Source organism: Callorhinus ursinus, unplaced genomic scaffold, assembly GCF_003265705.2.
Source record: "Callorhinus ursinus isolate GAN/ISIS: 27379988/994484 unplaced genomic scaffold, GSC_fseal_2.0 scaffold53, whole genome shotgun sequence".
Classification (NCBI taxonomy): Eukaryota; Metazoa; Chordata; class Mammalia; order Carnivora; family Otariidae; genus Callorhinus; species Callorhinus ursinus.
Window position 1 is genome coordinate 8670411 of NW_027397115.1, and position 143150 is coordinate 8813560.

At 46.7% G+C, this 143150-nt stretch overlaps 2 protein-coding genes and 1 pseudogene across 17 annotated transcripts; 1 reads left to right on the forward strand and 2 right to left on the reverse strand.

Moving 5' to 3' along the window:
- The first annotated feature begins 8876 nt into the window (after positions 1 to 8876).
- On the forward strand, positions 8877 to 18067 carry SPATA2 (spermatogenesis associated 2). Of its 3 annotated transcripts, none has more exons than XM_025853365.2 (3): positions 8877 to 9202; positions 14669 to 15179; positions 16086 to 18067. In XM_025853365.2, exons 2-3 carry the CDS (start codon positions 14844 to 14846, stop codon positions 17310 to 17312), a joined length of 1563 nt encoding a protein of 520 aa, XP_025709150.1. In that variant the 5' UTR covers positions 8877 to 9202; positions 14669 to 14843; the 3' UTR covers positions 17313 to 18067. The 3 variants fall into 3 exon arrangements, with proteins under 3 accessions (XP_025709150.1, XP_025709149.1, XP_025709148.1); XM_025853364.2 differs by having other exon boundaries at positions 14672 to 15179; XM_025853363.2 differs by having other exon boundaries at positions 14733 to 15179.
- Positions 18068 to 21866: 3799 nt separating this feature from the next.
- Positions 21867 to 22486, reverse strand: LOC112809969 (interferon lambda-1 pseudogene; annotated as a pseudogene).
- A 6622-nt stretch (positions 22487 to 29108) lies between these two features.
- SLC9A8 (solute carrier family 9 member A8) lies at positions 29109 to 97154 on the reverse strand. Of its 14 annotated transcripts, none has more exons than XR_012375605.1 (20): positions 96933 to 97137; positions 96462 to 96509; positions 94902 to 95080; positions 89892 to 89972; positions 75467 to 75525; positions 70532 to 70615; positions 65889 to 65990; positions 64765 to 64844; positions 61795 to 61932; positions 59867 to 60010; positions 57570 to 57670; positions 54497 to 54630; positions 52930 to 53035; positions 45036 to 45152; positions 42460 to 42542; positions 39731 to 39842; positions 36505 to 36725; positions 34148 to 34294; positions 32505 to 33316; positions 29109 to 30843 (listed from the first exon to the last, which is right to left on the reverse strand). XR_012375605.1 is itself a non-coding variant. In XM_073883993.1 (19 exons), the coding sequence occupies exons 1-19, from the start codon at positions 96956 to 96958 to the stop codon at positions 33209 to 33211; spliced, it is 2070 nt and encodes a 689-aa protein (XP_073740094.1). In that variant the 5' UTR covers positions 96959 to 97137; the 3' UTR covers positions 29109 to 33208. The 14 variants fall into 14 exon arrangements, 10 of the variants coding, with proteins under 10 accessions (XP_073740094.1, XP_073740095.1, XP_073740096.1 ...); XR_012375603.1 differs by having other exon boundaries at positions 29109 to 32251; XR_012375604.1 differs by having other exon boundaries at positions 32073 to 33316.
- Positions 97155 to 143150: the final 45996 nt, after the last annotated feature.

Below are 143150 nucleotides of genomic sequence, written 5' to 3' on the forward strand. Positions count from 1 at the left end.
ATAATATGGATGAATCCCCAAAACAATATGCTCAGTGAAAGTGGCTGACCCCCAAATTTATATATGATTATACTTACATGAAGTTCCAGACAAAACTAATCATGGTGAAAGAAAGAACAGTGATTGTCTCTGGGTGTAGACTTAACTAGAAAGGACATTGAGGGAAATTTCTGGTGCTTTGGAAATATTCTATATTTAATTAATTAATTAATTAACTTATTTTTTTTTTAAGATTTTTAAATTTTTATTTATTTGACAGAGAGACAACGAGAGAAGGAAAACAAGCAGGGAGAGAGGGAGAGGGAGAAGCAGGCTTCCCACCTAGCAGGGAGCCGGATGCGGGGCTTGATCCCAAGACCCTGGGATCATGACCTGAGCCGAAGGGAACCACCCAGGCGCCCCCTTATTTATTTATTTTTTTTAAGTAGGGTCCACGCTGGGCATGGAGGGGCTTGAACTCATGACCCTGAGATCAAGACCTTGAGATCAAGACCTGAGCTGAGATCAAGAGGCTGATGCTTTACCAACTGAGCCACCCAGCCACCCCAAATGTTCTGTATTTTAAAAGAGATGGTGTGTTCATTTGTCAAAACTCATTGAATTGTAACTTGTAAGATCTGTGCATTTCACTGTATGCAAATGATAAATCAAAATAAAAATTAAAAGACAAAAAACTTAATGCATATAAAGAATTTACCACAAAGGCTAGCAAATATTAAACATTTAATAAAAGTTATCTACTATTATTAAAATTTTAAAAGCATGTTCTTCTAAGTAAGGAAAAAAAACCATGTCTATTCAGATATTTACACTAGCCTATTTGTGGCTCCAGCATAATTACATTTAAGATAACATAGCAAAACATCAAACAACAACAACAAATTCCTCAAGCATCCACAACATGAAGACAAACCTCTCTGACTGGTAGATGAGATTAAAAAAAGAAAAAGTACATCCTGATTTGGTAATCCCAGGCAGAGACTCTTGCTCTCATTTGGATCTCTGTATTTTTTTTTTAAAGATTTTATTTATTTATTTAATTGACAGAGAGAGAGAGAGAGAGAGAGAGACAGCGTGAGAGGGAACACAAGCAGGGGGAGTGGGAGAGAAAGAAGCAAGCTTCCCGCTGAGCAGGGAGCCCGATGTGGGGCTCGAGCCCAGGATCCTGGGATCACAACCGGAGCCAAAGTCAGTTGCTTTAACCAACTGAGCCATCCGGGCGCCCCTCTCTGTATCTTTTTAAGGAAGCTTTCCCAGGTAGGAGTTCCATTAAAAACAAGTAACAAAATTAATATTATTGGTAAATTGGTAAATGTGAATATGAGTTGTATATTAAATAATAGTATCCTATCAGTATTAAACTTCCTATTTTGATCATTGTTAGGTAGTTATTTAAGAAAATACCTTCATTTTTTATGCAATATACACTGAGGTATTAAAGATAACCTAATTTCCTGTCTGTAACTTACTTTCAAAAAGTTCAACAGGGCAATATAAAGAGACTGATGAAACAAATATAGCAAAATAGTAACATCCAGGAATGTGGATGAGGGGTGTATACCAAAGTTCATTGTATTATTCTTGTGCCTTTTCTCCAAGTTAAAATTTAAAAAAGTTTAAAATCTTAAAAAAAAAGTTTAAAAAAGCAAGTATCAAAATAAACTGAAGAACATATTCTCAATTGGCCATATCACAAAAATGTGAACTAAGATTTAAAAAATAATAAAATATTTTCAATCACACTCCTCTCACAAAAATATTAATAATATCTTTGGTGAGGGGTGCCTGGGTGGCTCAGTCATTAGGCATCTGCCTTCAGCTCAGGTCATGATCCCTGGGTCCTGGGATCAAGCCCCGCATCGGGCTCCCTGCTCTGCGGGAAGCCTGCTTCTCCCTCTCCCACTCCCCCTGCCTGTGTTCCTGCTCTCGCTATCTCTCTCTCTCTCTGTCAAATAAATAAATAAAATCTTAAAAAAAAAATCTTTGGTGGGGCGCCTGGCTAGCTCAGTTGTGGAGCATGCGCTCTTGATCTTGGGGTTGTCGGTTCAAGCCCTGTGTTGGGTGTGAAGATTACTTAAAAATAAAATCTTTAAAATAATAATAATAATAATCATATCTTTGTTAGCACAATAAAGTTTTCATATTATTAAGAAATTAGAAAAAGGGGCGCCTGGGTGGCTCAGTTGATTAAGCGACTGCCTTCGGCTCAGGTCATGATCCTGGAGTCCCAGGATCGAGTCCCGCATCGGGCTCCTTGCTCAGCAGGGAGTCTGCTTCTCCCTCTGACCCTCTTCCCTCACGTGCTCTCTATCTCTCATTCTCTCTCTCTCTCAAATAAATAAATAAAATCTTAAAAAAAAAAAAGAAATTAGAAAAAGTATTATTTTATATTTAGGTCATTCTTTTTGTAAGTTCTTATTTTGAAATAATTTTAGACTTACAGAAAAGTTGCAAGAATAGTTTAAGGAACTCCCAGAGACCCCTTCAACCAGATTCCCCAATTTTATCACATTTGCTTTATTGTTCCATTTCTCTATATATATACACACACACATACCCACATATGGCTGGTTTTTATATATATTGTACATACATATGCTCTTTTTCTCGAAACATTTGAGAATAAGTTGTAGACATGATGTCCCTATACTTCTGTCAGAGTGTATTTCCTAAGAATAAAGACATTATCGGGCGCCTGGGTGGCTCAGTTGGTTAAGTGACTGCCTTCGGCTCAGGTCATGATCCTGGAGTCCCGGGATCGAGTCCCGCATTGGGCTCCCTGCTCGGCAGGGAGTCTGCTTTTCCCTCTGACCCTCTTCCCTCTCATGCTCTCTATCTCTCATTCTCTCTCTCTCTCAAATAAATAAATAAAAAATCTTAAAAAAAAAGAATAAAGACATTATCTTACAAAACCACAGTACAAATAACAAAAGGAAGGTAACATTGATATAACACTACTATCTAATCTGTAGACCTTCTTCATATTTAACCAATTGTCTCAATAATCTTTATTTAAATAAAAATAAGTAGTGTTGTTGTTGTTTTTAAGTGTACCCTCACCCCAGTTCAAGGTCCCATCTGGGATAGCACATTACATTTGATTGTCAAGGTTCTTTAAACTCTGTTAATCTGGAATAGTTCATCAGTCTTGCTTTATCTTCTTTTTTTTTTTTTTTAAGTAGGCGTTATACCCAACGTGGGGGTTAAACTCATGACCCTGAGATCAAGTCACATGCTCTACCGACTGAGCCAGCTAGGCACCTCAATCTCCCTTTATCTTTCAAGACCTTAATATTTTGACGGTATAGTAGGCCATACTTTTGAATCTTTGTGTGTCCCATTTCACTGATAAGGAAACTGAGGCCCAGAGAGATTAGATAGCTTGTCCAAAGTCACACAGCTGGAAAGTGGCAGAGCTGGGATCTCAACTCAGGCCTTTTGGCTTCAGTCTACTTTGCCCTCCTGCCTTAGGATTATTGTAGCTATGGAACAAAGACAACCTATTTGTGGTTTTTCCTGGCCTGCTCAAGGGAAGGGCAAAGATGGTTGATTCTAGCAAACAGTCCTTTGAGACCCAATACTTTAAGGAACTGGAATAGTAAATACCAGGAGCTCATAAACTCTGGGTTATTGCTCTCAGGAGCAATTTACAATTTACAATTTAGCAATTTACAATCATCCACATGAAGTGCTGGCTGAGTCTTCCACATCCAACTCCATGAGCTATGTCTCCTTGGATCTGGACTGGGCCAGAAGGATCTCCCAATAAACAGCCTTAAGTCAGTTAAGTTACCTTTGGATTTGTGGGTGGCTCCTGTGGCAGATGCAAAGACTTTGAAGCGACTGGCAAGTTGGGTTTATATTTAAAGGAAAAGAGGGCAAGAAGCTTTTCTTACTGATTGTGAAGAATCCGGATATGCCAGCTTTCGTTTCTAGACATGCTTTCTTTGGGGTTACAAAATTCCCCCAGTCCTGCGTCCGCCAGTGGAGACCTGAATGAATTTTGAGCGTTTTTTTTTTTTTTAATTTTGAGTTTTGAGAAGCAGATGGAATTCTTAGCCCCCAGCAAATTCATGTTGCACAGCAACAACCTTAATCATGGATAACATTACTTGCAGGCTTACTCCCTTTGAGGTACTGGAACTTCCCAGCGTGAAGTTCTTCCCATGCATTACCCCACTTAATAAAAAAGACTTGGTATAGATAATGCTTAATGAGCACTCACTATGTCAAGTGCTTACATGGACTATCTCATAACCTGTCTGGAAGTAGGTACCGTTGTTGTTTCTCATTTCAAAGATGAAGAAACTGAGGCACAGAGAAGTGAAGTCATTTTGTCCAAAGTCATACGCAGGAAGCAGCAAAGTCAAATCTAGGCCTTCTGGTTCCAGAGTCCAGCTTTGTAGAGGGGCTAAGAGAGATTGAGTGGCTTGTCCAACTCGTGGGGCCATGAAATGCAGTACCAGGGACTTGAACCCAGGTGTACTGCCTGCAGAGTCATTTCTGTTCCAATATGCCGTGTTTCTTGGGGCCTTACACGCTGATTTCTTGTGTACCACATCCTTATCTACCAAGCACCAGACACCTGGCCTAGAGAGCAAGGGTTTTAATCACCATTCATCCTGCTCACAGACCTTCACTGGTTCTTAGGTGCTTACAGAGTCAAATCCAGATTCTTCGCCTGACTTGCAAGGTCCTCAGAGACTGGGCAGATCTCCCATCACCCCATACTCAGCTCACCTTGTGCAGTCATCTCTCTAACCAGACAAACTACATGTTGCTTCTCATCCATCCTTAGTGCAGGGGTCAGACCTGGCACCTGGGGCCACATATAGTCCTTGGACATGTTCCTCTGGCAAACACAGTATTTCCTGTTGTTATGTTATGTTATGTTAAGTTTAGAAACCTGTTATGGTTTCTTCCTTTCCCACCCCAAGTATTATAATTCATTACTATCATTACTTATTACTTATTTTGATGTTCAAATTGTTCCAAATTTAGACAATAGGAACCCCTCCAATTTGGCTTTTGCGTCCTCTTGATATGTCCCACCATTCTTTTGGCATATCCTTACTTTCTGGCTCAATAAGATGGTCCAGGCTCATGTTGTAATTTCCCTGCCCCAACCCCGAGAATCAGTCATTTCTCCAAGAAGCTTTGGGGTTTTTTTAGTGGAGGATGGTAGTTAGAAAGCAAGATCTGGGTGCTAGGTGCTTATTGTCAGAGGGGTGTCATTTTTTTGTAGGCTCTCTTAGCAGACAGAACTAGGAAGTATATTTACACATGGTGTTTACAATTGAGGAATTTCACTTAAAAATTGGGACTTCCTTCCTCTTTAGAAATATGAATATCTGATCATGATCAGCAGGGAATTTGGCAAGAATCAGATGGAACATAGTAAAGTTTTAATAATATTGGTGTCCTCACTAAAGTATATATTGAATGCCTACTGTGAGCCAGGTACTATGCTAGATAACATTACTACTAATATCTGGTATGATATATTATGAGATGGTAGTACTCTAGTACCTAGTTATGCCCACCTTATATACTTGTAGGCAGTGGAGTTTTAATTTCTGGTCCTTGCTTTTGATTGTTTTCTTCTCTCTAGCTGCAAGGAAAGCTGGACATCCTTATATGTCCAACTCACTCAAAGTCCGCCTCAAATGCCACCTCCTCGAGGCTGTTCCCAGTTTGCCCTATCGGCCGTCACTTCTCCATTCTCTAAGCTCTACACCCTTCTAACATTTACCACCTTCTATCCTGAATTATAGGTTTTTAGTTCATCTACTCTTATTAATATTCTCTTTCTGATAAGGAGACTATACACTCCTTGAGGGCAGGGGCTGTATTCATCTTGCTCATAGTATGTCCATTAAATATTAACATCAAACCTGGCATTCAGTGACAATTTCCATCAGAAACAAATACTGTTGAAACTCCTATTTTATGTGGGGTAGTGTATATATGGCAGATAGTGCTGATATAATTGTGAGCAAAACAGATACTGTTATGTCCTCCCAGAGCTTATTGATTATTGGGGGAAAAGATATTAATAAAAATCACATATGTATTGATGGGATGATTTAAAAAACAAATGATATGTATTTGCACTATTGTCCCCTGTTGACTTTATACATATACACATACCTTTAGAAAATATATAGTATTGGTTGATGTTTTGTTTTCCATTTCAGGGGATGTCTTTCTGTTTTCATCCCACAATATGTCTCACAGAGTTAAATAGTTTTACATCATCTTTTTAAAATGATATGTAGTAGTCATGAGTATGGATACTTCATTTCCCTATTGTTGGACATTTAGAATGTTTTTTGGTTTTTGCTTTTGCATTATAAACAAGGATGCAACAGTTCTGTCTGTGTAGTTATGCTTGTTTATCCGGTAGATTCCAAGAAATCAAATTGCTGGGTCAGAGAGTTGCTTTTTTCATTTTTTGTTCTAAACACATCTGTATCATTGGAATTCATGCATTATTTTTGTGATAAAAAAGTAAAAAAAAGAAAGGAGGTAGATTTTTTTGTGTTGTTGGCTCCTAGGAAGTAGAGGTGCCTAATCATTGTCACATGACTGTTACATAATCTGCTAATCATTATGTAATGAAATCTGAAAAGGATGCTTCTATAATTCCACATCATGAAGCAGAGAAATCTCAGGTCTTCAACTCTGTCTAAAAGATGAGAAACATGGCTCTCTACAGAGACTTTGGGCCCTCTCTGGTATATAACGTCACCGCATCTCAGTGACCAGTATTTCTTACTAGTAAAGCCTCCTTAAAAATCTATTTCCCTTTTGGCTGCCGCAGAACCACAGAGCTGTAAGGGGCTTCTTCTTTTTTTTTTTTTTTTAAAGATTTTATTTATTTGACAGAGAGAGACACAGCGAGAGAGGGGACACAAGCAGGGGGAGTGGGAGAGGGAGAAGCAGGCTTCCCACGGAGCGGGGAGCCCGATGCGGGGCTCCATCCCAGGACCCTGGGATCATGACCTGAGCCGAAGGCAGACGCTTAACGACTGAGCCACCCAGGCGCCCCTGTAAGGGGCTTCTTAACAGTCTCACGCAGTCTTGTAACAATTTCCAAAGGACAGTTTTGAGTCGTTGCCAAGGCAGAGAGTTCTGTGGGACAGTTTTTCGCAGCTGAAATTCCTATAAACATCATCAATTTGCAGATGATTAAGAGAGGAGCTTAAACCTGCGCTGATAAAGGATGAAGTACACAAAGTGTATGCTTTGAGTGATGCTCAAATAGCAACATATATAGTTATCACTGCAGTTTGAATAGCATGTTACTGGTTCTCCAAATGCTTCCCTGTGTATTATGTCACTGACTCCTCTGAGACAAGACCTGCAGGCTGTAACTGGGGACACTAAGGCTGAGAGAGAGAATCATGCAATCAAGGAACATCTGTTGGGCACATCCTGATCAGACATGTGCAGAGCTCAGGGGAAACACAGATGAGACAGATGAGTAAGGAGTTCCAGGTCTTGGGGGGTGTCAGGCTTAAAATGAATGAATATGTGCATGCGCGCGCACACGGAAAGGAAGAGGTGAGGGGGGGTAAACATTTACAGTGAGGGAAGAGCATATAGAGGCACAGAGGCCAGAAGGGTAGGAGAGCATGTTGGAGGAAGAGAACATGGCATGGAGTGGGCTCTGAGTCTTTTTTTTAATTAAAGATCTTATTAGAGAGGAAGAGAGAGAGAGAGAGAGAGAGAGAGCACCCAAGAGCTGGGCAGAGGGAGAGGGAGAGAGAGAATCCCAAACAGATTCCGGGTTGAGCACAGAGCTTCCTGCAGGGCTCCATCTCACGACTCTGAGATCAGGACCTGAGGTGAAATCAAGAGTCCTGTGCTTAACTGACTGAGCCACCCAGGTGCCCCACTCTGAGTCTTCAATAAATGTCTAGGGTAAGTTAGAGAGAGAGAGAGAGAGAGAGAGAGAGAGAGAGAGAGAGAGAATGATGACCCAATCACAAATATGCCAGAGAAAGTCTTGGGTATGTGTTAGGCACTTTATAATCAGTAAGAATTCAATGAGTGGTGAACCACAAAAGCTGAGCCCCAGTGAGCTCACGGTTTGGTGGGAGTATAGACAAATCCATGAAGTGAGGTGACAAGCCTCCATGACTGATGCCAGTGTAGACCATGAAGGTAACTCCAGATGTCTGGTGAAAAGTCACAAAACAAGGAGGCAATATTTTGGCTTGGTCTTCCTCAACGCTGGCTTCCATTTAGGGAAGTTGAGGGCAGAGACAGGTCGTCTCCTCTGACTTAACCAGGTTTTAAAAACAAAACATATTTAGATCTTTACTATATGCCAATTAGTGTAATAAGCATTTTCCATGTATTAACTCACTTAATTCTCACATGGATCTGAGCAGGCAGTATTACCAGTATTCCATTTTACAAGTGAAAAAGCTGAGGCTCAGAGAGGTTAGGTAACTTGCCCAAGGTCACGCAGTGACCTTGCCACACAGTAAGTGGCAAAGGCAAAGCTGGGAGCCCCGTTCTTAAAAGACAGCGAGTAACATCAACAGTCCTCACAAGGCTAGATTCCATCTCGCATGATGCTGGGGATCTCACTTGCTCTCTTTAAGCCTCGGCATTTGCGCCTGTAAAATGGAGCGAGGGCTCCAACTGTTAGCTCCTGCTCAGGCGCCGCTGGGAGCGCCGCTCGCGGATCATCTGGACAAGGGACAAGTCCGGGAGGCGGAGGCCGGGGATCACTCAGTCTGCACTCACAGTCCCAGCCTCCGCCGCCCGGCTCCAGACCGGTTCCCATGACAACCCGGCCAGCCACCATCCTGGGGCTGGCGTGCGTCACGTCCGGTCCGTTTGTTTCCGGGTCTAGCCCCAGTTGCGGCGGCGGCCCGCCATGTCCCAGAGCCGGATTCCGCGACTCCTCCGCTCATTCTTCGGCCTCCCGCTTCTTCCTCCGCCGCCCACGACCATCCGCCTCTCCCCGGCCCAACGCGCAGCCGCGGCCCGGCCTCTCTCTGGACCCGCCTCCGAAGGACGTCACTTCCTAGCCAAGTGTTTCCGGGTCGCCGCCTGTCCCGGGTTACTGGCTTCGGTCCCCTGCAGCCGGCCGAAGCGACGAGAGCCCAGTCGGGCACGGCTCGGGGGGCGGCCGGGGCTCCTTCTGGATTCTCTCGGCCGGGGCGTCCTCGGAGGCAGTGCCGGGGTGAGTGCGGGGCGGCCGCGGGCGGAAACGGCGTCCGGTGCTTCCCAGGGCAGAGGGGGCGCCCGACTCAGCGGGGCTTGGCCGACCCGGGAGTGGGGTCCCCTCGCAGCCGGCGGGGGCGACGGGCGGCCACGCCTTTTCGGCATCCCGAGGGCCCAGCTCGTCCTCAGGATCCCCACTCCCCCGAGGGCTGCCTTGCAGACTCCTGGGACCGGCCAGGGGTGGCTCCGGGCAGCTCAGGAGGAACACCCCGCCTTCGGCGACTAACCAAGCAGGAGGCCACCCCGACTCCACCGTGAGGCAGTTACCGCGCAGTGGTCCCCAGCCCAGTCTCTGGCAGCAGACCTGGGTTTGTACTCACTGTGTGACCTTGGACAAGTCATTTCATCTTCTGAGCCTCATTTGCCCAATTAGTTAAATGGGAGTGAACGTGCCTGCTAGGGCCGTGGTGGGGATGAAATGAGATGATGCTTGTGAAGCGCTGTCTCTGGCATACAGCAGGCGTCCAGTAAATGATAGCTGCTGTTAATTCATTCACAAACCCGGAAAGGGCCAGAGTTTGGGACTGGGATGTTTTTCACAATTGATATGGCCCTCAGAGGCCGTAGGAATGAGCAGGTTGGGAATAGCAGCCGCCAGCTTCTGTCCCCGGCGGGGAGGGGAAACTGCTTCCTTCAGAGCCCCTCTGAGAGCAGCTGCCAGTAAGGAAACCCGTTTTCAGCACCACTGAGGTTATATTCAGAGGTTTGCAAGGCCTCTCTCTGAATTTCTCTGGAATCTGATTGGGGTCTGGGGACCCTGTGGTGTTTCACAGCCAGTGCAAGGTGCCTTGGATGTGTCTCAGGAACCTCGGATTTGGAATGAGTGCAAAGGAGTGGCGGGTGTGGAGGTGGAGGGGGTTGAACTGCTTGCTCTCCTCTTGCTGCTGTTTGGAGGCTGAGGGAACTCTGAGCTGGCTGAAGCTAGACCAGAGATCTGTAAACCTGTGGACTGGGGCAATGCTGGGACCAAAATAGCTTCTGCCTGTGCAGGGAGGGGCGCCTTCAAATGCTGCTTGGGGACTGTTTCTGCTTGAATGGGCCAGCTGAGGTAAAGCCAAGCTAATGCTTTGCTACTCCCAAATCATTTCAGTTCCTTTCAGTGGGGTTTTAAACAGATACAGCTTTCTTTTGAGATGCTTAAAAAATAATCTTTAGAAAGAGAATAATCCTTAAAAAGCCACCACCTCCCTGACTGTATATATAATATCTCTCTTCATCGACTTGTTTTTCAAAGGGAGTCCAGATTGTGGGTGCAGGAAGTGCTGACCAGGCCTGTTGGCTCTGGGCACCCGCCTGACGCTGTTAGGGATGTTCACAGTGCCATTTTTCCCCCACCAGACTGGCACGTCATGGTGTTCCAATCCTTGGGTTGCTTGGAGAAATTAACGGCTTCTGTCATTGCGCTGTCTAGTCTCCTGTAACCACGCTGTTTTTGCAGAGAGCGTGTTTTTTTGTTGTTCTTGCAGAGTGCTGGGAATAAATTGCTGGCTCTATGCTCAGAAAAGACACCAGCTATGACCAGCTACAATGCAGCCTGTATTCTCAGAAAATGTATTCAGGAGGGATGATGTCAGCTGCCTCACCACTGGCCGGTCTCTGGCCAGCCTCTTCCCTTGGCCCCTGAGCTTACATCATAAAGAGATTTGTGGCTCTTCCAGCCCCATTCTGTGTGGGAAGATGTGAATTTTGCTACTACAGGAATTTTTAGAACTCAACTCTGCTCACCCTGCCATAGGATGTTCTAACTTAGGCTAGCCCTTTCAAGTAGAGCTGTCCAGCAGATGCCGCAGGACAGCTTTGCCTAGAAGCATCGCAGTTCAGAGCTTGAGTCAAGGTTTCGGCATCGGACCTAGGTTCGGACCTCAGATCCACTCTTCCTTCCCTGTAACTCAGGACAAATGATTTGGCCTCATTGAGCCTCAGTTTCCTCTTTAACCTTGGGGCTGTCCTGTGGGTTTCATTGATTTTCATCAAGCCCTTAGCAGAGAGCCCTCATGTACAAATCCCTCGGTGAATGGGAGATTGTAGCAATAAATGAATGAGATAAACGGGAAAAAACCCAGGCTGCAGGGCCTATCCCAAGTTCAAATTCCAGCTCTGACTGGGCAGAGGAGCTCCCGCTGGGCAGGTGGTTTCATGGCTGAACCTTGGTTTCCTTCTAGCGTTGTCATGAGGATTAAATGGGATGATGCAGTTAAAGCGGAAGGCCCTGTGCTTAGTGCGTAGTAGGACCTCAGTGATTATTCGTTCTCTTCTCTCTTTCCTTAATTATCTCTTAGCATTCATTTCCTTTTACCTTTTTCCTCACCTACGTGTGTTGGTTCAAGGGTCATCATAGACTGGTTTCCTATCCTTGACTTTAGGACTTGGAGCACCAGTTGGGCTATTTGGATCCCCTTTCCTTGTTTATTGTGTGCCAGCAACAAACAAGGGTGTGGACTGTGGTGTGATTACAGAGCAGCAGACACTGAGCTTGAGGGTGGCTGACTTTGTTAAAAAAAAAAAAAAAATCAGCCTCTATAGGCTCAAAGCTGACTTCCTTGGAGAAAAATCACAGCAGTATTTAGGAGGCTTGATGCCCCTCTGTTTAAATTCTTCTCAGATGTACCAAAAAATAGTCCCTGGGACCAGGGCAGGATGGAAGTTTCTCTCAGATGAATAAAAAACTGTAAATACATAAGGGTTTTTATTAGCAAGGACAATGATGTCTTCTCTCAGGTTGCAATACATACTTTGATAATAACTTCTTTCAACTAGAATTGAGGGCAGCATTGTGACTTCCCAGCTGCTGCCCCCTACCCACTCCCTACCCACCCCATATCCCCCCACTGCACCCACCCTAGGGCCTGGCATGAGATAGGTGCTGCATAAATACTTGTTGAACTTAGGAATCATGGGGTATGGGGAGGAACACAGGTGCCACAGAAAGTCAGGTTTGGAATCTTGGGTTTACTAACCCTGGCTACTTACAGCATGTCATGTCATGGAGCCTCTGTTCCTTCTCTCTCCAGCTGATCTCAGGATTCTTGGCAGAGCTCAAGGAGAAACTGAAGGAGTGGCATCATGAATGCATCATTCATTTTGCCTGTTTTATCAAACACCTACTGTGTGCCAGGCTGTGTGTTAGGCACCATGGTGAACAAAACAGGTGTGGTCCTTGCCTTTGTGGAGCTTACTGGGTAATGGGGGGCACAAAGTGAGGAAATTAGTAAATGAATAAATAAAGTTAATAATTTCAAATGGTGATTATCCCAGGATAATGGGATAACAAGGGACTGGGAAGGGGGGAGTTACCATGCTGGGGTTGCCAGCGAGGCCTCTGAGGGGTGACATTTGAGCTAAGGCCTGAATCACGAGAGTGAGCCAGCTATGGGAAGGATCAGAGGAAGAACACCCAAAAGGAACAACATGGGCAAAGGTCTTGAGACAGGAATGAGCTTGGTGTGTTTGAGGAACAGACAGAAAGGTCCCTGTGGGTGGGACTTAGAGGGGAAGGGAAGACAGCCATGAGAAGGGAGTAGGAGGAGACCATGTGAAGCCTTTGACCTTGGTCAGGAGGTAGAATTTTATCCTAATGGACTTACATTTGCCTCCTGTGCTCCTTAAGTGTATTTGTTCCTGAAGCATTAGGCTCCCTTGGCAGGGCGGTGGGTGGGAGAAGGTGGCCTCTCTGTCCCTACTTCTCCCGAACATCTCACCCCTCACCTCATAGCTAAGATCCTCAGGAGTCTTCCCAAAGCAGAAGCCCGGCGAGTGGCTTGAGACGTGGATGATTTTATTGACCTCATGATCGCGGCCGGGTTTATAGGCCGTCGGTGCTTCCTGAGCTGAAGTCAGATCTGCTAAAGGCCTGCACAGGGCTGTCCCGCCCCGCAGCTTCTTTCTCAGTCCCTCGCTGTCTCCATAGCCGGTGAGAGCCTCCTTCACTTAGGTGCTTGTGAAGCACATACCTGCCTCACACCCCACCTCTGGCTCTGTGCTCAGGTTACCTCAACGAGGAATTCAGTCAGGATCCCTGCGCCCTCGGAGCTTGTGGTCAGAATGGGGTGAGGCTGAAAATGCACATCGCCTCCTAGGCAGACATAGTTGCCCACTCTGATCTTACCTTCTGGAGAATGCGTGGCGTTGTGGCAGGGGTATAGCACCTTCAGAAGGCAGCAGCAGCTGCTCGTATGTGTTAAGGGCTTATTTCGAGCCAGTCCTCTGTGAAGAGCTTTATATACTGATGGCACATAATCCTTCCACCAGTTCTGGACTGTAGGTGCTATTATCAGCCCCCATTTTCAGATGAGAAAACTGAGGTGCACAGAGGCTGAGTCATTCACCCAAGTAGCCTAGAGAAGCAGACCCAAGATTCACACCCAGGCAGTCTGGCTTTGGGATCTGTTGGTAATGCCTGTGCTGCGTCTCCTGGCCCTGACCGTACCCCCAGTGAATCCAGATTTCTTCCCGGCATTGTGGCACCAACCACCACATGGCTTTGCTCTGTGCATGTCCTACTAACCAGTGGCCGAGCGGACAGCAAGAGTGTATAAATTTGGTGTACCGCAGCTCAGAATGTTCTGTCCTCTCCCAGTGGGACTATAAACCTCTCTTAAGGAATAGGGGAATGCAGGCTGTCAAAGGCAGGTAAAACATTCTCCCGGGGTCAGCAGCTGGCGTGGTATGATCATGTCCCTCGTTGCTTTGAACTCTTTGGGTGCTTCACGTGCCTCCTTGAGTAAAAGGTACCGTTGGGGCACGGGACCCTGTTGTGTTGGCGCCTGCAGCTTCATCTCTGGTCACTCCCTTCCCTTCCCCTGGCTGCCTCAGCGGCTCTGGCCCTCTTTCTGTTCCAAGGCCAAGCTCCTTCCTGCCTCAGAAAAGCAGGGCGTGGTGGTTAAGGGCATGGACTTTGGAGCCAGGCTCCCTGGGCTCTCAGCTCTGCCTCTTCATGGTTCTGTAACTTTGTGCACTTTCTTAACATTTCTGTGTCTTAGTTTTTACATCTGTAAAATGGGGATCCTATCTCCTAGGGCTGTTTAAGAAGATGAAATGCGTTCACGTGCATAAGTGCCCGGAGCCTGGGGAGCACCGATAGTGTTAGCTCGGGGCCTTCCTCCTTGGCGACACCTCTGCTGTTACATTCTCTGCCCACCTCTTTGCCTGGCAAACTCCTCATTCTTCAAGTCTAACCACCACTGCCCTGGGTGGGGGTGGGGGGACTTTTTAAAACTCCTCCTCCCCACAAAACCAGGTTAGGTGCTCCTAATCATATTCTTCATTCGTGAGTTCAGCAAAGTCAGGGATCTGTTTATCTCGTTTCCACGACAACTTTGCACATAGTCCTGTTCAGTAAATGTGGTGAATGAATGAGCAGAAAGGGGCCAAGGGCTGGTGAGGCCCGGTGTAGCTCAGGCCAGTTCTGTCTCTCGTTTTGTCTCAGCAGCCACACGCTGGTATGTGGACCATTTCGAGGAATGACGTGCTTCTTGTTCTTCCCCTTCCAGAGCATGCCCCTAGTGCAGGTGGGCAACGTGTCAGTGCTTTTAGCGATGTCCCTGCCTCGGACCCAGAAACCATGGAGGAGATAAGGTAGCCCCCCCCCTTCCCTGGATCAGATGGGGAAGCCCAGTTCAATGGATACAAAATATAAGGATGACTTATTTCGGAAGTACGTGCAGTTCCATGAGGGCAGAGTGGACACCACCCCCAGCAAGCAGCAGCCTGGCAACGATGAGTACCTTCGGGTGGCAGCCTCGACCCTGCTCAGCCTACACAAGGTGGATCCCTTTTATCGATTCCGGCTGATCCAGTTCTATGAGGTGGTGGAGAGCTCCCTGCGCTCACTAAGCTCCTCCAGCCTGCGGGCTTTGCACTGCGCCTTCAGCATGCTGGAAACGGTGGGCGTCAACCTCTTCCTCTACCCGTGGAAGAAGGAATTCAGAAGCATCAAGGTAAGGTCTAGGGAAAGGCCGTCTGCACTGGTCCCCCTTCTTTCCCTCCCAGGCCGACTGGAGAGGGCTTGTGCCAATTCCATGCCTCCTCTGCCCGCAGACCCTCCCGTCTTCCACACTCCTTTGACGTAACAACTAGAAGGAACCCCCGGGGCTCCCTATCTTGCTGTCTGATCAGTGTCATCCTTTACTGGGTCCCTGCCCCTGGCAGCTCCCACCTGAAGCTGTGAGGTTGGACAGGTAGGCAGCACCCTGGTGATGCAGGGCCTTGAAGCCCAGGGCAAAGGGCTTGAATTTACCCTAAGTAGGCTGGGAAGCTTGCAAAGCATCCTTCTGGCTGTTGTATGGGAACTAGACTAGTGGGGCAGCGAGAACAGGTAGGAGGCCGCCACGGATGGTGGGGTACCTGAGAGCCGGTTTGGACTAAGTGGTAACAGACAGGAGGGTGGAGGATGGATTTAAGAGAGAGAGAGAACTCTGAATCATTCCGAAGGCAGTGATGGCTCAGGAGAGTTTCCACAAAGCCAGACTGTTATTCTTCAGAACTTCTCAGAGATGCCAGAAAGGAATATTCTCCTTGCTCATTGGGCGTTCTGCCTCTACTCTGATCCCTTCTCTCCATCCCCGTTCGCCCTGTTTCCTCCTCATATGGAGCAGAGCTGCTGAGCCCCATATGGGAAGCTGGTGGCTTTGTGCCCTCCGCTCCAGGCGGGAGCGCCGCGCGGTTTCCCGCACATTCCCGCACACCATGTGCTGAGCTAGCCTCGGCCTGCTGCAGTGAGGAGCTGCTGAGATCCTTCCTCCCCGCGCTCCCTCTCCGCCGCGGGGGCGCCGGGCTCTGAAGCTGGCTCCGTGTGTGTCTCAGAGAGCAAATCGCGCCTCTCTTTTTCTATCTCCTTCTCCTAGACCTACACGGGCCCCTTCGTTTATTATGTCAAGTCGTCATTACTGGAAGAGGACATCCAAGCCATCCTGCATTACATGGGCTATGTGCCTGAGTTAGGGACTGCGTACAAACTCAAAGAACTCGTGGAGACCCTCCAGGTGAAGATGGTCTCCTTTGAGCTCTTTCTGGCCAAGGTGGAGTGTGAGCAGATGATGGAAATCCACTCCCAAGTCAAGGACAAGGGCTACTCCGAGCTGGACGTGGTGAACGAGCGCAAGAGCAGCACGGAGGATGTGCGGGGCTGCTCGGAGGCCCTCCGGCGGCGGGCTGAGGGCCGGGAGCACCTGACGGCCTCCATGGCCCGTGTGGCGCTCCAGAAGTCAGCCAGCGAACGGGCGGCTAAGGACTACTACAAGCCTCGGGTGACCAAGCCCTCGAGGTCGGTAGACGCCTACGACAGCTACTGGGAGAGCCGGAAGCCACCCCTGAAGGCCTCGTTGAGCCTGCGGAAGGAGCCCGTGGCACAAGACTTGGGGGACGACCTCAAGGATGAGATCATCCGCCCGTCCCCCTTGCTCCTGACCATGTCCAGCGCCCCCCACGGAAGCCCGGATGACCTGCCACCCCCCTCCCCCAACAACGGCCTCGGCCTGCTGCGTGGCACATACTTCTCTGCTCAGGATGACGTGGATCTGTACACAGACTCGGAGCCTAGGGCTACGCACCGGAGGCAGGACGCCCTGCGGCCGGACGTGTGGCTGGTCAGAAATGATGCCCACCCCCTCTACCACAAGCGCTCACCCCCCGCCAAAGAGTCCTCCCTGTCCAAGTGCCAGAGCTGCGGGCTGTCCTGCAGCGCCTCCCTCTGCCAGCGCTGCGACAGCCTGCTCTCCTGTCCCCCAGCCCCCAAGCCAGGCGCCTTCCCTGGCAAGGCCTCTGCCCATGACAGCCTGGCCCACGGGTCGTCTCTGCGGGAGAAGTACGCGGGCCAGACTCAGGGCCTCGAGCGGCTGCCGCACCTTCACCCAAAACCCAAGCCCTCCACCACGGCCGCCTCCCGCTGCGGCTTCTGCAACCGCCCGGGTGCCACCAACACCTGCACCCAGTGTTCAAAAGTCTCCTGCGACGGCTGTGTCAGCGCCTACCATTACGACCCCTGCTGCAAAAAGAATGAGCTGCACAAGTTCATGCCCAACAACCAGCTGAACTACAAGTCCACCCAGCTCTCCCATCTCGTGTATAGATAGACTGGACCCTGCACCCCTGCTCCAAGGGCTACACCACTGACTCTCTGGTCCCCTCCGGGGAAGAAGTGTTAGTGTACTGATCTCAGAAGCAGAGACCTGCGTTTGACCATGTAGGTGTCAGGGGATCGGGGCTTGGCTGCACCATGTGGGAGTTCACTTGGTGGCCCACATATTTCAACTGACGGCTGCTTTATCGCCGGACGAGGGGGAGGGTGGCACTTCCGTTCAGATTCATTTTTGCTAATCTCTCCACTCCCTGTTCCGTTGTTCGTTTTGTTTTCGAAGAGGATTTCTATCTCTGAGACCCCTGTCACACCCACCCCTCCCACTGCAAAGCCAACTTGGACTGGGGAGGGCCCTCCAGGTCACCTCCGAATGCCCACCTGGAGCGCCGAGCTAGAGGCCTGTTGGCTTGTGAAATGAGCCCTCCTGCCACACTGGGCCTCTTCCCATGGCTCATCCTTTGGCCACCCCCTTCCCAAACGCAAGGAGCCCCGCCTGGACTCCCCTACCCCGCTGACTTCTGCCTGTGTAAGTCTCAAGGGTGGGCAGAGTCCAGTCGTCCCTGAATGGCATCCTGTTACCACCGCTCGGTTCGGCCCGTGGTGTCCGTGCACTTTGCCCTGGCGCATCCAGGTGCGGGCCTTCCATGGCAGGGTGGACTGTTCCCCCTTTCTGTTGTTTGCACACGCCCCTCTTACTGTACTGTAAATAGATATTTTTGAGATTTATTTTTAAATAAATATTCAACTTGCCGTGTGTTTCAAAGTGGTTCAAACATGAATTATGTAGCTATTTATACAAACGGCCCGGGTTCTTTAGTCTTCCAAGGGAGGGTCTCATGCCCTTCCGTGTTGTATCCTACACACACCACAGCCTGAGGGTGGAGCGGAGAGTGTGGGGGCAAAGGAGGAGCAGACGATGTCCCGGAGTCGGTGGAGAGCCACTGTCTTCCCTACAATAAATCTCTATACACCTACCTCCAGCGTACGCTTAGGGGCTAGCGCGGGCCGGGAGGTCCGTGCGCCTGCGGAACCACAATAACCTAGGGACCTTCAGGAGCCTCGCTCTGCAGGTCGACAGCCTGGTCTTTGCCACTCGCTGCGTGTGAACCTCGCACTCCGAACGTCTTGAGTCTTGTTTCAGAAGGAAAATCCTATGGGATTCCCCCCGCCCCTCCATCCCAGCGCTCTTTGCCTGTTTCTGGGACTCCTCTGCAACATCAGTGATCTTTTTTGCACTAAAAGTGGGCCCGAGTCAGCCTGTGCCCATCAAACGGATGTCTCCTGAGATACTCAGCTAAGCCTCAGTGCTTCTAAACCTGAAGGCCCCTTTAACTCTGAATGACCCCTGGATTTTCCTTTTGGGGTGCAGAGCAGGAGTGGGGCAAGAATTTGAAAATAAAACCGCTTCCTTGTGAACTACTATATTTTAGCCATATGTGTTTGTGATGTACAGAATATTATAGGAATTTACATGCAGTGGGTTTTCTGGTAGTAGAAGGAGGTATTCAGCGCTTGAACAAATTTAAATCTGGCTGAATCCTGAGGCCACTGTGAATTTGCTGATGTTCTTCCAACTCAGTCGAGTGATTTTAAGGTTTTCCAAATCTTCTCTGGCTCTTTTTTACATATCTGGTAGAGCACATGTAGATATTCGATGTGTATATACAGCTGGATTTCACCACCTTTATTACCAAGACCAGCCCGTTCTGGGGTCATCATCTTTGATGTTCTTCCTTTCCACGTTTCAGAAGTACCGATGCCTGTTTTACTCCTGAGAGGGCTAGTTTGCTAGTTTTCCATTCCCAGATTGCTCCAGCCTACAGGAACTTCACCAACCGTGATGCCAGGTCACTTGTGCCCCCAGGGGGCTGAAGCAGGAGTACCCACCTCGTCCTGGGAGAGAAAGTCCGGCACACGTGCCATCATGGAGATAACTGTGTTCACAGACTGGAAGAGAAAATGCTCTGCCCCTGTCCTTGGTGTGTACCTTACTGTATGAGGTTGCTGTGATTGAGCTGGATAAATATATGCTAATTTAAAAAGGCATATGTTTTGCATTTGATTTCTACCAAGAGTTGAAATGTTGAGAGATGATTTAAAAAATAATAAAGTGTCTTCCATTATTAAACCAAGTGTTTGGGGTTTTATGTCCCTCCCTCCCTGCTGCTTTTGAAGTTTGGGTTGCTTGGATTTTTTTGTTTTGCTCAAACCACATTCTTCAATGACAGGACTCACATTTTCTCCTCCACAAAACACATACGTGACAACAAGCGGCATTCTGCATTTGAGAGCTCACACTGTGAGCTGGGTTATGCTGGGACTTTACGTGCATGATTCCACGTAACGGTGTCAGCCCTCCTGTAAGCTAGGTCGTGTTATCCCCATCTTAAAGATGGGGAAACTGAGATGTGCAAAGTTCAGCCATTCTTCTCAGGACTGGGAGTACAGACTCCAGGAGAAATGATTGTTGGTGGTGATTGGCGGGCATTGAATAACATTGGAGGACATAATGACAAAAATTAATTACATCTTTAATTCTTTTGATCCATTTAGATGCCTTAAGGAGGAAGTTCGTTCAATGCTAGCTTGTCTTGACCAAAGAGGAAGCAGGTGTTGGGCACGGAGCCTCAGGCAGAATCTTAGCGAGGTGTTCGGTTGCCTTCTACCTGGAGCAGGCCATACTGCTTTCCATCTACAGCAATGATAGATGACTTCAAAAATCAATTGAAGTGTTTTCTCAAAGGAAGGTTGACCTGAAAGCGGGACGCATGGCAAAAATCTTGAGCATGGTCTAAGAGCAGCTGTGGTTTAGGACATCCGGGCTCTCAGTAGCTGCAGAGTCTCTGCATGAGGGTGACCACTGCTGGGTTGGCCCCTACAAGGTACCTCAGCTACCGGGGAGAGAGGAAGCAGGTTTCTCTATTCTCACGCATTGGCGAACAAATCATCCAGGCCTCGGGCCAGACCAAGGCCCACGTAAGTGTTGGGTTTGCTGTTAGCTACAGCATAGGGAATGGCAGTGCTGGGCACGGCGGCTTCCTGGAGACACACACACCCGGCCCGGGAGAGCCGAGGACGCCAGACCCTCACTTGGCATCCAAAGCAGAGCGCTGACTTGGGAGCAGATTGCTTCATCTGTGGATGGAAATGACAAGCACAGTTAACATCATCAGGCCCACCAGCTGTCCCTGGCTCTGCTGCCAGCCTCGAGGCCTGTCCGTGGCACCCCTCACGCCTGATTACCAGTCTCCGAGGGATGAGGGCTGTGGCAGACGCTCCCAGTTGAACCCTGATCTCTCACCCTTTCTCCCTTGGCCCTGATTCTTTAAGACACATGGCCATCCAGAATAAAGACTGCCTTTCCCTGTCTCTCTTGTAGCCAGGCGTGGTTATGTGGCTACGTCTGGTCGCTGGGACGGAGAAGTGGTTTGTGTGGCTTCCGAGACCTGTCTGTCAAAGGATCTTGTCCTTCCCACCCCGAGCCTCCTTCCTGGCTGCAATGTGCTGGCTGGAGTGGAGCAGCGATGTGAGATGGAGGCCGAAGCCAGATGAAGGGGAGGGTGGGGCAGCAGTTGGAAGGGGCCGGGTCCCTGATGCTTAGGAAGCCGCCACCGTACCCAGCCTGCCCTGCCTACCTCCAGAGTTTTTGTGTAAGGAGGAATGAACTATTACCTCGCTTAAACCACATCCCCTCCCCCATTTTCTCACTGAAGAAACCTTTTTATTTACAAATGTCATGTACACTGAACCCAGATTCAACAATTTGTAACAGTTACCAAGTTGCAGCCAACCTGGTTTCCTTTCTACCCATCCATCCACTTCCCTCATAAATTTCTTTGAAGCAAATTCCAGTTAGCTATTTCATTTGTGAAATTTCAGTATGTGTATCTAAAAGACAAGGACTTTTATTTATCTTTTATGTTTTTAAAGATTTATTTAAGCAATCTCTACATCCAGTGCGGGGCTTGAACTCACGACCGCGGTCAAGAATCACCATGCTCTTCCAGCTGAGCCAGCCAGGCGCCCCAAGACAAGGACTTTTAAAACACCATACATACCGTTATCTCGTCTAAGTTTTTAGAATTGTTTAATAGCGATACATATGCAATCAATGTTCTGAAATCCAGTTGTCATAGAAATCCATATTTTAAAAACTCTATCAGGGCTCAAATAAGGTCTCCACGCTGCAATTGGTGGATACATCTTTACATCATCTTTACCCTAAAGGCTGTCCCTGTAAGAGTGTAGAGACCCCAACTTTGTCTTTTTTTCCCTTTGAAATGTTTTTGTTAAGCTGGATTTTTAGTCCTTTCAAGTTTGCCAGAGGCTGTGTTTTGCTCATTGCAGTCCGCACTGTTGTTTAACACGTTCCTCTCTTCTCTCAGTCTTCACAGTAGTGGCTTTTCTTCTTCTTCTTCTTCTTATTCCTGTTTATTTGCTGCACGTTGTACACAAGTAGAAAAATAAACATTTCTTATGGGTACGGAGCAGGGCTGCATAAATAAGGGATGGAGAGGAAGTAACTTAAGGCAGGGGTGAGGCTTGGTGCCTACATAAGGTCTGGGTCCCAGATGGGCTGAGGGTGGGTCCAGGTTCTCAGACGCACATGTCTCCACTGGCAACACATTTCAGGTCCTGTCTGAGGAGGCGGAAGAGGTTGAACGTGATGGAGGCCTCAAGGCAGTCCTGGGACTCATTTGGGGCCTTGTGGAGCCGGTGCAGCCAGTGGTGGAGGCGGCCACGGGGTCTGGGTCCTGCTGTGGGCTGAGCCGGGACACAAGCCTGGAGCTCGGAGTGGATGTGGCGCAGCATGCGGAGGGGCTGGTCCAGGACGACCCCCAGGGACGAGTCCGCCATGTTCCCCAGGACCTTCAGCGTCAAGTCTAGCTCAGCCTCCAAGGCCACGGGGCGCTCCCAGGCCTGCAGCAGCCTCAGGTTCCTGGTCCTAGGGAAGAGGCGAGAGCTGCAGCTCCAGTTCTTGGGCAAAAGCGACTCCTCTAAGGCATCCTTGGCCTTCTTGAAGGCTCCTAGCTCCCTCGGTGACAGAGATTGGAACCTGTCCATGTGGCAGTCCCTCCTGGTTGTGGTGGGTTTGGAAGTAGGGACAGGGCCTGCTCCGGCCAAGCCCAGCACCACGGTCACCAGCACCAGGACCCACACTGTCGCCATGGCTGGATCCCCACCGCTTTCCCTGCTGCATGGCTCTGCTTTTAGCCAGGCTCACTGGGCAACCCCGGCTGATGTATGTAAAGCGAAAAGGCAAATGAAAATTGGAATCTCCACTTGACGGGACCGGCATACGTAGGTGGGGCCAGTCCTGAACCAGGTGAGCACGTGGATCTGGGTGAGGCTGCCTGAGCCGCAGAGACAGGGTATCCCACAAGTCCCTTCTCTGGACCTGTGCTGAGAAGGAAAGAGAAACTGAAATTCACTCACAGGAGAACACCTTGTTTCTGAGAAGTCCCAGTGCCTGGACGATCTTCAGTTTACAGGCAGCCTTCAGCTAGCTGGCTTTGGGGAACCCCTTACTGAGGCTGAGGCAGGTGGAGGGATGGGAAAGTGGCTCGAGTGGGGTGGGGGCTGGGAGGTGTGGGTGAGGCTGCCTTAGCGGCAGAGGGGGCTTCCTTTTGAGGCACGGTTGGTTGGTTGTGGTCCCATTTGTCTACTTTTGCTTTTGTTACCTGTGCTTTTGGCATCATGTCTAAGAAATCCTTGCCAAATCCTGTCCTGAAACTTTTCCCTATGTTTTCTTCTAGGAGTTTTATAGTTTTAGGTCTTACATTTAGGCCTTTAGTCCATTTTGAGTTATGTTTTATATGTGGCATAAGGTAAGGGTCTAACTTCTAACTGCGTTTGGATATCCAGTTTCCCCACCACCATTTGTTGAGACTGTCCATACCCTGTTGTGTGTTCTCGACACCCCTGTTGAAGCTCATTTGACCATATACGTGAGGGTTTATTTCTGGGCTCTGTTCTGTTCCACTGGTCTATAAGTCTTTCTTTATGCCAGTCCTATAGTATTTTGATACCGTAGCTTTGTATGTAATATGTTTTGAAATCAGAAAGTGTAAGGAGTCAAACATTGTCCTTTTAAAGATTGTTTCAACTACTCAGGGGCCCTTGAGATCCAATGTAAATGTTAGGACTGTTTTTTTCTATTTCTGCAAAAATGCCATTGGGCCTTTGATAGGGATTGCATTGAATTGGTAGATTGCTTTGGGTCGTATGGACGTTGTTATAATATTAAGTCTTCCAACCCATGAACACAAGATGTCTTTGCATTTATTTGTGTCTTCTTTAATTTTTTACAGTAATGTTTTATAGTTTTCAGTGTACAAGTCTTTTGCTTCCTTGGTTAAGTTTATTTCCAAGTATTTTATTCTTTTTGATGCTATTGTGAATGGAATTGTTTTCATAATTTCCTTTTCAGATTGCTCATTGTGTATGGATAGAAGGCAACTGATTTTTTTAATGTGTTAATTTTATATTCTGTAACTTGGTTGAATTCATTTGTTAGTTCTAACAGGGTTGTGTGTGTGTGTGTGTGTGTGTGTGTGTGTGTGTGTGTGTGTGTGTGAAATCTTTAAGGTTTTCGACATATAAGATAATGTTATCTGAGAATAGATCCAGTTTTACTTCTTTCTTTCCAATTTGGATGCCTTTTATTTCTTTTTCTTGCCTAATTTCTCTGGCTAAGTCTTCCAGTACTGTGTTGAATTCAAGTGGCAAGAGTGGGCATCCTTGCTTTGTTCCTGATCTTAGAGGAACAGCTTTCAGTCTTTCACCATTGAGTATGATGTGTGCTGTGGCACATATATTTTCATATGTGACCTTTATTATGTTGAGGTAATTTCTATTCCTAGTTTGTTGAGTGTTTTTATCATGAAAGTGTGTTGAATTTTGTTAAACACTTTTTTTTTTCCTGCATCAGTTGGGGCAACCATGTGGTTTTTGTCCTTCATTCTATTAATGTACATCACTTGGTAGTTGACTTTTGAGGCTTGCTCAGATTTGGGTTTGATTTTTTGGGGAATAAGAATACTTCATAGATGTTGTGTTCCTTCATCAGGACGCACGTGATGTTGAATTCTCTCCCTTTGGGATAGTAACAGCCATTAGGACTATTGTTTGGTGCTTAGATCAGCCATTTCATTGGATGCTGCAAAATGTAGAGATTCCAATTCTAGTATTCCTTTGGCAACTGGAACACTTCTTTTTTTTTTTTTTTAAAGATTTTATTTATTTATTTGAGAGAGAGAGAATGAGAGACAGAGAGCACGAGAGGGAAGAGGGTCAGAGGGAGAAGCAGACTCCCTGCTGAGCAAGGAGCTCGATGCGGGACTTGATCCCGGGACTCCAGGATCATGACCTGAGCTGAGGGCAGTCGCTTAACCAACTGAGCCACCCAGGCGCCCTATAAGTTTTTTTTTTTTTAAGATTTTATTTATTTGACAGAGAGAGAGAGAGCACAACTAGGGAAAGCAGCAGGCAGACGAGAAGCAGTTTCCTGCTGAGCAGGGAGCCTGATGCGGGGCTCGATCCCAGGACCTGAGATCATGACCTGAGCCAAAGGCAGCTGCTTAATGACTGAGCCACACAGGCGCCCCTGGAACACTTCTCTAAAAGGAAACTTCTTTGTGGTGGTGTGACTCTACACATGTGATAAAATTGTATAAACTAAACACACACGTGCGCGCGCTCTCACACATGTAAAATGGATACAATTTGAACAAGGTCTGTGGCTTGTACTAATGTTAGTTTCCCGGTTGTGATATTGTTCTGTATTTGTGCAAGACATTATTACTGGGTGCAGGGTACATGGGACCTTTTTGTATTATTTTTTGCAACTTCCTGTAAGTTTATAATTATTTTTTTAAAAGAAAAAAGAAACTTCTTTTAGCTACTATTTGACTACCAGGAGTAGTTTAAATGAGATAAATCCTTAATTATTTGCCTTTATTACTACTTTTTTTAGTAAGCTCTAGGCCGCGTGGGGCTTGAACTCACAACCCTGAGATCAGGAGTCACATGCTTTACCAACTGAGCCAGCCAGGTACCCCTCTCTGCCTTAATTTTTACTTAATGAGTTGATGCCTCAGAGTACCCCAACAGTGACTAATTTTTTTAAAGTATTAACTCATTGATTTCAGCAGAGTACGTTCCATATCTATATTTTAATTTCAGTATATTTTAAGTATTTTAGTTCTTTACATTATTGTTACTGTCTTTTCAATGAACAGAGCTTACATTGTTCAAAAAACAAAATACATATAAGTTCATACTTATACCTTATTTTCTATTATTTTTTTAAAAGATTTTATTTATTTGAGAGAGAGCATGAGCAGGTCAGGGGCAGAGGGAGAAGCAGGCTCCCCGCTGAGCAGGGAGCCCAATGTGGGACTGGATCCCAGGACTCCAGGATCATGACCTGAGCCGAAGGCACATATTTAACCGACTGAGCCACCCAGGGGCCCCCATACTTATACTTTAAATGAACATTCAGGACCATAGGATTTTTTTTTTAAAGATTTTATTTGTTTAATTGACAGAGAGAGAGCATGAGAGGGAACACAAGCAGGGGGAGTGAGAGAGGGAGAAGCAGGCTTCCAGCTGAGCAGGGAGCCCGATGCGGGACTCGATCCCAGGACCCCGGGATCATGACCTGAGCCGAAGGCAGTTGCTTAACCAACTGAGCCACCCAGGGGCCTGCCCCAGGACCATAGGATTTTTACTTAACCTCATCTATCTTTTTCTGTTAAGTCCTGGTTCTCAAGGACTCTAGGAAAGCCATTACTGCTTTTAATTTTGCCACCTATGACCAGACCCAATCTTGACTGAGAGGAGGGAGTCATGGCCCCTTGGAGAGAGGCTCAGTTACCCCCCACAGAGCAGGGCCGAGCTGAGGCTCTTGTTTGCAAGTTTCCAGGTGGGATTAACTAACTCCGTTAGTAAATGAGACATCCGAGCTACATGGGAAGCCGGGGCGGGGGTAATGCAGTTCCAGTGCAGTTCTTTACCCTCCCTGCCCTGGACGAGCCCCTGCTCCCGGTGCTGACCTTTCCAGCCTTTTTTCATTCTTTCACCGCGCTTGTCCGCATCCTAAAGCATCGTCCTCTCCTGTGGTTTTGCGTGGTTTTGTAGGTGCTCATCATTCTGTACTTGCCTGCAGCTTGCTCTCCGCGCCTCTCAATGTTCTGAGATTTAACCGTGTTGATAATTCATTGTAGCTTCGTACATTCATCCACCCGCTCACTGCTGCACAGAGTACGTTCCGTGACTGTGCCACAGCTTACCTGCTCTCCTGGTGAGGAACATTTAGCTTGTTTCCAATCAGGTGCTACTGCAAATATTCTCACGGGTGTCTCCTGGTGCAAGAACGTGTAAGAATTTTTCTAGGGCAGGGGTGGGCAGGCTTCTGTAAGTGGCTAGGTAGTGAATATTTTCGGCTTCAGGAGCCAAGAGGAAAAAGAAAAGTTATGTAGGTACTTACATAACGAGAGAAAAAAATTTCCATACGTTTTTTAAAAAAGATTTTTATTTGAGAGAGAGATAGCAAGAGAGAGCATGAGCGGGGAGGAGAGGGAGAAGCAGGCTCCGTGCTGAGCAGGGAGCCCCATGTGGGGACTCGATCCCAAGACCCTGGGATCATGACCTGAGCCAAAGGCAGACGCTTAACCAACTGAGCCACCCAGGCGCCCCCTTCCATAAATTTTTAATTAAAAAATTTAAAGCTTTATTTATGGACATTGAAATTTGAATTTCATGTAGTTTTCAGGTCATGAAATATTCTTTTGAAATTTTTTTCAACCATTTGGGGAAGTTAAAAGCCATTCTTGGGGCGCTTGGGTGGCTCAGTCGTTAAGCATCTGCCTTCGGCTCAGGTCATGATCCCAGGGTCCTGGGATCGAGCCCTGCCATCGGGCTCCCTGCTCGGCGGGAAGCCTGCTTCTCCCTCTCCCACTCCCCCTGCTTGTGTTCCCTCTCTCGCTGTGTCTCTCTCTGTCAAATAAGTAAATAAATAAAATCTTTAAAAAAAAGCCATTCTTCACTCTCTGGTAGTACAGAGAGCAGGTAGGAGGCAGGGTTTGGTCCGCAGGCAGTGTCTGCTCCTGCTTGCTCTCCTAGGAGCGGAATTCCTGGGTTGAAGGGTGACAGGTGTCTTTAACTCTACTAGGCATTGCCAGACGCTCTTCAAAGTGGACTCCGACCAGACGACAGACTAGTGCTCTATCCCATCAAAGCTCTCTGCTTACTGCCCAGCTCCAGCTGTGGTTTCATGTGTAATCACATTATGAAACATGAAGGTACCAGGCAGTGTGTTCCTGAGCACTGAATAACCATGCTTTATGAAAGACAGAAAATATATACAAACAACAGCATGTTTTAAGTTACCCATTATCCTTCCATTCAGAGAGAACCAAAGTTAAAACTTGGCACCTGTCATTCCAGATTTTTTTCCTATTTATACACACACCATTAACTGTTAGGGGCTAACGTTATATATTATTGTTTTGGAATCTGTTTGTCTCACTTCACGAATTTGTATCGTACCAGTTATTTCTGTTGCACGTGATGTACTAGGGATCGTGGAGCCCTCACCTTTGTGTGTGGCTGTCTCCCAGAGCTTTCTGGCCTTTTAAGGAAAAACTTCCCTGGCTCGCTCCCCTCCACCCTGAGTGCTTCTTCTAGGAGTGGAGAAGAGGGTTGAAATGTGAACGAAAAATACCAGTTCCCTCTGGCAGGTGCCACTTGGGATCCATTCTCCTTTTACTATCAGGACAGTCTGCTTGGCACAACTCCATTGCCCAGCGTCCCTTGCAGCCAGTGACAGCCTGAGAAGATTCTGCCAGGGTCCCCATCGTTCCACTGCCACCTGTCATCACACTCACAAAGTTTTATTATGTAGAGAAATCTTTCTCTGAACCCAGGTCTCTTCAAAGGTGGAAAAGGGAGCCGATGAAGGCAGGCCACGTGTCCCTCACACCCAGCCTTGGCTCCCCACCTGGCTCCCTGCCTGACCCCGGCACGGTCTGGGCACCTGGTTTCGCAGCGCAGGTACAGGTAGGGTCCCAGGTGGGATATATTCTCCCCACTTCCTTCTTTGGCTGGGGGAACGGGAATGGGATGAGTTGCAGGGTTGGAAGGAACTAAGGGCCAGCACTGGCTTCCCTGCCATCAGGCCCAGGCCTGGGATCAGGACAGGCTGTCCTACCTGCTTTCGCTTTCTATTCCATGTATTTCTTTTTTTGTCTGTGCCTGTTACCATAAGCAGCTTTGGATGCCTTTTGGAAGAATGAGGGGGTAAAACTAAACGGAGGCTGCAGGCTTCCCACGGAGAATGCCAGCACCACCTTCCACCAGAGACTCCTGCGGCTGTGTGGCTTCAGAACCTGGGGATGGACCCGTGTGTTCCTGCTTCCACAGCTTGGCAGGGGCGCATGGGGGCTCATCTGCAACCCTAGGCAGCAGGAGACCAGCAGCCCAGGGAGTCCTGGGGAGGATGGATTCCTGGCACCTGCAGGCGGCTGCAGCTGTGGGCTGGCTGGAAGCCGGGCCTGTGCTAGACCCTTCCACTTGGCCTCACGTGCTCCTCACTAAGGGGCAAGGGTAGGAATAGGCCCAGGCCTGCCTGATCCGAAGCCCACTGCACGGCTCAGGCAACACGTCTGCTGCTGGCGGCCCCGCCCCGCCCCCTCCCCCCGAGTCCGGTAGGCGGTGACACAGAGCTGAGTCCAGGAGTGTGTGACCCATGCTATTTGCCACCTGAACCAACAAACACAGAAACTGCCTCTGATCCAGCAGCATTCACTTTTATTTCTAAATAAGTATCCAGTGACATTACAGTTTTCCAGTCATTTCTGCATTCTTGGCAGAGTCCAGTGAAATGAAGCGGGGGCTCCAGCACAGCAGCTGCGGGTACCCTGTCCCGGACCCAGCCCCTCTGAAGCCCCATCCCGAAGAGCAGCAAATCATTTCTCAGGAACCAGGACCTAACCAACACCTCACAACTTACATGGGGGAGGACAGAGAATAAGCCTGACCTTCCTAAAGGTCCTTAAAACAAATAAAAAAGCAGTACTTAAAAAACAACCCTTCATTTTTACAAAGAAAATCACTTGGAAGAATACAAAGAGCAGATCAAGCTTGGCCGGGGCCGCATCGGAGACCTTGTTCCAGCCTTGGGGGGAGCCACGAACCTCGGAGCCCGGCCGCGAGGAAGAGCGGCAGAGCAGGCCTGGGGCTTCCAGAAGGGACTCTTCCGCAGGGCCTATGTCGGTGACAGGTGCGCTTGCTCTTGCCCGGAGGCTCACACACGGACCAGTCAGCTCACCAGTGAGAGGGCGGGGAGGGCCAAGAAATGGGGTGGCCCCGGGGGGACTGTCAAGCCGGCCTTCTTTGGTCTCGTGGCCAAGGGCAGTGGAAGCTCCGGAACGTCCAGCTCCGCTTGCGTGAGACAGCAGGCACCGGGGTGGAATCCTCTCACTGGGGCCGTTTTCATTTAAGACAGTCCTGGCTGGGGCTTTGGAGACCGAGGCGCTGGGAGCACAGCGCTTCAGGGCGCGGGCTGCTTGGGAACATGGGTCGGGGTGGGTTTCCTACACCACCGGCCGGCGGGAGACACGTGGCAATGGCGGGGGGGTGGTGGGGGGCGGTGGGTGCCCTTTCTCTGCATTTGAAGCCCGAATAACGGCAGATCATTGCTGCCGATTCTTCCTTGCTCTTGAAGCACGGCCCAGCTCTGAGGCTTGTACCTGTGACATCCATGACTTAGCTGGGAAGCCGGCCACCACCCTGTGCCACCCTCACTCGCTCCACCAAAGCGGAAGCGGCTGTGGCCAGCCGCCGAGGACCCTGCCAAATGCCCCGGCCCCTGTGCGCAGGTGGACCTGAGACCTCACAGGGCCAAGTCTTGCCGACGGCACCTCTGACATAGGTTTCAGGGACAGGAGGATCCCCGCTCACCCATCTTTCCACACTTCACTGTGCACCAAGGAATCTGCAGGCAAACCAGGGCCTCCCTAGGCCGACGGGGGGTACTCCGGGGCGGCCACCATTCTGGGCCAGGCCCTGCCCCTTGGCCTTCTGTCAGCCAAGGCCTGGCCAGCATTTCCACTGTGAAGCAAGGTAGCTGGCCTGGGTGCGGGAGGTTTTTTTGTTCTCCCCTCGGGCTGAGTGTCTGAGCACCCGACCATGGAACTGAGCCACCTTCTTTCTGCCTGGCCCTGGCTCAGCCCAGCCTAAACCCTGATCTCTGGGGACCTAGGACAAGCCAGCTCCTTTCCCTGTCACACCCCACACCGCAAGCCTCGGGGTTTGGTTGTTCCCAGGAGTCCTACAACGACAGGGCTGCAGGGGGAGCCTTGGGTGTGCGGCTTGTCACCACATGGCTCCCCAAGACCAGCACGTCTTCTGAGTTCACGGGCTAGCCGTCCAGCTTCCCCACAGGCGCTCACACACTTCAGAGCCTTCACTGCCCTCCGAAGTATGACCTGGTCTATGTGCTACAGCTCTCCCATGGCCTAGACCTAGAAGGAAATAAATCTGTGGGAAATCGTAGTTATGCTGAGTATTTTTTTTTTATCTAGTAGGCATTTATTGCCCCATATAGTAGAATTATTAGGTATGTTAAGGTAGACAGCAACAAATTTCTGATTCTCAGGCAAAGACACCTGAAAAAAATCCACCAGAAAAATATATCGCCATGGGCTCTGCCTGTGGCAAAGGTGAAGAGACAGACCTGAGGAGCACGGGTTGCCCCTGTCCCCGTGGGAATGCGCTCCAGCCCACCAAAGCTTCCCTTCAGCAGGGGGCAGAAGAGGCTCACGGGAACCCAAGCTGGTGCTGGGACCTGCGAGGAAAGGTGCCCCCTGCCCACTAAGCCAGGCCTTGGGGACCTTCCACCTCGGGGACTCTACCACAGGGTCATTTTCAGGTCTCAGCTAAAAGTAGGAGGCCAGGTGGGACCTGGTGGCAAGGGGCAGTCTGAATTGAAAAGATCCTGTTTTCACTGCTTTATCTGTGAATTCATAGCCCCCGCCCCACCAAATTTTCTGGTAAACTACTGAGTTTGCCACGCAAGTTACACTTCTGAGCTCAGATCCTGAACTTCAAAGGAGAAGGTAAATGACTTATGGATTGGGGAACGCTCTAGTCAAGACCTCACCAGGTGTGGACAAAGGTTCCCTCCCTCTTTGACCTCTTCTCTTACTTTTCCCCTAAAATTAAGTAGGAAATGATGGAGACCAGAATTATGGATGGTATTACTCCTCCAAGTGAAGGTCTTAGGTGGAGTAAAATACTCCTATTTGGCTTAAATTATGGGGTTAAAGTGGGAGGTTACAAAAAGACAACTGACCATATTTTAACCCTATCAAGTACAGATTTACTTTTCATGCATAAAAAGGAAACCACGTGCTTCCTGCCTGACCGGCCTCATACTTCGGGGAAATGGGTCTGGGCTGGTGGGCTCCGAAATCAGTCCTTCCTGAGAGACAGAGCCACGCTGCCTGAGGCAGAACAGATGGAGACGTATGTGCTGTCAGCCCGGGGCCTGTGCTGGCCCGCCGCGTCCCTCCAGAGAACCACGGACATGCACATGACGAATTAAGCCACCCCAGGCAGCGACCCCGAGCCACCTAGGGGAGTTGCCACTGGCCCTGTGGCTTGCAGGGACGAGGTTTATTAAGGGCAGGGGAGGAGCGGAGGCGAAAGTCAGTAACTCCACTCCGCCTGGACATGACGGGCAGCTCCTCACCCTAGGTAGCCGGGGCCAGGCCCACAGGGACGGGGCGGGCAGTGTGAGACGGAAAGAGCGAGCACAGACGCTCCGCGAGCGGGTCCTGGGCGGGGGCGGCTGGGGAGGAGCACACTCTGGCCCCGGCCCCAGGGCTCTGGCGAGCTGGGACCGGAGCCGGGACCCGAGCCGGGACAGACCTGGGGCAGGGAAAGAGGAAATGCTGATTAGCAGTGAAGGTGGCAGCAGGCGAACAGTGGGCATTAGGAAATGGGGCCTCTGGACCAAGGAGGTCCACTGAGCGGGGGAGGTGACTGCCGGGCTCTCACTGCTTTGTCAGAGGGCATGAATTAAAACGGAATTCAGACAGCAGATGCAGGCCTCCGCAAGCCCTGTAACTCCTAGCTTCTCCCTCCAGAGGGCGCGCTCACCCCACAGAATAGGCTCGCTCACCCCCAGAAACCCAAGGATGCAGGCTTCCAAGGGGCCTGTGTGCCCCTGCTCCGAACCAGGGTAAACATTCACACTACTCCCAGAGGAGGGCAGTGGCCGCTTGTCACTCAGGGGGGATGGCCTGCAAGGTCCCAGGCGGAGGTAAAGGAAAAGGTCACTCGGTTTTTCCTTCTCAAGCAACATCACAAAGGGGAGCGTGAGGTTTCCCAGATTCCCGAGCCCGCCCCTTGGGTCAGAACTGCTGCTGCTGAGACCAGAGGCACCTCGATGACCAAAGGGAAATGGCGGCTGGCTCCTCGCGCTGCTAGAACAGGCACTCCCGTGATGAAGGCCGTGGGTGGGAATGGCAGAAGCTGCAAGCTCCCCCAGCTCCCCAGCTCCCCAGCAGCCCCGCTCACGGCAGGCTCCACAGCGGGGCATGGCCTCTCTTCTGAGGCCCCTCAGTCCAGCAGAGGACTCTGCACTCCGGCCGCAGAAGCGGAAGGAAGGTGTACCTGGACAGCTGTTCCCTCCGATCTGCGGGCTGAGAAGGGGTCTGGCTCCGTTCAGGCCGGGGACATGACCTACTTCAGAAGCAGACGGCCGGCTCCAAGAGCCAGGGACGGCCTTCACTTCCCCCTGTTTCCATCTCCCCTGAAGAGGCTGCCACATGCGAGCGTCCGTCGCGGGAGCCGCGAGGAGGCCGGACGGGGCGCCCTGCTCCGTCACAGCAGCTCCTGCTCGTCATCTTCGGAGCCGGAGGGGCCCTGGCGCACCTCCTCGTACCACTTGTTGGTGAGGGTTTTCATCTGGATGCGCCCGTGGTGGAGGTCCTGGAGCAGGAGACACAACCAGGGCCTCGTCAGTGGGTCTGGGTCAGGGCCGAGGGACAGGGGAGCTGCTGTGTACCTCGCGGGGGTGTAGGGGAGACGGGCCAAGGGGCACGTGGCCACAGGCAATTTCCAAGTGCTAACCAACCAGCTCAAGCTGGGATTTTTCTCCATGGGGGTGAAGAGAACAGGAGGCGTCACTCAGAGACAGCAGCAGGAGGCTGGCTGGTGTGATGTTAAAAAACAGGGCTCTGCTCCCACCTCTGCCGTGTCTTGGCTGTTTGACCTTGGGGGGTTACTGCACCTCTCTGGGGCTTGGTCTCCCCAGCTGTCTGGTGAGAGCGCAGCTGCAGCTACGACACAGGTTGCTGGGAGGATGAAGCGAAGCAAGAGAAATTCCCACGCTGACAGCAACCGTGACTGCCGGGGCGGGAACATGGGCTCGGAAATGAAGTGATGAGACTGGGTCATCCACCGTCGCCCAGAGGCCAGCAGTCCCCGGAGGGATGGAACACGAGCCCTGAGCCGTGGGCCACTGCCTGAGGCCCCGGCATGTTTGAAATTTTCAGCTCAGATTCAGTAGCCGATCAATGTCCTGCGTCTATCATCCAGGAAAACCCAACTGTGTTCACAAGTCTATTATTAAACCGGCACTAAAAACGGCAGTGAAGGAAAAACAGCAGATGCCGAGTTCCACAGCATATCCAGCTGCCAGCCTGGAAAGAAGGCCGAGCCTGGCTGGCCCCACCCCCACGCACCCCCTGTCAGCCCCTGCAGATCCTGGGGGAGGGAGACCGGGGACCCCTAGCCATGTGGTGCGCGCCGGCGTCCCACCTCCTGAGTTAGCCGCCGCGTGAAGAAGGGGTTCAGGTACTTGGCGTCCAGCCACACAAAGCCTTTGAGGTCCTGCCGCCTGATGTAGTGGGCTTCATACTCCTCCTCCGTGAGCTCCGACAAGTGCTCTGACTCGATGGTGTTGCCCTGTATGGGGAGGGAAGGTCGTCCGAGGGTCGTCGGCCGGCCTCTTCCAGGGCACACACACTGCCCCCCCCCCCCGCCTACCCAGCAGCCACCTGTGTCCCCAACCCTAACTGTGCTTTCGAATCAGTGCAGGGCATCTGTGGGCAGCAAAGCAGCTCCTGGGAGCCCACAGGGAGGTGGGAAGGTTTATAAAAACGTGATGGATACCCAGGAATAAATCAGAATTATGAATAAATCAGAATTTATTTGTGGGCTGGGGTTTGGTTTGTAAGCTTTCCAGGTGATTCTAATGGGCAGGCAGGACTGGGAACTGCCATTCTGGATGATCTCATTCACAGCAAACTGAACAAGGGGGGTTCCTTCTGTCATTTTTGCTGGCAGTTGCACTAGCTGGGGTTCTGCTCCAGGCTGGCGCTGGCCAGCCTGTCAGTGTGTGTGTGTGTTGGGGGGGGCCATCCTGGGGGGACCTGGAGAGGAATGAGAGCAGCTACCCCGTGGCAGGGCAGGTCTGCAAGGGGGAGGAGGTCTCCGGTTTACAGGGTCAACGCCAGCACATCTCCAGGCCCCAGGCCCAGAAAAGCCCCACCCCCTGCAGGGACAACCCAAGGCCACCAGGGTGCGAATGTAGCATCTGCCTGGCGGCTGGCTGGAGGAGCGGCTCTGAAGCCACAGCTAAGTGGTCTCCACTGGTCCACTGGGGGCCTGGGGGTGGAGCGGGTGCAGGGTGTGGGAGGGGGCGGGGAGAATCACCTGGAGGGCTTATGAACCCACAAAATGCTGGCCCCCCCCAGGCCCACCTGCAGAGTTCTGATTCAGCAGGTCTGGGATGGGGCCCACTAATTTGCATTTCCGACAAGTTCCCAGGGAAGCTGCCGATCCAGGGACCTCCACCTTGAGAGTGCTGATGGAGAGCGTGGTGGTGAAGAGCACAGACTATGGAGTCCGTGACCCCTCTGTGCCTCAGCACTCTCGTCTGCGAAATGGGGATGAGCAGAGAGCACCTGCTTCCTGTGGGTTATCAGGGCAACCTGAGACCGGTGCGAGGAGAGCACAACCACAGTGCCCATGCTGCAGAAAACATTCCCTAAATAGCAGCTGCTCTTCCGCTGGGCGAGCATCCTGGTTCCGTGGGAGCCAGGCTTCAGCAAGCATGGCTGCGGGACCCGCAGGGCAGCGGCACCTGGCAACCTGCTCAAAATGCAAATTCTCTGCGGCCGCAGCCCAGACCTGGGAAGACCGGAGCCCTCCACTGATTCTGCCACCCTCTGAAAGGTCTGAGAACCTGTACTGGGGCTGTTGTTAAGAACAAACCAGAAAGTTGGGGGGTGGGGGTGGCTGGAGACGGGCCTCTGAGAGTGAGAAGGTCCCACTGAGCCAACCCCACCCGTGATCACCCGCCTGTGACCACCCGAGGGCCTCCTCCCAGCAGGGCCTTGGCTGAGACACGGGCCAGGGCCACACAGAGGCCTGAGACCAAGATCCGGCCAGACCTGAGCTCCCCAGTGGGAAAGTGGGCTGTGTCCCCGTCACTGTCTTCCGGTTGAGGATTTCTCTGCTTTTCTTGACTGAATAAAGTTACTGATGGCCTCAAATAAGGGAACTAGAAAAAGAGGCATTTCTAGAACTGGGGGTGGGAGGGCGGGGGCGGTGCCAGAAGGTGGGCTGAGAGGCCAAGGCCAGCCTCTGCTCCTGTCAGGGAGCCTGGCTCAGCACAGGGGGCCTAAGTAAGGGTCAACACAGGGCAAGGAGGCCACCACCGCCGCTGACGCCCGGGACAGACAGCCCGGCAGGGGCAGCCACAGGGGCAGGAGGGTGGCTGGGAGGAGGCAGGGATCTGGGAGCCTCCGGCTCACTGCAGCTGGGCCCTGGACACCTCGCTTGTCTGTCCTTGGGGGAAGGCACCGCAAGCACCTTCCCCTCCTCAGGCCCCCAGCAGGAGGCTTTCAGTAAATGTTGTCGGGGAGGGGGATGACGTGACTTTAAAACCTTCCACAGGGTGATGCCAGGACAGCCTGACGTGGGTCCGTGCTCCCACTCCACGGCCTCTGTGGACAGACAACCCACAAAGGGCCGCAGTTGAACTGGAGAGTTCAACTTCCTCCTGAGTGTGTGTAGGTGCCGAGATCCTCAAATCGTGTCTCATTTCCCCACTTCCCAGCTGCCGTGGAGACCAAGCCCCTGCCCCCGCCCCGGGCCCCCGCGGCACCAACCATCTTCTCGGTCTTGCTGAGGTTGACGTCCTTCTTGCTCCTGCGGCGCGCCTTGGCGTCCTCGATGTCCACGAGGCGGATGAGGGGCATGGTGCTGCCGCCCAGCAGCAGGATGGTGAAAAGCACGATGATGATGGTGGTGGTGCCGATGAGCTGCCGCTTCTCCATGGGCTCCAGGTCCAGGTGCAGGCTCAGGGCGTAGGGGATGGCCCCCCGCAGGCCTGGGGGCAGGGAGGGGGGTGAGAGGAGCTGCGTCACTGACTGGGAGCCCTGGGGACCTGGGCCCAGCCCTGCCTCACACCAGTCGAATGTTCTAACACATCCTACTGTGGAGGGTGAGCGCCTCCCGTGAGGCTCTGGGGTGTGAGAAAAGCAGGCTGCAGAGAAGTGGGGTCTGACCACATCCATTTCCACTTCACGGGGTGGCCGAGTAGGTCAAATGAGGTGACCCGTCCAGGCCATGAAGCACCAGGTGTGTGTGCGTGCGTGCGTGCGTGCCTGGGGACTTGTCCAGCCCAACGCGCACATTTTAGAAATCCGACAGCTGGTGCAGACTGAGCCGTCCCTGTGCGTGTGGCCAGGCCCGGTGCTAAGGGCTCTTGTGTGCACAATCTCACTGGAACCTCACAGGGCGGCTGGTAAAGCAGGGCCTACCATTCTCCACCACATGCAGATGAGGAAGCGAGACTGAGGGAAGGATGCATCTCCCGGGGCCACACAGCGTTCCAGGCAACAGCAAAGAAGGCGATTTATCCAATGGCCCCTCGTTTCTGAAGATGCTGCTCTTAAGCAGCTCCTGGCCGCACCGACAGGCTCGGGGCTGCTCTGCTGCGGGCCAGAGGCTGCTGAGAGCTGCATCATGGCGTCTTCCTTGCTTCTGGTTGTGCTGCCCTGCGTGGCGGCTGGCTGGGCTGAGGGGCTGCACTGAGCTGGGAAACAGCACTTTCTGGGGAACGTCCCGGCTTGCCTGGTGCCCCACAGAAGGGAACAGGTGGGAGACCCCAGACAAGGGCTTGTGCCATGGTGAGCGCCCGAAGAAGGGGAGAATGGGGCAGGGCACACGAAGGGTCTGACGAGACATGGAGGCTGGAGCCTCACGGAAGGATGGGGGTCTGACTGCAGCGGCAGTGCACACCCAAGACGGGGACACAGAAAGGGGACAGAATTGAGAGAGACACGGAGAGTGGAAGCAACAGGCCACAGGGGTGAGTGGGAGGTGGGGTGGCCGGGGAAGGGAAGGGCACGGACGACGGCAGGGTGTCCCAAGAGGCTGTGCTGCACGGTGGTCTGGGCATGAGGTCTGGAGTCTGGCTCCTGGGGTCACCCCCCGGCTCCCTGCTTTCCCCCAGGCCTCTCGGGCCGAAGTGACGGATTCAACTCCACCTCTCCACCTGTCACACGGGACCAGAAACAGGGCCTGCCAGGTCGGTGGCCGGAGGACAAAACGCTCGGCGCAGGACAGCTGTACACACAGCAAGCGCTGAGTTAGCCGCGCCTCTGCTGTAACCCACATTCTGTTTCCCGTGGAAGGGGACGTGGGCAAAGAAGAGGTTGGGCAGGAAGGTAAATTCAGTCCTAGACAATGAGATCTTCACAGTGTCGAAGGAGGATTTAGACACGAATCGAGATCTAAGAGCAAACAGCTTTGGGAGTGTGGGAACTTGATGGACGTTGGTGCCACAGGGTTGGGGAGCTTGTGAGAACAAAAGAGCAGAAGCAGGTCTGGGGCTGAGTCCTGAGGATGCCAGTGTTTGAGGGGTTGGTAAAGGAGGAGGGGAACCTGAGAAGACCCAAAGGGAAGGAGGGCAACCAGGAGCATGGCCTGGAGGTCCAGGGAAGAGGGTCTCCAGGCAGAAAGCAGGTCGGTGGGAAGAAGGAGCTCAAAGCCGTGGAGGTGGACCGGACAAAGGCTGCCCCGTGCAGGTCTTGGCTGCAAAAGGTTGCTAGGTGACCCGGGTAAGGCCAAGTTCAGGCCCATGAACAGGAAGTGAGGAAGAAGAGAAAACAGGGGAGGACAGCCCACTTAAGGAGGTCTGGCTGCAATGGGAGATGGGAAGCAGCTGGAGGGGGTGTGCGGAAGGGATTATGGTTGAAGTTGCTGGTTTTTTGCCGGGAAAGAGAAGAATCTTCAGGAGTTTCAATGATGCTGTCTCAGTAGAGACAGAGGTTGAGGATCCAGGAAAGAGGGTGAACATGTGTGGAGAGAGGGCTTGGGATGGCCTGGAACATCAACAGCTGGGACCAACAGCTCTTCACTTCAAAACAGCACCCCCATTCCCCACAGAGGTCTCTTATCATGCCTGCCCCTCCCAAACTGCTCACACAACCATGTAAAGGATCTGATATATCCCTTAGATTTTGAGATTTTTAAGATCTTGGATCAAATACTTTACAAAAAATTTTTTTTCTCGTTGGCAAAAAAGATTGAGAAAGAAGTTCCTCTGGCTAAACATTACATACATACCTCACACACACATACATATGTATATATTTTAAACAAGGCCTTTTGAAAGAGGAGAGAAATCTGCGAGAAATGTACAGATAGGCTGTTGGATAGAAAACAGCTTATAAAGCATGTTGCTATACCCCGACCCACACAGAATATTTTAATTATAATATTTAAATAAGAAAGTACAAAGAACTGGATGTATTGCTCAAAAATAAATTTAAAGATGCCTAAGGATCCAGTTCGTCAGGAGCCAAAGATGAAATCATTCCTATCCTTTAAAGAGTACAGGAATTTGCACAGAAACTGAAAATGTTCCAATCAACTCTCAGAACTCTGAATGAAAAGCATATCCGAACCTGGTCTGTAGCACGAAAGAGTTTAAACTTGAACCTTTTTCTGAGCCCCTCACTACGTACAGGCAGGTGCGGGCTGCCCCCTGCGCGTCCTGCCCCGGACTGCCCGTCCGTCGAGAGGAGCGCGAACAGGACAGGAAACCTTGGCTCCACCTGTCATCACAGGAACCCAAGCAAGTCCTTTGCCCTTGAACCTGGGCTTCCTCATGTGTAGAAGAGACGCACACTACCCATTTGTCTTGCAGCACGGAGCCTGTGAGGGGCACTGTCTGTGAGGGACTTGCCCGAGGCTGGTATGGTTTTTGCCTTATGAGGGGTGCCTGGTTTCAACGCGCTCCAGCAGAGACCACACACACTCTCTACGCCGTGTGTGCCCTTAATAAGAGCTATTTTCCTTCCAGTGTTCATTCAACAGTGGACTTACCGCTAAACCACATGATGAACATCATCTTCGGTGTGATTTTATGATCACGGAAGAAATTCAGGAGGTAGGACAGAGGGAAAATGTTCACTGCTCTGCCAAACAGTACCAGCACCTGTGAACAGCGACAAACTTTTGGACAGAAACCTCCGGGCCTTCAAGCTGAAGCTTGTGGAAGCTAACCCAGACCTTGTGACACGCCCGTAACAAGTGCAGCCTTCCCCTTGGCCATGAAAGACGTGAATGACAGTGCGAGGCAGAGGCCCAGCTGGGGCGAGCTGCTGGAGATGCTAGTTTCTGAGTCTGGGAGAGGATCACACTTTGTACGCTGTGTTTCCGTAGCCAGGAAGAGAGGACCAACAAGGTATCAAAGCCAGCTTCAAGCTGTGACAGGACAAAACCAAATGCCAAGAGGCCATGCCGAGGTGTCCGGGGATTAACTTAAGGGCAATCTCGCTCCTCCAAAGGTGCCCCACTGTGGGACGGGCCTGCGCTAATCATTCCCGATGGGCTAGCTCTGGAGAGACAGACAAGGTGTTCCTGCCTCTCCCGTAGCACCCTCCCCCCACCGCCCCGGAAAGGAGGGATGTTTGAGAAGGGCCTACACACAATGCTGCTTGTAAATGCTGCTCCCCACGCAAAAGGAATGTGTAGGTAGGTTCTGGAAGGAGGTCACATGCGCCCTGCCTGGCCGATTGCTTGCCAAGGCTTTTGGTTCCTAACCATCCCCAAATTTGGCCTAACAAAATATAGCTTTAGGTAAGGTTTAAATCTTATCTAATTGGATACCTAGAACTACTTATTAATTTACTCTTTTCTCATCTCAGTTCTCACCATAACTAACGTAGTAATATGTACACAACATACACATGTACATTCGGCAGGCTCTAAGTTTATTCTTTTAAGAAGCACAAATTGAATGTGCTTTGGACTGTTTGCCTTGGATGGCCAAATTAACAATGGCTCCCAATCATCTAACATTTATGTATCGGACAATGTGCCACGCATTTTATATGCATTATATCTTGTTAAATTTAGATCCCTGCAATGCTCTTATTACTGGTATTACTGTCTCCATTTTAGGGAAAGTAAATGGAGACAGAGAGAGGTTAAGGGACTGGTCCAAGCTGACCCAGGCAGGAAGTGGGGAGCCATGCCCCAAACCCGATTCAGCCCCCAAAGCCTGTGCCCTTGACCACTGAGCGAGTCTGAGGTGACCCATCTGAACAGCAGGGGCCGTCTCCGGGAGAGGCAGGGCTGGCCTGCCTGTGTGCTTGGGGGAGACAGAGCCCCCACTCCAGAGCATCCTCTCATTTTCCTTTGGCTCCTAGCCCACGGCACAGGGAGCCACCTCCTTGCTTCACCCACTGAAATCCTATCTTTGATTCCCTCACTTGTGTTTCAGGTTTGACCAAATGTGGCCCCTTTGACCCAGTGAGCACACTAAAGACTATTATACTTTCTGTAAACAACTTTTGCTATTCTCTTTGTCCTGAAACCTGAGTCTGGAGGACAGATAACAGTAGCAAAAGCAACGAGCTCCTGCTGACTGAGAGGTGGAAGCACCCATACTACAAGGAGAAACATCGTTTCCCTTAGGGCTCTTTAGCTCCTCTGTGCCTCAGTTTCCCCACAGGCCAAACAGGTAGGCGTCTCTGGTTTGCACATGGTAGGTGACAGGAAAAAAAAAAAAAAAAAAAAAAAAGGTCTGCCTCTCAATAGCTGGCTTCTGTTAAGTGGCACTGGTTAATAAAAGTTAATTGAAGATGAATTATGATAATTGAGCAACAGTAAGGCGTGCTTCTCATGTGTCTTAAATTAACGGTGGATTTTAAAAGGACAAAAAAAGATCAAATTAGGGATTGCAGTATGAATCAGCAGGCGGGCTTATGGGAGTCAAGCTTACACTGAGGGATGAGAGACCTGGGAGCACCAGCCTAAATGCCCACATGTTAGAAGCCATTCACGTCACTTCCATCTGATGCCTGAAGAAACTGCCCCTTTGCTTTAAACACTAAACATTTATTCCCCTCCATTCCCCTCCCCCAAAAGATTTGGTTCTACTGTTTTAAATTAATTAATTAATTTTTTAATTTGTCTCCTCTTACTGCCCCGAGTCCAATGGTAAGTTTCCCAAACCTTCTGAATGATAAGAATCACCTGGGATGACTGTTCTGGGTGAACCTCTGGAGAGGTAAGTAAGGGTCTGGTAATCTTTACTTTAACAACCGTCCAAGGTCATACTCAAAAATGGACACATTTGAAGAAAACCACAGTGAGAAGTATGTGCATTATAAATTGTTCAGAAAAAGTAGAAAACGAAAAGAAGTCATCCCCAATTCTACCATCGCTGTGAACATTGTGCTATATTTTTTACATTTTTTTTTTTTACGCATGATGTTTTTACATGGTTATGATCAATTATGCGTTCAATTCTGAAAGCTGCTTTTACCATCTAACATAGAAACACAGAAACTTGTACTTTTTGGAGAAGACCATAACCTTTAAGGCCATTTACAATTTAAAAAGAAGCAAAACATTCTTTTCCAAGGATATTCATTCACTTACCCTTTATCGTATGTTTGTGATTCTTTAACAAAAGAAACTTTAAACAGAAGAGTGTCTATGTAGCTGTTGACCTTGAGCAGTTAACAGTTACATAAATGAATCCAGAACATGTGGTTATTGATCTACCAATAAGTAATTAAATAAAAAACAAGGAAAATACTTACTATGCACCAGATGACAAAGGAAATTTCAAACTTGTGAGGGAAACTAAAAATGGACAGGCCAAGAAATGCAAACACACATGTTTCTGAAACAAACCAAAGAATGGATTATTCAGCCCCAACTATTTTCTTCTGACATGGTACTCGATCACTAAAGCAAGCCAACATTTCACAGTGAGTCAGAATCCACTATAACACGTTGCTTATTTTCTGAAAAATCCTGCTGCACCCAATGCCTTGGTGGAGACTGTGCTTCGATTTGCTCGTTTTCTTCTATCACATGAGCCACACGTGCTTGCTTTTTCAGAATCTCCTCATTTAATGATCCAGCTGTCAAATACCCATGCAAGTAAATACTCTCCCACCGGGCAAGATGATAAATATATGAATCTGCCCATTTGTCGAACAGTCATTAGCAAGGATCCCAACTGCAGCAAAGTGGCAAAAATTCAGAGCAAATGACTGCAGGTACCACATAACTAGTGTGAAAAGGGCCCTCGGTTAACTTCCTTGCCAGGGCGACCAAAGCTAAATGAGTGACTTCACGCATTTGATGCTGCCACAGATTTGGAAGATGGGCTTGTCCCCACAGGATCTGCAGGAAGAGGGGTATTTCCAACCCTTGGCTTCACTCCACAAGTCAGAAAGTCCGACACCTACTCTCTGGGCAAGCAGGTGCTTGTGTAAAAGCACCGTATGAATTTCTAGCACTAGGCTCCCTGTTAACACTGTGACGTCCCTCAGAATAGGCTAATAATCAGGGAGACAAGGACTGTATTTTAAAATAGTTGAACATGATAAAACGGAGAGGCTGTTTTAAAACACTTCAGGGGCGCCCAGGTGGCTCAGTGGGTTAAACCGCTGCCTTCAGCTCAGGTCATGATCCCAGAGTCCTGGGATCGAGCCCCACATCGGGCTCCCTGCTCATGCAGGAAGCCTGCTTCTCCCCTCTGCCTGCCACTCCCCCTGCTTGTGCTCTCTCTCTCTCTCTCTCTCGCTATCTCTGTGTGCCAAATAAATAAAATCTTAAAAAAAAAACCTATCTATTAAAAAATAAATAAATAAAACACTTCAGCCATGTTCTTCTCTAAACATGTATCTTTTTAAAACAAGTCTGCAAGCTGGATAGTACACACACCCTTCTCCTTGAATTTTTTTCTTATCTAATAAACATTTTTGTGATTTTTCCAAATCAGCTCGTTTAGAACATACTCAGATCTATGTTATGCTTTTCCCGGGTGGCATAAAATCCATCATATCAGTATGTCATGGCTAATTTAACAAATCCCGTGTCAATGGACACTGAGGCTGTTTCTACTGCTGATATTACCAGTTACAGCAAATATCCAGGCTCCGTTCCCGAGGGTAGCTCTACTGGGTCAAAGAGCACACGGCTTTGAAACCCAGCCTGATGCTGCAATGACTCGCCACAAAAGATGGCATCGGGGCCTGCGCCTGTCAACGGGGCCTGCTTCCCATATGCTTGTGCTGGAAGTGGGTATTAGCAAAACTGAGACATGCCAGTCTGATGGGTACAAAATAGTTGGGTGTTTTGCTTTATATCCCTTTAATTGTGACAGTCGGGCTCAGAGACCTTAGCTAGGACTTTGTGAGTGGGGAGCTGTGGAAAAAAGACCCCCTGGACCAGGAAGACACAGACCTGGAATCCAAACTCACTTCTTAGCCACGAGCCTGTGGGCAAGTCATCTGACCTCTGGGTACCTGAGCCCCCTGGGCTGCGGAAGGAAGCCTCTGCGCGGCCCACCCGGGTCGCCTAGCGCATGACAATGCAGAACCAGTGCTGGAAAATGAGACGAACCCCACCGCAGCGCCAGGGAGATGCTGCTGAGGACAGCTAGGGCACGGCCACCAGGAGGCCGACGGAAGGGGACCGTGGGAGAGCGCATCCTTCGCTGCCAGGTATAAACCAGGGAGGAGGCGGGGGGTACAGCAGCGTGTGGGGGAGCAAAAGCTCACACTGAAACTGCTTAACAGAAAGAGTCTCCGCGGTGGACCCCGTCCAGCAATGACAGGGCTAGCACACAGGCATGCGAGTTACGCCCTTCGAGCCACTCTCGGGGAAAGGGGCCTGTGGACAAGTTGGGAAAAAGCTGTAACGCTGTCCCCTTCTCAGCAACTCACAATGTGCGTCAGCTCACGGTGCTCTTGCAGCCCCCAAACTGGAAGTGTGCATCCCCCAGGATTTTCCAGACTCTTGTTTGACTGTGGAGTCTTGTCTCACCTAACCCTCACTGATGCCAGTGCCAGGGGACACATTTTTGGAAATGTTTACCTTTTCAAACCTTACAATGTTTAAAATGTATCGGTCTCCAATGTTCATGTTTAGTAGTTCTCATTATTTTTGGTCTTAAAATTATAGGAGTCCAATGTTCCAGAAAGTTATCAGGAGTTAGGTTTATGTTATCGAATTTGAAAGCCAGAGTAATAAGCAAAGGATAAGGGAGAGAAGCATCTGGCTCTAAGGAATTCTGCTGCCTCTCCTGCCAGGGAAAACAGGGTGTGGCTGAACGATGGGCCGTGGGCAGGCCCGCGCGGGACCACACAGAGGCAGAACTCACCGCACAGGAAGGCCACGGTCCGAAGGGTCTGCTGCATGAGGATCTGGGTGACCGGGGACAGGTTATGGTGCGTGTAGTGCGACATCACGATGCCCGAGAACAGGATGGCCATGATGCCTGGAGAAGGACAAAGAGGCAAAGCACACAGACATGAACAGAGCAGAAAAGCACCTGCTATGTGATACACAAATAATATCGCACATTTTCTACAAGTCACTGGGCCCTACGGTGGTACATGTTTTCAGAAAAAGGAAAAGAAAGGGGAAGAAAGTACTACCTGAGGTCTCCCAGAGGCCGCAGAGAAATGCTATGGGGCCCCCGTCTCTGGCAGCTTCCTTACCGGCTGGGTGATCTTGGGCCAAGCTTCATTCCCTCTCCAAGCTCAGCTTTCTCGTCTGGGCAGTGGGACTAACAGCACCCTCTCTGGACCCGTCAGGAGGGTAGTAGGGATAAGCCATGTACACTGCCCACCACAGGCCCCGGGCTGAGCAGATGCGAGCTGTCACTGTCACCCACGGATGGAAGGGGTGCAGGTGAACCACTCTTGGGGCAGAAAGGGAGCGTAAGAATCTGGATGTGGAGAACGGGTGGATTTTTATTTACTTTTTTTTTTTTTAATTTTCCCTTAATCACCACGAGTTCCTCTTATAAAGAGAGGAGTGACTAAAAAAGGATCTGTGTCTTTTCCTGAAAGCTCTCCACGTGAGTCTACACTTCCTGCTGCTCACTCAGGATTGATCTCTGCATGGCCCACCGCCCCTAATCACTCCCAAAGTGCTTTGCACAGATGGGTTAGTTACCTCTCAATGCTGCCCTGCCTTGGCAGCAGGAAAGGGGCCTCATTTTCACGTAAGGAAGATGAGATTTTTACAAACTCATTAAATAAGCTGTAAAAATGTATGGATTACAAGCGAAAATTCGTAAGCAAAATTGTAGCTCACTCCTGCCACTTCGTAGAGACAGGGATGCCTAGCTGACTCTCCATTTGGAAAGGGTGAAAACCACCCAACTGCATCGGAGCCATTTCGAGGGCTCACCTTGAGGTCTCAACGATATGCCCCACCCCGCCAAGGGCAGGCCCGCCCCCTTGTGTGAAGGGCAAATCCCTGAGTTCTTTCATTCTTCCCTGCTGAGGAGGCTGGCCAGGAACATTCCAGCAGTGCTTCCCAGGGGCACACCTGACAAGATGGGATAGGGAAAGGAGAGCGCAGGCTTTCCGCGACCCTTGAGGGCACCGGGAAGACTACAGCTCATGAAACGTTGTGAACTGTTGCTCTGCTAGATAAGAAAGCACACACCAGGACCTCCGGCTGTTGTCCCAGTATGCTCCTGCAGGCACTGGGGGGGACCCCCCCCCCCCCCGCCGCCCCGGGCTGCTGACCCTTCCTGACACTGACACAGAATACAGGGAAGGCAGAGCAATGTGAGACAGAAGGGAAGAGACCAGAACCTGAGACTGGAACCCCATCGAATGGCAGGGGGGCAGCTCACACCGGTTCAGCCCAGGCCCGTGATGGGCACTGCACGTGGCTTAGCCTCACGACCCCGACGGTTCCATGAGGGGGTGCTGTTCGTCCCGGTGTCCAGATGAGCAAGCTGAGGCTCAAAAGCAGCATGGACACACTTCAGTTTTTATGGACTTGATCCTTAGCATCACCGTCCAGGGCGAAAAGTTCCTAGCTTCTGCACTTCCAAAGGGTTTTCTCTCACTTGTTCGCTTTGAGAAGGGTGATCAAGTCACTGGCAAAGCTGAGACCTTGGAGTTCTTACCTTGATGTAAAAGTCAACCCCAGAGGTGCCTGAGCCACGTTTAGGCTGTGACACGAGTGGCCTTCCATCAACACTGTTGTCCCGCCCACAGGAGTCCCAACACGAAATGACCTCTCTGGAAAGCTCTGGGAAGTCAGAGGTGACAGTGAAAGTTGCCTCGGGACTCAACACCAGCACCCACTGCCGGAGTGCCAGGGAGCTTTCCTGCCCACCCTCCGGTGCATCCTGCCTCAGCGCTCTGCAGCAGGGGGCAGGCTCAGTGCAGGAGGGGTCTGGCTGGCTGGGTCAGTCTGGTGCGCTAGGCCAGGGCTGGAAACCCAGAAGCTTCAGGAGCCGGACAATAAAGAAGAAAGAAGGGTGACCAACATGTGGGCGAAGAAGGCAGAAGCCCATCTATAAAGTTCTGCCCGCAGCCCTGTGGATGGGAGACCTGAATGCTGACCAGCCAGTCTTCCTTCCGGCTTTTGGAGAGATGCCAGAGATGTTTCTTATGGGAAATCTCCCAGCTTTTAATGACGGCAAATAACTCAAATGTTAACAAATTTTCTGTACAGATAACCACCGCCCTCTGGAGGCTGAGTTTGGACCCTAGGAACAGCCAGCCACCACCTTTACCCCAGGCTAGTCTGAGGTCAGGGCATCTCTTGAGTTCTGGGGGCTAAAGCAAAGAGTCAGCAGCATCAGCAGTGGATGCAAAAGCCTGAGGGACAGCTCAAGTGTCTGCCCTACGAGCCCTCCCTCAGCAAAGGTAGCTTCTCCAAGCTTCACCACCGCCCAGACCACCCTCATCCACTATAGCTGCCACCACACAGGCTGTGAAAACACCAATGGGTAAATGGTGCGAACAGGCTCACTTGTAGAGCTAAAAGGCATGGGTATTTTATTTTATTTTTAATTTTTTTATTTTATTTTTTAATTTTATTTCTTTATTTGACAGAGAGACACACAGTGAGAGGGAACACAAGCAGGGGGAGTGGGAGAGGGAGAAGCAGGCTTCCCGCCTAGCAGGGAGCCCGATGTGGAGCTTGATCCCAGGACCCTGGGATCATGACCTGAGCCGAAGGCAGACGCCCAACAACTGAGCCACCCAGGCGCCCCTCTTTTATTTTAAACATTATTTATTTATGAGAGAGAGAGAGAGAGAGAGCACAAGTGGGGGGCAGAGGCAGAAGGAGAGGGAGAAGCAGACTCCCTGCTGAGCAGGGTTTGATCAGGACCTGAGCCAAAGGTAGACGCTTAACCGACTGAGCCACCCAGGCGCTCCAAGGCATGGGTATTTTTAAAAATGCCCTATAAGGAAGAATCCCTGACACATGTATTTCTTCTAGAAGGCAAAATCATTTGAGGAAGTAGATAACAGTGCAGCAAAATGGTCATCATCAAGGAAGGAAGGAAGGAAAGAAGGGAGGAAGGGAGGAAATCCATTTCTAGTTTCAGTTAAATCCACTATTTTAAATGTTACAAACAATGATGATGAATAGAGACTCAAGTCCAAAGGCAGGTGAAGGGTGTCTATTGTGGTATAACTTCCACTGTATTGCACCTTACTGTGGGTAAAATATGATGAACTTCCCGAAGGCTGGATCAAACCACAGTTAGTTTTGTTAATTACCTTAAAATAAAACTATTTTGCTATAAAACACCCAGACTCAGAGGTATAGAGTCAGAGACTCTCCATTCACACTGCCTTGCCCCAAGGGAACTACTTACTATTAACAGTTCCCCATATAGGCTGCCAGTTCTTTGCCCATGCTATAACAAAGCTCATCTGCCTTTAAAAAGCACAAAATAGGAGGATCACATTATGTATGCAGCATGGATTACCAGCAGAGGGATTTTTAAAGGGCCTCAAACACTGAACCTACCTTTGCACATGTAACAGAAACCCAATTCCTTCCTGGGTCTATAGAACCCTGCCGGCCGGGGCCCCTGCCCCTCTGTCCTAGCCACACTGGCCTTCTTGCTCTTCCTGGAGTGTGCCAAGCTCCCTCACGGCGATCTGGACACTGAGCACTGCTCAGTGCACTGCTGCCTCAGGTCCTCCCTTGGCTGGCTCCTTCTCACCACACAGGTCTTAGCTCAGGCACCACCTGTTTGGGGAGACCTTCTTGACCCCCTACTGCATGATGCATCTGCCCCCATGCCACTGTCACATTGCTCTGATTTCTCTCCTTCCTGTCACTTCTTCACTACCTGAAATTACCGTGTGTGTTTGCTTACTTGCTTGCCATCTTTCTTTGGCAGGTGGGAACCTCATCTGGTCTTGTTTACTAAGGACAGCCCCAGTACCAAGGACAGTTCTTGGCACAGGGTAGACATTTAATAAGTATTTGTTGAATGGATGAATAAATGGTTTTCCAGTTTTTTTTTTTTCCTTAAAATTTGGCAATATATCTTAGAGTTCTTTCCATGGCAGCACAAATAGGTCAAATTCATTTATTCGGTGGCTGCACAGAATTCCATACTGAGAACCGACCCAAATGTACTTCATCTTTCCTAGCATTAGTGGCTTGCAGGTTTTCTCCCACAGTCAGGGCTGCAAAGGAACCCCTGGCTGTGCCCCTGAGCTCGGGAGAGCTGCACACCAAGCTCTACCTTTGGCCCGCATCTCCCCCACCTGACACAGAGGTTACGTCCCATCCTCTGTGACTCAACATGACAGTGTGTCGCTCTGCCCCAATCGCCCTCCCTCAGCCCACTGTTGGCTGAATTGGCAAAGGTGGGGTTTAGTCAACCCTGAATCTTCAGAGCCAGAGGGCAAAGTGGCCCTTGAAACTGGCCTCAGTGAAAAGACCAGTTAACACGGACAGAATTCGAACAAAGATTCTGAGAACAGCTAACACTTACTAACTCATAATTAGGGGGACTATTTAATTTGCCGTTGAAACCAGGATGTCTGTGAGTGAAAGGGGGTGCTGTTAATACATGTTGGGCGTGTTAGGGCCAGCAGGACGTGTCACCCCAGCATGCCTCTGTCAGGACTCTTACTCGCATCGTTCCCTTTAACCCTCAACCACCGGCCCTGGGGTGGCCCTTTTAAACGTCTATTTCATAAGAAGGAAGTGGATGCTCAGAGTGGTTAAGTCGACTGTGTGAGGTCACACAGCTAATGAGAGGCGGGGCAGGGATTCAAACCCTGGTCTGTCCGGCGTCCTTAACCGATGTGTCCTAAACACGTGATTCGGAGGACAGCACCCTGCCCCATGTTCTTGGTAACTGCTCACTCAGTCCTTTGCGACAGGAAAAGTACAGCAGGAAAAGGAAGGGGGGTAGCAAACACCACCTTTCCCGCTGTACTCTCACAGCGGGACTCGAAGGTCCTCCAACACCCCAGCACTATCCTACCCTTGTCTGAAAACCCTGTGTGACAAATATCCCAAAGACAAACATGGGCAGAGCCCAGCCAACTGCCCAGAGGTGGCCGAGCATGCTCTTGGCTCGCATGTGCTGTCTTTGGCCTCACTGTCCACTGGCATGTTTAGCAAAGGCCCTCAAAGAAGTGAAACCCTACAAACAGAAAACACTGCTGCTCTGAAGACAAGAAAAACACTCCCTGGTTTTAATCACAAATTCCAAATGGATGCATGAAATGTATCTTTGCCACCAGGTACTCAGTGTTCATCTCAAAGGGGTGGGGAACAATTTAGAAAAACAGAGGTAAAAATAGCCAGGCTAGAGCCAAATGACTCAAAGGTAATGTTTATGTAAGTGCCAAAATTCAGGAAAGATAAGAGAAGGAACTCGATGGCAGATACTGGGATGAAATTATCCAAGAGAACTGGCTTGGGAACAAATCAAATTAAGAACAAACAAAACCATGACGTTTACAGAGAGTTCTCCAGTGAAAATGGCCAGAGTCCTCTCTGCTTCCTCCTTGGCAGGATCTGCTCACCGAGTACCCGCGTGTAATTCTAGAGAACCATCTGCGGGGAAGGAGAATTCTGCTCAAGAGAGTCATTGCAAACCACTGGGGACTTCCACTTTGCTCTGCAAACTGCTATCCTGCCATAAACAACTAGAAAACCTGATCGAAGATATGAAACGAAACTTCCCTCTGACGCTGGGTACTGCAGGGTAGGGCTGTCAGAAGGGAAACATTCCTGACAGACAGGAAACAAAGCGGCCACTCCTGCTCCAGGCCCCGGCCTAGCTTACTGCTCAGACAGAGCTTCCGGGCTGAGGCTTAGGGAGGGGAACTCCAAACCCCAGCCCAGCAGAGTCAAGTCTAGCTGAGAAGAGGAGACAGATGACAGCCGAGGGACCTGAAACAGCCAGAATGCCAGAGAAGGGGGGCTGCACAGAAAGAGAGCTCTGGAGAGCTACCATAGTGTCCCCTTGAATCTTGCATTGTGCTGATCTGTACACGAGTGGGTGAGATCCTAAGAGGCTAGGAAGACGATTACTAATAAGGAACAGGCCAACAATTCCCGAAGCAGACATAGGGCTGGGAAGTTTGTGTTCCCACAGGCCAGAGTGGGGTGACCTTGTAATACAGCAGCAGACAGGAGGTAGAGTCCTTGGAAGGGCACTGCATTACTTCCTAGGGCTACTCCAGACCTGCTGACAAAGTCTGAGAGTAAACCTCAAAAGGATTAAACTGATGCCAAGAAACTTGGATACACGACAGAAGAAAATCCAAAATTCTATGAAGAATATAATAAAAGCCAGTACTCAACAACATAATGAAGTTTACAATGACTGGCATTCAATGAAAAATTAATAGGCGAGCAAAGGGCAGGAAAATATGACCTATGAACAAAAGAAAAGTGAACTGACAGAAAAAGACCTAGAACTGACGGAGATGATGGAATTAGCAAATAAGGATGTTAGAGCTGCTGTTATAAACATGTCCCAGATGCTCAAGAATGTAGAGACAACCATGAACACGGTAAGGAGAGAAATGGATGATATAAAAATGGCCTAAAGGGAACTCCCAAGGACGAATAATACACATTTGAAGTGGAAAATAAGCTGGATGGGACTAACAGGCCAGTGGGCATGGCAGAAGAAAAGATCCGTGAACATAAAGTCAGAGCAAGAGAAATGAGCCAAAGTAAAGCAGAGACAGAAAAAAAAAAAAAAGATGGAAAAAATTTAAAAAGGCAAAGTGTATTATGGGATGAAAGAATGCTGTCGAACATAATTTCAGTAACTGGAGTCCCAACAGAAGAAGAGATGGGAGAACAGAAAAAAGTGTTTAAAGAAATGGGTAAAAATTTCCCCAATTTGGTGAAAAGCTATAACCTCATAAATTATGAACCCAAGAAGCTCAATGAACCCCAAGTGGACTATAAAGAGAATTGTACCAAAGTACATCAAAATCAAATTGCCACACACCTAGGAGAATGGCTAAACCTTTAAAAATTAAAATAAGTGTTGATGAGGACAGGAAGCAGCTAGAACTGTCTCATGCATTCTGGTGGGGATGCAAAATGGCCCAGTCATTTTGGAAAACACTTGGCAGTTTCTAATAAATATATACTTACCATATGACCCAGCAACCTCACTCTTAGGTATTTACCCAAGATAAATGGAAATATGCACACATATTCATAGCTAAAATCTGGAAAAACCCAAATGTCCTTCAAATGAACGAATAAAATGTGGTGCAGTAAGAATGTATAAAGTACTGACACGTGCAAAAACATGGATGTCTCTCAACAACATTATGGTAACTAAAAGAAAGGAGACACAAAAGTCTATGTACTATGTGATTTCATTTGTAGGCAAAACTATCGTGACAGAATGCAGATCAATGGGGTCACGGCCCAGGGCCAGGCCGGGGGACTGACCGCCCTTGGCGGTCTGACCCCATCCTCTGAGTGAAGAAGGCCCTTTTAGGCCTTGTTCTGGGAAAGAGACAACGCTGGAAGTGATATTTTGATCTCTGCTACAGGGGGGTGGGCGAAGAGAAAATGTGACCATGACAACACTTGAGCCCCTGAATCCAGCCAGGTCTAAATTCAGAGGTATCCCTAAAGGGCCAGTAAATCCCCTTTGTTGCTTAAGCTCTTCTGAGTTGTGACGGTCTCTTGTGGTTGAAAGTGACCCCAATGACATAACCTCTTTCAAAAGGCAAGACAACGTGCCATCAACCCCAGAAGTTAATGTTTCTGTCACTTACCCGAGAGTGAGATCCCTTCTGCAAGCCCATAAGGAAGATAAGCAAAAATGATCATCATGCCAAACTCCAAGGAAGGCGTTTTCCTCAAGTCAATATGCTTTAGCACGTAAATAACAGTTGTCAAGGAAAAAGAACCAAGGGACAGTTGATGGGAGATGCAGAAAAGTCACAAAACTGCTGCCTTCCAAATACATACGGTAGGCAATGGATCCGAAAGGCTTTGGAACATCCCAGGGTAACATGTGAAGATCCATTGTTGTTTTCTTTTTCTTTGCAGGGAGACTGGTGTTTTAAGAAAGGGAATCTGACAAAACACTAACAACTGTAAATTCCTGAGACAAATAGTGGGCGAAAAATTAAAATCCACCCAAGTCAACTCACTTAAAAACGCTGACTGGGAAGGCTGGTAACGTGCCGGGGCTGCGGGGGCAAAGCTGGGGCCACAGCCAGCCGGAGGACAGCCCATGCTGCCGGGTCCCTTCCAAGGCTGTGTCACTCTTCCCGCCCCCCCTTCCTCCAACATCAGATGAGACAGCTAACGGGGTGTGCAGAACTCTGGGGTAAAGTGCCCCACTGAAGGACCTCCTTTCATATTCCTGGAGATCTCCAAACTCATGCTCCTATGAAAGGAGAATCTTCTCTCTATTCAAATACAGCCCACACGCCCATGCTGGGGCTCGCAGTGCCCAGCGACTTGGCTTCCTTACAGCCAATGCTTCTCCATCCCCTCTCCCCCAAGAGAAAGATAAATATGGAGGTAAATACTGAACTCGAAAAAGTTTTCTTTCCCACTCTGTTTATTGCTACAATATGAGAAGCTGTCAGCCAACAACAGAGCCTCTAGACTTCTGGACAAAGGAGGTGAAGGGAAAATTCAACAGGACGGCAGACGAGCACGCCCGTCACAGGCAAGGGTGGCTCTTCCGGCCATCTGTGGAACAAACTGCTCGTGGAGGAGGGCCAGGTGGCCAACTCCCTGAGACACAGGCTTGGGCTCCCACAGAAAACGGTCTGGTGCCTGTTCCTATTTTAAACATGACAAATTTTCTACAGCAATGAAGGTGTCATTGGCCCTCACAAGCCTCGTTCCTCCTTGACGAGAAAAGCGTATGGGCCGTTGAGCAGTGCAATCAGCGTGGATACCTTGGATGGACTCATTTTGAAAGTCTCTTTACTGGTCCCCCAGATAAACACTTTCAGTGGGGTAAAGACTTTCTCGATTTGGTCATTAAGAGGAAATTAATTTCCAGTTTTCTGACTGTGAAAAATGAGACAGGGGAACCTGAAAATCTTCTCAAGTGAGAAGCTCCCCCAACGGTGGGATCTGAGAGCCAATGGTGTGCGTGACCATGACGCTCTGAAAAATGACATCCTAAATTGCACACGTCACATCTAAAAGTCCTTGGGTTTCAGTGAAAGTGCTCCTCAAACCAAAACTACATAAAGGTCCTTCTTCAAACGCAGCCTTAGACTAAAACTGGCCCCTTAAGGAAGGGGGGAAAATGGTTGGAGAATATAATTAAGAAAATCTTCTCAGCCATGTGTCTTCAACATATTAAAAGGATATTAATGCAGAGATTAAGCCAGTGAGGGTGCCGAGTGCCGCTGAGCCAAAGAACATTTTGAGGAAGTAGCCAAGGGCTTGTAAAAATGTTTGCCACCCACTGACATCTGACATATTTTTCCTCGTTAAGCCTTCAGCTGTGCTAGGAAATAAAAGAAAAACAGAAAGAAGTTAAAATGTTATAGACAAAGTTATCAGAAATCAACTAAAACTCAAAACTGATTTTTTTTTTTTTGCTTATGTGGTCCTTTATTCCTTCCATCATTGGGTTAGGTCACTTACTTGTTCACCTACTTTGTGAACTAACACCTACTGTGTTAGCTTTTGGAGGGGGGCGGATTCAGAGAGGAGAGCAGAGTCCCTGCCCTGCAAGGGCTCCTTCTGTCTGGTAAGGAAGACAAACAAGGTGAGAGCAAATGACCACCTCGGGGTAAGGCAAAGGGCTGCAGAAACACAGGGTGGGCATCTAACTCAGCCCGGTGGTGGTCAAGGAAGGTTCCTCCTGACATGTGGGCTGGGTTCAGATTTAGAAAAAGAAGAGTTAACAGGTGAAGAAATGAGGGGAAGTGTCCCAGGCAGAGGGAACAGCACAGGCAGAGGGAACAGCACATGCAGAGGCAGGGAGCCCAAGAATGCCGAGCACATTCTGGGAGCATTCAATTACATAGCTTAGCATGGCTAGAACCCAGGAATGGGATGGGGTGGAGGCTCTGGTGCGGAGAACAGTGGCAAGAGGAAAGGCAAGACCAGCCGCCATGGCGGACCTGTGAAAGGCAATGAACCAAGCTAAGGGTTTGTATTTCACCCCGAAGGCCCCAGGGAACCACGGGGAGTGCTTCCAGTCAGGAGGGGGGTGGGGGGGAGGATCCTGTGATAAAACCTGGAATTGAAGCGATGGCAGAAAATCTGAGAATGGAGCAACCCTAAAGAAGAAATGTCACTGGGTAAGGGCTGAGAGAGTAGATTTAGGAGGCATTAGGAAGAAGAACTGAAAGAACTTTCCTTCCAGGATAACAACACAAAGTAAAATGTCAGAAGCCATTAAATTCAATTAATGGTTTCATCCCCCAAGGGAAAACCATTACACGATGACAATGGAGTGATTCTCATTAAAGATCCTCCTGCTAACGGATTCTACCTTCAGACTACCTCTCAAATCCATCTACTTCTCTCCCTCTCTCTCCTTACCATCCTCTGTCCCCGGATCTTATGCCTCATCACTCTTTCCAAACATCCTTGTCTTCCTTCCACTCACTGGCCTGGATGATCCCTTTAAAATGCACAATCTGGGGCGCCTGGGTGGCTCAGTTGGTTAAGCGACTGCCTTCGGCTCAGGTCATGATCTCAGGGTCCTGGGATCAAGCCCCGCATCGGGCTCCCTGCTTCTCCCTCTCCCACTCCCACTGCTTGTGTTCCCTCTCTCTCTGTCTCTCTCTGTTACATAAATAAAATCTTTAAAATAAAATAAAATAAAATGCACAATCTGATCGGGTTACTGGCCTGTCCAAGCCTATCAACAGTTTCTTACTGCTTTTCAGGGGGAAGCCCAGCCAAAGCAACACCTGACCCCTCTGTCCGCCATACCTTGTGACCCTCTCTCCTCCTCATTCAGGAAGGGCTCCACTGTCATGGGTACCCCTCTGTAGGTCATCTTTCACTGCTCCCTGGCCCCAGCTAACTCCCCAGTTTGTTCCTCAGAACCCAGGGTCAGTGTCACTTCCTCAGGGACACCTGCCCTGACCCCTTCACATAGTCTACTCTCTCCTGGTACCTGACTTCTTCACAGCATGTGCCAACTCATGAGTCATTCATGAGGACCATGCCTGTGTCCACCTTGTTCACTGCTACACGTCCAGGGCCTAAGGCAGAGCCTAGTATACAAAGATACTCGGTAAATTTTTGCTGAATCAGTAAACAAAACAAAGAATTGTCAATAGAAATATTTAGCTTCATTAATCAGCGTTTCATGAATTGGTATAATTTTAAAGCAGGACAATCTCTGATAAAAGGGTGGCTTGGTCAAATAACCTCAGGAAGTTTTCAGGGGCGATTCACAGCACAGTGTAACATAATAAACGTCCTGAAAAGTCCTGCAAAAAAAAGAAATCTATCTTTTTTCACATAGAAGTTTTCCAAACTCACCTGAATGCACAACCTCCTACATCCCCTACTTTTCCAGCAGACCACAGGTTAACACCCCACCTTGGGGAGTGCGGTGAGCCAATAAGGGTTCGCACTGGGCAAGTGTTTTTGAAGGCTAAGCTTACCCACAGTTCCCAAATGGATCTGCAGGCTGCCTGCACACAGTGCCCAGCCCCCACCCCTTAAAGCCGCCACGGCTGGTCCAGCGGTTGGGGCCACTGCTTTCTTTTCACGCAGAGGCCCCATGGAAGTGACTGACTGGTGAGGTCGCATCAAGGGCTGACAGCAGACCCAGGACAGAGGCCAACAGTTTCTGAACTCAAGATAACTGAAAGTAGAATCTGGACTCTTTCTGGCCTGGTCAATTTCAACATTTTTTGTTTCTCACACTTAAAAGAACAAGAGGAAATGCTGCTTCAGGATCCATTTCATGAGCTTACACTGCAGCTCAAGAGGACAAAAAAGGTTTCCTCTATAGCAGTTATTATAAGAATAAATTGTCATACTAACAAAGCAAAGCTAAAACTAATTTAATTAAAGTTAATGAAGAAACAGAAGATAGCTTTCTGGCACTTACGAAAATGAAAACATCAGAAAAGGGGTATAATTCATTCACACATTCAGCTGCAAAGATAAATGTGTCGGGTCGCTTTGGGAGCGATCATTTATGAAGCAGACTCTCAAACAAGATGTGAGTCTACCTAATAACCAAGGAAGGCTGACAACAGCCCCCTCCTATACTGCTCCCCCGCCCCCCAAAAGAGGCAGGCCTACCATGCCCCCTCTGTCTCTCCAACCTGCAAACGCCTACCGTCTCACAAGACAGCTTGGCTGAGAAGCCTCACTCCAATCCCTCAGAGCGGCTGTCTCCCTCCTGTACTCCAGGCACTGTGCTCACCCCTCTGGGAGCATCCTTCTCCTACCTTGGACTGACCTTGGCAAGTCCAGCTGGTCTCTGAGTGATGTCTGGCACATGGAGGGCCCTCGCCAGATGCTGAAGGTGGACAGCCAGTCTTGATCATGCCCCACCCCAGCCTGTAGACCAGCAGTGGTGGAGGTGGGGGTTGGACACTACATATGCATGCGGCCCACAGATCCAGTTTTGGGAACTGTCATCACAGGCGATCTTGGCCTTCAAAAGCAGCACTTTTCCAGGAAGAAACTTTGGCTGTTTACAGTGACTATCTTTTCTCATTTTCAAAAGAAAATAGCTCCTCATCTTTAACCTTCTTGTGGCAAAGAGTCCTGGAGAAGCTCAGAAAAGGTCCTACTTCTGACAGATTTTTAAAAACAAAATAAATTAGAGACAAAGCAGTTGAGTTGAGCTCCTGATGGATAAAAATAACTCATGATGTCACCACCAATTTGGACAAAATTCTTTATCACAAATGTTCAATACGTGCAGCACCAGGACAAGAGACAAAAGTCAAAACCCGAAAGCAAAAAGTCTTTCAGGGTAGATCTTAAGTAAGAAAAAATATTGCCATCAGATTTTTAAAAAGGTCTTACAGCATGATGTATGATAATTGCCTAATAAAGCTATAGAAATTTTTGCCAAGAGAAACGTGAAAAAGCCAATAGTGAGGAACTTGCTAAACAGATCACAGTAAGCTCACAGAAAGGAATACTCTGTAACCAGTAAAATGAGGTTATGGAAGATTATTTTTCAACTCTGCTCAATGGAAGAGTTATAATACAGTATATGGGGTATAAGCCCAGGTAAATAAAACATATGTATACTTCCAAATTGTTAATTGTAATTATCTCCGGGTAGTAATAATGCATGTACTCTCTCTCTCTCTCTCTCTCTCTGTGTTTTCTAAATTTTATATGAAGAATATATGTATTACTTTTAGAATAACAAAAATATTTTAAAGTATTTTTGTTTTAAGGTCTGCTAATCACCTCTTGCAATTAAGCAACACTAAAGTTCTCTCTGCAAAAGTAGGACAAAACTAGAACAAACACAGGAAACAGTAACTGGGGGACAGGCGTAGAAGAAGAAAGGAACTAACATTAACTAATGTCCGATGCTTCTCATACATTATCGTAGTTATTCAATCCTCAAATCCAATCCTAGGCTGAGGCATTATCACCCTCACTTTACTGCTGAGAAACATGTGGCTCAGAGAGGTAAAGGAGCGAACCCAGGATCGCACAGCTGTACGTGGCATCACTGGGACTTGAACCCAGGTCAGCCTGATTTCCAAAATCTGGGTTCCCTCCACTATAAAACATTGTTTTACTCCAACATGAAGATTCTGAATGTAGTCTATAATAAAGCTTTTAAGAAAATGCCAACCACTACAGAGTGGCTATGCTTAGCCAGGAATCCCCCAACAAAGGAAACAAGTCAGTATTCAGATAATGGAAAGTCTATTCTTCAGCAGAACACAGGCTGGCTCCTAAGATTCTCTTAGCTCATTTGTGAAACACTGTCCAGAGCTCTTTCCTCCCACTGCTTTGACTGTCTGTGCCTTCTCTGGTTTTGCTAAAACTGTTTGGATCTCCTGCCTATACATGCTAATGAGCACCACAAAAGACAGAGTTCAAGGAAACAGCCCGCGTTAGACAGATGCATTTGAGATGACCTTAGATTCATTTCTTTTTCTCAAGGCTTCTTGACATTTTAGGATTCATCTATCATTTCTCAGATCCTATCAACAAGGGCAGTGATACCGATGAGCATCTGAAAGAGATTTACAGTGTCCAAAGCAGCTTTCACACAATATCATATCCAGCTGGGACCCGTTAGTATCGCTGGCTTATTCTACAGCTGTGGAAAGGAAGGTGCTGGGCGACAGCCCCTCCGTGGGAGAGCAGGGCCTCTGTCTACTGCTTTTGTATGCACCAAAGCTGTCCACACACCCATCCCTCAACCAGCTGCTCCCTCCTCATTTGAGGAGCTAATGAAGAACCTCATGAATCAGAAGCTGAGAGGGTGGGGCCTGGGACTGCTCTGGTTAGTAAGCATCCCCAGTGACGTGGACAAGAAGCTGGACTTGAAACCACTGCTGAAAGGTAGGTCCTAAAGGGCGGGCTTGCCTCTGATCAGCCCAGGCCTTGACAGCATCGCTGGGGTGCAGCGTCAGGGCTTGTCAGGACAGAAGATGGAGAAGCGCATGACCCGGCCGCCCAGAGGACAAGCAGCCGTCCCTGCAGCCACCCGGGAACATCTGTCCCTCTGATACCAGGACCTTTAAGTGCTGGCCTTGAAGAAAGGACACTCACTTGGTCAGGACAATGGAGACTGCGTCGTTGAGAATACTCTCTCCAAAAACCAGCATGTTGAGCACCGGGTCCACGTGAAGCGCGTTGAAAATAGCAATAGTGGCCACCGGGTCGACGGCAGAAATCAGGGAGCCGAACGCAAAGCTGTAAGGAAGAGAGAAAAGGAAGGGGTCACTCTGCGATGCTTATCGCCTGGCCCACACAGTAAAACAGCAGAGCCAGAGACTGCGTGTGGTCTGACACGTTCGTACACGCTGGAACTGTGTGTACGTATGGGCAGGAGACCGTGTCTCTTCTCTTGCTTACGGTATGTGCTGGTGGACCCTGTGGTGAGGGAGGGCAAGGCCCGCTCCACAGGCAGGTTGATGGAAATGGCCTGGTTTTCCACCGTGAGTCCCAACACTTTATTTGACCAATGACGGAGGGGAGACTTTTGCTTAAAATACATTAGACATGCCAGCCTTCTTTGTCAGAGCAGCTGGAACTGTGATGGCTCAAGGGGGAGCTTCTCCCCTTGCCACCAGAGTGCCACCTGCGACTCGCCGTAGCCTCCATTTAGATTTGCGACGTCTCAGAAAGTGCCAACAGTCAGCAGCAACTCTGGTGTGCTTCAAGGACGTGGGTGGCGTGGGTGCTAGACAACCCCCCACAGGCCAGCAGCTTCCCCTACCAGTGCCCAGGAAGGCGTCATTCCCTCCAAGAAAGAGGTATTAATTGCCCAAAATGTTTCAGGCACTGAGGCCAATAATGAGAGCCAACATTTATATGGCACTTACCACGTCCCAGGCACGGTTCTGAGCACTTTACGTGTAGTAGCTCATTACTCCACACAGCACCCACGTGGGGTGCTACTGTTACCACCCCGATCACATTAAGAAAACTGAGGGAGAGTGAGGTTAAGTAACTTGTTGAAGGTCAGACAGCTAAGAAGTGGCAGAGCCAGGATCCAAACACAGGCCGTCTCGCTCAGAGTCAGTGCTCCTGCCCGGGCGGGGGTGGGCTCTGTCCACGGGACCATCCCCAGCAGCCCTGCACAATCGTGAGTCTGGGCTCAGGGAGAGCAGAGCTAGTAGGAGGAGATGCCTGGTTGCCTTGCCCGCTACAGTTTGCCCTCTAAGTCAATAATCTGGCATTCTGGTCTCCAGGGCAGTTCCCTGTGTTTGATTAATGTGAACCCATGCAAGATAGCCTGCTCACCTCAAGGACAGCCTCTGGATCGCAAGCTGAGGAGCAGACCCCAAAAGACAGTCTCAGTTCAGAGCTCAGTTCTACACCCGCCCTGTCCTTACAAGTGGTCACAGGTCACCTGCCTCTCGCCCTCACTGTGAGTGCCCAGGGAGCGGGCACTACGTTTTAGTCATGCGTATATTCCCAGGATCCGTCCTGAGCTTGGCCCAGAGGCATTTGTGGAAGGCAGGCAGGAGGGTGGGGGGAGGAGGAAGGCGAGGGAGAGAAGGAACGGTAACACTACCGAGGGATTGCCAACCTGGGGGGGGGGGGCCCTGTTTTGCTGGCAGCGGGCCTCGAGGCCCTCCTGCTGCACCCTGGACACAGAGCTTGTCTTTTCTCCTTGTCTTTAATTCCCACTCTCCTCAGCCCGGGGCAAAACACCAGGGGCCTCAAGGAAAAACAATGTCTAAAAAGCATTTTCTGAATGTCCAAAAAGAGAGAGGCGAGGGAGGAGGAACCGGGGAGCCCTTGGTGGCTTGTGTGTGGGGTGCTGACCTTGTGCGGCTCCATTCCCGAGGACAGGGTGGCAGAGCAGACAGCCACAGTTCTCTCTGCTCCGCATCCACACCCCTCGTTTTGGGAACAGCACCCCAATTTTCCTTTGGGAAGCCACACCTCCCCTCCCCTCCCCCCCCCAGAGTTGCATGGGGCTCTAGAAGTGGGCAGGAGACCCAACTTTGGTCAAAGAGGGCCCTCACCAGGCATTTCGCCAGGTCCTCGGGAATTCAATTGGCCCTTCTGGCATAGAGAGCTGACGTGCGGGTGCCGTGAGCCCAGAGCCGGCGGTGCTGCCAGTGTGGGGCAAGCGTGCCCGAGGATGAAGCCAGTCGGGAAGACTGCACAGAGAGATGCAACAAGAGGAGAGATTCTTGGGCAGTGTGGGCCCCGGGGGCTGTCATGCTGGGAGCTGTCATTCCGGAACGCTTCACTTCTGAGCCAACAACCTCCCCTCCCCACCCCCCCACCCCACAACCAAAACTACTTGTGTTGGGTTTCATTTGTGCCAGAATGGGCCTGACTGATGTCCTTTGTCATGGTCCCTGTAGCAACCTGAACTGAAACCAGAGCAGGAACTAGAAGACAGACTGATGAATGGACAGAGGGATGGATGAATGGAAAGATCTGGGTTAAAGCAAAAACTACAGGATAATGATGTACTATATGTTGGCTAATTGAATTTCAATTAAAAAAAAAAAGCCAATACAGTGAAACAGTAATCGCAGAACCCAGGTGGTGGTCATTTGGGTAGCCGCTGTATAAGCTTTGCCTTTTCTGTATGTTTGAAGTTTTCATAATAAAAAGCTGGGGGGAAATGATTTGCACAAATCACAGCACACATTTAGCTTGGGTCAGGGATCTCTCTTAGGGCAGAGCCTTCCTGGCAGCGAGCATGAAAGGTCTGACGGATGGACGACCCGACTCATCAAGAGCTCGGAGTCTCAGGGGTCACGTCCTCGCGCTGTCAGTGCTCCCCTTCCCGCTTGCGTGGCTGGGTCTTTAAAAGGCCAGAGGCTAGAAGTTCACCTTAAAAACGTGTTTTCCTGATTTATTCTACCATCTCCAAAGATTGCAACATCAACAAGTGAAAAGGAAGCAGACCAGCGTGGGGAAATAACTCAGGTGAACCCACCAGTGACATCTCTCTGCAACAGAACCATGGCCGCGATAAACTCTTCTGTGCAACAAAGTTATTTTTGTTTTCTATTGTGCAGCGGTCTGTGGGTCTTAGGTTTGACCTACATGGCGAAAAACTGACTAACTTGTCAACATTTAAAAACTAGAAAATTCAAGGGCGCCTGGGTGGCTCAGTCGGTTAAGCGTCTGCCTTCAGGGTCCTGGGATCGAGCCCCATGTCGGGCTCCCTGTTCAGTGGGCAGTCTGCTTCTCCCTCTCCCTCTGCCCCCGCCCTGCTCATGCTCTCTCTCTGTCATGCTCTCTCTCTCTCAAATAAATAAAATCTTAAAAAAAAAAAATAGAAAAATTCACCATTAAAATCTAGAAACCTGGCCTCTTGCAGAAAAAAAAATTTTTTTTAAGATTTTATTTATTCATTTGAGAGCGAGAGAGAGCACGGACAGGGGGAGAAGAGGGGCAGAGGGAGAAGCAGACTCCCCGCTGAGCAGGGAGCCTGATGCGGGGCTTGATCCCAGGACCCAGAGGATCCTGACCTGAGCCAAAAGCAGATGTTTAACTGACTGAACCACCCAGGTGCCCCCCAATGTTCTTTTAACATTTAGTAATTCGGGGCCCATATTCCCACAAAGTGATTATTAGGTGGAGCTGAGAAGTCCCCTTCAGACAGGGTGCACTCTTCCGGTCACCACTGTGGTCACCCCGAGACGCAAAGGGCAGTGCCCTCTGGTAAGTGCTCGGCCAGGCTCTGTGGCTGTGTGTGTTTGTGACTGCTGGCTCATTTCCCCAGAGCACTCCCTGTGAGGGGGTGGTCCCTTTCTAACAGGAAAGGAAGTGTCTGCACACAGAGCGAGAGGCCCTACCTGGCTCCTATCCTGCTTGTCTAAGGGACAATTCTTTTACTCCTCTCTCCCTAAACATCCCAATAAACACTGGTTCGATTCAAGTCCACAAGAATTTATCCAGCATTTTCTGTATCTCTAACCAGTTGGCCCAAAACAGGTTGAAGGACTGAATGCTGTGACATCTTCCTTTACGTGACTGGGTATGGGACGTTTCTTTACACTTGCAAATACCTGCAAAACGCGGGGCCTCGGTTCTGCTTTATCTCCAGCTCCTTATGGAATAGGAATGTGACTTTCGCTACTTATTTATATATCAGGACTACCTTACAGCAAAAACTCCAAAATTTATGTTCCTGGTGGAAAGATGGGATTGGACTGGCTGGTAGCAGAGGCACATTTCCCATGAAAAGGGCTTCAAGATTCTAGCCCCCAAGTTGCTGAAGGCCGAAAGCTCTGGCCGGCCTGATGGGAGAGACCTGGGGCCCAGAGCTCGCCTTGCTTTCTAGCCCCTGGCCAGGCCACAGAACCAAGCGCCGATGGTGCAGGAACACGGATCAAGGCTGCACACGCTCTGGACTTCTCAGAGAGGGGAAACCAGGCTGCACTCTGCTTGTGCACTTGTTTAGCACTAGATCTGGTACTATCCAAGAGACTGCGGCCTAGGTTGCTGGCCTGGGTTCTGAGATAGCAGCTCGGAGTGCTCACTCGAGTAGCTTCAGACTGAGCCAGATATCCACAGTAGAGCCCTTGGCCCTGCCTGCTTCCCCCACCCTACCCCATGCCTGCTTCAGGGGAAGCCCAGAGTGAAGATTCTGTACACCTCACTTCCCACTCCATCCCTAATCTATCAAGAGGACAACTTTTCATTGTGGCCACTGAAAAGACTCAGAAATTAGCTGAAGATGATTCTGGATAATAAAAGATGCAGTGTGTGGTTAACTGACCAGAGTCATTCTCTCCAAAGTTTAAACTAAATCAGGTCTTTCAATCAGCAATGCTCTGACTAGAGATCTTCGAAATCCCACAATATAGTTTTGATTCATTTCAGAGCCACAAGTTAATTCAGCAGAAATCATCAGCAAAGCAAAAAGAGAGACAGAATAGAGAAACACCACACCCAGGAATCAATGTGGAGAAAACTATCCCCAGTCTGAAAAGTAGTCACATGGTGTGACAGTATTAAAGATTTACCTGTCTGTCATGTTGAGTTTAGAGATTACATCAGCCTGTAAAATAAAACACACAAACACACAGACACAAAAAAAAAACCCCTGGAGAACAGCCAAGAAGATTAAAATGTCCATTAGTGTTTTATTAGTAACTAATAAGGACATTAATCTTCAGTCCCCAAACCACTTGAAAAATAAAGAAAACTAAGTTTTAGTTTAAGCATGCATTCAATCATTATACAACAAAAGTATGGAACAGAATGCTACATTTTTCAAGCCAAATTAGGTATGGTTTTCTTAAGTTCATTCCCATTTGATGCTAGAAGCTGTGCAGTGAAGAAGGGTGCACGACAGACAGATTTATCCTGGTGCCACCGAGGTGGCAGTCCAAGTGACAATCAAATGCAGTGGGCTTTGGCCGACAGCTGCCCATAGAAGCAAACACGTCTGACACACACACAAGAAGCCTGCCAGTCACCCAGAGGCCTGAATCTCAAACTTATTAGTTTACAGAACCGGGGCAAGTGCCCATAAAGGAAAAGAACTATGACATGCATAGACATGCAGAATGCAAAACTATAGATATTACCTTTCTGGGTAGATTTGGTTTAAATTAATTCAAATTAATTTGAACTCAAAGTACAGAACACTGGGAACTGGTTTAGCAATGGTGGAAAATCCAAAGTATATAATTCTATGGATGGACAGCTTAGAATTGAGTGAACATATTCAGAATCAAGTTTGATTTTTAAAATGCAAATTTTTACTAAGAAACAGTGGTTAATCCTGACTCAGTCTGCTTGATAACACAACTGATACTGTTTTAATCTGAAGACCTTGGGGGTATATATCCTGCTTTATTTTTAGTATTCTGTCTTAAGAAATTATTGGTTTGCAAATAAGATCAAAAACTTTCGGGGATTATGAAGAAGATTCACTCAATTCCAGACACCAACGCTCTTCGAGGACACTTAGAAACAATTTCAGCATGCCTTTACGGTTCCTCGTAGGAGTTTGGATTTCCTTCCAGGACAGCATTTACCTTGAATGTGAAACCCAGGCCCCACGAAGTGTCCCTACCCCACCTCCCTGCACTAGCTCTAAGAATGTAAGATTTTCAGAATTTTTCGAAGATGTTTTTCTTACCTGACCCAGAAAATAAATTCCTCCACCTACTACAAAAGCGGAAATTGCCGTACCAAAGACAGCAAACAGGGTGATGGAACCAATATTTTGAAAGAAGTTACCCTGTTGGAAAAAGCAGAATAAGAGAACTGCTTAGGGAAGCTGGTCCAATCAGTGAAGGCACGCACCCCCCACCTGGCCCTCTGCACACACTTGATTCTCTGCAAAAGACTACCCACCTGGTTTGTGCTGTCTTCACTATGACCCCCCACTTCCACTGGGAACGTAGATAAAACCCAACCAAACACTGGATGGTTGGACCCCTGTGAAGGCCTCTAACCTCCCCTTTGTTCTCTGGGTTCTAGTCAAACTGGTAGCTTTTGGTTCTTCGAACATTTCATGCTCCCTGGGCTTGGACCATTCTTTCTTCCTCCTTGCTTGGTGAACTTGAATCATCCTAAGATCTTAGGTGGTTTGGCTCTTCCTGAGGGAAGCCTGCTCTCATCCCTTAGCCAGGTCAGACCCTATTCTATGCTCTCAATGCACAATAACCCTCTCCTGGTAGCACATGACAGGGCTGAAAGCTTACATTCATTTATATAACTATTTGATGTCTGTCCTTCCCACTAAGCTATGTGCTCAATGGTGGTGGTGGGGGGGGCACAAGGTCAGGGACACACACACACACAAGGACCTCGTCTGCTTTTATATAACACAGTTACTGGTGTAATGCCCATCAGATGGAAGATGCCCAATGAATAGGTACTGAAGGAATTAATCGTGTTTCATGTCTGATCAAAGTCCAACGCTTACACAACTGTAATTTTTTATTTAATTAAAAAAAGGTACATAATTTCTTCTAAAGACTTTATGCAATCTCTATACCCAACGTGGGGCTTGAACTCACAACCCTGAGATCGAGAGTCACATGCTGCACTGACTGAGCCAGCCGGGTGCCCCAGAAAAGGTGCATTATTATAAAGAAGGTCAAGATAATAGGTTAGATAATCAGAAAATCCTGTTTGCTGTGCAGGACTTTCAAATACTTTTATTTTACTCTAGGGGCACCTGGGTGGCTCAGTCGGTTAAGCATCTGCTTTCGGCTCGTCATGATCTCAGGGTCCTGGGATTGAGTCCCATGTTGGGCTCCCGGCTCAGCGAGGAGCTTGCTTCTTCCTCCTCCCCATCCCTCTTCCTGCTCATTCTCTCTCTCTCTCTCTCAAATAAATAAAATCTTTAAAAAATAATTTTATTCTACTCTGTTAGTATCTTCATCAAGTATGACAGATAAAATATATTTCCATCTATACTTCACAGCATTTAAGAGAAAATACTTGAGTCCTAGTACTATGGCAACATCTTTCATATTTCCATAAAATTTTTAAAAAGCTATTTATTAGAATCCTGTGGGCTCCACTTAGGAACAACACCAAGGACCCTTGACACTTAATTGTGAGCATAGACAAGGAAATCCATCTTTTCTCTTAACTAACAAGCTATAGACAACAGGAACTGCTATTTTATGCTATATATATTTTTTAAGTTTATTTATTTTTAGTAATCTCTAAACACAACATGGCGCTCAAACTCACAAACCTGAGATCAAGAGTAGCATGCTCTATTGACTGAACCAGCCAGATACCCCAGGAACTGATATTTTATTTTATTGAAGATTTATTTATTTATTTGAGAGAGAGAGAGAAAGAGGGCATGCACGCACAAGCGGCGGGAGGGGCAGAGGGAGAGGGAGAGAGAATCTCAAGCAGACTCTGCACTGAGAGTGGAGCCAGACCCAGGGCTCGAACTCAAGATCCCAAGATCACGACCCAAGCTGAAACCAAGAGTCAGATGCTCTTTCCACTGAGCTGGCCAGGTGCCCCGGAAAGTGCTATTTTAAAGCTCACTTCAAAAGCGTGTCCTCAGCTCAACACTGGCGGTCCCACCAAGCCCATCTCCTTCAGGGGGCTGCTTTGCTTCATTCATTGCAATCTGATTTGGCTGCCCATAACGTGACATTCAATTACTTTGGTATATCAATCTTCCACACACAAAGAACTTTAAAATAACTCAGGGCAAACACAATGATTTGGTTTTTTTCTAAACTAAAGGCTTTCATCTATGAGCTTTTCTTTGCAAAGAGCTGATTTATTTTGTTGTTAAAATAGATTAAATTAGGGGCGCCTGGGTGGCTCTGTCGTTAAGCACCTGCCTTTGGCTCAGGTCATGATCCCAGGGTGCTGGGATCGAGCCCCGCATCGGGCTCCCTGCTCGGTGGGAAGCCTGCTTCTTCCTCTCCCACTCCCCCTGCTTGTGTTCCCTCTCTTGCTGTGTCTCTGTCAAATGAATAAATAAAATCTTAAAAAAAAAAATTAAATTAAGTCTTGATCTGTTTGTAAGAATCTAATGCTGATATAATTTATGGAGTTGGTTAATATTAATCTGGATGTTGAAAATTTACCCAAATTCAAGTTACCACATTCAAGAACTTCCCTTTGTTACATAAAGCAAATTTCTCTCTCTTTGACATAACTAATGGCCTATTCTTTATATTACATTAATAATTTTAAAGAACCAATAGTTGCCTATTTAATGCATATCTTACTGAAATTTGTATTCCAAGTCCAAATTTACATCAACAAATACAGCAATATTAAAGACACCCAGAGATGACTTCCTGTCTTCTTTGGGGAGGGTAAGAAGTGGACAGAAGTCTTTGCATTCACATTTCTAACTCACATTAGTCCCTTTCACATAAACTGTTACGTTTTCTGCTGGAAAGCCATCTTCAAACATATGTTTTTCTAAGAAATTATTATTTTCCTCAAATTTTGGAACAAGTTTCTCTCTCCTCCCTCCAAAAAATTAGAAAATAAAAATTCTATATGCTCTAATACAATAATCAAAGTGTCATATTTTTAAATAAAAACTGAATCAATCTCAGCACTGTTTTGAAATATTTTCACAATCTACTTATAGTTTAGTATCTGTTTATAAAATGAAAGAGTGAAAGACATTGACTTTTAATTCCTTCCTGCCTGTTTCTTTTTAAATTATCTGAGGTCAGTAATAATTTATAAGACTTGGGAATTTTTTTTTACGTTAAACTTCCTTTTCACTTTTTCTTTGAATAGATGCACAATAAAATAACAGCTTAAACAAAATCTGGACTGAACATTTTAGAATATTTATGCTTTAGTATCAAGGTGGAAAATTAAAGATTTAATTAGTATGTTCTGACCAAAACTCTCATGACAAATTTAACTCTCAAGCTTAATAAGCTATTAAAAACAACACTGGTTATATTAATAATAGATAATAACAAGAAGGACCACCAATTATTTAGTGTGGTGGGTGATGCTTTGCAAACATTCTTTCATCTAGTGCAAACCTTCAAACAACCTGAGAGGTAGGATTTTCAGGGTTTTTTGTTTTTTTAATTTTTTACTTTACCCAAAAGACACCTGTAGGGGGCAGCGCATGATTAGACTACATCTCTCTGAAAGTCCAGGCTCTTTCCTCTCTCTGAGGCTAGACCACACCTTCTAACCTTCACAATTTTTAATCACATTCACAAAATAACTGCTGTATTACAAATATTTTAAGTTGAATCACATTTTTGTTTTATTTTTCTTAAGATTTATTTATTTGAGAGAGAATGTCTGACAGAGAGAGCACAAGACAGGGGGAGAGGCAGAGGGAGAAGGAGACTCCCAGCTGAGCAGGGAGCCCAAGGTGGGGCTTGATCCCAGGACCTGGAGATCATGACCCAAGCCGAAGGCAGACACTCAACCATCTGAGCCACCCAGACGCCCCACCTTTTTATTTTAAAACTTAAATACACTTAAAGAAAACTCATGGACAAGAAAAAGACATCCCCAACCCTCCTCGCCCCAAAACACACACACATACATACAAACTGGCTTAAAAGTGAGAAGCTCCTGCCCAGGCAGAAAAGGGTCTCACTGGAAGCTGGAGGAAAGAGACCAGAAATGCTGGGGCAGAGCAGGGAAGTGAGCAGGGGACAGTGAGGCCACTCTCCAAGCTGAGGAGCCAGGAATAGGCAGAGTAACTGTGGGACTAGGTGATGGGCCAGAAGGGGCTGGGGAACTGGGAACAAGCATGAGGCTCCAGTCTGGTAAGGAGAAGCTGGGCCAGGGAAAGGGCAGGAAGAAAGGGAGACTGGGGGTGAGGGGCTATCAGCTGGGAGCTGAGGCCCAGGACAAAACACTGAGAGGGGACCCACTGAAGGAGGCAGAGGCCCAAGGGAGGAGAAAGGCCTGACATGGTGAGCTGAGAGAATCAAAAGGCCTGAGGCACATGTCCCTGCTGTCCCAGGACAGTCTGTGCTCCTACATGTGTCAGTCTGTGTCCAACAAGAGGAATCAATGAATCGTCTGTACACCAATTAAAATCACTCAGGCCATCACTTCCTAGGCAAAACAACCCTCTACGGAAAACACTAGTTAATAAGCCACACTGCCTGAAACCAGGTATGTCTGCTCCTCTCCCTAAGTCTGGCAGTGCAGTCCAGCTTCTACGTGCACCCCCGGAGTGTCGGCGCAGAGCCTCCACTGCTAGGTCAACACCCAAGTTTTTCGGAAGCCTGCCTTACCAACATGGGCAGCCACCTAGACCAAAAGCACCAATGCATGCCTGAGTCTTACCTTGTGTAATGAATATCCTGACTCAAATATAATAGGAGGAAGCAAGAGGAGGAAAAACATATTTGGACGAAACATTTCTTCTTCCTGTAAATATAAAATGGGTATTTTCAGAAGCATGGAAATTTGTGTAGTTAAGAAATAAATCCATCGGTGAAGAGCCAAAAGTAATTAATTGTTCTCTTAGGCCCAGTGGAAACATGCAATGTTTAAAAGAGTACCTGATGATAAAACCAAGCAGCAGAAGAAACCAAAAAACGTAATAAAACCTGCATTAAAAAATGTAGGACAAGTGATTTTAAAAGGTGACCAGCATAAGAAACAGGATGAACTGCTTCCAAACACACAGTATATGCTCTTCATTATTTTTTTTTAATTTTTATAGAAAGGGAGGGGGGAGGGGTAGAGAGAGAGGGAGAAAGAGAATCTTAAGCAGGCTCCACACCCAGCACGGAGCCCGACGTAGGGCTTAATCTCACGACCTGAGCCGAAATCAAGAGTCGGATGCTTAACTGACTGAGCCACCCAGGTGCCCCTGCTTTTCATTCTTTACTAAGGAAAGAAAGTTAATTTTAATACAGAAAACATTTCAATTAAAATAGGACACTTTCAACAATAAGCCCACAAATTGAAATTCTCTGGGAAAAAGTAACAGTAAGCCCTAAAACAATCCACTTAGAGGAAGAGTAAACCCTATACATGTTTAAAACAGCCCTGCCTTTTCTCTGCCTGTCACAGACAACTGTGCCATTTTCCTAAATCTGGGACTATGATGGAATAGTCTCCATCTGATGCCCTTGTGACTTGGGACATGGCTATCAAGCAAGCCCCTTGCCATGCCAGAATATGGCCATCTTTAGAGGGATGACATAATAATTTCATTCTGTATATTAATACCTCTAATTGTTGAGGTACGGGGGGGAAATTCATATTGGTCCTCAAATCCAAAATGGCTGCATGTAATACAAAGCCTACTTAGTAACTGCAGTATTAATTAGGCCCTTTTTCATATGAAAGTTTTCATGCCACAGTCTTGACAGTCAGATTTCCTGTCAAAATCCCTATTCAAAAGAATGGCTAAGTGTATTCTTACAAATGTACAGCTGTTACCATAAAGACTAAAATAACATTCAAAGGCTCAAAATAGAAAGCAAATGATGACTTCTGAAAATGCCTTATTAAATCTTAAAATAACTGCCCATGCAACAAGCTCATGACTCAGACTGGGACCATGTGAAAAGAAATGGGCCGATCTCTATTTTGTGGGGCAACCTATTCTCAGGATCTGTGCAGTGGGACTGCTGTATAGATTCTTTTGGGGTTTCAGAAACTAACCCCCCACCCCACCCTGAGAAAAAAGAGAACCCACCTGTAGCGGGTTGCATGGTGTCCTCCAGGCTTAATTCATGTCCACCTGGAACCCCAGATGTGACCTACTGTGAAAACAGGGTCTTCACAGATGTAATTAAGGTGTAATGTAAGAATCCAGATGAGAACATACTAGAACAGGGTGGGCCCTAAACCCAATGACAGTGTCCTTACAAGAGACAGGAAAGGACACACACGGCGAAGGAGGACATGTGAAGACAGAGATGAGAAAGGGGTTACACTGCCATTGCCAACCAACACCTGGGACCATCAAAACCAGCAAAAGCCAACGATGGATTCCCCCCAGAGCCTGGATTTGCTCCCCAGAGGGAACATGGCCCTGCCAACACCTTCATTTCAGATTTCTGGCCTCTAGAACTATGGAAGAATAATCTCTGTGGTCTTAAGCCCCCCAGTTTTGGTAATTTGCTGCGGCAGCCACAGGAAATGAAATGTCCCACCTTAGAGTGAGTGAGTAGGGTTACAGAAAGATCCTAGGTTCCTTCTGGCAACATCGTCCCCAAAATGGTATGAGGTGATTTTAGATGGTACATGAGCAGTATGCCATATACCACTGATGCCCCAGATTGAGAAAGTCAGCCCCCTTTGATTCTTTTCCAGTCCCAATTAAGTCAAAGACACTGCAGGCTGGCGTGAGGGCGTATAAAGCCTCTCTTCAATGTGCTGATCTCCCTTTTCAACAGAACAAGCTTGACCTCAGAGGCTTCAGGAGGCCTCTGCACTACTTTGTTTTATCATATTTATTTATAAAAACAGTATTGGTTTCCCACAGTATTATAACCTGGTATTATAATGTCTCCTTTAAAATAAACATCTATAGTATATATACCAGTGTTCACAGCAGCATTATCCACAATAGCCAAAAGGTAGAAATGGTCCATCAACAGATGAATGGATAAACAAGTGTGGTATATACCTACAAAAGAGTATTATTCAGCCACAAAAGGAAGGAAATTCTGACACATGCTACAGTATGAATGAACCTTAAAAACATCACACTGAGTAAAATAAACCAGACACAAAAGGACAAATGTTTCCACTTACATAAGGTACCTAAAATAGGTAAATTCATAAAGATACAAAGTAGAATAGGGGGCTACTGAAAAACAGACAATACTGAAAAAAAAAGGCAGAATAGACTGTGGGGAGGGGGGACTGGGGAGTAGTTTACTAGGCAGAGTTTCTGTCTGGGATGATAAAACAGTTCTGGAAATAGATAATGTGATGATTATACACCATTGTGAATGTAGTTAGATGTAGTTAGCCACTGAAATATATACCTAAAAATAGCTAAAATGATACATTTTATGTTTTACCACAACCAAAGCCTTTAAAAAAAAAACTGCTACAAAAAATATATATACATAAAAAAGCAACTTGCTTCAAGAAATAAATACATAAGTATATGACAATACAGGTGGAAGGCAGGCCCAGGGGGATAGTCTGGCAGCAGAACTGCACGGAAAGAACACCAGGCTCCTTGTTTTTTCTGATCTCCTCTTGCTTCCCGCAGCACCCGGTTTCCAAACAGGTGTCCTGCTTTCGGCTCCAGCTTTCCACAAACACCTGTTCCTCCAGGAAGCCTGGCCCAAGTATCCTGGCCTAGAAACCGCCCCCTTCCTCTGAGGTCAAGCCCAGATCGCCTGGACGGCTCTTTGGGCGCTTAATTACATTCACCACCCAACTCTGCTTCACTTGCCTGTACCATTAAATATACTACTATTATTTAACTTGGAAAGGAACGTCCACTGAAAAATAAATTCAACAAAATTGAAGCATACAAAACTTGGAGGACAACCTCCCCGCCCCACCCCTAGGCTCCCACTGCTCAGAACAAGGGTCACCAACTCACAGGCTCCCCGGGCGACACAGCATTCCCCCAAGGAACAGCTGCTGAATCTCTGTGGGGCGGCATGTGGGCCTGATGTTAACAGAGTTTCTGTTTCTTCAAGGGAAGCTAGAAGTTCAGGTTTTTATGTGCAATTTCCAGCATTTTATATAGATTTACAATATTTTAAAATAAAACAATTTTTAATTGTTTAAAATCAGGTCCAATTTTGAGTGACTGATTTTAAATTGGATCAGTTAAATTTTGATTTAAATCAAAATGTGTTAGCAGGCTTTATCTACACATCAGGCTGTATGCAGGAATAGAGAAAGGGTTACAGTCTGTGTCCCCTGCCCTACAACCTAGCCACTGTGAGGGTGATGAAATTTAACCAGTTGTAGTAGACCAGAGAGATCATTCACAATGTGCTCCAGTGGGGCCTGCCCCGTCCCTTCCCCAGCTAAGGGGAGGTCTATCATAGGAGGAGCTCAACATGTATTTTGAGAATTCATTTAATATGTACAATATTTCCTGAATATTAAGTATAACAGTTCAAATTGTGTTTTAGGTCAGACCATGTCGCTTGTTTTGCAAATTTTACACTCTACAGTTTCCTAGGTAAATTAATCCTAGCACCTAGGAGCTGAATCAAGATAAGAGAGGTTTGAATGTGCTAAATTATAGCTACAAAATATTCTTTAATATTTTGAAATGAACCTTACTGCCCTCTACACAATCAATTTTGTTACACACTTTTAAAATCTCTGTACTCAATATGGATGCATAAGTTTTTTTGTGTGTGTGTTTTTTTTTAAATTTATTTATTTGACAGAGAGAGAGAGAGAGACAGCGAGAGAGGAAACACAAGCAGGGGGAGCGGGAGAGGGAGAAGCAGGCTTCCTGCCGAGCAGGGAGCCCGATGCGGGGCTCGATCCCAGGACCTTGGGATCATGACCTGAGCCGAAGGCAGACGCTCAACGACTGAGCCACCCAGGCGCCCCAAGGATGCACAAGTTGAAATTTGAGTTTCGGTTAGTCCTTGTACCACAAGATGATGCCCACATGAGGACTACTATATGAACACAAGGGTAAGAACACCCACACACTGAGGACAGCATGGTGTATGGTGGAGAGAATACAGAATACACAGGGCCAGCTCATCTGGCCCTAAGGCTCAACTCAGCCACTTCCTAGCTCTGTGATGTTGGACATGTCTCAACCTCTCTGTGGTCACTTTCTTCATCTGTAAAAACACAGTGATGATAATATGTGGTCAATCTACCTCATGTGGTTTTCATGACGACAACATGAGCTACAGTGTAGAAAGCATTCTGTAAGTTCTACGGTGCTGGACAAATCCGTTTTATCTTCAGCTGTCAGCAATAACCACTGATTGACGTTTAATGCTAATTAGAGACTTCCCCCCAGACAGCAGCAGGTTATTCTAAGATTATACAAATTAAAATAAATAACAAAACATGACACTGAGTGCTCCCGGGTTAACTTGAAGCAGTGTGAGACTTACGTTTTTTTCAAAAAAGTCAGATGTAAAGATATCAACCCTAATCCAGTAGAATGTTAAAAAATTAATGGGACAATATAAACTTCACTGAGAGTCAAGTAATGATAAGCCACCATAACTAACCATCAGTGTTATAAAATTAAGGACAACCAATAAAAATTTTAAGTATGTTCAAAAATCAACAGGTGGGAAAACCTACCTTCCAATTTGCCAATTTTTTGAACTCTATAATTTTTATAACTGCTCCCATGAGAATACCTAGAAGAGAAAATATAAAATTGAACATAATTTAAGATATGAGAAAGATTACTCAGGTTTATTATTCCAGAGAAACTATGTCTTTAAATGGCTTTTATGGATTTCTGCAAGTTTTATGTCTGAAAACCTAATAATGGAAACCAATGTGAAGTTCTGAGTTGCATCTCAGGCAAGCATACTATAATAAAGTCAACAACAACGGGGTGGGGTGCGGCTAGGAAACAAAAAGCTTGACAAAACAAGACCCAAGGATAGTCTGCTGGGCACAGAAGATTTAACACCTGTCAGTTTTGCTACATCTGCCCATCTTCAATGTGAAATGACAGAAAGCCCACGAACTAAGTTGGCCCTATACTGCATAATCTTACCATTTTCAAAAAAGAATCCAAGATCGCTTTCTTAGATTCAGATGGCAGCTCTATGCAGAGTATTCAGTTGGAGATAAAACCTCAATGCTAAAAATAACCTAAAGTAAAAATTCTGTGAAATTCCTGGAACAAAACAGACCATCTGAGTTCAGGCATGTTTCCTTAAGGCTGACAGGCTCATTACTCTCTCATAAAGAACCTACCAAAAATAATTCTCAAAGAAGCATCACGAGGACAGTTTATGATGGCTCTGTTACTCACTAGACAAATGATTTTTAACCCTGTTGACTCATCAGAATCACCATGGGAGCTTTTCATAAAAATAAAGACACCCCAGCAGCACTCCAGACCTACTAAATCACAATCTCTGTAGGGGGTTATACAAAGCAAGCCTGAAGACCACGGTCATAGACTCTTAAAGACAAAGCCTTCCCTCCCCACTACAGAGGAAGGAGCTTCTCCCCATCAACAACAGAAAGCCAGAAAGGCAGAAAGCCGAAGAAACACACTTTGTTGGGTGGGGCGAGGAGACGATCCTAGAAGAGAAGTTTATCAGGAAAAGGAAGTGCACGGAAGACTCACTTCTGTGGGGAAGGGCGTTTCAGGTGAGGAGATAAGTTTAACTTTATAAACCTTTATAAACTTTATAAACAGTTCAAAGTACTATTTGAACTGTTACATATTATTAAAACAATAATAAAATTACTTTGAAAAAGAGACCAAGACAAAATAGATTTGGGCTGTAAAGAGTCAATGAACCTATTTTCGGAAAAGAAGTTGTCCATTCACTTGCCAGGTGGCATGAAAGCACTGATTGACGTTTAATGCTAATTAGAGACTTCTGAGGGAAGTCTCTAACCTCTCCAGATAGGGTTCCCCAGTTGCTTCTCTCTTCTTTTCTTTTCAAATGGTGTATACATTTTAAGGACTTTTTAATACAATTTTTTATTAATCAAATAGCTCATGAGTACTTTGTAAAATGTTATAAATAAGACAAAAGTCCCTTTTGATGAGATCCCACCCCCCACTCCCACCTTAGTTCTTTCTCTTCCTGCTCCCGGGTTACCAACCATCTTTATAAGTTTGGGAAATATTCTACCAGATCATTCTCTATCCTCTTACATGTTTATATTTAGCCACACAGTCCTGAGTGTGTGTTTATATAAAATTTACAGTACGGTAATGCATCATTCTACTACTTGCTATTTTGCTCAGTGTTAAATCTTGGGAGATGCACTCAGCGATTATTACATATAGATCTGCCTCATTCCTTTGAACAGCTCTGCAGCATAGCATAAAAATGCCACACATTGAATAGATATTTCCCCAAAGAAGATATACAAATGGCCAACAAGCACATGAAAAGATGCTTAACATCATTAGGGGAATGCAAATCAAAACCACAATGAGATAGCTCTTCACACTCCCTAGGATGGCTAGCATAAAAAGACAGGAAAGCAAGTGGGGCAAGGGTATGGAGAAACAGGAGCCCTTATTCATACATTGCTGGTGGGAATGCGTGCAGTCACTGTGAGAAAACTGTTTAGCAGTTCCTGAAAAAGTAAAAGAGAGTTACCATATGACCCAGCACAGAAAACAAACGCTCATAACAGAAATTTGTATATGGGTGTTCATTAGCAGCATTATTCACAGTAGTCCAAAGGTGGGAGCAACGCAAATGTTCATCAACTGATGAATGGAGAAACAAAGTGCACATTCACACAATGGAATAATACCTGGCAATTAAAAAAAACGGGGCACTGATCTATGCCTCAACGTGGATGAATCTTGAAAACGTGTTGAGTGAAAGGAGGCAGGCACAAAAGACACCTATTTTGTGACCCATTTGTACAAAACATGCAGGAGAGGCAAATCTAGAGACAGAAATGGTTGCCTTGGACTGGGGAGGAGGGGTTTGGGGGGGTGACAGCTCAAGGGAATGGGGTTCCTTTTTGGGGTGATGAAAATTTTCTAATAAAATCGACTGTTGTGATAGTTGTACAACTCTGAATATACTAAAACCCACTGAATAGTACATTTAAAATGGATAACTTGTATCATATATGAATTATATCTTAATAAATCTGTTATAAAAAAAGGCCGCAGATTGTACAATTTCATTTATACAAAATGTATGTAATAGGCAAGTCTACGGAGACAGGAAGTAGGTTGGTGGTTGCCAAGGGAGGGGGGAAGGAGGGAATGGGGAGTGACTGCTAATAGGTAGAGGTTTCTTTTTCAGTGATGAAAATGTTCTGTAATTAGATAGTGGTTGATGGTTGCACAGTCCTGTGAATATACTGAAAAGCACTGAATTGTACACCTTAAAAACTGTGAAGTTTATGGTATGTCAATTATACTTTAATTTTTTAAAAAGTCACAGTTTTGGGCGCCTGGGTGGCTCAGTTGGTTAAGCGACTGCCTTCGGCTCAGGTCATGATCCTGGAGTCCGGGGATCGAGCCCTGCATCGGGCTCCCCGCTCAGCGGGGGGTCTGCTTCTCCCTCTGACCCTACCCCCTCTTGGGCTCTCTCTCTCTCACTCTCTCTCAAATAAATAAATAAAAACTTTTAAAAAAATAAAAATAAAAAAAATAAAAAGTCACAGTTTTTTTAACCGTTCCGCAAATGATAGCTGTCTCCAACCCTTTGCTGTTAACAGCGGTCCTGCAATGAACATGCTGGTTCTCGCCTCTTTGTGTAAGAGTGTTTCCTGAGGGCATATCCAGAGACAGTGAACAGCATAAACATTTTTCTCTCTTGAGAATGCTGCCAAACTGTCCTCCAAAGTGGTTGCACCGAGTTATACTGCTGCCCCAGAGCACTCCCACATCCTCACCAACCCTGGATAATCATCAGACTAACATTTCTGCCCCATATGATGGGCAAGAAGTTGTACTTTGCTTCACTTTGCATTTGCAGCTAATCTGCATTCAGTAATCATTCCTGATTACTAGGGACGCAGAACCTCTTTTCATGGTTTCAGATTTCATTTTTAAAGCTAGTGTTTTCCTGCTCTACTAAAACCTCAACTTTCTCTTTCCCTTGTAAGTGTATAATACCATGGTTAATGCTTTTGTGATTACATGTGAAGCAGCTGCATTTGAAAATCATTATTTATAATTATCTATTATTATACCTATTGATTATAATCATAATTATTCTATTGCCTAAGCTTGTTTCTATATTATTATTTATGAGGCACTAGAAAGCTTTGTAGAATACGATGTGATGTTACTATTCCTACTGTTACTATTATTACTTGAGCAATCCCTTCTAGATATCCTAGACTAAATATGCAGTGTGAGACTGGCAAGCTACTGCTTTTCCTTTTGAGACTAAGGTTCCAAGTTAGGTCAAATCAATCTACTCTACAGGAGGAATTCATACCACACAACTAACCACCAGATGGAAATAAAGCCCTATTAGATACAATTTTGTACATTCTTACCAGTAAAAAGAATATAAGCATGTACTTTCGAGTTACAAATTTTTATCTTATTAAAAGACAGCACTACTGTATTAATATATTTAAATGTACACACAAAATAGAGACTGTAAAAGAGTGAGATTAAAAATAAATAGAAACTTGGGCGCCTGGGTGGTTCAGATGGTTAAGCATCTGCCTTCGGCTCAGGTCATGATCCCAGGGTCCTGGGATCGAGTCCCGCATCAGGCTCCCTGCTCGGAAGGGGGCCTGCTTCTTCCTCTCCCTCTGCTGCTCCCCCTGCTTGTGCTCTTTCGCTCTCTCTGTCAAATAAATAAATAAAATCTTTAAAAAAAAATAAACAGAAACTCAAGTTCTGACATTTTCTTCTGCCCTCAATGGGTCTTGGTGCACACACCTCACCATGGACACCACTGGATTAATTCAAAACATCGGGAACAATTAATATTTGTTGAGCCCCTTCTCCCAGGATTTGTCACTTTAAATTATTTCTAATCCTCAAGAGAATACTTCAGGTAGGAAGGCTCAGAGTTGACGTGGCCTGTCTGATGGCTCAGGGCCACCAAGTGACACTGGACATCCTACCACTTCGTGATAACAGGCAGACTGCACTGCCCCAGCCTGTCTGCACAGCTGTTACAGCCTGAGGACCCTCATCTCTTCCAGGGTGCATTGCTGCTCTACCACCATCACTGTGCAATGTTCCTGATAATTAATGTTACAGAAAAAATGCTTAAGATGTCTTACAGATGATAATCAGGTTGCCAAACAGTATGTAGAACATGATCTTAATTCCCTTAAAAAACAGATACATATGTACATATATATTTATTTGCCCCGTGTTAAAAATACACACACCCCTTATGTCCAGGCACTGTGCTAATGTATAAAATATACACATTTTTGTTCATTCTCACAACTACCCTGCAAGGCAATAAACCATAATAATATAGATGATAGGGGCGCCTGGGTGGCTCAGTTGGTTAAGCGACTGCCTTTGGCTCAGGTCATGATCCTGGAGTCCCGGGATCGAGTCCCACATCGGGCTCCCTGCTCAGCAGGGAGTCTGCTTCTCCCTCTGAATCTCTTCCCTCTCATGCTCTCTCATTCTCTCTCAAATAAATAAATAAAATCTTAAAAAAAATAATAATATAGATGACAATATTAATAGCCCCAGCTAACAGTTAATGATTACTTAGCAGGTAGACATTATACTAAATGAATTCTATGTATTACCCTGCTCGATATCTGCAACTCTAGGAAGTGAAGGTCCTGTTGCCTACACTTTATAAATAAGGAAACCGAGGCTAAGGCCCAGCATCACTTACCTAGTGAATAATAGCAGATCCAGAATTGTTTAAGAATGATTTTATCTTTATTTGATTATATAACAGATGCACATGGTTCAAAACTTAAAAGGTAGAAGAATACTCTGAAAATTTGAGTCTCTGGGCTTTTTTCTAGGCTTTTGCTATCACTGCCATTCCCATCTAAATAAATACGATTCCCCATGGGTGGGGGCATCCAGAGCAAAAACCCTTGAAAGAGGGATTGTTGGGTCAAGGTTACAGGCATTTTTCATTCTCACGCCATGACGCGTGCCCAGCTCCCTTCACTGGGCCCATCTGTGTGAGCTGCTGAGAACGCTGGCTGCTAAGTGCTCACAGCTGTCCCCTACTCCAGAGAAGTGCCCTCAGCTGCCCAAAGGCACTTATCAGGAAGTTGTGCCCGCTCTGCACCAGTTCACAGCCAATGACTCACTGAGCCAGCATTAGGAGTCCAACCCCTGGCTTTAAAAAGGGACAACCACAGCATGGGTTCTTGCTCCATTGTCTTCCTAGTGAGGCCCTGGCTGGGCTGAAACTGAGATCCAGCCCAGTGTTTGGCTCTTTCTCCTCCCCTAGTCTGGCTTCCTCCCTTCCTCACAGATTTATTCATAAAGAGCACCCCTCCATAAATTATCTGTTCCCCAACCATCTCAGACTCTGCTTTTAGGCAGCCAGCTTAAGACCACTGGTTCCAGGAGTGGAGTGGTTCCAGGAAGCAAATTCGAAAGGTGCTGTGCTTCTGGGGTTGGATTACGCAGCAGCCAGTGAGCAATGAGGACCCCAGCGTGGTGGTAAAGTCCTGGCAGTCACTCACCTGGGACTGCCCTGGACTGCTGGAACTCCCTTGTGGCCAGCCAGGTGGGCACATGGGTGGGAGGCAGTGGCTCAGGCAGTATCTGCAGGGTTGGAGAGGGGTGGGGGAAACAAGAACAGTGGAATTGTGTGGTGCTTGCCGGGGGCCACTGATGTTTGGAAAGAGAAAATGACCAGGCTCAGGCAATCACCAACCTAAAAGCAAAGGGTGAGAGTCATAGGGCTTCCTTGGCAACATGTAAGTAGACCCCCATCACCTGCAGCTGGAGGGCTTCTAGAGCTGAAGATCAGGCATGGGACTTAACCGCCAGAGGGGCAGATCTTCCGAGAAAGTTGAACTCAAGAAGGTCCATCTATACCTTCTCCTGCCAGGCCTGCTAAGGAAGAAGTGGGACTCTGAGACGTGGGGGAGTTATCTTGGGGAGATGTACACGAACACCTTGAACCTCCAGATTCCTGTGGACCCTCTGGGCTGGGAGAAGTGCCCCCACCTCCTTGCTGGAATACAGAGCTCCCCAGGCTATTTAGAGATTACAAAGAAGCTCCAAATAAGTCAAACGCCTTCTGTTAATTCCTGCTTTCTGTCATAACCTAGTCCCAAAGGACCCAGGCCATATGGACATTCCCCGGGACAACACATTGGTCCACTAGACTGTGGATATCATGTTAATCTGATATGACAAGAAGTGGCGAGTCAATGTCTTGGTGAGACACAGAGGCTTCAGAGGATAGAAAGTTTCAGGGACCTGCCCACCAGGGAAGCTGTTAGGGGTCAAGTGGTCTGCAGCATGACAGACCATGCCTCCAAGCAAAGCACGTTCCGCCTCCAAGCAAAGCACGTTCCGCCTCCCACCACTGAGAAAGAAGCGCAAGGCCTGGTAGGCCTCCTCCAGGTTTGAAGAAAACTACTTCAATCCATTTGCTGGTTTAGGAGGCTGAAAGTTTTGAGCGGGGCCCAGAAGAAAGGGCCCTGCAGCAGGTCGGGCTGCAGTTCAAGCAGCTTTGCTGCTTCTGCCGTACCAAGTGGAAGACCGCACAGTAGTAGAAGTATCTATGGTAGAAAGGGATGGTGTGTGATGTCTCAGGCAAGCTGCAATAGGAGGGCTGCTCAGCATAGATCTCTGGGGTTCTGGAGCAAGGTCTTGCCATTTGCAGCAGAGAAACTATACACCATTTGAAAAACACCTGAGGATAAAAACCCAAAGAGCTCCTGGCATGCTCTGGGGCCCTGGTAGAAACAGAGTATCTGAGCATAGGACATCAAGTGCTCATGTGCTCAGAACTGTCCTTTCTAAGAGAGGTTGCCATATCTACCCAGCTCTAAGGCCAGGTGGGCCCAGCAGCAATGCATTGTAAGATGAAAGTGTTACATTGCAGATCAGGCTTGTGTGGGCCTAGAGGACACAGGCGTGAACAGGCGCCCCAGGCCTCTGTGCCCGCTATGGCTGTTATGTCAACACCTCTCTCGGTTCCTACATATGGCCTTACATACCGCCTCGTTGGGAGTTCTTCATGACCAGCTGACAAGAGGAAAAACCCAAGCTTGGTTCATGGAGGATTCAGCCCGCCTCTCGGCTCAGCCACGTCAGTGTTTGTGCAATGGGCTCATGAACACAGAAGATATGGTGGCAGCGACGGGAGCTGGGCAGGGGCTCGACAGCATGAACCCCTCACACCATGGCTGTGCGAGCTACTGCCATTGCTGAGTGGAGCACTGGACAGCCACAGAGACCAACACCTATCACCTGATGTGGTTCCATCCCTTGTGAAGACCAGCTAGCTACAGGATGGCAACTCCATTACATCAATGGAAAGGGCGGTAGTTCATCCTGACTGAGACTGACGCGTGTGCTGGCTGTATGTCTTTTGGCTAGTGCCACTGTCCAGGGCCCACAAGTGCCTGATCCACCAAAGTGGGATACCGCATAACAATGTGTCAAACTAAGAGACTCCCTTTATGGCAAAGAAGGGGCAGCAGTGGGCATGTGACCACGGACTCCACATGGTCCTATACCACATACCACCCCATGCAGAAGCTGCTGGCCAGCCAGAGTGGTAAGAGGGTCTCAGAGAAGCTGAGGCACCAGCTTGGAGAGGACATGCTATGAAGAATGGAGCTCCCCCCAAGGATGCAATTTACTCCTTAAACCAATAGCCAGGGGCACCTGGGTGGCCCAGTTGGTTAAGTGTCTGCCTTTGGCTCAGGTTGTGATCCCAGGGTCCTGGGATGGAGCCCGCATGGGGCTCCCTGCTCAGCAGGGAGTCTGCTTCTCCCTCTCCATCTGCCTCTCCCTCACTCCCCCCTTTATGCGCACGTGATCTCTCTCTCTCAAATAAAAATCTTAAACAAAACAAAACACCAATGGCCATTATAGGGCGGTACATCCGCAGGGGTAAGCACGGGTACAGACAACACACAATGGGTAAAAGTAGGAGTGGCCCCACTCAACATCATTCTCAGGGACTCATCTGGGACCGGCGATCCCTACTTGGGGAACTTCTGCTTCCTTAGGCTGCAACTTCAGGCTCAGGGGGTCGAAAGGTCCTGGCTCCCAGAAGGTGACATTACCCCAGGATTCACATAGTAAGAGTTACAGTGGCTGCTGCCTGGTCCCTTTGGGCTCCTTGAGCCAAAAGACCAGCAGGCCTGGAAACAGGTTACCATACTGGCAGGGATAATTGACCCTGTTCATCATGAGGAGATAGACCTGCTACTATATAATGAAGCAAAAAGGAATATAATTATGTAATACTCTTTTACCCACAAATGATTGTTTTGAAAATATTTTTAGCACATTTTGGCAACTGTAATTACAGAATCAAGTTATATTATCATAAGGTAATTTTGAAAATCCAATCCTTGATTCTGCCACCTATTTGAAAGCAGATACCTCAAAGATACTCTAATTTAAAAGATGGGAATCCGTACCTCAGTGCTGTTTGTTTTCTGGGGAAAGCCTGTTTTATATGTTTTGTTTTAAAGTAGCTCACATTAGGGCACCTGGGTGGCTCAGTTGGTTAAGTGACTGCCTTCGGCTCAGGTCATGATCCTGGAGTCCCGGGATCGAGTCCCGCATCGGGCTCCCTGCTCGGCAGGGAGTCTGCTTCTCCCTCTGACCCTCCCCCCTCTCATGCGCTCTCGTTCCCTCAAATAAACAAAGAAAATCTTTAAAAAAAAAAAAAGTAGCTCACATTATTCCTTTTTCCACCACAGAGGAGAACATTTAGGTGGTGAGAGAGGAAATTCAAGAAATCAACCCAAAATGCAGATGTCAGAATACAATTATTTAATAACCTTTCATGTTTTAAAATTTAGCCTATCTCCCTACTCTGGCATAACTAGGAGATTTAAATATGAAATCCAACCTACGGATGATAAAATGCTCAACTAAGAGAAGATGACCATAAAACTAGGGAAGTCCAAGCAAGACTCCAGGAAAAAGGAGGAAGTTATTCCACACCGAGCACACATTGAGTTCACGGCAGTAAAAGAGCAACAGGTGTTCCAAGGAGACCTCATCACCTCTGACCTGTGTCCAGGAACTAAGAGTCTGCGCTAGCACCGTTCCTTGGAATGCAACGGCCTCGAAAATCCTGAGTCTAATGTGATCATTTTGTCAATTTGACAACCAATTTTGGCCTCTGCCTCTAAGACAGCTACTCTTAACACCAACAAATGAATGCCTATTTCTTCTCTAAGAAAAATCAAAGCAGGGGCGCCTGGGTGGCTCAGTTGGTTGAGCGACTACCTTCACCTCAGGTCATGATCCTGGAAGTCTTGGGATCGAGTACCGCATCGGGCTCCCTGCTCAGTCTGCTTCTCCCTCTGACTCTCCCCCTCTCATGTGCTCGCTCTCTCTCTCATTCTCTCTCTCAAATAACAAAATCTTAAAAAAAAAAAAGAAAAAGAAAAATCAAAGCACCTCAGATTCAGAGAGAGTTCCTCGTGAGACACCGTAAGCTGTTGTCAGCATTAGTTAGACTTTAATAGTCTAAAAAGGAACAGAAGCTGTTATAGTTACAGCTAGGATTCTCACTTTGTCTAAAAAAAAAAAAGAAAAATTTTTTTTTAGAACTTAAGTACAATTAGAATATCATTACTACATCTGTTTTTTCCTGAATTACTTTTCGTCAATAACTCAGGAACCAAGTGATTTTTTCATCACTTTCCACTCAAAACCCCCAATGACACAAAGAGCACTAAATTAAAAAAATTAAAATCCTTTAGTCAAAACAAGAATGAGTTTATAAAACTAAAGGCACAGATTAAGAAGGTTATGACAAGGGAGCACTCCTGTGTGCACCCTAGTCAGTGATGCAATCAAATCTGGGTTGTCTAATTGGTAGTACTGGCATCGGATAGGGCAAATTTCCAGTACTTACTTAACCCCTTCTGACTTTTCTCTCTAAAATAAAGTATGATTGGGGGGAGGGGAGGAGAGAAATCTCCTGTTTTGCTACATACAACAGTGGGTAGTAGGCAGTACAATTATTTCATTTTTAAACCTTATAAATTTCAGCCCAAAATATATAGTGAATCAGCACCAACAAAAGTAAATATATGAACTTAATATACGGAAGGAGTAGTAAAAACGAAAGAACACAAAAAATGATATAAACTCAAACCAAGTAAAGTCATCTAATCTCCATGTATATGCCTACATGTGGTCTGGAAGAGAAGGAAGCATAATAAAAATAGCTGAAATTGTCAATGAAAAGGATTTTTCTGTTTCTGTATAGCTCTCTGTGCAAAAAAGAGAAAAAAAATTTTTTTCAAAGGCCTAAGCTACAGAATTCCATAAGTATAGAAAGTATCCAAAAGCTTTGAAGGGTCAAGAAAATATCTTTTAAAATTTCATGTTGATACTTTTTTATAAAAGAATGAGAAAAGTCTGGAGATTCATCTGAAAACACAATAAAATAGAAGGGGGGAAATGTGCTTTTAAAGGGCAGATAGTCCTTTTCTATATCAATAATTTCTTAGGAACTCTGAATGTTTAACATCAAAGGCCAATCGTGTCTCTAAATGACGGCAAACTGAAAAGCAACTCTGGGTTAGAAGAGGTAGGCCAGCAGAGTTTATCCCTGAAAGAAGGAAAACCCCATTTTCTCTGGCAGCTTCATCTAGATTCTTTGTTGGCACAAAACTTGGAAACTCTTGAAATGGTGGATATATCAATATTTTGTTACACTTTGCTCCAGTAAGAGAAAAAAAGTTCTCCTTCAATTTACATAGCTTTATGAAATACAGGACTATTTTGATAGCTTTGTCAGCATTTCCAAATTCTAACCAAATGTCCTCTAACATAATAAAAAATACTTTCTGGACTCTGCCACTCTCCCTGGAACTGCTCTTAGCATTCCAATCACCTGAGTTAGCTAACGGAAGTTTTGAAAGCAAGACTTACTCTCCATCAACCCTCCCATGACCTGGCTGTACAGGCTAGTTATTTCTGCTACATCAGTGAAGAAATTAACCCTGTAGATGGAGAGCCTTGGCCAATCCCCAACACCATTCCACTCCCTGTCCAGGCTGGGGAGGCCATGAGGTCAGAGTTCATCCTACAACTTCTGGTGGAAACAGGGAGAAGAGGAGGTCACTCTTCCCTCTGTGATTGCTACTGTAAGGATAGTACACCTGAAGCTGGAAAGGTTCAGGAGAGAGCCTGCCTGAGAGTGAAGCCAAAACAAAGGGAAGCACTGTTGAGAAATGAAGAAAAACGGAGTCTAGGAGACTTGATCCAGCTAAGTCTGAAGTTAGAGCCCCCTGTAGCTTTCTCGGTTCCATGGGCCAATGGGTGTACAACTCCACCCCCACCAATGTGTTTGCTTTGAATCAATTTTAACTGATTTTCTCGCTTAAGTGAAAAGAGTCCTGTATCAGTTAAGATGCTTTTAGCTGCAAGTAAAAGAACACCTGCCTAAAAATGGCTTCAACCACAGATGTTTGTTATTTCATATAACAGGCAGCTTTAGAACTATCAATTCAACAAAACCAACAATGCAGTCAAGAATCCGGGTTTCCCATCTGTCCCCTTGGCGATCCTTAGCATTCTGGCTTTTGTATCTGAGCCACAGTGATTGCAAGACGTCCACAAGTTCTCCAGGCATCACATCCTCACAGGACAGCATCAAAGGTAGGGGAGATTTTTTTTTTATCAGAGAGGAGAGAGTGCCGTGCACCTCAGCCCTTCTCCATGGTCTCACAGGCCAGAACGGGGTTTCATACTGCCTTGCTGCCTTCACCCTGTTCAAGCAATCAATGGCAGAGTGGAATTATCATGATGGCATAAAGACCAGTCTTGACGTGGAGGAGCCCGTCTTCTTTGAGTGCAACTGTGGCAAGATACCTTTTGATATGTTATTTCAAATTTAAAATCAAAATTAGCAGGGCACCTGGGTAACTCAGTCATTAAGCATCCGCCTTTGGCTCAGGTCACGATCCAAGGGTCCTGGGATCGAGCCCCGCATCAGGCTCCCTGCTTGGCTGGAAGCCTGCTTCTCCCTCTCCCACTCCCCCTGCTTGTGTTCCTGCTCTCGCTATCAATTTCTGTCAAATAAGTAAATAAAATCTTTAAAAAAAAAAAAAATAAAATCAAAATTAGGGTTCTATTTTCAAGGAAGAAGGGGGAAAGGCCCTTGGGCAGGCAACAATGTCTGCTGTAACTCCTAACACAAGCAGTTACCCAAACATTCAGAGCGAAGAACATGACATTCCAAACCAAATTATAAGAACTATCGTTTCCATGTGCACATGGAATACCTAAATACACACCAACTACCGTTCTTATTCTAAGAAACTATGAAAACTGACCGCAAAACTGTACATTCCTTGGAGTCATGTTTTAAGTCTTTACTGAATGTCCCAGAATAGGTATTAGTTGTGTAGGTTATTTTTAGTATGCCTGATAGCAGAAAAGGGATGTTAATAAATGATCATCCCATGCTTAGAGCTCAAAGACTATCTCGTTAGCTAAGGTTGTTCGAATCTACCAGGATGTGCCACTCTAGAGCCTGCTAAATAAAGAACGGGAACTCTGAGAAAAATTGTTTTCCAACTCTTCACTGAAGATCAGTACTATCCAGTGGTGTAGCTCCTTAAGATGTGGCATCACTGGTGGGTTATGAGGTTTACATGAGGGGGCAATGCAAAGGCTCACAGGCGAGAACCTGACACTTAGTAGTAACGTGAGGCCCAGGGAAAACACAGGAGGGGCTGAACCAGGGTAGTAGGAATGCAGATGGTACAGGAGGAGGTGAATCAAAGTCTGAATGTTCATCTCCAAAGCTAACCTAAACCATCGCTATACTGTAAAAGTACTACTACATATGCTAAACAAGACCTATAAGGCAAAGAAAATTAACTTACAGACCATCAATGATAAGGAAAAATTAAATATCATTAGTAGACAAGTGGAATCTAATAAAAGTAACTACAATTTCATAAACTCATGAACGCCTTAGCTGATCTTAGTGAAAGCTTATATACTATGCCTTAAGCACCCCCCCACGTTTTATTTTATTTTTTTAAAGATTTCATTTATTTATTTGACAGAGAGAGAGATAGCGAGAGAGGGACACAAGCAGGGGGAGTGGGAGAGGGAGAAGCAGGCTTCCTGTCAAGCAGGGAACCCAATGTGGGACCCGATCCCAGGAGCCTGGGATCATGACCTGAGCCGAAGGCAGATGCTTAACGACTGAGCCACCCAGGCGCCCCTCCCACCCACATTTTAGTCTTGATTTTAATACTTACTGAAAAATAAGGTCCCTATACCTTCCTTCATTAACCATTTAAATTAACTGTCATGTGAGCTCGCATCTGTTATTACACCGATTCATTCCCTCTAAACAGAGGCTAATTATCTTTTCTTTTATTATTTATTATTGAATTATAGTTGACATACAGAGGCTAACTATCTTAACGATTAACTGCCGCAGGAAACAAGAGAGAAATTAAGTGAGGTAGAATGGAATGCTCCTGAAGACTTTAGATCTGACTGACATGGAAGTGAGCCATTCCTACTCCTAAACCTAAAGTGAGAGTCCCTTCTGGCTATAAAATTCAGTGACCCTATGAATTAAGTGTCAATTACTCGCCTTAGTTGAGTTGGGTGTCTGCACAGCCTGGTAACAGAGGTCAATGTGCCCCAAGGGTAGTTCTAGAAGCAGAAAGGCCTTCAAGTTATACAGAGGGGCATCTATGTGATCTCTAGGAGGTCATCGCCCGTCTCTGAAGCCACAGTGTCCTCATCTGTAAAATGGGATCATAACACCCTCATGGCAAGTGGCAGTGAGGCTTAAATGAAATCAGGAACATACCACATCTCATGTGGTTCCTGGCACTAAGAAGACACTAAAAAAAAAAAGTTATTGTTACTGCTTTTCTTATAGGATCACTGATAAGCACTTACCTAAAGAAACAACAGCAACACTCTCTGGCAAGAAATGTAATCTGTATCGGATCAGTAAATGCACCAATATGATGCAGATAGCTGTGGGGAAAAAATAAGACATTGTTAAAATGGCACAATTTCAAATAATAAACACCAAGTTCAAAGCCATGGTTACTTCTGGGGGTGCTGCCAGGAAAATGTACAAGGGACAATGACATAATAAACTGCAGTTATATTTTCAAGCTCTTATTTCTTAACCCGGAAACAGACTCACAGTGTTTATAACATTGTCTCCATATTTCTTTATATGCCTGGACTAGTTTGTGTTCCAGGGTTTACTGAAAGAGCAACAGACATCTAATGTTTTTCTAACCCGTTAAGCCTCATACAATCATTTTTTGAATCAATCTGATTCTGAGAAGTCTTCAACTTTTTTGAAATAATCAACTGGGAAACCTGAAATGGTGAGAAGGAAGTCAACGAAATCACTTTTATGCGAATATAACTGCAACAGAAGATGCTGACACAATGTATTTTGCCTCCATGTGATGGGTTCTCTTGGAATAGAGAAGGAAGTGAGAGTCTTATACAAAGAGGACAAAGTAAATATTTTGGTCTGGTGATGAGAACATCAGAGACCAAAAGATGGGGTGCCTGCCCCTCAGCTAGGTACTAGGGCTCCCACTGGGAGAGGGCTCCCCATGAGCCAGGTGGTGCACTGAGCACTTCCCAAACACTGTCTCATTTGACCCCCAACACCCCTCTTAACTAATTATTATCATAATCTCACATCACTGGTGGGTGCTGCAGGGTTGAGCCCAATTCCAACCCTGGGCCCTTAATCACAGGCACCCACCACCTCCCTCCCAACTGCCTTCGTTCCTCAGTCGCCAAAATAAGAATAACGTCTGACTTTTCTCACAAATGTCGACAGCAGCACTATTCACAATAGCCAAAACGTAGAAACAAGCCAAATGTCCATCAACTGATGAGTGGATACACATGATGTGCTATATCTACAGTGGATTATTATTCACCCATAATAATTAACGCAGTTCTAACACACGCTACAACACGGATGAACCTTGAAGATACAATGCTAACTGAAAGAAGCCAGATATAAAAGGTCACATATTGTATGATGCTATTTGCCTGAAATGGAGCAGGCAAATTCCTAGGAATAGAAAGCAAAATAGTGTTTACTAGAGACTGTGGGTAGGGGAGGATGGGGAGTGACAGCTTTTAAAGGGTACTGGGTCTCCCTTTGGGGTGATGAGAACATTCTGGAACTAGATAATGGTGGTGGTTGCACAACATCGTGAGTGTACTAAATGCCACTGAATCATACACTGTAAAATGGTTAAAATGGGATATATTTTGTTTCTTTTAACAAATATACATTCTTTAAAAGAAAAAAAGATGGGGCGCCTGGGTGGCTCAGTTGGTTAAGCGACTGCCTTCGGCTCAGGTCATGATCCTGGCGTCCCGGGAACGAGTCCCACATCGGGCTTCCTGCTCAGCAGGGAGTCTGCTTCTCCCTCTGACCCTCTTCCCTCTCGTGCTTTCTATCTCTCATTCTCTCTCTGAAATAAATAAAATCTTAAAAAAAAAAAAGAAAAAAGATGAAGTAGATACAAAAAAGAGTAATAACATAAAAAGACCTCCAAGACATTCTGTGAGATGAAAAAGCAAGTTATAGGATCCTATTTATATTAAAACAAACAAAATCCAAGCTAGATGTGCCTATACGTGTGAATGTGCTTATGAACGTATATGCGCCTATACACCAACAAGTACATGTTTTCAAGTATACTTGGAAAAAAAGAAGGGCAAAAACTTCTGTGTGGTAAGGAGGATAGGTATACTACAAGTTAATATACTTCTAAATGTTCATGCCCGAAGTAATAATTATGGAAACTATATTAAAACATAGGCATATCAATTTTAATAACTCCATAAATTTAATGGCCCATAAAATGTGTCAAATGATGCTAATTGTTAACTCTAATGTAAGTCAAAAAAAATGACTCACCATTGTTTCTGCAGAGTCAAAGATCATCAACGGTTAAGTGTAAATCAACTGATTTCAAGCTTCTAAAGTCAAAAGTAAAAGAGTTTTGGCATCCCTCCTCAAAAAAGGGGAATACACTGAAATCTTTTCACAAGCTTATAGGACATAAAAGTTACACTTTCATTTGACTTGACTAAAATAGTAAACAAAAGCAGTAACTGAGGGGCTCAGTTAAGTGTCTGACTTCGGCCCAGGTCATGATCTCATGGGTCCTGGGATTGAGCCCCGCATTGAGCTCCCTGCTTAGTGGGGAGTCTGCTTGTCCCTCTCCCTCTCCCCTCCCCTCTCTGTGCTCTCTCTGAAATAATAAAGAGACAGAGAAAACAAGCAGGGTGAGTAGCAGGCAGAGGGAGAGGGAGAAGCAGGCTCCCCGCTGAGCAGGGAACCTGACATTGGGCTCGATTCCAGGACCCTAAGATCATGACCTGAGCCAAAGGCAGACGCCCAACCGGCTGAGCCACCCAGGTGCCCCAATAAAAAATCTTAAAAAAAATAAAATAGTAGGGGCGCCTGGGTGGCTCAGTCGTTAAGTGTCTGCTTTCGGCTCAGGTCATGATCCCAGGGTCCTGGGATGGAGCCCCGCATCAGGTTCCCTGCTCTGTGGTAAGCCTGCTTCTCCCTCTGCCCACTCCCCCTGCTTGTGTTCCCTCTCTGGCTGTCTTTCTCCCTGTCAAATAAATAAAAATCTTAAAAAAAAAAAAAATGAAACAGTAAACAAAAGTGATTAAATGTGTCCCAGGTTAGGAGTTCCTGAAGTCTAGAATAAACTATGGACTAGTATTTCTCTCAATTCACTGCAGTTCATGTATTTAGTGAGTTAGCAAGATACCTATTAACTGTAATTTTTTTAACCTTATCAGATGTATATTGTTTGGACATCTAAGATATAAAATATACTGTTGATAACATACAAGAAAGGAGCAAAAATGTCTTCAAATTTATTGAAAAAGAAAGCATTCCATTCTGCTACTGCACGCTGACCTACACATATAAAGCGGAGATACCGATTTGTAGACTGCCAACAGTCTGATGAGGCGAAAACAAAACCCACCTGACACTAGTGTGACTCTAGGTTTATGAAATGTTTGAAAAGACAATCCAAGTAAAATATATAGCACTAATAAATACAGCTCAGACCTTTCTGGCCCCAAAGATCTGTTACCACTGCGCAGGGTCTTGCCAGGATTAAAAAGCGCTATAACAACCTGTTTTGTGGTTTCTGGCACAAACTAACCTACAATGCCCCACACCCTGAAAATTACTTTGGAAAGTCTGACTTAGCCTTATTATCTTCCCATGAAACAAAGTGACTACAAAACAAAAGTTTTCTTCCAGGCCTGTCTTGTATGCTGTCTACCTTATCAAGCTGACAACAATGTAAAAAGGCTAATAATACTGGTCCTTCAGGATTAAGGAGTCAGGTACTAAAGACTTCTTAATCAAGAAAAGAACTGCTTTGTTTATATTCAACTACTATCACAGAGGAAAAAGGAAAAACAAAAGAGTCTTTGTCGGAGTAATCCCCTAGGAGCAGAATTCAACTACATTCACAAGGTACACAATTACTTGAGCATATCAGGTCCATATAGGACACTGCACGCTTGTGGTTTGTGTACTTTTGCAGTATTCAATTTAAAAGTTGTATGGGTTTTTTTGTTTTGTTTTGTTTTTTAAGCAGGCTACTCGACCAGCACGGAACCCAGCACAGGGCTCAAATTCACAGCCATGAGCTCAAGACCTGAGACCAAGGGTCGGACGTTCAACCAACTGAGCCACCTAGGTGCCCCCAATTTAAAAGTTTTTTAGGATCTGTGAGAGATAAGGCTGAGTCCTGGGATTTTAAATCAAATGATTAGGTTATTAAAATTATTTGACCATTAACAGAATCTGAATATAAATGTGAAAGAAGTTCCAGTTTTCAAAAAAGTCCTCAATGACATCAGCGAAATGCTTCGTGCCTTTCAATCAGGTTGTAGTTCCCATTCCTCTGAAAAGACCTAATCTAATTAGAAATACGGCTCAGTATCATGAAAAGAAAACTGGAAAATATAAATATGCCAACTTTACTCATCCAGTAAGAGTTTGGATTTGGGTCAAATTTGAAGTTATTTCTTCCTTTGTCAGCTGGTCCAAAGTGGTTGTGCAGTTTCGACTTTTTGTTTTGTTTTGTTTTTTGGTCTAAAACAGTTGTCTACAGTCTCTAGGAGGCATCTAAGTTATTGCATTTTACCTAAACTTCTCGACTGATGTCTGGCAACCCAAATATTAATCTCTAGTCTTCCAGAAACCAGGCATGTCAATTGCTTAATCTCTCTAGGCCTAAATTTTCTCACCCATGACTGGAGGAGGTTGAACAAAACGAGACTTTTGAGAGTGAATCTGTTCAAAGAAAAACATTACATAAGTAAACAACAACACAGGTGGTATACAGACATGGTAAAAGTCATAACCACGGTTAATGGGAGACAGAGGGTAAGGAAAGGGGTGTCTGATCTTTTACTCAGCAACAAAACCTTTAATTAAATAAAATTTACACAGAAGCCTAACAGGAGACAAAATGCTGCTCTGGTCAGAAAGTCAGATGCCCTCCCATTTGACTCAGCCCACCTCCTGCTCCCACCACCACCTACACACACACACACACACTCACTCATGAGTAGTGTTTGAAATCCATTAAACTAGAAGACGTTCACGGTTCTTTCTAGGTCAAAAATCCCTTCTTTCTTTCAAATGACATCTAAGATATTATATAAAGAGCACTTCAAAATTGCTAGGCTTGATGATTTTATAGAAAAAGGAGTACCTCTTATGAACTGATCATTGTCCCTCAGTGTTTGACATCAAACCAAATGAAAGGAAGACTTGACATCAAGTAAATGGTGGCTTAGACAGGGTTGGCCTTATAGACAGCACACACAGACACTCAAGATGGCAAATGAGGGTGTCTCCACATTCACCTAAGACGAGGAGGCTGAAGAAGATGGTCATGCCGCTTGACTGTTCCTCCTGCTGAGCCTGCTCCCCCGTTTGCACAGGGAGAATGGGCTTGGCAGGAGTCGGGAGTACCAGTTTCGTGGTGACAACCAGGGTAGTGTGAAGGGTGACATTGAAACCTTCGTGAGTTGTGTTAGGGAACCTGTTGGACATAAAAAGCAGCAGGATTAGATAAAGGGAAAAGGGCCTGAGTATCAACACACATACACAAACAGAAGGAGCACCTGGCACAGAGGATGATGGGATTCACAAGTCTTACAACCACTGGCAGGCCTCAGAGAGAAACTGATTCAGAAAATTCCTGCCTGCCACAGCAGGAGAGTACCAGTGGTTTCAGGTGCTCTGAACACAGCCACTCAGAGGACAGGAACAAGGGGGTATCAGGGCCAGTGCAGAAACAAAATGCTGCCTGCTCTTTGGCATTTAATGGGGGATTTAAATGGAGACAAACTGAAGTCTCATCACGTTCCAAGATCCACTGTTATTTACTTGGCGCCTTTATTTCTCCTGTTTACATTCTTTTCCTTGAATTATAGCAGCAAGTTGAAGAAGCCACCTGAATTTACCCAATTGTTGATCTGGTTGGAACATCCCACCCTGCTTTATAAAATCCTCAGATTTCTAAAGGCTCAAATGTAACCTCCTCTGTAATATTGCACCCACCCCACCTCTTATGTCCTTCACCAGCGCTCTCTCCTCACTTTGGGGTCAGACTGTAAACTAGTGCTATCATTGCAATTGTGATTGTAACAGCTCATGTTTATTGAGTAAATGCTTCACTCCAGGGATTATATAACATACAACCTCTCATTTAATGGGCATACCAGGCCTGAGGTGGGGACTATTCCTTTCCCTTTTTTACCCATGAATAACTGAAGCTCAGAGAGGTTGCATAACCTGGCCAATATCTCAGCTAACCAAGTTTGAGACCAAACTTGAAATCACTGGGCCATACCACCTCTTTTGCTTTGTGTTGCTGAGGCCCAGTTTGGTGTCTGCAATAGAGCATATGCTGAATAAATAAGCAGACGAAATGAAATGACCACCCAGCCAGCCAAGAGACATATCTGAAAAGATGTCAAGTGAGGGAGTCAGATTTCAACCACGGGGATTCCTTTTTAATTTTTACAAACCGGTTCACATAGATACGGCATCTACAACATGCAATAGGTTGTGCCCGGCAGATATGGAGACGGACTAAAGAGTGGTCCTTCCGGCTAAGTACCTGGGGGACACAGGACGCCCAGCCCCGCCCCTCATCTCATCTTGTACAGCTAGCCTCTTCGCTCTTTACATTCCAGCCATCCTGCCTTTCCTTCTGTCCCTCAAAGACACTAAGCTCCTTCTTGCTTCCAGCCTTTTGCATTTGCTTGTTCTCTCTCCTATCCCTCCTTCTCATTAGTTTCAGCGGGCACGTCACTTCTTCCTAGACGGACTCTCCCATCCTAACACTTCCGTTTTCTTTTAGCACTCTGAAATCATCTTGCCTACTTAGGGTCTTTCCCCACTAGAATGGAAACTACCTGAGGGCGTCTCCTGGTCGGCCTCCTTCACTACTATGTGCCCAGGGCCTGGAATAGAGTAAATGGCCAACAGTTAACGAATGAATGAAACTCCGTGGAGGAAACAGATGCGAAAAACGACCGTTACAGTGGGGGGGGGGGGCTTCCTGGAGGAGGCGGCGGAGCTTTCCCTGATCATAAGACCGAAAAATGGGAAAGTGGAATTGGGGTTTCGGTTTCCGCCGGACGGCTTTCGAGGCCTGCCCCGGCCTGCCGGTTCCCTAGACGAGAATCTGACCTTAGGAGGCTGCAGGGCCGGGCTGCGCCCAGGCCCGTCCCTCCCGCCCTCCTCGCTGGCGCCGGCATGGTCAGTCCTGGCCAAGCGCCACAAGGAGCTCCGCCTTTCAGGGCCAGAGGGAGGCCTGAGGCTCTCGCTGTCACCCGCCGGGGCCCAGCCCTGCCGCCTCCGCCGCCCGGGAAAAGCCCACTCACTCCTCTTCCGCCATCTTCTCCCACATCTTGCGGAGCCTCCAAGACCACCGAGTTCGGAGCCGGGGGCTAGCAGGGACTGCTTTTGCTTCCGGCTTCCGCTGGAGGAGCGGGCCGGCCGACAAGCGGGGGGCGGGGCCTCAGCCGTGAGCAAGCGGCCCTTCTGTCTCTTCGTCTCTGTGGGCTGAACGGGGGAGGACCCGGCCAGGGCACTTTTAGGACGCCTGACCGGCTTGGGCTTGGTGACCTCCCGGCCCTATGGAGTTTTGGCTTTTCTCCAGCCCGGGGCGGGGAAGGTTTGAGGGGAACTCCCGTGAGGTCACTGTGACTCACCCTGAGAGCAGACGCTCTCCGCCCAGTGTCCAGGACTTGACACGGAAAGTTGGGAAGGAAGCTTCTAGCCTAGGCTGTGTAGAGGGACCCCAGGGGACACGTCCCCAGTCTCAGCCCCAGTTTTCCTCCCTGTGAAGAGGACTAGACACCTGGCCTTGCAGAATTGTGCAGTATTCTATTTGTAAGCATTTACTGACTTCTGACTATATGCCTATCATTAAAATAGGTGATGATGAGGGGCACCTGGGTGGCTCAGTCAGTTAAGCCTTAGACTCTTGATTTCCGCTCAGGTCATGATCTCAGGGTCATGGGATCCAGCCCCCCCCCCCCCCCCCCCCCGCCCTCCTCTGCATTTAGCTGGGAATCTGCTTCTCTCCTTATGCCCCTCCCCCTGCTCACGCTCTCTTTCTCTAAAATAAATCTTTAAAAGATAATAAAATAGGTGGTGATGATGACCTAGGCCTGGATCATTCATTCATTCGTCTGTGTAGTCAACCAATACTCGTTAGACACCTGTATGTGCCTAGTTGTGGTCTGTGGGGTTTGGGATACAGGAAGGAACAAGGCTTGTAAGGGTAAGGGAGACCCCATAAGGAGGGTTCCTAACCTTGTGTAAGGCGTGTGGGTTTGACATCACCTCTGCTGTTGCTACCTCCTTCCTGGTCCAAGCCATCACACCTCAAACAGCTATTGTAGCTGCCTACACCATAAACTGTCTCACAGGCTCTGCTGATGTTCCCTGTGATCTTTCACACAGAGGAGCCCAGTGATCCTTAAAAAAAAAAATTTTTTTTTAAGTTTTTTATCTATTTAAGTAATCTCTACACCCAACATGGGGCTTGAACTCAAGACCCTGAGATCAGGAGTCGCATGCTCTTCAGACTGAGCCAGCCAGGTGCCCAGCACAGTGATCCTTTAAAACTCTAGTCATTCCCCTACTTAAATTAAAACCTCCACTGGGGGGGTGGGGGGCACCTGGGTGGCTCAGTGGTTAAACGGGTTAAGCGTCTGCCTTCCGCTCAGGTCATGATCCCAGGGTCCTGGAATCGAGCCCCGCATAGTCCTGGGGCTCCTGGCTCAGCAGGGAGTCGGCTTCTCCTTCTGCCCCTCCCATCCTTTCCCCTCATGATCTCTGAAATAAATGAAATCTTTAAAACTAATAATAACGGGCGCCTGGGTGGCTCAGATGGTTAAGCGTCTGCCTTCAGCTCAGGTCATGATCCCAGGGTCCTGGGATCGAGTCCCGCATTGGGCTCCCTGCTCAGAGGGGATCCTGCTTCTCCCTCTGCCTCTCTCTCTCTCTCTGTCTCTCATGAATAAATAAATAAAATCTTAAAAAAAAACTAATAATAACAATAAAAAAATAAAACCTCCACTGGCTTCTAATCTCAATCAAAGAAAAAAAAAGACTTGGAGAACCCACAAGACTCAACAACCCGGCCCCCTTGACCCCTCTGAGGTCAATCCACTCTCCCGCTCCTGCACATTTTTCGCTGTGGTCACAGTGGCTTCCCCTGTGTGCGTGAAACACGCCAGGAACACTTCCACCTCTGTACTGCTCAGGCCTTTGTCTAGAATACTCCACTTGTGAGTTGCCCCTTGGATCTCACCTTCTCCCACTTTGGGACTTTTTATTTAACTCTTACCTTGTTCATTACGCCTTCACTGACCACCCTGTTTAAAATCTAAAACCTCGGGCGCCTAGGTGGTTCAGTTGGTTAAGTGTCTGCCTTTGGCTCAGGTCATGATCCCAGGGTCCTGGGATCAAGCCTCATGGCAGGCTCCCTGCCCAGTGCGGGGGTCTGCCCCTCTCCCAGTGCTCTCTCTCTCTCTCAAATAAATAAATACAAATCTTTAAATAAAAAATAAAAATAAAATCCAAAACCTTCCCTGAGTTATTTTTCTCCATAACACCTAACATATTATCTGTTTTACTTCTACATTTGCTTACTGTCCTCCCTTCAGGAGGATGTAAACTTTCTGACTGCAGAGGTTTTTGTCTGTTTTGTTCTGTTTTATCTCCAGTGTCTAGAGCAGCACGTAGCACATAGTAGGTACTCAATAATAAATGATCATTGAATAAATAAAGGAGTGAGTTAAAGCTAGACATGTTAGGAAACACAGGGTTTTGAGAAGAGGAGTCCTCTGACCTGACTTTTTATCAAGACCCCTTTGCTTGCTTGGGGAGAGTTGGGCGGTTGGCAGCCCCCTGACCAGCTAGGAGGCTTTTGCAGTAATCTGGGTGAGAACTGATGGCAGTTTGGATTAAGGTGATATCATGAAGATGACAGGAATGATTGGCTTCTGGGTATATATTGAAGGCAGGATTTTCTGAGGGACTGTGGTGTGTAAAGGAAAGAGAAGGGTCAAGGATGAATTCAAGGGTTTGGCCCTGAAGAACTGGGTGGAGAACGGATCTGTCTGGCTCATACCCAGAATCCTCTGCCACTCTAGAATCTCTTAGGGCTGTTGTCAAAGCTAACAGAGAATGTGTTTAGGTCAGCCAATGTTTATTGAGTTCTTCCTGTAGGTGTGGTGCTGAACTTTTGTTTCCTTAATTCCTTACTTTTTTTTTTGGCAGATACTATCATATCTATAAACTGAAGCACAGAGAAGTTAAGCCATTTGCCTGAAATCACACACTGGAAAATGTTGAGGCCAGGATTCAGGCGTGGAGTTTGTGTTTTTACCAAGTACCCCCTGTTGTTCTCAACATGGCCTCAATTTCTCTGGCTCTAAAGTGGGGCCAACAGCCTACTTCTCTCCTTTATCACAGAGCCTGGCAGAGATGAACTGGCTCGTAGAAGCTTGGGAGTGGGGTTCTGTCTGAGTCAGTCTCCTTCCAGCCTCAGAAGACCCTGGCTGGAGTCGGGCCGCTGGGAGCTGGGGGTAGGACTTTTTCTATCAAGCTGCCAGTTGTGGGCTCCTCAGGATGAAAGCCACTTCCTGGATTCTCTGAGGGTCGCCCCATTCTACCTGGCATTTCACCCACTGCCCTTGCCATAGATCCTGTTATCAGGGCCTGTTTCATGATAGTCATAGGCCTGCTGCCAAGCAGGAGTCCACAGAACACCTGCCCTTAGGCCTGAGGGCAAATCCCAGGCCCTTCTCACCTATTCCTGGGAACAAATCTAAAATCCCCGGTCATTACCCCCAGGAAGGCAAATAAAACCATTCAACGTGCAGTTCCTAGGCTCCTGTGCCATGCCAGGCCGAAAAGAGGCTGGAACAGGGCATGCAGGCCTGGTTCCCTATCCCAACTCAGGATCCATGGCTCTGTGACCCTGGGGCACCACTGCACCTTCAGAACCTCAGAGTCCCATCATCGCTTTTGACAGAGCCCCTCTTTGGAAGGCTGTTATAGGATTAGAGAGAAGCTTTTACCTTAGTTTTCTGTTCTTTCTGCCCTCCTACCCCCAACCTTCCTCTTTCTTGCCATTCCGGTCTCAGCTTAAATGTTACCTCCTCAGGAAGGACCTCCCTGACCACTCACTCACTCAGTCTAAAGCAAGGGCCAGCATACTTTTTCTGTAAAGAGCCAAACTGTAAATATTTTAGGTTTTGTGGGCATTCCGATCTCTGTTGCAACAATTCAACTCTGCTGTTGCAGTGGGAAAACTCAGATGATTTAAATAAGAGTGACTTTGTTCCAATAAAACTTTATGGATATTGAGATTTGAGTTTCTTGTCATTTTTGTAATACTTGTTTTCAACCATTTGAAAACATAGAAACTATTCCTAGCTCACAAGCCATTTGATAGCAGGTGGTAGGCTGGATTCGCCCCCCGGGGGGCTGCGGACCCCGGGGATGAAGTGTTAAACATAAGTGTTTCTAAGGCACTTATCATGGTTGGATATTTTTTCCCCTTCTTTTCTCCCTCTCTACTTTCCTTCCTTTTTTTTTTTTTTTCCTTTCTAAGTTTATCATCCTGTTTACTCCCGTCAGATCTAAGCCCCCTGGAAGCAGGGAGATTGTCTCTCTCTTCTGCTTTTCTTCCATTCCTTACCTCTTCTAACATTTCTTTTTCTTTTTTTTCTTTTAAGATTTTATTTATTTTAGAGAGAAAGCGTGAGCATGAGCATGAGGTGGGGGGAGGAAAGGGAGAGGGAGAGGGACAAGCAGACCCTGTGCTGAGCATGGAGCATGACACCGGGCTCAATCCTACGACCCCGAGGTCATGACCTGAGCCCAAACCAAGGGTTGGTGCTTAACTGACTGCGCCACCTAGCTACCCCCGAACATTTCTTGAACCCTTACTCTGTACCAGGCATTGCTCCAAGCCCATTATGCCCAGTGACTTATTTAATCTGTGTAATAACCCCAGGAGGTACTCTGATTAGCCCAGTTTTACAGGTGTGGAAACTTAATGTCTTGTTCATCACTCTTTTCCCAGAGCTTAGAAAACACTCAAGCTGTCAACAAAACAGGGGCTCCAATGAAAACTTTTAATGAATTTGATATTTCATATATTTTTAAAAGGGAATCAAAGCGGTTACTATGTATGTGAGTCAGGGTTCAATCAGAGAAGAAGAACCGGTAGGAGATATATATTAAGAGACATATTGGAGGGAATTTTCCTAAAACGATACAAATTTATTATTTTTGTGTTCTGTAGGTTAGAAGTATTATGGGGCTAAACTCAAGATGTTGGCAGGGCTGCATTCCTTCTAGAGGCACTACGGGAGAATCTGCTTTCTTGCCTTTTCCAGCTTCTAGAGGCTGCCCCCAACCCATACCTTGTGGCCCCTTCCACCATCTTCAAAGCCAACGATGGCATCACTCCAACGACTGCTTTGGTCATTTCATCTTCTCTGGCTCTGACTCTCCTTCCTTCTTTCCTTCACAAGAAGCTTTGTGATTACATTGAGCCCATCTGGATAATCCAGAATGATCCCCCCATCCCTCAAGGTCAACTGATGAGCAACCTTAATTCCCCCTTGTCATTGTAACATAACCTATTACAGAATCCAGGGATTAGCACATGGACATCTTTGGGAGGCCGTTATTCTGCTTAACACACCATGGGAAAAAGAAAACCTCTGTTGATCTTCCATTTCTGTTTACTGTTTAGTATTGTTTCACATGGATTTATGTATGAGTTGGGGGTAATTTTTCAATGCCTATGAACTTTAATATTTTAAACTGGCCCTGGCCACATAGCAGGTAACAGGCACTAGAATTACTAGGCAGAAATGAAAAGGTTGGGCTTGTAGAATTCAGTGGAATCGGGTGCAACAGATACTTCTCAGAGAGTTTGTGAAAAAATACAGATTCCAGGCCTATCTCTGACCTCCTGGATCTCAGGTGAGGGGCTTGGGAATCTGAGTTTCTTTTTGGATCTCTCCCATAATAGACTCTGCTGATGACTGCTCATAACTTCTTGGAGGATCCTACTGCTGCCCACGGGCTTCCTCTCAACACAGCACAAGCTGGCTGTGCTAGGGAGTGAATGCTCCCAGAAGAGCCCTCAACCAATGATCGGTGCAAGTGGAGGATAAATGCTCCCACTCCCACTCCCTCACCCAGTGGGTGGGGCAAGTCTGAAGTGTGTGTTCTAAACACAGCTCCCCAGTGGGTTTAAAACTCAAGCTGACCACAGGGATGACCTGCTTGACAACATACTTTGAGGATATCTCATGAGTTTTGACCCATGATGCTCTCATTATGTTTTTTTCCTTTCCTTTCCTTTCTTTCTTTCTTTCTTTTTTTTAAGTAATCTCTATGACCAATGTGGGGCTTGAACTCATGACCCCAGGACCAAGGTTCACATGCTCTACTGACTGAGCCATCCAGGCACCGCCATAATTTCTGCTTTGAGACAGGATTTACTTAGGGAATGTTTTAGAACTTCCTACTTATTGAGTGTTTATGTAAATTTTGTATCCCTTTCCAATTTTGTTATTTTTTGCCAGGAGATATAAACTAACATTTTTCTGCTTTTATGACTTCACAGAGATTTTTTTTTTCTTTTAAAGATTTTATTTATTTGAGAGAGAGAGAGAGAACATGAGCAGGGCGTAGGGACAGAGGGAGAAGGAGAAGCAGACTTCCACCAAGTAGGGAGCCGGATGCAGGGCTCTATTCCGGGATCCTGAGATCATGACCCGAGCCGAGCCGAAGGCACACACTTAACTGACTGAGCCACCCAGGCACCCCATGACTTCACAGAGATCTATTTCATCATCTAATTAATGAATAATTTTTTTTAAGGTACAGGGAGAAATGGAAAAGTTAAATTTTTTGTTATTAGAGTATAAATATTGATGTCTATATAGCAACTCTTATTATTTATATTCTTTAAATTCTATATTCATTTTTGTTTTTTAGATAACTGTAGAAGACTGAATGCATAGGAAATGAAAGAATACCTTTAACAAACATAAGCATTAACATTTTGCATAATAGAAAATGCCAAAAATAACTTTCTTCCTATTATATTTTAACCAAAAGCATGTACTCTGAAAATATAGTTTATAAGTGAAACTCTGAACAAGTTGATACCATATAGATTCCAGGGCTCTGAAATCTATGAATTTAAGAATTTTTTTTTTTTAAGATTTTATTTATTCATTCATGAGAGACAGAGGGAGAGAGAGAGAGAGAGAAGCAGAGGGAGAAGCAGGCTCCCAAGGAGCAGGGAGCCTGATGCGGGACTCGATCCCAGGATCACGACCTGAGCCGAAGGCAGACGCTTAACCATCTGAGCCACCCAGGCGCCCGAATTTAAGAATTTTTATGCTCACTGATGAATCACTAAATTCTACACCTGAAACTAATAATACACTGTTAACTAAATTGAATTTAAGTACAAAATTTAAAAAAAAAAAGAATTTTTATGCTCTCCACACAGATTTTATAGGTATGATAATATGTAATATATTATAGATTTTATATGTGTTATATAAATACATATATATCGTACATATATTAATATATATCATTTTAATTAAGATCTATTGACAGGCAACGCACCTACATTGACTTCTCTTTCTTGGGTGTCTGAATTCTCCACTCCCATGTCTAGACAAACCAAACTAGGACACTCCCCTCAATAATTGCTTGTGGTAAACACACTGGGTAACCACTGCTGAAGATGATCCATTAAAAAACATTCCCATGCTTCCTGTGTGTGTGTAGGCCCCATTCTTGGCATGGGGAATGGTGAGCTGAGTCAGATCGGGAGCTCTAGGGAAGGGGGAGTGGGACTTCAGCAGAGGCAGAGAGCTCCATGTGCTTCTTCTCTGTTACACTTCTAGGCCCCACTAGGTTGGCAATGAAGGGATTCATTTTTAAAAAGCCTAAGTCCTCTATCGCTTCTTGGCCTTTTGGCTAAGATCAAGTGTAAAAGCCTGAGTCCTCAAGGACTAGAGAACAGGAAAGGAGACAATGGTAACAACATCTTGGGGAAGAGAAAGCAGGTGGGTTTAGATGGCTCAACAAAACTGAGAAAATCCAATCCTCAGGCAGCAGAGGGGAAAGCCACAGTCCAGCCTGATTTACACCCCCACCCCGGAAAATCCTCCGGAAGGCTCAGGAATTGGTGACACCAGGTGCCTTTGAAAGTAAAACTGAAATGGGAGTGGTAAGTGGGCGGAGGAGAGGAGGGTGTGAAAGAAAGGAAATTGGCTAAAAAGAAGCAGATTTTCATATGCTCCCAGCCCCCACTCAATTCTAGGCAACTGGGCACCTACTCAGGTGAGAGGTTGGAGGACTATTCTGTGGAGACAATAAAACAGGAGTGTGTCTGGACTTGTGGACCCCAGCATGCTTTAGGGCAGTGGCACTACATTGATAATGGGGGATTCACTGGACACTAGTAAGTATGGCAGCTTCCTGGGGCTGCTATAAGACATTATCACAAACTGTGGGGTGTCACAATAGAAACATATTCTGTCACAGTCCTGGAGGTCTGAAATCAAAGTGTCAGCAGGGCTGTGCTCCTTCCAGAGGCTCTAGGAGAGAATCCATTCCTTGTCACTTCCAGTTTTTGGTGGCTGTTGGCATTCCTTGGCTTGTGGTCATATCTCTTTCCACTCCGTCTTTGCATTGTCTTCTCCTCCATGTCTCTGATCTCCCTCTGCCTTTCTCTTATGAGGATGCCTGTGATGGTGCTTAGAGCTCACTTGGATAATCCAGGATTATCTCCTCATCTCAAGAGCCTTAACTTAGTTGCAAAGATAGAGAGCATTCCCATGTTCCAGGGATTTACGTGGATATCTTTTTGTGGGCTGTTTTCTGGCCTGCATGCTGGGCTACCCTATTCTAGTCTTTCCCTACACCTGCAGGGCTGGCCCCATCAATCACATCCAGAGGAGCCAGGCAAATCGGATGCAGTGTCCCTACCCACATGGCTCTAGAACAGGCCAACCAGGCCATTCATTCTATTTCAGGCAGGAGACCAGGAGAGTCTTCTGCAGAAAATCTCAGACTCAGAGGAATCACCTAAAGATAGTTTGACATCAGGGGTCCCTAACAAAGTTCACAGGCATAACTCAAAGTCAACAGCCCCCTTTCCAACATACCCAATAATCAGCTTCTTGGTTCCCTACACTTAAACATGACCAGAAAATGAAGAAATATCAGATACCTGAGGATATCCTCCTTTGTGAAAATTTGAGACTAAACAAATAGAGAAAAGTAACTAGAGGAAACAGAAACAATGCGAGAGGAAAAAAAAACAACAAGTTTTCAGAGAGCAACCCTGAAGGAAGAACAAGATGCTATAAAAAAAGAAATATTTTGAGAACAAAGAGGGGCTCTTGGGAATTAAAAGTATGACAGTAGAAATTTTAAAAATTTAGCAAAAGGGTTGGAAGATAAATTTGAGGGTTTGTCTCAGAAAGTAGGACAAACAAAGTTAGCAAATAGGAGAGAAAGGATAAGATGTTTAGGATAAAGATAAAAAAAAATCCCGCAGCTGAAAAATAGGCATTTTATCGAGAAATGCCCAATAGGCATTTATCCATTTATCATGGATAAAATAATTCACAAAAATTCTCCAGAACTAAAGGACATGAGTTTTCAGACTGGAAGAGTTTACTGAGTGCCCAGCATGTTGGATAAAAATAAATGCAGAGTAAGGACATCTTCATGAAATTTCAAAATACCAAGAACAAACTTCTAGAAGGGGGGTGTGTGTGGATAGGTCACATGTAAAACATTGAGAGCAGAACAATTTTGGACTTCTCAACCAAAACTTGGAAGCAAGAAGATGATGGAATAATACCTTCAAAATTCTGAAGGAAAAGGATTTCCAACCTAGAATTCCATACCCAGCCAAACAATCATCAAGGGAGCAAACAGAATAAACACATTTTCAGACATGGCAAGTCACAAAATTTCTGTCTCTCAACACCCTTTCTCAGGGAGCTGCAGAAGGCTGTGCTACCAAAAAGGGGGATCAGATGAGGAAGAATAAGACACATGACCCAGGAAACAGAGACCCAGCACAAAAGATAAACAAACAACATCCCCAGAAGATAATGGAGATCTCATGATGGCTGGGTACCAACGAGTACCAGTTCAGATACCAGTAGGTCTGAAGGCTCCACAGAGATTTCTTCCAAAAGATAAATGGATAGAATTTCTGATGCATTGGAAGGTGCTGAGAGGACACTTGGACCCTGGCAAAGAGTTCACAGTTGGACTGATAACAAATAGTGAGAAAATTAGGTTGGCTTGGGGTGGGAATAGGGAATAAGACAATTATTAACTCAAGGAAAAATAAAAAGGCTGTGCAGGAAAGTAAAGGACAACCTGGTTTACTGTGGAGCTCAGCTGTGAATGGCATTTACATAGTCACAATTATGTAAATAGTGGATATTGATCTCACCAAAATTACCATATAGCCATCTTGAGAGGATGGGGTGATGGGAAGGGTGTGCCTATCTGCTGGGGCCAAGTTCAGGGAGGGAAAGACAGCAGAACCCTCACATCCTAGGGTGGAAAAGCAGATTATACTGAAAACTGAAAAAAAAAATTAGAAGTGGAAATAGAAGCACGTTATTGAGACATACGGAATTAAACATCAAAAAGTCAGCTAAAAGTGGTCAAAGTGGTTGCCTTTGGGGGGGGGGGAAATGAGCGGAGGGTGTGAAGTGAAGATTACTGTTTTTAGAAAATGTGACTCTTCGATTTATGTGACTATATAATCTTGATACAAATAAAATCTAAAGCCAAATAATAAAAAAGGACAGGAATAATATGTATTAAAATGTTGTTTTGATAATAGTTGTCTCTGAATTGTGGATCACGGGTATTTTTCTTTTCCTTTTGCTTATTTGTTATTTTTTAACAGTTTTGTTCTGCAAATGATATACAGTGTGAAAAAAATAGGAGAGAAAAGAAGTTATTTTTAAAAGGGAGAAAGAAAAAAGTCATGCCTGGGGGCAGCCTGGAAACTAGTGTTTCCATCTGTCACCAGGTCGCAAAGTGGGGACAGTTGGAAGGACCCAAGAGTGAAGGGGTGAGGGACGGGGGAGGAAGAACTGACAGAGCTTGGTGACTCACAGAAGAGGGAGGTGAGGCAGTGTCAAAGACAGAAGTATCAAATAACCAGGGCCTTGACTTCTTGTTTTTAAATAAATATGACAAGCTGGCATAATGCTAATTTGTGAAAGCTGACTGGCAGTTCCTGAATGTTTCCAGTATCGGGCACAGTGTCAAAGGGCTTTGCTTACATTTTCTGCCTCTACTTTCACTTGCCTGCTATTTACTTTACGTGGCAGTCCAAGCCGTCCTTTTGAAGCATTTATCAGATCGAGTTGCTCTGCTCAAACCATTCCATGGCCCCTCATTTCACTGAGCACAAAAACCAAACTCCTCTTAGTGGGTCTGCAGGGCCTGGTTTGGGCTGCTTCCTGTCCCCCCCCCCCGCCCCCGGGAGTCTCTGAGCCCTTCTTACACCTTTTCCACTGTACTGCTCCAGCTCCTCTCACCTATATCCTCCTTGAAGGTGCCAAACTTGTCCCCACCTCAGGACCTTTGCACATACTGATCCTTCACCTACCTTCTTCCAGATATTTTTATAGCTGCCTCCTAGTCATAATTCAGGACCTGTCACCACTGTCACTCCCTCAGAGGGGCCGCCCTGCTCCCTTGCAGTTATTATCTCTGCCAACAGTTTACTCTCTTGGCCTCACTGTACATATCACTGTGTATCATATATGCGCTTTGTTTTAAAAATTATTATTGAGGGGCGCCTGGGTGGCTCAGTCGTTAAGCGTCTGCCTTCAGCTCGGGTCATGATCCCGGGGTCCTGGAATCTAGCCCCACATCGGGCTCCCTGCTAAGAGGGAAGCCTGCTTCTCCCTCTCCCGCTCCCCCTGCTTGTGTTCCCTCTCTCGCTGTCTCTCTCTCTCTGTTGAAAAATAAATAAAATCTTTAAAAAAAAATAAAAAACATTATTATTGAGATGTAATTCACATAGCATAAACTTCACCATTTACAAGTGTGCAATTCAATGGCATTTAGTATATTTGTTATGTTGCGTGGCCATCAGGACTATCTGATTCCCAAACATTTCCACCACCCTGACAAGAAATCCTGTGCCCGTTAGCAGCCATTCTCTCTCCCCCATCCCGTGGCAAGCTCTAATCTACTTTCTGTCTCTATGGATTTGCCTTTCTGAACATTCCATAGAAATGGAATCATGTATACGGCATTTTGTGTCTGGCTTCTCTCTCTTAGCATAATATTCTGTTTCTTTTTAAAAACTGACTTCCTTATTCATCCCCATTAAACTCTCAGGAGCTCCGATACCTAGATAGTGCCCAGCATAAGTCATTAAATATGGATTAAGCATCTCTTATGTGCTATACACACAGTAGCACAAAAAAACCCTCTCTAGGAAAGACTTCTCTAACCTCCATTTTCCCCCCAGTAATCTTCAGGTCTCCCCTTGTACATCCCCAGGGTGGGTGATGGGCTAAGGGTTAGTGGGCTGGTTTGGGGAAGTCTACCCTTTCCTGGCTCAGGAGCCATGGCTGAGCTCTTCTAGAAAGGAACACTTCACACCAGCACAGTGGTCCCCACCAAAACTGAAACAAAAGAAAATTCCCACTGAGTACCTGTTTCTATGGGGGTTCCCTGTCCTTTTGTATCTTATTCAAGACAAATCTGTGGGTCAGTTAAGATCGTCACCTTAAGTAAAAAGTGGAAGGAACTATATAAGACAAGCAGTGTGGGACACCTCTAGTTGCAGGGAGAATAGCCTCCACCACCAGCAAGCGAGGAAATTGGGACCTCAGTCCCAGACTACAGGAAACTGAATCCTGCCAACAACCTGAATGAATGAATCTGGAAGCGGATTCTTCCCAGAGCTTCCTGATGAGGAAGCAGGCAGGCTGCCATCTTTGACCTCGGCCTGTGAGACCCGGGGCATAGAACACAGCAGAGCCTGCACGGGCTTAGGACCTAAGAACTCTGAGCTGGATGTTGTTTGAAGAAAAAATTTGACTTGTGCTTTCAGCCCCGCGCTGAAGGCAGGCTTGCTTTGAGGACCCCAGGGCTGGCTGGCTGGCTGAGTTGGGCCAATGGGTAGACAGAGAGTTAGAATAGGAGTTAAGGACCCATACAGTGCAGCCAAATTTCCAGGGTTCAAATCCCAGCACGGGGCTTATGATCTCCTCTTGTCATCTTGGGCAAGTTAGTCCCCCAGTGCCACAGTTTCCCCGGTAGGTATTTCAGGATATTCTTTTTGGATCAAATGAGTTCACATTCATGAAGTGCTTAGACCCATGCCTGGCACATGATAAGTACTTTATGGATGTTTTGCAAATAGAAGTAACCCCCCCCCCCAGACACCAGTGTATGTGCACATATGGGGTGACTGCTTCCAAGTGGTGCTGAACTCCTTTATTGCTTCTCTTTGATTAGAAATACTGGTTGGGAGGGGCACGTGGGTGGCTCAGTCGGTTAAGCCTCTGACTCTTGATTTCAGCTCAGGTCATGATCTCAGGCTCATGGCATGGAGCCTACATCAGGTTCCGTGCTCAGTGGGGAGCCTGCTTGAAGATTCTCTCTCTCCTTCTCCCTCTGCCCCTCCCCCTGCTCACACACACTCTCTCTTTTGCTCTCAAAATAAATAAATAAATCTTTAAAAAAAAGAAAAGGAAAGAAATACTGGTTGTGGTAACATCTACCCACAGTTTTCTCAGCTCATTTGAAGACCAAAAGGGAAATTTTTCTCTATTTCCTAATAGGGGAAAATTAGAAAAATCCCATTTATCCATTAATAGAAGAATAAATGCAGATACTGAAAAGGGTGACTCATATCATCATCAATGATGATGCTGAAAGAAGCCTGCCCTCTGCCTTGACCATGTAGTGGAGTAGTTAGGTTCACAGGCTAGACCCCAGCTTGGTCACCTACAGCTGTTTGAACTTAGGTAAATCACTTAATCTCTCCGTGTTTCAGCTTCCCCATCTGTAAAATGGGGTTAATCAGAGTGTTTATCACACAGAACTATTAATATACAGGGAGCAATGAAAACATGCATTGTAGATACTCAATAAACTTTAGTGATTACTGTTGAATAAAAAGTAGCACAGATTCGCTTTAGTGTTTAAACGTATGTTGATGAATTGAAAAAAATCTATGAGATAATTTACAAAATGTTCTAAAAGTATGACTGTTGGGTGCCTGGGTGGCTCAGATGGTTAAGCGTCTGCCTTCGCCTCAGGTCGTGATCCCAGGGTCCTGGGGTCGAGCCCTGCATCAGGATTCCTGCTCTGCGGGGAGCCTGCTTCTCCCTCTCCCTCTGCCTCTCCCCCTGCTCATGCTCTCTCTCTCTCTCTCTCTCTCTCTCTCTGTAACTCTGTGTCTCAAATGAATAAATAAAATCTTAATAAATAAACAAATAAACAAATAAATAAAAGTATGTATGACTGTTTTTCACCCTCACTGCTTTTCTGTATTGTCTGAAATTTGTAAAATAATAACAATCCAATACTACTTTTGTAATTAGAAAAACTTTTTTTAATTAATTCCATTTGGGAGTGGAGGGCTTAATAAACAAGTCTGCCCTCCAGTGTTGAGGTGATCACTGAATTATTTGTTTGTCCTTGCCTTTGTGTGTTTGAGGACTGTTTTTGCCTGGGAAATTCTTGCTAGAACATGAAGTCATCCGTGTCTGCTCACATCCTCTCTCTGTGAATCAGGATGAGCCTGTTAAAGGCTGGGAGGATTCTCTTTCCCTATGCCCTACTGTGTGTCGCAGGGGAGGAGGTACTGACCCACCAAACCCCTGGTTCATTTGGCTTCCTCCCTCCCTCCCTCCCTCCTTTCCTTCCTTCCTTCCTTCCTTCCTTTTTAAAAAAGATTTTATTTATTTATTTGAGAGACAGAGAGAGCATGAGTGGGGCGAGGGCACAGGGAGAGGGAGAGGGACAAGCAGACTCCCCTTCGAGCCCAGAGCCCAACCCAGCTCGAACCAGGGCTTGACTCCAGGACCCTGAGATCATGACCTGAGCTGAAGTCAGACACTTAACCCAACTAAGCCACCCAGGTGCCCCCATTTGGCTTTTTATTTCATTCAGTTATTCAACAGGGCTTGGGAAAACAAACATGGCCCAACAAATCAATAGTATTCCATGCATTTGAATCAAAGATTGAGGCAGATCCATATCTATTACCCTGAAAAGATGTTTGTGATCATACTGCTCAGTTAAACGTACCAACTACAGAATATTTATTCAACAAATAGGTACTGAATATTTAACCACTCTGTTCAAGGCACTGGAGACATGGCAATGGTAAGCAGAGAAAAATCCCTGCCCTCATAGAGCTGACATTCTGCAAGAAGAGAAAGTGCACAAGTAAACAAAATAAGCTAATTTGGGTAATGAAAAATGCTGTGATGCAAGAAAGCAGGACTAAGGTGGAGCTATTTAGATGGGGTGATCATGGAAGGCCTCTTTGAGGAGGTGGCCTTTGAACTGAAAATGTACAGTGTGATTCCATCTTTGTAAAAATATTCCTCTAGGGCGCCTGGGTGGCTCAGTTGGTTAAGCGACTGCCTTCGGCTCAGGTCATGATCCTGGAGTCCCGGGATCGAGTCCCATGTCGGGCTCCCTGCTCTGCGGGGAGTCTGCTTCTCCCTCTGACCCTCTTCCCTCTCGTGCTCTCTATCTCTCATTCTCTCTCTCAAATAAATAAATAAAATCTTTAAAAAAAATATTCCTCTATGTGTGTGTATATGTCTGTTTATTAAAGCATAGAAAAAAAGTCTGGAGGGATACTCACCAGACTGTTTGCACTTTTAACTCCAATTACTTCTAGAGTTCTGTTCTATGCATGGGCCTGAACAAAACTCTCAGGACACCAAGCTGATTTGGGCAGGCATGGTCCTCAGAGGACTACCTCCTTCTCTGATTCTCCAACTTAGCAGGGCTAGGCTGCACTATGAACTCATCATCACAAGCAAAAGAACCTCAAGCTAGTTTAAAGGAGATGTGGTATAACTAGTTCAGGCATGGTTGGATCCAGGAGCTCCAGAGTGTCAACAGGCCTCTACCTCTCTCATCTCCCTCTCTACTTCCCCTTCTGTTGGCTTCACTCTCAGGCAGGCTCTTCCCAAGAGGTGACCAAGAGTCTCCAGTAGCTCCTAGCTTCTGTTCTAGCTCAGAAATCCTAGAGACAAAAGAGAGCACCCCTTTCCTTGGCAAGACCAGCAAAATTCTGGAGCTGCCTATCATTGATATATTTTGGATCATATGTGTTCCCTGAACCAATCACATTGGCCTTGTTGCGGGGGGGGGGTGCAGTGCAGGAATCCAGGTGAGGATAATGCATCCATTCCCGGAGTCAGAAGGAGGAGTGTCCCTCACTTGGAGCACATCTACTGGAAGGAAAAGGTCACCCAAATTGCTACTGGGAAGATAACAAACAAACAAACAAACAAAAAACAAGCAAACAACTCCCCCAAAAAACAAACAACAAAAACCCAGCACAGATTGAGCAGTAACTATTTGCCACACAATAATGACATGGCTTAGGAGCTCTTATCATTTCCGTTTTACATAGAATTGAAGGTTGGCAACTTGTATAAGGCCACCCCGCTAAGAAGTGGAGAAACTCTTTAATTGAAATCTGTCTGATGCCAAAGTCCCCAAATGATGATGGTGATGTTGATGATGACAGTAATAAGAACTACTGTTTATGAAATAACCAGTGTGTGCTAAACTTTGCAAAGCATGATGTCATTTCATTCCCTCTGCTACTCTTTGAGGTTTAGGGGACTGTGCACGTAACTCCTTGACATCCATTCCCGCCCAGCCTGGGACCCAATTAGTCTGAGCCAATCATAGAATTGCATCCCTTCGCTAGAGATTGGTTCAAAAATAGGCATGTGACCCAAATTTGGCCAATGAGAAGCGAGGAGACGTCTGCCAGGAAAGTTCTTCCTCATTCTTCCAGCAAAGGGTCTGCAAGGGAGCGTGTTTTGCAACTGAACATGAAAGAGTCTGATAGCCTTTGGCAAGTCATCCTGTGATCACGAGGAGGACCAACCTTAGGATGAAACCAACACGAGTCAGCAGAACAGAGAGATGGAGAGAACCTAGGTCTTTGATGATAGCATTAGGCTGCTAGATCTATCACTGTCTTGCAGTTGGTCTGAGCTGGATATCCTGTGGGGGGGGAGGGTTAGGTTAAGTGGTTCTGGCTAGGACCCTTTGAATTTTCTCAGCTTCTTCTTTCTAGCAAAAGGCATTCTAATGGGCTCAGTACGGGTTTTTAAAATCTTTATTTCACAGATTGGGAAACTGAGGCTCAGAGAGATCAAGTGAGTCGCCCAGGGTAACACAGTGAGTGGGCTCTGAGCCAGGGTTTGTCTGATTCCAAACTCATCATGCAGTAGTTTCCCATACAGTCGTAGCTTTCCTTCTGTTAGATGCTTTTTAAGCACAACACTGAATCCTTATGACTACCTTGCGAAGTTAAGTGCTTTTATTACCCCCATTTTCTTGATCAGAAACATCCATAGGAGAGGGGAGGCTGTTTAGCAGATAGACTTTGGATCTGAGGCTTTGCTTTTAAGTTTATGATTCAGAGCCAAGGGCAGACAATGGTCAGGTGGAAGGTGGGAGGGGGGTGGGAGCAGGGAGTAAGGAAATCCTGGAGGTTACAAAATGCTGGAATCTTATTGCAATCCTGATGAAGTGTTGAGCCAGGAGGATTGGGAAAAAATAGAGCCTCAGAAACTCATTTGTCCTCTCTCAGGATTGCCTCTTAATGTTAAATTTGAGTAAAAAAAAAACACATGTAGGAAATACATCGCCGTTTCAGAAAAAAATGAAATATAGGCACATAATAAGATAAGAAAATTCAAAAATCTTACCCATACTCCAGCTGTGTAATTACAATTATGCTCAATCTCTTCATGCCTTTGTGTCCTCTAAACAGGAGAGTCAGGAAAGCCTCTCTGAGGAGGTGGCATTTGACCTGAGGCCTGAAGGTTGAGATGGAGTTGCCATGAGAAGAGTGTTCCAGGCAGTGGGAATAGCACATGCAAAGGCCCTGAGGTAGGAGTGAAGTTGGCTGACTGAAGGGACAGGAGGATGGCCAGTGGGGTTCACAAGAAACAAGGAGAGGAGATCAGGGAGATAAACTAGAGTCAGATCCCAGAGGAGAAAGTGGGTTTGGGGCCAGGGAGCTGCTCATGTGTCCAGCACACAGACGGTGGGCCAATAATATAAGCAGAAGTGTTATTAAGCACCATCAGGCTTCTGGAAGGAGAGAAGGGTGAGACACTCTGCCAGTTCAGTCTAGTACATTTTTACCAAGCGCCTACCCTGTGCCAGGCTCTGCCTGGAGTTCTGGACTCTAGGGGCATCTGCTTTGAAGATCAGAAATCAGGAGCAGCCAAGGCTAAAAAAAAAAGGCATTTTTTTTTTCCAAAGAGGACACCTGACAGGCCATCAAATGGATGGAACAATCCTCAAGGTCCCTCCAAAGTAGGCAACGAAAGGTCAAATATTTATTGATATTTCGCAGCCAGAGACAACAATTTGAAAATCAGAAAATACCAAAGTATAGAAACACTCTGCCATTCCTAGCTGAGTGATTTGGGGCTAGTTACTCTACCTCTCTGTGCCTCCCTTTTCTCTCTCTATCAAATGGGAATGATCATTGATTTTACCTCAAAGCTTTTTGGGAGGGTTACATGAGTTATTTCATGTTAAATGTTGAGAAAGTGTCTGGCACATAATTAGTGCCATATGTGGCGGTGGTGTATTATAATTGGTGAGGGAGTGGGGTAATGGGAACTCTCCTACACTACGGTTTGGCAAATTGGAATGCATGCACTCTGTGACCAACCATCCCACTTCCAGGTACTCACCCTAGAGAAGCTCTAGCATGTGCGAAGCCTGGTAGCTTCACCCATAATAGGCAGAATCAACTGGATAGGCGTCAGTGGGTAAATAAGCAGTGACATACTCCCATAAAGGAATTCCAGTGAGCAGTAAAAGTGAATAATCTAGATCGAAATAGGTCTTTATAATGTTGAGTAAGAAAAGAAACTTTCAGAAGTAAACTCTTAGGATCATACTTATGTAACCATTAAAGCCACAAAACAACATTTTATGTCTACGGTAATAGCAGGGGTGATATTGAAAGATTTAACAACTGGCACGATCCAGGCACCAACCAGGCAGAACAGAGGCTGACCGTGTGGATCCCGAGGGGCAGCCCGTGGTTCCCGTTGCTCCTCAGATAGGGATGTGGCTTCTCTGTCCTCACCAGCCCTCCCATCTTCCCACCCCTGTTCTGACCATTCTGTTGCTTCTCAGCTGTGTGACATCAGGCAAGTTGATTAATCTCTCTGGGCCTCAGCGTTTTTCAAGTTTCTGAGAAACTTGCTCTTGTCCTGTAGAGCCTGACTTATAGGACTGTTGCAGATAGATGCTAAGTGATACGTGTTAAGAGCTTAGAAAAAGGTCCGTCTCCAAATAAGTGTTCAATAAATGTTAGGGGTTGTTATTATGTCACTGCCCTGCTCATGTGTCTTTGGTGGGTCACCATTGCCCTTAGGAGACATGGACTGCAAGGTCAGGGTCTGTTGCCTTCTTACTCTTCTACTGCCTTCCCCCTATTTCCCCTTGTTCTCTGTCCTCCAGTCATCTGGCCTTCTCCCAATTGCTCCCACAACCCTCACCTTCCCTGACACTCGCCCTTTGCACAGGATATTGTCCCTTGCCTGAAATGCTGTTCCCTCCTGCTCTTTTACATGGTTAGCCTCTAACCCCCTTCACAAGTTCCATACAATGACACCTCTTTCAGGAGGCCCTGCTGGAATGGGTTAAGTCCTCCTGGTCTATGTTCTCATAATTTCTCAAATTTCCCTTGAGTAATACTTTCCCCTCCCGGAATTATTTCATTAGTGTTGGCCTCCCCCTATCAACTGTGAGCTCTTGGAAAACAGAACTTTTCTGAATTTATCATTGTTGTGAGCCTGTGACCGGCATTACAGACCTGCCTCTCCTATTCTGTCCCGATCCCATTCTAACGTGGCTTCCTGTACCGTAAAGGCAAAACAGTGAAAAAACACATTTCCCAGACGCCCTTGCAACAAACAGGAGTGACTTATGTGATCCAGGTTCCCCTGGTGAAGCCTTAGAGACAAACACAAGCTGTGGGACACCAAGAGGCTGCATCTTTGGGCAAGCACAGCAGTCGGAGTATCTGGGCCTCCTAGGGAATAGTTGTGGGGGGGGGATCCCATCAGCCAATCCCTAGCAGCTCCCTAAGTCCTGAGCTGAGGTGGGGCAGCAGTAGCCACATTTCTGTTGAAACAGTGCAGCAGTGAGGGTGGGTATTTCTCCTGGCTCTGGTGCTTCTACCTGTGCCATTTATGGTTATTTAGCATGCAGGATACTACCTGAAACATTTAATAGGTCCCTTTCTGCTTAAACTGGCTCTAGTTGTTTCTACTGTCTTCAATTCAAAACGCCTTGCCCAAGCACTCAATAAATATTTGTTGGATGGTTGGATGGATGAATGGTGACCTCTTAGGAACCTCCCGGTTCTCGTTGCTTTTATCCCCAGAGGTAACGTCACAAGCCCTGGATGCGTACTGTTCCTACAAAGGTCAGGGACAGGAAGATGACGTAGTATGTCTTATCCTGCCAGTGATAAGACAGAACAGTGAGGTCTTACAGATAAAAGAGAGTCTGGGGAGGGACCTGGGGCCCTCTCCCGGGGTGGGCGGGGCAGCTGGACGGGGGAAGAGGCAGGGGGATCACTGAGCTGTCCCAGGGCCAGCCAGGGGCGTTTCTCCTCTCAGGGCCCTTTCTGCCTTGTATACCAGGAGGCCAGTGGACGTGCTGCTTATCAGCTGAAAAACAGGTTGGAAAAATAGAGTTAGGAAGCATGTGTGTTCAAAGAATGCTTGAACTACGTGTCAGCCAGAGCGCTTTTGGCTGTGAGTGACAGCAAGCTGATCTTAGGAAGTGCTTAGGTTGGGTTTCCATAGAAGAGGATCTGAGACAAGGATGTGTGGGCAAGGAATTTATTTAAGAGATGATGGCAGGTGGGATCCGTGGTGGGGGAAGCAGGAAGGGAGACAGGACAGAGAAAGAAGCAAGATAAGTTACTGAGCAGGTAGTCACTCTGGGCAACCCCGCCGTGGAACCGCGGGACTCAGAGTAGAACAGTCCTCAGTATCATCCACCCAGGGCTCAAGGAGGTAGGGGTATTTATCCACCAACTCCTGTCAGTCATTGGTTAAGATGCTGCCAGGGGAGGGTGAGCCCCCAGCATTCTTGCCTATTTGAGCTAACGGTCTTTGGGAACAAAGGCCTCCGACAGAGAGCGCAGGGGTTGGAGATTGGCAGCCTTTAGGCTGTTGAGCATCACAATGACAACTGCCAAGGGGATATGGGGACAGAGGACCAACATCGTCTGCCATGGTGACTGCAAGCCAAAACACAGCCATCTGGGCTCAGGGAGAATAACACGCCCAGGGATATGCGGGCTTCAGGTACAGCTGCGATTCAGGGGATTCATCAGTTATCGGAGCTGAGTCTCTCCCTCTCTCACTAGTGGCCACCTTGAGCTTCAGGCCCTCGCCACACTCTTCCAGAACAGCAGAAAGAAAACAGGGCGAGGCCAGTGATTCTAAAACCGGAGGGCTGGCTCACTGGTCCACGTGGGGCGCATGCCCATCCCTGAACCAATCCCCATGGGCAGAGAGGTGAGGCACTGATTGGCCAGTTTAGGGCACCTGGCCTGCCCTGGAGCCAAGGATGGAGTTTGCCCCATATGCTTCCAGGGACAGGGAGTAGAGAAGGGGGCTTCCAGGAAAAAATCGGGGTGCTGTTACCAGACATCAGGAACTTGACACTGAGTAGATAACACCAAGAGGACAGATGTCGTCCAACCCAAGGTCACTCGTTCTGGCAGTGGCAACCCATATTCTGGGTCTTTTTTTTTTTTTAATTTATTTATTTGAGAGAGCACAAGCAGGGGGAGTGGCAGAGGGAGAGGGAGAAGCAGACTCTCAGCTGAGCAGGGAGCTCTACAGGGGGGCTCCATCCCAGGACACGGAGCTCTATCCCAGGACCCTGGGATCATGACCTGAGCCGAAGGCAGCCACTTAACCGCTTAACAGATGGAGCCACCCAGGCGCCCCAACCCCGCTTCTGTCTTAACCCATCTTTCCTCTAGAAGCCTGTGGCCTCTCAATAAACAGCACCTGTTTAACCAAAACAAACCCTTTAGCACCCTCCCAGCCAAACTCCTTTCTCAATTCATGCCTTCTGTGACTCTAACACATATGTCCCTGCTTTTGTGAAATATCTAAGCCCTCATTCCCCAAGCAGAGATACTGAGAGGTTAAAAAAAAAAAAAAAGAAAGAAAAGATGTAATGCAGGGGTTGGCAAACTCTTTCTGTAAAGAGTTAAATAGTAAATATTTAAGGCTTTGCAGACCACATAAAGCTCTGTTGCATATTCCTCTCTTCCTCCTCTCTTCAACCCTTTAAATATGTGGCAACCATCCTTAGTTGCAAGGGCCCACAGGCCACCGTCTGCCAGTCCCAGGTGTAATCGAAGGACATAAGACTTGGTGTTTCAGAGGGTTGGCTCTGGCGCTTCCCAGCTGTGTGATCTAGAGCATCTATTAAGCCCCTCAACTATTAAGAGGCCACCATACTTCCTCTCTCGTGAGGCGGACCTGAGAAATAAAGACTATGAATCTAAGGTGTTATATATTAGGCTACAAACCAGGGACACAAAATAACTATGACTTAACAAGGGAAAAGTTTGTTGTCTTCTTAAAAATGGAGATGAAATTCACATAACACACAAGTCACCATTTTAACCACTTACAAATAGACAATCCAATGAAGAGGGATGTTTTTTATTTCTTTTTAAAATCTTTCTTGGAATTGTGTGGGTGTCAGTACTCCAGGACCAGGGTGGCTCCCCAACACTGTGGCTGTCATTTCAGCCAGAGGGAAGGGGTACAGTGGAGGGAAGAGCATTGCCCATTCCTTGGGAAAGGCAGGACCCAGAAGTTGGTCCTTTGGATGTGTGGGAGCAGAGCTTTCCATTGGCTGTCACTTAATCTAAACATGGCTCCACCTCACTGCAAAGAAGGGTGGGATATGTGATGAAGCCCTGGAAAATTGTGGGTCCAGCTAAAAATCATTTGTTCTCTTAATAGTAGAGAGAAGGCAGGAACATATATGGGGAGGGGGGGGTCATTCATAATCTTGATCCAAAGCATCTGGCTCAGAGAAGCTCTACAAAAGACACCTGCTATTTTTATTTTATTTTATTTTATTTTATTTTATTTTATTTTATTTTATTTTATTTTATTTTATTTTATTTTATTTTGAGAGGGAGAGCATGTGCAAGCGGCGGGGGGAGGGGGCAGAGGGAGAGACAGAATCCCAAGCAGACTCCCTGCTCCGTGTGGAGCCCAATGCGGGGCTCGATCCCAGGACCCTGAGATCGAGCTTTAATCAAGAGTCAGACACTTAACCAACTGAGGTGCCCCCTCAGTAGGTATATTTGAAAGATGCACATAAATGCTGGGTACTGACACCACCCTGCACTGGACTTTGGAATCAATACAGTAAAGGTTAAATCTTAGCTGTGCAACCTTGGGTAAGTTACCTAACCTCCCTGAATCCTACCTCCATCATCTGTCAAGCAGGGATAAAGGCATATTCCTCATTCAGGGGCTGGGAAAATCAAGTAAAGCTCAAGCACAATGTTCAGCTCAAAGAGAGTGTTCAATAAGTGGTCATTTTATCAAAAAGAAGTGTGTATGGTGGGTAAGAAAATTCTTCAGAGATCAGACAGACCTGGGTTCAAATGCAGACTCTTTGCTTCATAGCTGAACAAATTATTAAAGCTCTTTGTGCCTTAGTCCTCTCATCTGCGACATGGAAGCAATAACAATTGCAGCTCATGGAATGGTTTTGAGGCTCCAAGGAATGGCCGGTATGTTGAAACCAGCCAAGCGGAGTTATTAGGATCCCATTCCCACTTTGAGCTTGTGGAGGAAGGGGTGAGGTCTTTGCAGCCATTGCTGCAAACATAATGTCGTGCAAAGAAGTAATAAACAAAAGAATGAGCCCTGTATGATGCCATTACATGAAGTGCAAAAACAGGCCAAAATAGTCATTGGTGTTGGAAATTGGGGTCATTGTTACTGTTGAGGGTGGTGGTAGAGACTGGAGAGGGTCTTCTAGGGGACCGGGAATGTTCTCTTCCTTGGTCTAGCGGGCTGGTTACCCTAGTGAGTTGCCTTTGTGGAAATGTACTGAGCTGTCGCTTACATGTGCATTTTTCTGTATGCATGTTACATTTCAATAAAAAGTATCTGTGGTCTATTGGAAGCCGTTAGTGGCTGAGGGGCCGAGGGGCACAGGTGGGGGCATCCTTCCTTACCAGCCACTGCAGTTTCTGTTTCGACCCGAAGTACAGGCGTCAGCTTCCCCAAATGCTCCACCCCTGGAGCCTCTGGCCACAAAATTCCCCTATCCCCTGTGATGTGGCCTGATTACCACATCCCGGGGCCAGGCTGCTGCCAGCAGCTTTGACTGCCCACATTACTAGCTCCTGGACTATGGAACAGACTTGTTTAATCCGGGAAACTTCCATAAGTCACTATGAACTACAGCCTCAGATCATTGATCTCACAAGTGGGATTTGTGCTTTTCATTCTTTATTTCGTGAATTCAACCCTTCTTGGGTGCCCGCTATGCACGTAGCTCTAGGCAAGTTTGTGTTTGGTACAACGATGCTTTATTCATTCATTTATTCATTCGTGCAATAAATATTAACTGAGCACCTGCCAGGCACTGTGCTAGGTACTGGGGGTGCGTCTGTGTACACACAGACGTGGTCCCTGCTCTCTCTGACTGTTAGTGGAGGTTTAGATGTTGACCAGCTCTAAGGAGAAAAATTAAGCAGAGAGAGGGCTATGGAATGCAAGACATGTTCGGGGAGGTTGCAATTTTTGTTTGGGGAATGCCTCCCTGAGGAGGGGACGTTTAAGCAACGACTTGAAGAAGGAGAGGATATGGGCCATGTAGGAGAGAACATTCCGGCCAGAAAGGAGAGTGGGGAGCTGAGGTCAGAGAAGTTGCAGGCCACCTGATCTCTCAGGTCCTCGTGGGCCAGGGTGAGGATTTTGGCTTTTCCTCTGAATGGGACGGCAGTTATTAGAGGGATTTGAGCAGGGAAGGGGCATGGCCTGATTCTACCTTAACTTTCGCTTTCGATTTGAGAGTCAGTTATTGGGGAAAAAAAAGCAACAAATCTCTTGAGGAGGCTGCTGGGATAATCCCAATGAGAAATGACAGTGGTTTGGCCCAAAATGGTGTCAGCAGAGAAGTGTTGATTCTGGATATATTTATTTATTTATTTTTTAGAGAGAGGGGGTGGGGAGGGGCAGAGGGAGAGAGAATCTTAAGGAGGCTCCACACCCAGCACGGAGCCTGATGTGAGCCTTGATCTCACAACCTTGAGATCATGACCAGAGCAGAAACCAAGAGATCATGACCTGCCCAGAAACCAAGAGTTGGATGCTTAACCAACTGAGCCACCCAGGCGCTCTGATTCTGGATGTATTTTAAAGGTGGTACCAAGAAGACAAGTTGGTTTGGATGTGGGGGATGAGGGACAGAGAGGAGTCCAGGATGGTGCACAGATTTTTGGGCTGGGCAGAGACATTAACTAAGATGGGGCTGGTTGGGTGAGGAGAAGGTCAGAATTTGGATTTGGGGTGTGTTCCTTTTGAGATGGCTGCTAGATATCTAAGTGGAGATATGGAAGAGGTAGATGGAACTCTGATCCTGAAGTTCAAGAGAGAGGTCTTGGCTGAAGACACACATCTGGGGATGTCAGTGTTGAGATGCTATTTCAAGCCAGGAGTCTGGCTGGGAGAAGACGTTTGCAGACCGAGCTGCGGGGCACATCCAACATGATCAAGATCAGAGAGATGAGGAGAAGCAGCAAAGGAACGTGGGCTGGAGCAGCCATCACTAAAATTATACTGACCCATCGTAATGAAAATAAAAGCTGACCTTGAAAAAGATTATACCAAGATGGAATGCACTCCAGGATACACCTTTACAAGAAAACAAGACAAACAAATGTGTATATTTCTGTGAACAAAAATATGTTTTAAATTTTTATTTATGTATTTATTTGAGAGAGAGAGCGTGCACGAGTGGGGAGAGGGGCAGATGGGACAAGCAGATTCCCCACTGAGCATGGAGCCCAATGAGGGGCTCGATCCCAGGACCCCAAGATCATAACCTGAGCTGAAGTCAGATGCTTCACTGACTGAGCCACCAAGGTGCCCCGAAAAAAATATATAATATTTTAAAACCATCACAGACTGATTCAGGCAAAAATTAATAACGAAGGCTTAATCTAAGAGCTCAGAGAAATTTATGAGGAACAAAATATTTCATTGGTCTTCACATGTTCTCCCCAACAGATTATGTATCAGTTTTAAGGAGAACTCTACTTTCACCAGGAGATCAAAATCAACATCATCAAGGAGAGGAGAGCGACATTATGTCTCTCCAAATGTGACTCCCTGAGAAAGATACACCCCTTAAGTCACATTTCAGCTGGGGATGCATAACCAGAATCAAACTGGAGCAGATTGTATTTTCCACAGATGGTCATACCAATATTTACCCCATCCCGAGTGCTTTTCTTATGAAGTGGCATTGGCATGCCTCCTCCAGATGTGGAGTCCATGTTCCCTGCCCTTGAGCCTGGGTAGAAAACAATAATTTCCTCAACTAATAGAATGCAGCCAAAATGCCAGTGCATGACCTCCAAGGCCAGGTCATAAAAGGCAATATAGCTTCCTCCATTCTCTCTCTCTTACTTGGCTGCTTGCCTTTCCATCCCAGCCACCATACTGTAAGGAAGCTCGGGATCCATGGAGATGCCCTGTGTGGATGTTCAGACCACGAGCCCAGCTAAGCCCCAGCCAGCAGCCAGATAGGTGAATAAGTAAGGCTGATATATGACAGGCTTCTCCACTATGCTCTTTCTGATTTCTCGTTCTGTAGAAATTTGGGGTAATTTGTTACATAGCAATGTTAAGCAGACAAATCCTAAATGAGGAATATTCTATGCAATAATTGGGCTGTATGATTTAAAAATATTAATGTTGGGGCACCTGGGTGGCTCAGTCAGTTAAGCGTCTGCCTTTGGCTCAGGTCATGATCTCAGGGTCCTGGGATCGAGTCCCGCATCAGGCTCCCTGCTCAGCAGGGAGTCTGCTTCTCCCTCTCCCTCTGCCCCTCCCCTGGCTCATGCGAGGGTTCTCTCTGACTCAAATAAATAAATAAATAAAATCTTTTAAAAAATAAAAAAATGTCAATGTCATAAAAGACAAAGAAAAGCTGAGGAATCATTCCAGATTAAAGAAAACTAGAGAGAGGGGCACCTGGGTGGTTCAGTTGTTAAGCGTCTGCCTTTGGCTCAGGTCATGATCCCGGGGTCCTGGGATCGAGCCCCACGTCGGGCTCCCTGCTCCACACGAAGCCTGCTTCTCCCTCTCCCACTCCCCCTGCTTGTGTTCCCTCTCTCGCTGTCTCTCTCTTTGTCAAATAAATAAATAAAATCTTTAAAAAAAAATAAAGAAAACTAGAGACATAATAACTAAGTGCAAAACATGGTCTTGACCCTCAAACAAATAATACATTATATGTTAATAATAATAATAATAATAATAATAATAAACAAAGCAAACCAACCAAAAACATGGTCTTGATCTGGATTCTGTCCTAGAAGGAAATAATGATTAAAGGACATTATTGCAACAGTTGACAAAACTGGAATATGGTGGTAGATTACAGTATTGTATCAAGGTAAATTTCCTGAATTTGGTAGCCGTGCTTGGTTATATAAAATAATATTCTGTTCTTAGGAAGTATATGCTGAAATTTTAAGGGGCAAATGGTGCATGATGTATGTAATCTATTCTCAAATGGTTCAGAAAAATAAATATATTTTTTTAAAGATTTATTTATTTATATGAGAGAGAGAGAGAGTGAGTGGGGGAAGAAGAGGGAGCTGGACCAGCCGACCCCTGCTGAGCACAGAGCCTGTCGCGGGGCTCAACCCCACCACCTTGAGATCATGACCTGAGCCGAAATCAAGAGTCAGATGCCTAACCGACTGAGCCCCCCAGATGCCCCCCAGAAAAATAAACATTAATAATGAATACATATATTCACATGAAGAAAGAGAGGATGATAAAAACAAACATGGCAAAATATTTTTAAAAATTGGTGAATTGGGGTAATGGGTATACTGGAATTCTTAGAATTATTCTTGCAACATTTCTGTAAATTTAAAGATATTTTATTTTTCATTTGACAGAGAGAGAGTACAAGCAGGGGGAGCAGCAGGCAGAGGGAGAGGGAGAAGCAGGCTCCCCGCCCAGCAGGGAGCCTGATGTGGGGCTCGATCCCAGGACCCCGGGACCATGACCCGAGCCGAAGGCAGGTGCCTAATGACTGAGCCACCCAGGCGCTCCATTTCTGTAAATTTAAAACTATTTTGCAAGCCATGATTGTGGTGTGTCTGGGGAAGGGGAAGTAGGTGGGGAAAGGAACAAGGAAGAAGAGAGACTGACTTTTCAACCTTTTGTACTTTTTATAGGTATGGCCTAGCCCAGTAAATAAGTAAAAGGTGAAAAATAACAGAAGTTCATGTATTAGACACATATTCTAGGCATTGTGGGAAGTCACTTACACGCTTGAGATGATTCTCTTTATTCCTTTCAATTATGCGCATTGCATGGAGGAGGAAGCTGAGGCTCAGAGAAATGAGGTGATTGGACCAGAACCAGAAATTAACCCAGGTCAGTCTCATTTCAGAGGCCTCAAAATCAGTTGTGCAGGATCTTTGCCTTTAAGGAGAGGAGATTTCTCGGGGCGCCTGGGTGACTCAGATGGTTAAGCTTCTGCCTTCGGCTCAGGTCATGATCCCAGAGTCCTGGGATTGAGCCCCGCATCGGGCTCCCTGCTTGGCGGGGATCCTGCCTCTCCCTCTCCCTCTGCTGGTCCCCCTGCTTGTGCTCTCTTGCTCTCCTTGTCAAATAAATAAATAAAATCTTAAAAAAAAAAACAAACAAAAACAAAAGGAGAGGAGATTCCTCAAAACCTCCTTCATTGTTTAGAAGAAATAAAAAAGCATATGACTTTTAGCCTGGTGGGTGTGCACTGTCTCCTGTGAAGATTATTAATTTGGGGTGTAGCTATTTGACCAATTAGTCATTCAGCAAACATTTATTGAAAATCTTTATTGGGTCCAAAGGCAGGTTTACCATGATTTACCAGTACTGGGAGGTATTAGGAGTTCTAGAGTGTTCTGGGGTCAGTGAGGGGCAGCTGGGGTACCACCGGGAAGCATTTCCATATAAATTTCCTAAAGAGATCTCAGAAGAAAGGGTCTTGACTCTCCAAGCGACCAGTAATTAGAGATGAGCTATTTTTTTGTCAATAAATACTTTCGTCCCTACTTAATATTTACAGTTTTGTATTCTTTTTCTAAAATTGCGTGAACGTCAGAACCCATAACCATCAAGAGTCAGAAGAGGGAGCTCAGTGAGGCTCGGCTGGGGGAAGTAGAGGCACTGTGGGCTGACAGCTCCAGAGCCAGTCACCCAGGGCTGTCTCTTCCTCTTTCTTCACGGTTTGACCAGTGATTGATATTCTTATTATCTGTTTTCCTGCTGTCCCCAAAGTGACGTGGGGAACGAGATGGCTCATCGGCATGTGTGATCATCGTAGATAAGGTAATGACTGCTCATGGTGTGCTAGGCACCCCTCCAAACACTTTACCGAATTCATCTCATTTACACCACGGAATAGTCCTGTGACGGACATGGGGCTGTTATTGTGATCTGTGTAAAACAGGTTTTACAGGTAGTAAGGCGTGGAAAGGTTTAGCACTTTGCCAAGGTCACAGAGCTAGCAAGTGGAGGAAGAAGGAGTCCAACCTGGGCAGTGGGTCCACGGTCCCTCAATACCATGGGCATTGCACCTGCCCAGAATCCCGATTATCTTTTGGGGGCCCATTTGCCCCCACTTCTGACCATGTGGTTTTGGGGGACCTGACCGTACTTTTGGCTCTAGGGTGGTTCATGTCACCCAGTCCTGGACCATCAGAGCAACAAATTGTTCTGGCCACAGTGAGTAGTGCAAGGGCGATCCAGGCCAGGTCAATGCGGACCCTCCCCCCAAGCCTTTACTGATACTATGCAGAATCCCCAGGGTGGCAGGGATGTTTAAGAGTGAGGCAGCTTGGAGCAGCCAAAGCCATCTTTGTCACCTGCTTGAAAAGGCAACACAGGCTAGTCTGAGCTTGACAAAGCCCATTGACAGTTCAGTAGCACCTGGATCCAGCCATGCCTGAAATGTCTGTGAGCTTTTCCATTCTGCTTTCCCCCTGCCCCTGCCCCCGCCCCTTGTTGGCTCAGGCTAGTTAAGCAGAGTAGCAGATTCTCAGTCTGTCCTCTTTTTTTTTTTTTTTTACAGTTTTTTTCTTTAACAGCTTTATTGAGATATAATTCACATACAATATAATTCCCCCATTTCAAGTGTATGATTCAATGGTTTTTCATATATTCAGAGCTGTGCAGCCATCAGCCTAAGAAGAAGATTTTCATCATCCTAAAGAGAAACCTCGTACCCATTACCGGTCACCCTCCATTTCCCTTCAACCCCTGACTCCATCCCAGCCCCTGGCACTCACTAATTTACTTTCTTTTTTTTTTTTTTTTAAGATTTTATTTATTTATTTGACAGAGAGAGACACAGCGAGAGAGGGAACACAAGCAGGGGGAGTGGGAGAGGGAGAAGCAGGCCTCCCGCGGAGCAGGGAGCCCGATGCGGGGCTCGATCCCAGGACCCTGAGATCATGACCTGAGCTGAAGGCAGGCACTTAACGACTGAGCCACCCAGGCGCCCCTTACCTTCTGTCTCTATAGATTTGCCCATTCTGCACATTTCATATCCATAGAATCATAGGATATGTGTTTCTTTGGGGCTTTCTTTCACTTTGCATGTTTTTGGGATCCATCCATAGTGTAGTTTGTGTCACAACTTTATTCCTTTTCATGGCAGAATAAGACCCCATTGTACAAATAGACCCACTTTTTTGTTTTTTTTTTTTTTTATCCATTCACCAGTTGGTGGACATTTGGGTTGTTTCTCCTTTGGGCTATAATAAATTATGTTGCTGTAAACCTACCTGTGCATGTTTTTGTGTGGAGGTACATTATCCATTCTTGGGTTTATTCCTGAGAGTGGAATTGCTAGGTGCTATGGTTGGTAACGCTATGTTTAACCTTTGGAGGAAATGCCAAACTATTTCCCAAAGAGGCTGCACCATTTCACCTTCCTACACAGCAACCACACACTTGCTGTGTGATTCTCTTTTGCTGTGTGACTCTGGCAAGTTGTGTCATTTCTCTGAGCTTCAGTTTCCCCATTTTCGAAACAGGGATGCACTGTAGTGAGGATGAAAAAGAGATCGTGCATGTGAGGTTTGGAACAAGTCTCCTGAATTCTGGGCCTCGGTTCTCATCTGTGTAATGGGGATAGCCAAAGCATTTCCCTCATAGGGTTCTTCTCAGGAGGAAAGGAGACTCAGCTGCTAGGGATAGGACACACTCAATAAAACGTGGTTGTAGACCTGGTTATAATGTGATTCTCCTCTTTCCACTTGAACAAAACTTGCCTGAACATCTGTGGGCTATGCACCCGGCTTGTAGCATATGTATTAATGCTCCCTTGATTTTCGAGTTGGAATTCCTTTGCCTTGTGAAACTCTGGAAGAATTGTTGTCCAATCTGGGACTATCAGCTGACATTCAGGAACCCACCGAGTGGATCAGTGGGGTGACATGATCTGCTGATGAATGACACATTTGCTGAGATACAGAAACTGTGCCAGGCTGGAAGCCAGAGAGTGTGAAAACCCCATGACTGAGTCATGATCCGGGGACTGGGATGGGGGTGAGGAGGTGGAGGAGGGGTGGGGATGGGCCTGGCTAAAATTGCAATTCCCCGAAGGCATCCCTCCTTTCTCTCTGACCTCATCACTTCCGCTCTCTCCCCGTACAGTACCCCTGGGTCAGACTAAATCACTCACATTTTCTGGAATAAGCCATGTTCTCCAGACCTTTGTACATGCCGTTCCCTCTGCCAGGTGCACCCTTTCTGCTCCTTTTCTCCCTATCACCCGGCATAGTCCAGCTCATTCCTGAATTTTTCAGCTTAGAGGTCAATGTTTCCAGGAAGCTTTCTATAGTGGGGATCTTTTATCTTCCTTGTACAACATTGGTTTTCTCTGGATCAGAAAACAGCATCTCAATTTCCTGTTGGGGAACCACTCCCTCTCCCCCATTTATCCATTGGGGTTCAAGTAGGAGCCCCTGGCTCTATGGGTGAGCCTGGCCGATCAGCATAGTCCATCTGTGCACCCTCCCCCCCAGTGATTGGTTTGTCCTCATTCCTGCAAGGAAGGACTTGGAGCGTCCTGGCCATCTTTGTCAACAGGTGCAGAAAGCCTGTCTGAAAGTAAATCCAAAACAGAGGAAAGCGGAGCGCAGAGATGGAGAGAGAGAACCAGAGAGAGGAAAGAGAAGAGACAGAGAGATGTAGATTTTTACATAATTTGAGCCCCTGGATCCAGGCACACGTGAAGGCAGTCTTACATCATGATTTCTCATAAAGCAAGGAATCACTCTCCCCTTCGTCATCTGTTTCACTAGTTAGTGGGTATTCTGTCACTTAAAACCTAAATACACCTGACTAGTACTCCCTGGCCCCCCCACGCCCCCTGGGATGGAGTGGGTACCCTTTTGGATTTTCAAAACAGCCCCTGTTTCCCCATTTTCCTTGCACTTAATAGATTGTGTTATAATGATCTCTTTCTTTGGTTGTAGTTCCCACAATGCTCAAGGAGCAACTAGCTGTCCCTCGTTTACGGCTGTATCACTAGCACCTAGTTAGTCATGCCTGGCACATAAGAGCATCTCAGTAAAATCAATTTTAATTCTTTTTTTTTAAAAATTGCACAACAGTTCATGATGGCATACATTCAAATACACACAAAACAATTCAAAACTTTTCTATGGATCTGCATGGATACACACCAAAGAAGTCTGGAAAGAGACCACCCATGAGTCATAGTGGTGAGCTACCTTGGATCTTGGTGGTTACAAGCAGACTGTACTTATGTATCACTCATTATTAAAAATTAATTAAAAACAAAACTGAACAAAAGAGCGTGTGCTCTTTGTAATATTGAGTGCATACAGTTCAAAAGGATATTGTTAAAGAGTTACATTACCCTTCCCAATAATTATGTGTTGAATAAAGGAATAAAAGGCATAACTATACATAGTTGATGTAGAAATGATGGAATAAGAAAACAGCTCTGTCTGGATAGACTTCGGTTCAAGATGACCCCCCTTACCCCCAGCCCAGTGGGCCAGCTGGTTTCCCTGAAAGTCTGGGCCTTGGGCCAATGTTTTATTTTTTTCTGGGATGGACCCATGTCTGGGAGTCCTTTTTCCCTGGAGCCTCAGAGAATGACTCACAGAGTTTTGCGTGGGCAAGGAGTCCCCTAGTGACTGGCGGGTCACCTTCTGTTCCTTAAGCAGGTGGATTCTGAGTAGAGTCTCTGCGGGGGGTGGGTTGTCAGGGGAAGGGAGGCTCCTGTGTTTGCATGGCCAGTGGCTGATTGCTGTTCCCCAGGAAACAGTCTCTAGCAGAAACTCAGTCCCCAGTTGTAACAGTGTAGAAAGTCTGCTGGCCCAGACTGTGGGCTCAAGGTCCAGTCTTGCCAATTAACTTGCTGTGGAGCCTTTCCCAGCTATAAAATGAGGGAGGTATGTGGCAGATGCTGATGGGTACCTAAGTAGTAACCATCTTGCCCCTTTTTTCTTGCTTACAGAACCTCACTTTGAGGGTGGGGAGCACTGGATGGCCATGTGTTTAAGGGGAAGGCTGAGCCTGTCTTCAGCCCTAATTTTCTGTGTCTGAGTGCACACACACGTAAATCTTATATAGCCTAAGTGAATCACAATAGTGCCATAACATCTACTTGCCAATAATGGGTTGAGGCATGTAATGACATTCTTCTCAGTTCTATGTGGCTTTGGGCTTAATCTCACTTAAACTCTTTTTGCCTCAGTTTCTCCTTTAAAATGGGAATGGTTCTTACGCGCCAATGTTTGTTGTGGGCCTTAAAAATAACCCCGCTGGGGCGCCTGGGTGGCTCAGTTGGTTGGGCGACTGCCTTCGGCTCAGGTCATGGTCCCGGAGTCCCGGGATCGAGTCCCACATCGGGCTCCCTGCTCAGCGGGGAGTCTGCTTCTCCCTCTGACCCTCCCTCCTCTCATGCTCTCTCTCTCTCTCTCTCTCTCTCAAATAAATAAATAAATAAGATCTTTAAAAAAAAAAGAAAGAAACCATATTAAAAAAAAAAATAACCCCGCTGAAAGGCCCCGGGTACAGCAGAAGTTAGAGTACCAGTTCTTAGACACACTGTTGGCTTCATTCTCTGTTTGAGGACACCTTGGATTTTTTCATAGGTACTCGGTGAGTGACAGTTATTAACTGAGTCTGCTAATCCAGCTAATCTCATCTGGAAAATGTGTGAATTATTACAATAAAAGCAGATTTTGTTTGATAAGCAAAATAATTTCAAAACATTGGGGGTACATACAGGCGAAAAGCTATAAGGACAGAGGATGGGAGCCGTGAAATATTGAGAGCTGCTGGTGTCTGGAAAGTCTTGATATCTGGAAAGCCACCTTGTGGGATATACAAAGCTGCTGGCTCCATTCCTAAAGGTTCAGACGCAGTGGGTCTGGGCTGGGGCTGGGACCTCTGGTAATGAGGATTTTATCAGCTAGAGAGTTTGAGACTTACTGTCTTTTGTGTGTGTGTGTGTGTGTGTGGTTTTTTTTAGAAGATTTATTTATTTATTATTTTAGAGGTGGGAGAGGGGCCAAAGGAGAGGGAGAGAGAGAATCTCCAGCAGACTCCCCGCTGAGCACGGAGCCCAACATAGGACTCGATCTGATGACCCTGAGATCGTGACCTGAGCTGAAATCCAGAGCTGGACGCTTAACCAACTGAGCCACCCAGGCGCCCTGTGAATCACTGGTTCTGGACATTAACTCTAATTCCTTACTTTGCCCTTTACCATTTAGACAAGTCCTCCTATTTCCATTCCCTGGTTTCATCATCTGTAAAATGATGATGATATTATCAACCTTAGTAGTTTGTAGGACAGATTAACAATGGTTCTCAACCACGGTGATTTCGTACCCCAGAGGACATGCAGTGATGTCTAGAAACATTGTTGGTTGTCCCAATTGGGGGAGGGCGCTACTGGCATCTAGTGGGTACAAGCCAGAGACATTGCCAAACATCCTTCAGTGCACAGGATGGCCCCCTACAACAGAGAATTATCCAGCCCTAAGTATTAATAGGGCCAAGGTCAAGAAACTTGGGTTAAATGTATTAATGTGCCATGAGGTTGGAGGCCAAGGAGACCATTCTATTGCCTTAGCACAAACACAGTTGCCCACAACATAAAGGCCTTCTCCAGTTCAGGCAAATAGAGTTAAGTGGGTGTGTGGAGAAGGTTGGAGAGCCAACGAGAGTTCTATTGTTCTGTGTGTGGTTGGGGGGCGGGTAGTGGCAGTGGTTCCAGAGTCCGTGTGTGACTCACTGGGAGAAGCCACCTGGCTGGCAGGGGATGCCGGGGCCTTCATGGCAAGGTGCATGTGTGTGATGAGCTTGAGGTTTTTGTGTAGATGGTATCCACAGCTCAATGCAAATGACTATATTTTCTAAGTTGCTTATTGCTATGCTTTATATAATATTAAGGAAACATCGATGGTCTACATCAGTGGTCCTGAACCAGGGGTGATTTTGTCTCCTGGGGGACATCTGGAAGTGCCAGAGACATTTGTGATTGTCACAATAGTGGAGGAGGCTGCTGGCATTGGGTGGGTAAAGACCAAAGGATGCTGCTGAACATCCTACAGTGCACAGGACAGGACCCCCCCCCAATATTATTTGGCCTCAAATGGCAATAGTGTAAATGTTGAGAAACCTCAGTTTATACTAGGATAGTGTTGTTATTGGGGTCGAAAAGCCACCTCCAGCTGTCAGGGGATGATGGGGGACAGGTTTGGGGGATGGAAGTGATAACTTGTGTTTGGACAGGTCAAGCAGTCCCTGAGATCATTTGGGAGCTAGAAGGGGACCCTAGAGGTATTTCACTGAGTGTTTCTTGAGACCACATGACATGCCTTCTGCCCTCTGCTGACCACAAGGGCGTGTTAGAGGGAGTTTATCTCAGTTCTGGAGAAATGTCCAGTTAGCTGAACGACACACATTAAGGATTTTGAGGGGTACAGAGTCCTGACTTTGTTTCTGTGGGACCAGCAAGTGCCTTCTCTGCTCTGGTCCTTCATTTCTAGCTCCACAAGCCCTGGAGTCCCGGGGCTGAGATGTCGAGAAACAAGATGGTAGCACATGGGGGATTCTGGAAGCTGGACAGAGGTTCTGGCATCACTTGGGTTCCCAGTGGAGGATCCAGGAGGTCCAGCAATGAGGACAGAGCATAGGCAGAAGGCCTGGCCGCCTTTTAGTCAAAGAGGAAATGATGAAGGGAAAGAAGCTTGTTAGGAGGAGGAGACAGTACAGAGGTTACACTTCTCAAACTGGAGTTAGGGTCTCGAGTGACATGAGTATGGCAGCATTGACCAGAACCCTCTTGTCCCAAACTGGGATGGTCGGTCACCCTGCTCCAACTGCCCATTTCCAATCTCCTGACCTGGCCACTGTCCAAACCCTCCGTGGACGCTGGCCCAGACTTTATCTCTTTGTCTGAGAACTTTCTTAGGTCGCCAGGGACCAGTTGGTTCTTGCATACTTAAAATTATGGGTAATTAACTCTCCTGGGAGTAGCTCTCAGACAAGGATTAACAGGAGTTGGTAGCTAAACCCCTCAGTGCCCTCAACCCTACAATGGGATACCTCTGAGATGCATGTTCTACACTGGCTCCCAGAGTTCCCCGACGGGATGAAGCTCCAATTGCCCACAGTGGTAACTTGTTCGAAAACGTACTGACTGGGGCACCTGGGTCAGTTGTTAAGCATCTGCCTTTGGCTCAGGTCATGATCCCAGGGTCCTGGGATCGAGCCCCGCATCGGGCTCCCTGCTCGGTGGGAAGCCTGCTTCTCCCTCTCCCACTCCCCCTGCTTGTGTTCCTTCTCTCGCTGTGTCTCTCTCTGTCAAATAAATAAATAAAATCTTAAAAAAAAGAAGAAAACATACTGACTGCCTACCTTTCCCTGTCTCATTCCCTCAAGCCCCTAATGGTGCTACCTGGGATCATCTCCCAAACAATCAGTTGCACTTGAAATCTTTGTATTGGGGTCTCCTTGAAGGGGAGCACAAGCTAAGGGATGCAACTATCCTCCCTGTTCCTGGGTCTCCATCTGTATGTGCTGGAAGTGAGACTGACCCCACCCGCCGACTCCAGGGTGGGCACACGAGTCGCATCTGACCAGTCACAGCACCATACCTCTTTGGTACGGTGATTGGTTCAGGAATCACCACGTGACCCCCAAGCCAGGCCAGTGGCAGCTTCTTCCCGGACTTCTGGTGAAACAATTGAGAACGAGAACATCTTTCTGCTGTGGTTCCTAAACTGTGCTGGAACTGGCTTGGGGGCTGGCGTTCTCTGACAGTGAAGCCACCTCAGAGGACAGTGGTGCTGAGTTGAGGAAGAGAAGTCAGATCCTGGTGGCCATCTGTGCATCCCTGGATCCAGTGCAGTGTAGCCATAATTTTACGTGTCATTTGTTAGCGTGGGACGTCCTGAGCGCTCCTGTTCCCCATAGGCAGGCCTATTTCCCGTTGCTTCACAGGTGTGCTCTCCCTATCTGGTCCCCCAAGTGACAGGGTTTGCAGTCCCTGGGTTCGGCTGGGAAATAGTTCTTGCCTGATTGTTCTGAGTTGCTTTAGCAACACTGTGGAGCAAGGGGAGTTACCAAAGTTTACGGGGGTGGCATAGCCTGATTGAGAAATCAACTACTTTTCATTTCCTCAACCCCAGAGTCATTGAGAAAGAATGAAAGGTTTTCCCCTACTCTTTGCCAAGAAGGTAGCTGGACTTTGTGATTGAAAGGTCCGAATTTCTTTTACTATCTTTATTTCTTTACTATCTTTCACTATCCCCTAGTGAGGATAACAGACCATTCTTCCCCAAGGTCCTAGAGGCTCAGATTGGGGTGGGCAGGACCACCTACATTGGGGACTTGGAGGAGCTTGTTCCAAAGTGGAGTCAAGCCCCAGCCCCGGTTGGGGGGGGGGGTTCGGGAGGGGGAATCAGTCACAAATCTTTGGGGACCAGACCAGGGAATTGACCTTTCAAACATGCTTCTCCAAAGGTTGAGAAACTTGGGATTTTTTTAAAACCTGAAACTGGCTTTCTGCAAAAGAGGCAATATATTGGCTTAAGTAACTGAAAAAGTACTGGCTGAAGTAACTGGAGAGTTCTGGCTTTAGGCCTGGCTGGATCCATGAACTCAAATGAAGTTGCCAGACATAGTCTCTTGCCATCTCTTGCCTTTGTTCTCCAGTGTGTTGGCTCCATTCTCAGACTCCACTTGACAAGATGGTGACCAGTAGCTCTAGGCCTACATCCTGCCAGGTACAAGTCTGGTGGGAAAAAGAGGGTCATTTCCTGAAAGCTCTGCTGTAGTTCCAGCATCCACTCTGGACTAACTTAGGTCATGGTCTGTCTCTGAACCAATCACTGTCACCCCAGGAAGACAATGTTCTGATTATCCAGGCCTGGTCACGTGCCTGTTGAGGTAGAGATAGCCTCACCCGAACTACAGGGACTGGACACGGGGAGGGGAAGTTCCCCAAAGAAATACTGAGTGCTGTAAGCAAACATGGGGCAATAAATGCTGGACAGGCAAGACGATGGTGTCCAGTGTAGAGTCCCCGGTATAGGCCATGTATCTTGAGGGCTCTGGGCTTTTGGCACTCTTGTGAGCCTAAGTTATTCTTTGGTTCAGATCATGAGAAGAGAACCAAGGCACCCACTCAGGAAACAACCAAAACCATGAAGGAGACTCTGTTGATGGCTTCATTCCCCTCCTTCCTTGCTATCAGAGCCTAATTTTGTTGGGATTAGGAGCAATATGTAAGGCTCAGAGAATGAATTTTTTTTTAAACTTTTTTTTTAAGATTTTATTTATTTATTTGAGAGAGAGAGAGAGAGCATGAGAGAGGGGAGGGTCAGAGGGAGAAGCAGACTCCCCGCCGAGCAGGGAGCCCGATGCGGGACTCGACCCCGGGACTCCAGGATCATGACCTGAGCCGAAGGCAGTCGCTTAACCAACTGAGCCACCCAGGCGCCGGAGAATGAATTTTTTTTTAAGATTTTATTTGTTTGAAAGAGAGAGAGAGTGAGGTCACAAGCAGGGGGAAGGGTAGAGGGAGAAGCAGACTCCCCACTAAGCAGGGAGCGCAATGTGAGACTCGACCCCAGGACCCCAAGATCATGACCTGAGCTGAAAGCAGACGCTTAACCGACTGAGCCACCCAGGTGCCCCCAGAGAATGAATTTTGATTGGTCTAAGCCGGCCATGGCAATCCTGTCTCCATTTGTCCTAGTCCTGGGGTAAGCATGGGACCCACTTCTGGCCAGTGAGGCAGCAGGGGTAGTCTGCTGAAGGCTTCCAGGCAGGATTCTCCTCCCTGTTAAAAGAGAGATGTTTTCTCCCCCAACCCCTTTTCTTTCATACATACATTCTTCCATCTTTTGGACATTGTTGTGCTAGGATGTGACCTTTGGAGCTAGAGCAGTTACTCTGAGACTATAACAGAAAGGCGAAGGGAATCCTCAAGAAGCAGACCCGTTGCGCTAATACTGAGATGCCGAAATATCCAATCCTGAAACATCTTACTTATTGATTTATTGTTACCTGAGATAACAAAGATCGACATTTAAGGCTCTCTTGATGGAGTGTCCAGTTACCTGCAGTCCAAAGCGCCCTAACTGGTCCACCTTTAGACTATAAAAGTTTCAGGTCAAGAAGGCAGAACAAGAAAGGCTACCACGACTCTGAGATTTTCTGGTTCTAAAGCTGATCACGCTTCTCTCATTTTGCTCTTTGTTCCATTATAAAGCCCTTGCAGCTGATAAGCATTAATAGTTCATCAGGACCCTACCACTCTGGACTGAATTTTGTGAACTTCCTCGTAAGTCTAAAAGTTGCCTGAAACCCTGTGTGAGCATTTACCATGTAGAGGGTAAGACTGGGCTGACCTAGGAGTTTGGCCTCTAACATTTTAATTTTTGTTTTGAATTTCTTTATTTGTGAATAATATTAAAGCTACAGAAGAGTTAGATGAACAAAAATAGGACAAAGAACACCATATACCCTTCACCTCAATGTACCTATTGTTAATATTTTACCTTCTGTTCTTTATCATTTGTACCTCACTCTTGCTCTCGCTCTCTCTCTCTGTCTCTGTTGACATAAGTTTTTGAACCATTTGAGCATAAGTTACATATATCATGGCCCCTTACCATGAAATGCTTTTAGTATATATTTGCTAAGAATAGGAAAATTCCTTACAGGACCCCAATACAGTTATCAATCTTGGTACCTTTTTTTTTAAAGATTGTATTTTTAAAAAATATTTATTTATTTATTTGAGAGAGACAGAGAGAGAGTGTGAGCAGGGGGACGGGTAAAGGGAGAGGGAGACAAGCAAACTCTCCGTTGAGTGGGAAGCCCAACAAGGGCTTTGATTCCAGGACCCTGGGATCATGACTTGAGCCAAAATCAAGGGTCAGGCACTCCACCAACTGAGCCAGCCAGCACCCTCCCCCAAACTTGGTACTTTAACATTGATAAAATTCTTTTTTTTTTAAAGATTTATTTATTTATTTGAGAGAGCAAGAATGAGAGAAGAGAGAGAGTACATGAGAGGGGGGAGGGTCAGAGGGAGAAGCAGGCTCCCCGCTGAGCAGGGAGCCCGACGTGGGACTCGATCCCGGGACTCCAGGATCATGACCTGAGCCGAAGGCAGTCGCCCAACCAACTGAGCCACCCAGGCGCCCCGATAAAATTCTTTAATCTACTATTTCTACTATTTGTATTACAATAAAATACAAATTTTACCAACTGCATACCAGTTTTGCTAATTGATCCACTAATGTCCTGAAGTGTTTTTTTTTCCCTCCAGCACAAGATCCAGTTACTTTAGCGTCAAATATTGCATTTAGTTGTCACGTCTCTTTAGTTTCCTTTAATCTGGAACACTCACAGTCTTTCTTTTATTACATTGACGTTTTTGAATAATAGTCTCCCCCACCCCTTGTCTTTTTTTTTTTTTAATAATATTTCTTATTTTGGGAATTGTCTGATATTTTCTCATGATCAGATTCAGATTGTGCATTCTCAATCTGTCCTCTAATTTTTTTTAAAGATTTCATTTATTTATTTGACACACAGAGAGAGCGAGAGAGAGAGAGGGAGAGAGCACAAGCAGGGGGAGCGGCAGGCAGAGGGAGAAGCAGGCTTCCTGCATGAGCAGGGAGCCCGATGTGGGGCTCGATCCCAGGACCCTGGGATCATGACCTGAGCTGAAGGCAGCGGTTTAACCAACTGAGCCACCCAGACGCCCCTGTCCTCTAATTTTTATTCGAACAGAACCTAGTAAAAAAAAAACCCCAAGCAAGCTGTATTGCCTCTTTGAGCCTCAATTTCCCCATCTGTAATAAAAAAGCATTGAATTAAATGATCACTACAATCCTTTCCTAAGGAGTCTACTATCATTTTCATATGACACCAGCCCTCTAAATTCTTTTCTTGCTTCTCGGGGCATGTGGGTGCCTCAGTCAGTTAAGTATCTGGCTCATGATCTCAGCTCAGGTCTTGATCTCAGGGTCATGAGTTCAAGCCCTGTGTTGGGCTCCATGGGCTGGGCATAGAGCCTACTTTAAAAAACTCTCTTCTTGCTTTTAAAAAGAAAAAAAAATGAATAAGAAGAATTAATAATAGAAGTAAATAGCTATTGTAGGGGCGCCTGGGTGGCTCAGTCGGTTGGGCGTCTGCCTTCGGCTCAGGTCATGATCCCAGGGTCCCAAGATCCAGTCCCATGCCGGGCTCCCTGCTCAGCAGGGAGTCTGCTTCTCCCTCTCCCTCTGTCCCTCCCCACCTTTCATTCTCTTTCTCCCTCAAATAAATAGATAAAATCTTTAAAAAAAGAGATGTGTTATAGGAAGTGGACCACCCACAATTATGAGAGGAGTTGGAAGTGAAAGTTCGGAAGAGGGCTTGAAGGATCAGAAAAGAGTCACCAGTCAAACTGAGGAACAAAGTATGTCCAGCTGCAGAAGTAAAACTGATTTGCAAGGATCGTGTGTCCATTCTGGACCAATCATTGCTGAAGGGGAATGGGATCGCTGCTTCTACTTAAGATGGGTCATGATTTATCTGCTGGGGCTGGTGAGCAACCCACCCTCCAAAGATCAAGGGATTTCTACCCCTTAGCTGAGCCCCAAGTCAAGGGAGTTACTGGAGAGATCTATGGGAAGCAGTTGCCTCTGTGAGTCAACAGACAAGCATCTGGCCACGGGCCCAAGATAGCTTTTGGTCAGCGGGACTAACAGGGGAAAGAGCTGGACATGGCATAGTGGAGAGCAAAGACAAGTTCACCAGTCCTGAGAACAGACAATTATAATCTAGTCTGATAAGGATTTTTCTAAGTTTATTTCTTTCTTTTAGTATTCTCTATACCCAATGTGGGGCTTGAACTCATGACCTGGAGATCAAGAGTCACATGCTCTTCCAACTGAACCAGCCAGGCGCCCCTTCATAAGTGTTTTAATAGAGGTTAGCATAAGGTACAATTTTTAAGAGCTGTAAGGATTTACTGAATCCAGTCTAGAAATCAAGGAAGTCTTCCTGGAGGAGACAACATTTGAGCTGCGACCTGAAGAGTAAAGAGAGAGCCAGAGGAAATGGGGGAGGAGTAGAGAAATTAGCACGTGCAAACACCTAGAGGTAGAGGTAAGATAGGGTATCAGGGGACTAAAAGCAGTTCAGTCTGGCTGGGGCCCAAGGAAGAGGTAAAGAGGGTCAACGTGATGCCAGGGTGCTTGCAGGTCTTTACAATGAGGAGTTTGAACTCTGTCCTAAGAGCAATGGGAAGTCATGGAAGGATTTGAAGCAGGGGAGAGGTAAGTGTCATATGTAGATGTTAGCGATTTGGAAATGGGAGGATTTTCTGAATGTCTCCCTTCCAGGGAAAGCCCAAATATCCCTACGGGAACTCTGAGCTCTGCACCTCCAGGGGTTTGCCAGCTGTGGTTTCCATCCATCCCCCCAGGCAATCTGGGTAATAGAGCATCGGGAAAGTGACCGCATCCGTTACGCTACTTTCAACTGCAAGTGACAGCATGTCTGACTAATAGTGGCTTCGGCGAAGAAGAAATGTAATTCTCTTTTATAACAAAAAGTCTGGAGGTCGGCAGCTCTGAAGTTGCTGCAGCAGCTCCGTGGTGTTGTCAGGGACCCAGGCAGGCTCTTCTCATCTTTTGGCTCTGTCTTCTCCAGCCGTTGGCTTTCGGCCTCAGACCCGTCACCCATCACAGCTATGGCGGCATCACATGCCATTTGATCACAGGACACCGGTCAAAGCAGGAAGGAAGGGACGGGGGCAAAAGGCTTTTGTGCCCTGAAGCTCTATCCTATTAGTGAAGTGAACCCCCAGATTTCCCCCGACCTTTCACTGGCCAAGAGCTGGATCATGTGCCCGTTCTGGACCAATCATTGCTGAAGGGGAATGGGATCACTGCTTTCCTAAAGACGGGTCATGATTTTATCTGCTGGGACTGGAGAGCAACCCACCCTCCAAAGATCGAGGGATTTCTACCTCTTCACTGAGCCCCAAATCGAGGTTCTTTGGGCAGGGAAGATGTGGACGTGGGGTGGGAATGCCTGCGGGGCAGCAAGGGGCAGTGTGACAGCTCATGCCCTCTGGGAAGCAGATGCTAAGATGGAGTGAGGTTTACAGAGGGTAGGAGAGGTGTTATGCTTGTGAAAAATGAATATGAGAGGAAGCAGAATTGATCGAGGGAGCCTCAGACTGCAGTGCAGACCTGCCAAGTCCTTGTCAACTCCATGGGGGCCCCAGAGCAGAGATTAGAGGAGCCCCATGTTGGGCAGAGATGGCCAGCCCTGGAACCCTCCCATGCTCAGTCATTGACTGAGGCTACTCAGGAAGAGCATGGCGTTGGATTTGAAAGTTGAGACAGATCCCAGAGCTGCTGCAGCTGGAGGCTGTCAGCTAACTGCATTCTTCACAAGGGAACAGCACGTTCTTCTTGAAGCTGTGCCCCTCCAAGACTGTCATAGGGTGTCCAGGGTCTGGCCTGGGTATGCCCAAGGAAGTCAAATTTGAGGTGACAAATCCATTTCTGCCCGGGACTAGCATCGAGTTCGACAGAAGGAGTTAGAAGAACAATTGAGAGATTAGGCTCAATTCAGAAATTGAGTTTCATTTGAGAAAAACATTTTCTTTCCCCAGAGAATACTTTTATTACAGTAAAGTGAGAAATTGCACCTATGCACAAAGAAGAAAACAAAAATCAATCACAATTCTTCCACCATAGATGAGGATATGATTAAGACAATAATAACTACCATTTACAGAATGATAATTGTGTACCAGGCACTGTCATATACCATTCATGATCTCTTTTTTTTTTTAAATATCTAAGTTTTTTTTTAAAGATTTTATTTATTTATTAGAGAGAGAATGAGAGATAGCACGAGAGGGAAGAGGGTCAGAGGGAGAAGCAGACTCCCTGCTGAGCAGGGAGCCCGATGCAGGACTCGATCCTGGGACTCCAGGATCATGACCTGAGCCGAAGGCAGTCGCCCAACCAACTGAGCCACCCAGGCGCCCTCATGATCTCTTTTAATCCCAGCTCTGCTGCTTGAATGAGTTACTTAGCCCCTCGATGCCTCAATTTTCTCATCTGCCTCGTGGGGAGATACAATAGCATCCATCACGCGGGGTCGTTCTGTGGATTCGACGACGTCAGTCCATGGGAAGTGCTTGCAACATGGCCTAGCTCAAATAACTGCTCAATAAACACTAGTTATTTTCCTTACAAGCCCCCATTCTTTTTATCTACAATTCTGAAATTTGTTTTAAAAAGCTGTGAAAACCAACAGTTTCCCAAAGTCTGGCACCAAAACTCACTTGGGAGCAAACGCTGACCTGATCTGGGGTTATTTATAATCTTGTCAAGCCCTCTTCATGTGAATCCGCATTCATATGTTTCAAATCAATGTGTTTGATTATGGGATGCTATAAAATATACGGCATATAAACCGCATTACCTTTCTAAAATCCAGAAATTTCTGTATTTTGAAGCACTGGTCACCCTCATGACAACTCTGTGAGAAGGGTACTATTAATAACCTTATTTTATTGATGTGGAAGTTGAGAGTCCGAGTCATTATGTGCTTTGCCCGGGGCCCCCCAGCCAGGAGGTTGGAACAGTGAGGTTTGGATGCAGGTAGACTGATTCCAGGGCTTCTGTTTGGGGGGGATTTTTTTTTTTTTTGAGTAGTTTCCTTTCCAATAGGACTTTCCAGAGGCTGTCATTTGCTAACATGCTCTGTAAATCTCCAGAAAGGGGCTATAGAAATAGAATGCCGCATTCTCCAAACTCATGGACTTTAAATGTCAAGGTCATTTTTTCAAGGCGATCCTCCCAGTGCTGACACTGAGCATCAGTGAGGCCCCTAGGAAGAGATAAGGAACGCCGGGCAGACCAGGAGCATGAAGGGGCCAAACTAAATACACCCACGCAGATAGGGGAATCCCTCCTGGTCATCAATTAGACTTTGTGTGACCTTGAAAAAAAAAAAAATCCCACCTCCTGACTTCTAAAACGGATGGCCAAACCATCTTTGAGGTCTCTTAGCTCGTCAGCAACATTTTCTTTACAGTCTTCAGAGAAGAAGCCGGCTGATGCATTTGAAATAGTCATTCAAAAGAATGTCAAGGGGGTGTGGCTGGTGTTAGTTTACTGGAAATCCTTTGGAACGTCAGGCTGGGTTGACTGAGCCGCTCAGTGGCGGGAAGGCAGGCAGGAAAAATTCTGAATGTCCCTGGAGGTTTGCGTGCTGGGTCCCAGATCACCTTCCCACCCTTAAGTAACTGAACTTGTCAACATTTCTTCTTTTGCCATCCTAACGGCCTCTCAGAGATTATTTCAGCAAGGACCAGGCTTGCCACATTAAATTTATTTATTT

Excerpts from the sequence above, each read along its gene's own strand:
- SPATA2 (XM_025853365.2), top strand. The coding sequence starts at position 14,844 with ATGGGGAAGCCCAGTTCAATGGATACAAAATATAAGGATGACTTATTT. Across the intron at positions 15,180-16,085 it reads AGGAATTCAGAAGCATCAAG|ACCTACACGGGCCCCTTCGT; the intron begins GTAAGGTCTAGG and ends TCCTTCTCCTAG.
- SLC9A8 (XM_073883993.1), bottom strand. The coding sequence starts at position 96,958 with ATGTGGGAGAAGATGGCGGAAGAGGA. Across the intron at positions 96,510-96,932 it reads GAGAAGATGGCGGAAGAGGA|GCCCTGGGCACATAGTAGTG; the intron begins GTGAGTGGGCTT and ends ACTCTATTCCAG. Across the intron at positions 39,843-42,459 it reads CCTTTGTCATCTGGTGCATA|GTGCTGGTACTGTTTGGCAG; the intron begins GTAAGTATTTTC and ends CGCTGTTCACAG.